This window comes from Hirsutella rhossiliensis (assembly GCF_020360975.1).
Source record: "Hirsutella rhossiliensis strain HR02 chromosome Unknown scaffold00007, whole genome shotgun sequence".
NCBI lineage: Eukaryota > Fungi > Ascomycota > Sordariomycetes > Hypocreales > Ophiocordycipitaceae > Hirsutella > Hirsutella rhossiliensis.
In genome coordinates this window covers 773,089-914,827 of record NW_025408673.1, presented here as the reverse complement: position 1 = coordinate 914,827, position 141,739 = coordinate 773,089, and the positions used below count along the sequence as shown (strand labels likewise).

At 44.2% G+C, this 141,739-nt stretch overlaps 20 protein-coding genes across 20 annotated transcripts; 9 read left to right on the top strand and 11 right to left on the bottom strand.

Annotated features, from left to right (window-relative positions):
* Window positions 1-34,211: 34,211 nt before the first annotated feature.
* HRG_06840 (Peptidase aspartic) lies at window positions 34,212-35,981 on the top strand (the record flags this gene model as incomplete). Its single annotated transcript, XM_044865311.1, has 4 exons — window positions 34,212-34,350; window positions 34,410-34,430; window positions 34,665-35,139; window positions 35,255-35,981. The coding sequence occupies 4 exons, from the start codon at window positions 34,212-34,214 to the stop codon at window positions 35,979-35,981; spliced, it is 1,362 nt and encodes a 453-aa protein (XP_044719273.1).
* A 3,839-nt stretch (window positions 35,982-39,820) lies between these two features.
* Window positions 39,821-41,563, top strand: HRG_06839 (uncharacterized protein; the record flags this gene model as incomplete). Its single annotated transcript, XM_044865310.1, has 1 exon — window positions 39,821-41,563. One exon carries the CDS (start codon window positions 39,821-39,823, stop codon window positions 41,561-41,563), a length of 1,743 nt encoding a protein of 580 aa, XP_044719272.1.
* Window positions 41,564-42,000: 437 nt separating this feature from the next.
* On the top strand, window positions 42,001-43,553 carry HRG_06838 (oligosaccharyltransferase 48 kDa subunit beta domain-containing protein; the record flags this gene model as incomplete). Its single annotated transcript, XM_044865309.1, has 4 exons — window positions 42,001-42,142; window positions 42,215-42,325; window positions 42,380-43,077; window positions 43,137-43,553. The coding sequence occupies 4 exons, from the start codon at window positions 42,001-42,003 to the stop codon at window positions 43,551-43,553; spliced, it is 1,368 nt and encodes a 455-aa protein (XP_044719271.1).
* Window positions 43,554-46,285: 2,732 nt separating this feature from the next.
* On the top strand, window positions 46,286-47,110 carry HRG_06837 (isy1-like splicing family domain-containing protein; the record flags this gene model as incomplete). The annotated part of the gene is made up of 2 exons (XM_044865308.1): window positions 46,286-46,288; window positions 46,370-47,110. The coding sequence occupies 2 exons, from the start codon at window positions 46,286-46,288 to the stop codon at window positions 47,108-47,110; spliced, it is 744 nt and encodes a 247-aa protein (XP_044719270.1).
* Window positions 47,111-49,198: 2,088 nt separating this feature from the next.
* Window positions 49,199-51,323, top strand: HRG_06836 (uncharacterized protein; the record flags this gene model as incomplete). The annotated part of the gene is made up of 2 exons (XM_044865307.1): window positions 49,199-49,248; window positions 49,301-51,323. The coding sequence occupies 2 exons, from the start codon at window positions 49,199-49,201 to the stop codon at window positions 51,321-51,323; spliced, it is 2,073 nt and encodes a 690-aa protein (XP_044719269.1).
* A 1,963-nt stretch (window positions 51,324-53,286) lies between these two features.
* Window positions 53,287-54,717, bottom strand: HRG_06835 (alpha/beta hydrolase fold domain-containing protein; the record flags this gene model as incomplete). The annotated part of the gene is made up of 1 exon (XM_044865306.1): window positions 53,287-54,717. One exon carries the CDS (start codon window positions 54,715-54,717, stop codon window positions 53,287-53,289), a length of 1,431 nt encoding a protein of 476 aa, XP_044719268.1.
* Window positions 54,718-55,602: 885 nt separating this feature from the next.
* Window positions 55,603-58,823, bottom strand: HRG_06834 (e1-E2 ATPase domain-containing protein; the record flags this gene model as incomplete). Its single annotated transcript, XM_044865305.1, has 8 exons — window positions 55,603-55,876; window positions 55,933-56,198; window positions 56,256-56,327; window positions 56,383-57,396; window positions 57,482-57,697; window positions 57,768-57,889; window positions 57,949-58,396; window positions 58,452-58,823. The coding sequence occupies 8 exons, from the start codon at window positions 58,821-58,823 to the stop codon at window positions 55,603-55,605; spliced, it is 2,784 nt and encodes a 927-aa protein (XP_044719267.1).
* Window positions 58,824-61,791: 2,968 nt separating this feature from the next.
* HRG_06833 (Ankyrin repeat protein) lies at window positions 61,792-62,922 on the bottom strand (the record flags this gene model as incomplete). The annotated part of the gene is made up of 3 exons (XM_044865304.1): window positions 61,792-62,207; window positions 62,254-62,554; window positions 62,611-62,922. The coding sequence occupies 3 exons, from the start codon at window positions 62,920-62,922 to the stop codon at window positions 61,792-61,794; spliced, it is 1,029 nt and encodes a 342-aa protein (XP_044719266.1).
* A 4,790-nt stretch (window positions 62,923-67,712) lies between these two features.
* HRG_06832 (uncharacterized protein) lies at window positions 67,713-69,560 on the bottom strand (the record flags this gene model as incomplete). Its single annotated transcript, XM_044865303.1, has 1 exon — window positions 67,713-69,560. One exon carries the CDS (start codon window positions 69,558-69,560, stop codon window positions 67,713-67,715), a length of 1,848 nt encoding a protein of 615 aa, XP_044719265.1.
* Window positions 69,561-71,362: 1,802 nt separating this feature from the next.
* On the bottom strand, window positions 71,363-72,492 carry HRG_06831 (uncharacterized protein; the record flags this gene model as incomplete). The annotated part of the gene is made up of 2 exons (XM_044865302.1): window positions 71,363-72,145; window positions 72,205-72,492. The coding sequence occupies 2 exons, from the start codon at window positions 72,490-72,492 to the stop codon at window positions 71,363-71,365; spliced, it is 1,071 nt and encodes a 356-aa protein (XP_044719264.1).
* A 385-nt stretch (window positions 72,493-72,877) lies between these two features.
* HRG_06830 (uncharacterized protein) lies at window positions 72,878-78,454 on the bottom strand (the record flags this gene model as incomplete). Its single annotated transcript, XM_044865301.1, has 6 exons — window positions 72,878-75,134; window positions 75,364-77,546; window positions 77,622-77,885; window positions 77,974-78,030; window positions 78,095-78,329; window positions 78,384-78,454. The coding sequence occupies 6 exons, from the start codon at window positions 78,452-78,454 to the stop codon at window positions 72,878-72,880; spliced, it is 5,067 nt and encodes a 1,688-aa protein (XP_044719263.1).
* Window positions 78,455-79,006: 552 nt separating this feature from the next.
* Window positions 79,007-80,380, bottom strand: HRG_06829 (alpha/beta hydrolase family domain-containing protein; the record flags this gene model as incomplete). Its single annotated transcript, XM_044865300.1, has 4 exons — window positions 79,007-79,330; window positions 79,404-79,986; window positions 80,146-80,210; window positions 80,315-80,380. The coding sequence occupies 4 exons, from the start codon at window positions 80,378-80,380 to the stop codon at window positions 79,007-79,009; spliced, it is 1,038 nt and encodes a 345-aa protein (XP_044719262.1).
* A 487-nt stretch (window positions 80,381-80,867) lies between these two features.
* Window positions 80,868-82,613, top strand: HRG_06828 (uncharacterized protein; the record flags this gene model as incomplete). The annotated part of the gene is made up of 5 exons (XM_044865299.1): window positions 80,868-81,006; window positions 81,085-81,174; window positions 81,483-81,646; window positions 81,727-82,311; window positions 82,383-82,613. The coding sequence occupies 5 exons, from the start codon at window positions 80,868-80,870 to the stop codon at window positions 82,611-82,613; spliced, it is 1,209 nt and encodes a 402-aa protein (XP_044719261.1).
* A 214-nt stretch (window positions 82,614-82,827) lies between these two features.
* Window positions 82,828-83,907, top strand: HRG_06827 (ATPase family associated with various cellular activities (AAA) domain-containing protein; the record flags this gene model as incomplete). The annotated part of the gene is made up of 5 exons (XM_044865298.1): window positions 82,828-82,897; window positions 82,959-83,001; window positions 83,054-83,514; window positions 83,592-83,755; window positions 83,851-83,907. 5 exons carry the CDS (start codon window positions 82,828-82,830, stop codon window positions 83,905-83,907), a joined length of 795 nt encoding a protein of 264 aa, XP_044719260.1.
* A 919-nt stretch (window positions 83,908-84,826) lies between these two features.
* Window positions 84,827-87,288, bottom strand: HRG_06826 (integrase core domain-containing protein; the record flags this gene model as incomplete). Its single annotated transcript, XM_044865297.1, has 6 exons — window positions 84,827-85,234; window positions 85,669-85,902; window positions 85,998-86,126; window positions 86,471-86,624; window positions 86,858-87,201; window positions 87,280-87,288. 6 exons carry the CDS (start codon window positions 87,286-87,288, stop codon window positions 84,827-84,829), a joined length of 1,278 nt encoding a protein of 425 aa, XP_044719259.1.
* A 2,190-nt stretch (window positions 87,289-89,478) lies between these two features.
* Window positions 89,479-89,961, bottom strand: HRG_06825 (uncharacterized protein; the record flags this gene model as incomplete). The annotated part of the gene is made up of 2 exons (XM_044865296.1): window positions 89,479-89,687; window positions 89,928-89,961. The coding sequence occupies 2 exons, from the start codon at window positions 89,959-89,961 to the stop codon at window positions 89,479-89,481; spliced, it is 243 nt and encodes an 80-aa protein (XP_044719258.1).
* Window positions 89,962-90,085: 124 nt separating this feature from the next.
* Window positions 90,086-90,298, top strand: HRG_06824 (uncharacterized protein; the record flags this gene model as incomplete). Its single annotated transcript, XM_044865295.1, has 1 exon — window positions 90,086-90,298. The coding sequence occupies one exon, from the start codon at window positions 90,086-90,088 to the stop codon at window positions 90,296-90,298; it is 213 nt and encodes a 70-aa protein (XP_044719257.1).
* Window positions 90,299-91,481: 1,183 nt separating this feature from the next.
* HRG_06823 (NUDIX domain-containing protein) lies at window positions 91,482-92,464 on the top strand (the record flags this gene model as incomplete). The annotated part of the gene is made up of 2 exons (XM_044865294.1): window positions 91,482-91,667; window positions 91,739-92,464. The coding sequence occupies 2 exons, from the start codon at window positions 91,482-91,484 to the stop codon at window positions 92,462-92,464; spliced, it is 912 nt and encodes a 303-aa protein (XP_044719256.1).
* A 91-nt stretch (window positions 92,465-92,555) lies between these two features.
* HRG_06822 (NUDIX domain-containing protein) lies at window positions 92,556-93,353 on the bottom strand (the record flags this gene model as incomplete). The annotated part of the gene is made up of 3 exons (XM_044865293.1): window positions 92,556-93,090; window positions 93,212-93,246; window positions 93,312-93,353. 3 exons carry the CDS (start codon window positions 93,351-93,353, stop codon window positions 92,556-92,558), a joined length of 612 nt encoding a protein of 203 aa, XP_044719255.1.
* A 36,402-nt stretch (window positions 93,354-129,755) lies between these two features.
* HRG_06821 (uncharacterized protein) lies at window positions 129,756-130,285 on the bottom strand (the record flags this gene model as incomplete). Its single annotated transcript, XM_044865292.1, has 3 exons — window positions 129,756-129,858; window positions 129,910-129,968; window positions 130,022-130,285. 3 exons carry the CDS (start codon window positions 130,283-130,285, stop codon window positions 129,756-129,758), a joined length of 426 nt encoding a protein of 141 aa, XP_044719254.1.
* Between the last annotated feature and the right edge of the window lie 11,454 nt (window positions 130,286-141,739).

Sequence of the window (141,739 nt, the reverse complement as noted above, 5' to 3'; positions counted from 1 at the left end):
AATATATTTTTAACTTACTAAATTAAATATATATAACCTTAAGAGAAAAACTTTTACTATTAAATATAGCGACTAAATAAGGCTACCTACTCTTAGTAAACTTATTATAGACTATTATAAAGCGAACTTAAAGACTATTTAATTATTATTTAAGAGAGAGCTTATTAAACCTATATAATCTCTTTTTAAGTAAAATAAGTATAAGGTTAATTTCCTCTCTTTCCTCTAAATCCTTAGTAGGACTAAAGGGATTAAGGATATTATAAAGAAGATAAAAGGAAGTCTTATTACTAATATACTTATTATAAAATTTATTAGTCTTAAGGTTAATATAGAAATTATAACTATATATATAGTTAGCGAATCTATTAAGGTTATAAGTAGCCCTATAGTTTCTAAGGAAGTACTATTATTCGTAAATAGGCCCTTAGTTAAATCCTAGATATAGTTAGCGTAAGAGCCGCTAATAGTACTTAAAAGAGAGATATACTTATAAAAAGGAAATATAATATACTTATAAGCGGAAGTTATAGTTATTTTATAAGTTTAAATATATCCTTAATAAAAGCAAGGGTTATAAGTTCTATATAAAATAATTAAGACTACTTAAGAGTATTCTTACTACCTTAAACTAAGCTAAGAAAAGAAGTATCTATATAATTAAGCGATTTCTATAAGGATATAAGTTACTAGCTAACGTTTATAATAAAGAGTATAAAAGACGATTTAATTATACCGACCTAGCGTGCTCTCGAGAAAGTAAGAGAGAGGAGAGCGACCTCGCGCTTTAGTCTTAATAATATTAAGAGCTTTTAACGGAACCTATAACCGAAAAGTAATTTCTATATAAATTAGAAACCCTTAGTAACTAATATTATTTTTACTATAAACCTAGGTCTTAAAGTAATTATAGATCTATAAAAGAAGATAGTTAAAACGAGCTAAGCGAGATTAAATAAGTTAGATAGTTATTACTTAAAAGTACTCTATATAAAAAGGAAAGACCTTAGTATAATAATTTTAAGTAAAAAGAGTAATAGTAATAAGGGAAGGTTATAAAAGAGTAGTTAAAAAGAAGTTAACGATATTTAATAGCTCTTTAGTTTTAAGTTTAGCGGTCTTATAAGATATAATAAGAAAGAAAAGGTAGTTATAAAAGAAGAAGATAAAAGGTAGCGGTCTAGAAAAATAAAAAAGATAGAAAAGAAAAGAGAAAGAAAAGGAATAAAAAGAGTAAAAAGGGAAAGAAAAAGGTAGAGATTAAATAGCTCCTTAAATAATAACTTATAAAAGAAGCTATTTAAGCGTAACCCCTAAATATACCTAAGACCTTACTACTATAAAGGCTAGCTAAAGTAACTAATAACCGCGCGCTTTAATAACTATTTATTTTTCTTACTATACCCTCCTTCTTCCTTCCTTCTTCTTCCTTCTATATATATATATATATATACTTTATACGCTTCCTTACTTATAACGATCCCCTTTACTAATATAACTCTTATATATATATATATAACCCTCTTAGCTTCTTAGCGTTATAACTTAAAACTACTTACCTTAACTATTTAATCTTATTTTCTCCCTTTCTTTCGCTTACTTTACCCTTTCCTAAGATATAGCGGCGAACCTAAATAGTATCCTAGGCCTAGCTATAGACCTCCTTAAAAGTACTACTATCTTTTTTAGCGTATTACTATTTAAGAGTAAGAGCTTTATTTTACTTACTTATTATAGTAAAGTTAAAGTAAAAGGCAGCGAAAAGCGCTTTTACGCTAAAGATAAAGAAAAGTTTATAGACTAAGACTAATAAAACGTTTATAAGTAAAAGTAACCTCAGTATATTTATAGAGATCGTTAGCACTTAATACTAACGGGCCTTATTAGATAGTAAGATATTACCCTTAAAGACGCTTAGATAATATATAAGGGCGTTAAAAAGATAAATAGATTTACTAAGAATAAGGCTTACTAGGAAGAGTATATCGTTAATATATATAACTTTCTCTATAAAGCTATCGATAAATAATAAGCTATAAGCTTTAGCCTTAGCGCGATAATTAAAATCTTAATAAGAGGTATTAAGAACGCGGTATACCTCTTACCTTACCTATTATTAGTTTATACTAACTATTAAGGGGAACCTATTAAAGATATAAAAGATAGATATATAAAGTACTATAAATACCTAAACGATAGGGAGTATTTAATTAAGTTTACCGCTCCTACCTTTAACCTTAGTTACTTTATATATAAATAAAGGTATATAACTAGAGTTATTAACTTTTTAGTAAGATTAAATAAAGAGGGACTTTACTAAGGAGCGTTCCTTTAAGACTATAGGAAAGGTATAAGGGAATATATATTATAGTACGATTAGTTAGGTAGTAAAGATAGCTAGAGGTACTATACTATATATATTATATTCTCTTTATTATAAGACTAAAGCTTATAAGAAGAGGGATTTCTTATCTTTTATTAAAATAATAAGTAGTCTATAATATATAAGTAAGGTAAGTATAATTCCCTACTAATACCCTACTAATATATTAGTATTATATACCTAAGTACTTTATTAGCTTATACCTCTTAGTAGCGCTCTTATAATTATCTCCCCTCTTATATAGACGTTTTAGCTATATCTTTAATATATATTACTTTTACTATACTATATATATTCGGTTAAGAAAAGAGGTAGTTTTAGTTATATATTATATATATACGCTTATATAAGTATATATTAGTCTATACTTTATACTATTAATAGTTATTATATTAGCGGTTACTACTAAGTAACTATTATAGTATTACTTATATATCGGCTATATAACTATAAAATAAAAAGCGTGCGTATATATCTCTTACTTTTTTTATTTTATTTTCTTCTTTAACTCTTCCGCTTATAATTATTATAAAGTTTTATACCTTTTTTTATTAATCTTTTATACTTTTTTATATTACTTTTTATTAACGATTTATTAATAATAATACCTTTTATACTAAAGAAAATAAAGAACTATAACGCTAATTTCCTACGCTATATATAAGAGTAAGTAATAGTAGGTTTACCCTTAAAGTATAAGCGATTAGCCTAGAAGTCTTATAGTAATATTAGTTCCCTTTTAGTAAAGAAAGCTAAGAAAGGTATAGGGGAATCTTAGCCTTAAGAGACTTTTAGTCTAAGACCTAATATTAGTAAAGGTCGTGCCTTTATTACCCCGCTAAATACCCTAACTTTAACTATTAATAAGCTTACTTTTATAAGCTAGGAAACTTATAAGTTTATTACCTTTATTAGCGATATTAATATTAGTAAGGAGGTTATACTTAAGCGCTCTTAAGTAAGTACTAATAACTTAGCTACTTTATCTTAATAAGGCGGCTCTAGTTAATAGGAGATTATTACCTAGGCCGCTCCTTAAAATAAATAGGCTAATATTAATAATAAGGCTTAGCTAAATAAGGGCTAAGACTATCTTAATACCTAGCTAAACGAGGGCTAAGATAATAATAATAGTAATAATAAAAACGGCCGCGATCTAACTCCTCTTACTAATAAACCTAAGAATAGCGGCGCTAGAGATAAAGGTACTTAAGCGGCGGTATAAAGCGGTCGCGCTCTTATAAAAAGTATACCTAATCTAAGGCTAAAGCCCGCTTAGTTAAGGCCTAAGGGGTTATCCCTTATAAGCTTTAGTATATATATTATTTTAGGACGGTTATTAAGGAGTATAGTATAACTAAGCCTAAGCTTATTAAGGTACTCTTAATTAGCTATTTTTTCTTAGCGGTTTTCTTAACGCGCTATAAGTAGTACTATAGATATACCGCGACCTATAACTAAGTAAGTTTCCCTTTAACTTTAAATATTATAATTAATAAGCTAATCCTTTTTAAGGCCGCTACTCTTATATTTAGTAACCGGGCTAATATAGTTATTATCGTTAAGTACCTACGCGAGCTTAATAAGCTAAAGACTAGTAATAAGGATACCAAGGATAATAGCTTAAATATAAGCGTGCTTATTTTTAAGGAGGCTAATCGGCGCTATCTTACTATTACGGTATAGTATTTAACTAAGGCTTTTAACGCTACTAAGATAGCTTATTATAAGTCCTTAAAGACTATAAGTATATAGAAGTCTATTATTATAAGTTTTATCTAACCCTTTTATTAGCGACCGCTTAATAATATATTAGGTTAAGTATACTAACTATTATATACTAATTAATAAGCGCTACGAGCTTATTATTTACCTTAACCCTATGCCCTTATTTAATATCGCTTATATAAGCCTAGAGTACTAGGCCTAGGAATCTTAGTTAAAACTCTACCTTATTAATAGTAATATAAGCTATACTTTATAATAATACGCCTTACTATTTACTAAAGCTAAGGTAAATACTATACTAATAAATATAGGTCTTAATATAAAGGATAAGGAAGGAGCGGAGGATAGGGTAGTTTTAGTATTTCTAGAAGTATATAATATACTAGAGGGGGTGCTTTAGTTAGTTCCTACTACGCTAGTAAAAAAGAGGGGTAGTTAAAAGTAATAAATAAGTCTTATCTTTCTTTTATTTAGTTATAACTATCCTTCTTTCCTTTATCGTTAAGGTCTTAATAGAGTTATAGTTTAGTTTTATTTTCCTTAATAATATTTAATAGGTAGTATAAATAGTTTTCCCTTATTTTCTTATTTTACTATTTTATATATAGTTATAAGATATTTAAGCGTACTAATACGTTAATAAGTTAATAGCGATTTAGTAGGGATTTATTATTAATTTAGTAGCGTCTCTTTATATTAATAGGTTTCCTTACTTTACTTAGTTATATACTTCTTTTTCTTAGTTAAGTAAGTAGTATATTCTTTAATAAGGTCTTAGCTATTTACTATATTTTTAGTATCGACTTATTAGTTATACTTAGCTAGCTATCCTTTCTATTTAATAAGGAAAAAGGTATCGCCCTTATATTTTCTTTAGTTTTTAATCTCTTAGACTTTTTATTTACCTTTATTATTCTCTAAGTCTAGTATTAATAAGGTTTCGCTATCTTTATAAGTACCTTTTTACTCCTTTTATAGCTTTAAAAGACTAATATAGAAAACGTTATAAAAGTATAAGTACTTCTTAAAGAGTATAAAATAATATACTTACTTTCTAATAGCTTATAAGACTTAAAATAGTCTAATATACTTAGGTAAGAGTTTTTTTTTTTATCTTTAAAGCGTAAGTTCTTTATCGATAGTACTATAAGGTCTCTTACTTTGAGTATAAGCGGTTAGTACCTTAAATTATAGTATTTCGCTTACGATTTAATAGCCTTTCCTTAGTATTCTTTAAGCCTCTTTTATAGCTTTTATAGCTTAGTAACTCTTACTCTTACTTTAGGTACCCCCCTTTAAATAATATCGTTCTTAGTATTAATATAGAAGTTTAGTTAATAACCTATTAACGCTTTATTAAGTAATAACTTAGTTATTATATTCTTTATATTATTATATATAAATTAAGTAATATATAAAAGTAACGCTTAGTTAGTTTATTTTAAGTTAGTAAAGTATCTTAAGTAGTACTATATAGCTTAGTTTATTTATTCTATTTACCTATTAGTTTATAGGTAAAATACTATTAATAGCTTACGTTTTACTTATAAGATAAAATAAAGATTTAACTAAAACTTACTTATAAATAAAGACCCTCTATCTAAGATAATACCTTTTAAAGGTTTATATACTAATTTAACTTAGTAATAGAATAATTCTACTAGCTTTAGAGCTATTATTATCTTAAAGATAAGAAAGAAAAGGTAATACTTAGTATATCGGTCTATAATTACTAAGATTATATTAACGTCTTATTTATTATACTATACTTTAAGTAGACCTATAGTAAAGTCTATTAATAATTCTTCCTATAGTCGTATAAGATATAGTAACGATTATATAGTACTATAAGGGCGATGCCTCCTAGATACTATACCTTAATATACTAAGTATAACTAGATATATTTATTTATATCTTTTATTATTCTATCTTAATAAAAGTTCCTTACTAGTAGTTTACTAGTATATTAAGAGCTAAATTATCTTACTAATAAATTATTATAAAAGAGCTATATTAGCTCTTACTATAAAGCTACCTTTAAAGGTACTATAATATAACCCTTCTATAATAATAGTCTATTTAAGCGTACTAACTAAAAACCCTTTTCTTTTAAGAAGTCTTTAGTCTCCTTTAGCTTACTAATCGCTATATTAACTAACTAAGTACGTTTTAGTAACTTTAGTAATAGTTTTAGAACTTTACTATATAAACCTTTATATAGTAGGCCGCTTCTTTAGCGGTCTTCCTTAAAAGTAACTATTTATAACTAGCTTTCTCTTTAGCTTAATCGGCTAATCGTTTAGGTCTCGCGCTTAAATTATTATAGTTTCGCTATAAATAAGCTTATATATTTTCCTTATATAAAGGTACTTTACTATACTTATATTAACTTAAGGTTAAGTATTTCTTTACTTATAAAAACGCCTTATTATTTCTCTATATAAATATAGTATTAATAGTAGCTACCTTTACTTATAGCTTTAGTAATAGTTTTATAAATAAGGGCTTCTCGCCTTTATATTTAAGTATTCTTAATAGCGCGTCCGCTAGATTTAATTTACTTATATAATACTTAATTATAAAGTTAAATAATACTAAATATATATACTATCTTACTTACTTCCTATTTAAGGAGGTCTAGTATATAAACGTCTAAAGGTTATAATAGTCCGATAATACCTTTACTTTATACGCTACCCCTTCGATATAATATCGCTAGTATTTAAATAACTTAACGATAGCGAATAGTTCTTAGTTTAAAATACTATAATTAAGTTTAGCTCTAGTAAACGTCCTTAATTAAAATATAATTAGATAGTAACGCCCTTTATTATTAAGTTAAGAGATAATTCTTACTATCGCGAATTATAATATATCTATTTTAATATAAATACGTCTTTTTAGATTATAATATTAAAGGAGTAAGGCTCCTTAAAAAGTACCTTTAAGAGCTTAAAAAGCTACTTATTTAATAAGGTTTAGCTCTATACTTCCTAGCTTCTTTTTATTCTTACTCCCCTTTAATAATATAGTTAAGGGCGCTATAACTTTAAAATACCTATATATAAATTATTAGTAAAAATAATAGAACCTAAGGAAAACCTAAATATTATAGTAGGTTATAGGTTTAGGCTATTAAGCTATTACTTCTACCTATTAAGGGTTTATTAATACCTTATTAATAGATAAAATAAACCTAAGGAACTTAACTAACTATTAATAAAAGATATACTTTAATAGTTTTATATAGAGCTCTATAGCCCTTAGCCTTTTTATTACTTATCTTAAGTATTTAATATATTCTTCTCTTATCTTAGAGTATATAAGGATATTATTAAGGTAGACTATATAAATTATATTTATAAGCCCTTAAGCGCTTAATAAATATAGCTTTAAAATATAGCTAGTATATTAGTAAGTTTAAAGGGTATTACTAGGTATTCGAAATATTTATAATATATTTAGAAAGCGGTCTTTTATTTATCTCCTTCTTAAATCTAAATATATTAATACGTATTCTATATATTAATCTTAGAAAAATACTTAGCTCTTTAGTAGCGGTTAATAATCTTTAAAATAAAAGGTAAAGGGTACTAATTCTTTTATATAACTTAGTTAAGTCCTTAGTAGTCTATATATAACTATAAGGTACTATCCCCTTTTAAAATAAAAAGGATAGGCGCCCTAGCTAGGCTTTTTAACTCCTAGATTATTTTCCTTTTTATTGCGTCTTAGATTTAATCGCGTAATACTTAAAGTTCCTTTTATAATAAAGGGTAAATTAGTTTATAAGGGGGTTCTATATTAAGGACTAAATTAATTAAGTAATCTATTCCCTTTTTAGCTAGTAGTAAGTCGGATTTATTAGCTAAGAAAGTATCTTTAAACTAGTAAAGAGTTAGTAGGATTTCGGCCTATTCTTCTTATAAAATCCCTTTATCTTTATCTTTATCTAGTAGTAGGATTAGCTTAGGATTAAGCGCTATTATATATACCCTTAATTCGTTCTTATATTCTTAAAGGAATCTATAAGGGTTTTATAAGTTTTCGCTACTTAGTTAATACTTAAACTACTACTATTATTTCTATAGGATAATATAGATATATTTATCCTTTAAGGTAGTAACTAATAAAAGGATTAATACCTAATTATTTAGTATTAACTTATTAGTACTAATATAAAAATAAGTAATTATCTTTTTAATACCTTTTATATTTATTATTTAAAGTAGTACTAACTATACTTTATACTCCCTTACCTTACTATTATTAAGCCTTAATAACTTAAGGTATAATAGCGCTACTTATAATAATCCTTACTATTAGGTAAAGTATATATCTATAAGGTTAATAGTACTATAAGTATTTAAGTATATAGGGACTTTAATAGGGTTTTGCCTTAATATTATTATAGGAGTTTTAAGTAACTATCTTATAAGTATTAAGTTTACTAAGGGAGAGGCGTTTACTTTAATATCTTACTTTTTCCCTATTTTATAGTATTAAGTCTAAGAGTCTTTACTAGGGTTTTTACTTTTAAAGAATTAATATATTCTATAAATAGGTATCTTAGCTTATTATATTAGAAATATATAATTCCTAATTAAGTAAACGATCCTCTTCCTTAATAATATCCCTTAGTTTAGCCCTTAGTAAGTATATTGCTAGCTTACTAGTTATTAGTTAAATCGGTAGTATTTCCTTAATAATTCGGCCTAGCTTATTAGCCTCTTTAATTCCTTCCCTTATATATACTACCTTAGGGTATAATACTATTTCTATTCTTAGTTCCTTTAAAGGTAAAAGTAGTATTAGTACGTTGCTTCTTATTAATAGTAGTATCTTAATATTATTAGGCGACTTATAAAAGCTCTTCCTATTAGTAGGTATAAATAAGTATTAAGTAAAGGTTAATTTAGTCTTAAAGTTATAGCTCTAACTTAGCGAAAAATATAAGAGTATATACCTTTTTTAATAAGCGTTTAAAATACCTCTTTAAGGAGTTAAGGTATAAGCTAAACTTTAAGGGGGACTAGCCTTCTTATTAGTAAGCCTCTTTTAATTATATCGCTAATAGTATCTCCCTATTTATAGTATCCTTAATTAAGATAAGTATCTATTCTTTAAAGTATACTTAATCTATACTATATTTAGTTTAGTCGATCGGCGTTTATTCTTTAAAGTATTATATAAGGGAATATATATTACGGTATAATTAGTTAGGTAGTAAAGATAGCTAGAGGTACTATGCTATATATATTATATTCTTCTTATTATAAGACTAAAGCTTATAAGAAAAGGGACTTTTTCTCTTTAGTTAAAGTAGAAAGAGGTCTATAATATATAAGCGGGGTAGGCACGATTCCCTACTAATACCCTACTAATATATTAGTACTAAGTACTTTATTAGCCTATACCTCTTAGTAGCGCTCTTATAATTATCTCCCTTCTTATATAGACGTCTCGGCTATATCTTTAATATATATTACTTTTACTATACTATATATATTTAGTTAGAAAGAGAGGTAGTTTCGGTTATATATCTTATATATATGCCTATATAAGTATACGTTAGTCTATACTCTATAATATTAATAGTTATTATATTAACGGTTACTACTAAGTAACCGTTATAGTATCGCTTATATATCGGCCGCGTAATTATAATATAAAGAGCGTATATATATATCTCCTACTTCTTTTATTTTCTTTTTTTCTTTAACTCTTCCGCTTACGATTATTATAGAGTTTTATACCTTTTTTTATTAATCCCTTATACCTTTTTATATTACTTTTTATTAACGATTTATTAATAATAATACCTTTTATACTAAAGAAGATAAAGAACTATAACGCCGATTTCTTATACTATATATAGGAGTAGGTAGTAGCGGGTTTACCTTTAAAGCGTAAGCGAATAGCTTAGAAGTCTTATAGTAACGCTAGTTCCCTCTTTATAAAAAAAGCTAAGAAAAGTATAAGGGAATCCTAGTCCTAGGAGACTTTTAGTCTAGGACCTAATATTAGCGAGGGTCGTGCTCCTATTACCCCGCTAAATACCTTAACTCTAGCTATCGATAAGCCTACCTCTATAGGCTAGGAAACTTATAAGTTTATTACCCTTATTAGCGATATTAATACTAGCGAGGAGATCGTGCTTAAGCGCTCTTAAGTAAGTGCCGATAACCTAGCTACTCTATCTTAATAGGGCGGCTCTAGCTAATAGGAGATTATCGCCTAGGCTGCTCCTTAAAATAAGTAGGCTAATATTAACGACGAGGCCTAGCTAAATAAGGGCTAAGACTATCCCGATACTTAGCTAAATAAGGGCTAAGATAACGATAATAGTAATAATAAAAACGGCCGCGATCTAACTCCTCCTATTAATAAACCTAAGAACGGTAGCGCTAAAGATAAGGGTACCTAGGCAGCGGTATAAGGCGGTCGCGCTCTTATAAAAAAGCGTACCCGATCTAAGGCTAAAGCCCGCTTAGTTAGGGCCTATAGGGTTATCCCTCGTAAGCTCTAGTATATATACTATTTTAGGACGGTCGTTAAGGAGTATAATATAACCGAGCCTAAGCTTATTAAGGTACTCTTAATTAGCTATATTTTCTTAGGGGTTTCCTCGACGCGCTATAAGTAATACTATAAACGTACCGCGACTTATAACTAAGTAAGTTTCCCCTTAACTTTAAATATTATAATTAATAAGCTAATCCTTCTTAAGGCCGCTACTCTTATATCTAATAACTAAGCTAATATAGTCGCTATTATTAAGTACTTATATAAGCTTAATAAGCTAAAGACCGGTAATAAGGATACTAAGGACGATAGCTCGGATATAGGCGTACTTATTTTTAAGGAGGCTAATTAGCGCCGTCTTACTATTATAGTATAGTATTTAGCTAAGGCTTTTAACACCGCTAAGATAGCCTATTATAAGTCCTTTAAGACTATAGGTATATAAAAGTCTACTATTATAAGTTTTATCTAACCCTTTTATTAGCGACCGCCTAACGATATATTAAGTTAAGTATACTAACTACTATACGCTAATTAATAAGCGCCGCGAGCTTATTATTTACCTTAACCCTATGCCCTTATTCGATATCGCCTATATAAGCCTAGAGTACTAGGCTTAGGAATCCTAGTTAAAACTCTACTTTATCGATAGCGATATAGGCTATACTTTATAGTAATACGCCTTACTATTTACTAAGGCTAAGGTAAGTACTATACTAATAGAGATAGGTCTTAACGCGGAGGATAAGGAAGGAGTAAAGGATAAGGTAGTTCTAGTATTTCTAGAGGTATTTAGTATAGTAAAATGGGCGCCTCGGTTAGTTCCCGCTACGCTAGTAAAGAAAAGGGGTAGTTAAAAGTAATAAATAGGTCTTATCTTTCTTTTATTTAGCTATAACTATCCTTCTCTTTTTTATTATTAGGGCCTTAATAGAGTTATAGTTTAGTTTTATTTTCCTTAATAATATTTAATAGGTAGTATAGATAGTTTTCCCTTATTCTCTTATTTTACTATTTTATATATAGTTATAAGACGTTTAAGCGTACTAATATATTAATAAGTTAGTAGCGATTTAGTAGGGATTTATTACTAATTTAATAGCGCCTCCCTACGCTAATAGGTTTCCCTACCTTACTTAGTTTTATGCCTCTTTTTCCTAGTTAAGTAAGTAGTATATTCTTTAATAAGGTCTTAGCTATTCGCTATATCTTTAGTATCGACTTATTAGTTATACTTAGCTAGCTATCCTTTTTATTTAATAAGGAAAAAGGTATCGCCCTTAAATCTCTTTTAGTCTTTAATCTCTTAGACTTCCTATTTACTTTTATCGTCCTTTAAGTTTAGTATTAATAGGGTTTCGCTATCTTTATAGGTGCCTTTACGCTCTTTTTATAGCTCTAAGAGATTAATATAGAAAACGTTATAGAGGCGTAAGTACTTCTTAGGGAGTATAATATAATTTACTTACTTTCTAATAGCTTATAGGACCTAAAACGGTCTAATATACTTAGGTAAGAGTTTTCTTTTTTCGTCCTTAAAGCGTAAGTTCTTTATCGATAATACTATAAGGTCTCTTACTTTTAGTATAAGCGGTTAGTGCCTTAAATCGTAGTATTTTACTTATAATTTAATAGCCTTTCCTTAGTATTCCTTAAGCCTCTTTTATAGCTCCTATAGCCTAGTAACTCTTACTTTTACTTTAGGTACCCCCTTTTAAATAATATTATCCTCGGTATTAATATAGAAGTTTAGTTAGTAACCTATTAATACTTCGTTAAGTAATAACCTAGTTATCGCGTTCTTTATATTATTATATATAAATTAAGTAATATATAGGAGTAACGCTTAGTTAGTTTATTCTAAGTTAATAAAGTATCTTAAATAATACTATATAGCTTAGTTTATTTATTTTATTTACCTATTAGTTTATAAGTAAAATACTATCGATAGCCTATATTTTACTTATAAGATAAAATAGAGATCTAACTAAAACTTACTTATAAATAGGGACCCTCTATCTAAGATAATACCTTTTAGAGGTTTATATACTAATTTAACTTAGTAATAGAATAATTCTACTAGCTTTAAGGCTATTATTATCTTAGAAATAGGAAAGAAAAAGCAATACTTAGTATATTAGTTTATAATTACTAAGATTATATTAACGTTTTATTTATTATACTATACTTTAGGTAGACCTATAGTAAAGTCTATTAATAATTCTTCTTATAGTTATATAAGATATAGTAACGATTATATAGTACTATAAGGGCGATGCCTCTTAAATACTATACCTTAATATACTAAGTATAACTAAATATATTTATTTATATCTTTTATTATTCTATCTTAGTAGAAGTTCCTTACTAGTAGTTCGCTAGTATATTAAGAGCTAAAGTATCTTACTAACGGATTATTATAAAAGAGCTATATTAGCTCTTACTATAAGGCTACCTTTAAAGGTACTATAATATAACCCTTTTATAGTAGTAGTTTATCTAAGCGTATTAACTAGAAACCCTTCCTTTTTAAGAAGTCTTTAGTCTCTTTTAGCCTACTAATCGCTACGTTAACCGACTAAGTATATTTTAGTAACTCTAGTAACGGTTCTAGAACTTTTACTATATAAACCTTTATATAGTAGGCCGCTTCTTTAGCGGTTTTCCTTAAGAGTAACTATTTATAACTAGCTCTCTCTTTAGCTTAATCGGCTAATTATTTAGGTCTCGCGCTTAAATTATTATAGTTTCGCTATAAATAAGCTTATATATTTTCTTTATATAAAGGCACTTTACTACGCTTATATTAACTTAAGGTTAAGTATCTCTTTACTTATAAAAATACCTTATTATTTCTTTATATAAATACGGTATTAATAGTAGCTAGTTTTGCTTATAGCTCTAGTAATAGTTCTATAGATAAGGTCTTCTCGCCCTTATATCTAGGTATTCTTAATAGCGCGTCCGCTTAGTTAGATTTACCTATATAATACTTAATTATAAAGTTAAATAGTACTAAATATATATACTATCTTACTTACCTCTTATTTAAGGAGGTCTAGTATATAAACGTCTAAAGGTTATAATAGTCTAATAATACCTTTACTTTATACGCTGCCCCTTTAATATAATATTGCTAGTATTTAAATAACTTAATAATAGTAAAGAGTTCTTAGTCTAAAATACTATAATTAAGTTTAGCTTTAGTAAACTTCCTTAATTAAAATACGATCGGATAGTAACGCCCTTCGTTATTAGGTTAAGAGATAATCCCTACTATCGCGAATTATAATATATTTATTTCGATATAAATACGTCTTTCTAGATTATAATATTAAAGGAGTAGGGCTCCTTAAAAAGTATCTTTAAGAGCCTAAAACGCTACCCTTTTAGTAAGGTTTAGCTTTATACTCCTTAGCTTCTTCTTATTCTTACTCCCCTTTAATAATATAGTTAAGGGCGCTATAACTCTTAAGTACTTATATATAAATCGTTAGTAAAAATTATAGAACCTAAGGAAAACCTAAATATTATAGTAGGTTATAGGTTTAGGCTATTACGCTATTACCTTTACTTATTAATAGTCTATTAATACCCTATTAATAGATAATATAAACCTAAGGAACTTAACTAACTATTAATAAAAGATATACTTCGATAGTTTTATATAGAGCTCTATAGCCCTTAGCCTTTCTATTACTTATCCTAAGTATTTAGTATATTCTTCTCTTATCTTAAAGTATATAAGGATATTATTAAGGTAGACTATATAGATTATATCTATAAGCCCTTTAAGCGCTTAATAGATATAGCTCTAAAATATATCTAGTATATTAGTAAGTCTAAAGGGTATTACTAAGTATTTAAAATATCTATAACGCGTTTAGAAAGTAGTCTTTTATTTATCTCCTTCTTAAATTTAAATACGTTAATATATATTTTATATATTAATCTTAGAAAAATACTTAGCTCCTTAATAGCGGTTAATAATCTCTAAAATAAAGGGTAAAGGGTACCGATTCTTTTATATAACTTAGTTAAGTCCTTAGTAGTCTATATATAGCTATAAGGTACTATCCTTTTTTAAAATAAAAAGGATAAGCGCCCTAGCTAAGCTCTTTAACTCTTAGATTATTTTCCTTTTTATTATATCTTAGATCTAGTCGCGTAATACTTAGAGTTCCCTTTATAATAAAGGGTAAATCGGTTTATAAATAGGTTCTATATTAAAGATTAAATTAATTAAGTAATCCGTTCCCTTTTTAGCTAGTAATAAATTAGATTTATTAGCTAAGAAGGTATCTTTAAACCGGTAAAGAGTTAATAGGATTTCGGCCTATTTTTCCTATAAAATCCCTTTATCCTTATCTTTATTTAGTAGTAGGATTAGCTTAGGGTTAAGCGCTATTATATATACCCTTACCTTATTCCTATATTCTTAAAGGAATCTATAGGGATTTTATAGGGTTTCGCTACTTAATTAATACTTAAACTACTACTATTATTTCTATAGGATAATATAAATACGTTTATCTTTTAAGGTAGTAACTAATAAAAGGATTAGTACTTAATTATTTAGCGTTAACTTATCGGTACTAATATAAAAATAAGTAATTATCTTTTTAGTGCCTCTTATATTTATTATTTAGAGCGGTACTAATTATACTTTATACTCCCTTACCCTACTATTACTAAGCCTTAATAACTTAAGGTATAATAGCGTTACTTATAGTAATCCCTACTATTAGGTAAAGTATATATCTATAAGGTTAATAGTACTATAAGTATCTAGGTATATAGTAACTTTAATAAGGTTTCGCCTTAATATCGTTATAGGAGTTTTAAGTAACTATCTTATAAGTATTAAGTTTATTAAAGAAGAGGCGTTTACCTTAATATCTTACTTTTTCCTTATTTTATAGTATTAAGTCTAAGAGTCTTTACTAGGGTTTCTACCTTTAAAGAATTAGTATATTCTATATATAGGTATCCTAGCTTATTATATTAGAAATATATAATTCCCGATTAAGTAAAAGATCCTCTTCCTTAATAACGTCCCTTAGTTTAGCCCTTAGTAGGTATATCGCTAGCTTACTAGTTATTAGTCGAATCGGTAGTATTTCCTTAACGATTTAGCCTAGCTTATCGGCCTCTCTAATTCCTTCCCTTATATATACCGCCTTAAGGTATAGTATTACTTTTATTCCTAGTTCCTTTAAAGGTAAAAGTAGTATTAGTATATCGCCTCTTATTAGTAATAGTATCTTAATATCGTTAAGCGACTTATATAAGCTCTTCTTATTAGTAGGTATAAATAAGTATCGAATAAAGGTTAATTTAGTCTTAAAGTTATAGCTCTAGCTTAGCGAAAAACGTAAGAGTACGCGCCTTTTCTAATAGGCGTTTAAAATACCTCTCTAAGGAGTTAAGGTATAAGCTAAACTTTAAAGGGGACTAGCCTTTTTATTAGCGAGCCTCCTTTAATTATATCGCTAATAGTATCTCCCTATTTATAGTATCCTTAATTAAGATAAGTATTTATTCCTTAAAGTATACCTAATCTATACTATATTTAGTTCGGTTAATCGGCGTTTATTCTTTAAGGTATTAGCGCTATCTTACTTTATAGTCGCTATATATATAATCTACTATATAAAGGATCTTTATTTTATTACGACGAAAGCGTCTAGGCGCTGCCTTAAAGGCGTCCTCTAAATCGTAAGTCTAGTATAAACGTTTCTATATATTAATAGGTTAAGATAATTAAGCGATATTTTTAATCTTAACCTTACTACCGCGACTACCGTTTAATTTAAGGGAGTAAGACCGTTAATACTTTCTTAAATAGATAGTAATAGCGCTAGCACGTTTAGTAATTTCCTCCTCTAATTATATAACGCGGTCTTATAGGCGTTTTATTTCCTTTAGCTCCTTAATACGCGCTTATAGGGCTATAAGCTTTTCTTTATAAGTTAACGGTCTTACGCTTATAAGTAGCAATATCTTCGATATAGTTAGAATATCGTCTATAATAAGGGTCTATTCTAAGGATATATCTTCCGGTTCTTTATCTCTTAAGTAGATACTTAATATATATAACGAAGAGGCCTTAACTAGTTAACTACTATATTACGCTATAGGAGCGTTATATAGTCTTCTCTAAGTAGCTATCTCTACTAGGTAACTAAATAAAGAAGCTTTAGAAATTATAAGGGAATACGTATTATAGTACGATTAGTTAGGTAGTAGAGATAGCTAGAGGTACTATACTATATATATTATATTTTCCTTATTATAAGACTAAAGCTTATAAAAAGAGGGATTTTTTCTCTTTAGTTAAAGTAGTAAGAGGTTTATAATATATAAGCGGGGTAAGTACGATTCCTTACTAATACCCTACTAATATATTAATACTAAGTACTTTATTAGCCTATACCTCTTAGTAGCGCTCTTATATATTAGCGCTATCTCGCTTTATAGTCGCTTTATATATAATCTACTATATAGAGGATCTTTATTTTATCGCGATAAAAACGTTTAAGCGCTACCCTAAAAGCGTCTTTTAAATCGTAAGTCTAGTTTAAATGTTTCTATATATTAATAGGTTAAGATAATTAAGTAATATTTTTAATCTTAACCTTATCTACGCGACTACTATTTAATTTAAGGGAGTAAGACTATCGACGCTTCCTTAAATAGATAGTAATAGTATTAATACGTTTAGTAATTTCCTCCTTTAATTATATAACGCGATATTATAAGCGTTTTATCTCCTTATTATAAGCTTTTCCTTATAAGATAGTTATCTTATACCTATAAGTAGCGATATCTTTAATATAGTTATAATACTATTTATAGTAAGGGTTTATTCTAAGGATATATCTTCCTATTCTTTATCTTTTAAGTAGATACTTAATATATATAATAAAGAGGCCTTAATTAGTTAACTACTATATCGCGCTATAAGACTATTATATAGTCTTCTTTAAGTAGCTATCTCTACTAGGTAACTAAAAAGGGAAGCTTTAGAAATTATAAGGGAATATATATTATAGTATAATTAGTTAGGTAATAGAGATAGCTAGAGGTACTATGCTATATATATTATATTCTCCTTATTATAAGACTAAAGCTTATAAGAAAAGGGATTTCTCCTTTTTTATTAAAATAGTAAGTAGTCTATAATATATAAGTAGGGTAAGCACGATTCCCTACTAATACCCTATTAATATATTAGTACTATATACCTAAGTACTTTATTAGCCTATACCTCTTAGTAGCTATTATAAGACACCTTATAGTTAATAATCTAGGTACTTATAACGATATCGGCCTACCTTAAGGAAGTTACCCTTAACTCTTTAAGGCTCCTTATAAAAAAAGAAACTTAAAAGCTACTAGGTAAACTCTAGGAAATTACCTAGAAATCCTAGAAATAATAACTAAGCGGATTATATAGATATTTTATAGAGATTTCCCCTAGGGATATATTATATAGGAAATATACTATAATTTCCTAAGTAATAATAGTTCCTTAGGGATTATACTAATATTTCCCTAAGAAGTTACTATAAGGATATAGTAGGGAAATTATAAAGAAATACCTATACCTACCTAGGGAAAATACTAAGAAATACCGCTAATACGCTATACTACTATCGTATAATTATAAGGTTAAGATATTACTTAGTTAAAGCCCTAAGTAAGGTCCTATACTCGCTATAGTATATATAAAAGATAGAGAACCCGCTAAATCTTAGGTAGGTAAAAAAGAATATAGATAGTTATTACTACTTTTACTTTAACTTATAAGACCGGTAGCTAGTTTATATTTAATACGTATAATAATATATAATAGCTAGTTTATATAATATATTTAATTATATATAGTAGCTAGTCTATTTAATTACCTATTAAACCTATACTAGATCTAGGTAGATAGTAAGGTTAACGTACTAGCCTTATATTAAGGGACTAGTATATAATAAATAGTAGTAATTTTAATTCCCTTAACTATCTATTCTCTTAAAGTCTATATTTAATAGAATAAAAGATAAAAAATAAGGGAAAAAACGAGTTAACCTTAACCTATAAACCCCGATATCTTCTTAGGAAGAAAGCTCTTACTCGCGTACTAATAAATACTAGCTTTTTAATCTTTTTTATAAAAGAAATACTTAGGGAACTCTAGATAGAGGTAGAACTTTAACGTATTAAAGCTTAAGTATTATAGAGCTTTTATTAGCGGTTAGAAAGATACTTATTTCTAGGATATTTCCCGTTAAGTGCCTATAGAAATAAAAGATAGCTAGATCGCCTACCTTAGCGGTAGGAATAACGCTTAAAGGAATTAAGACCGGAACTTCTACGATATAACTTACTAGCCTACCTAGCTAATCGTTAAAGCCTATAAGAACGAATTAATAACCTAGAATACGTTTTAGTAATAAGGTAATATTAGCTATAATTAATAGAGCCGTATAAAAATTAGTATAGTATAGCTTCCCTTACCTTACCTTAACTACCTCTATTAAAAGGATAAAGCCTTAGAAGTTCGCTAAGAAGTTCGCTAAACTATAATAAATAAAATAAGGAAGAACCTCTAAATAATACTACCTTTAATAGTATATTCGCGATAATAACCTTAGCGAACTAGCTAGTAAGTCTAATTATAAAAGAAGCTCTTATAAGACTATTAGTAAAAGCTATAATAAGAGAAACTAAGGATAATACTACTATAAACCCTCCTTAAGCACCCTTAGTATATATTAAACTAAAAGATATAAGGAAGTTTAACCTTACTAGCCCTTTTAATATAATGTTTAACGTCCTTAAAGAAACTAAGAAAATAATTATATATAGAAGCGTCGATTGATTTATTGATTCCCTAAAATAGGTAGCTATCTATAGACCGGAATACGCTAATAAACTAGTAATACTTATCCCTAGCTTACTCCGCGGAACCGCTATTAAATAGTATTCTAGCAATCTTAGCGAATCTAACTAAGTAATACTTTATACCCCGGACTAAGGATATACCGCCTAATATACTAAACTATAAAAACGCTTTACTATCTAGCTAAAAGTAGCTTTAAGATTATTATAAATAAAACGATTTACTACCTTAGATATTATAAATAGAGCTAACTTCTATAAATAGATATTAAAGCTCTACTAAAAAGTAAAAGTAGTACTATACTTAAAAGAGTACCTTACTATATTAGTCTATTAATAACTAAACGTATTACTATAAGAATTATTCCGCTAACCTATTAGTTTAGAATTATTTAATACTTAGATTAATAACTATAAGTAACTTATCCTATAGTTAGAAACTAAGCTAATAGTTAGGTTATAAGGGAAGATAAGTAATATAGTAAAAGGACGCGTATAAGGCGGGTTACGTAAAACTAAGAATAAGACTATAGTAAACTCTACCTTATCTATAGCTAAACTAACTAGCTAGAAACCCTAAGAATAAGGATAATTCTAATAAAAAGGAAATATAATAACTATATTAAGATAGAATAATCTACGCTAGGTAGACGTAGGCTTAATACTAAACTAGTTAACTAGTCCTTAAACTAAACTACGGCCTTAGGATTTAAAACTAAAGGAGGGCTCTTAGGAAAACCTAATTATTATTAACCTCGCCTATTAGCTTTAAGTAGCACTAACTAACGACTAAGGCGGGATCTATCTTTCCTAGGAAATATAAAACTAGATCCTATTTACCTAGGATAAAGGGCTAGAAGATAGTAATACTACCGCTAACGTAAGAGAAGAAACTAAAGAAATAGAAGATAAGATCTTATTTATTCCTAATATAATAGAAGTAGAACCTATAGGACCGAGCTATTTACCTAGAATACTAAGGAACTAGCTAACTATAAGAGCGGCGCTATAAACCGAAATATTAAACCTATTAAAGCTATCTTAATTTATATACGCTTAGATATCTATCTTTAAAACTAAAGGCCTAGACTAGCTATTAAATATATATATAGACTTTAGTATAGCCTACTTAGTAATTAAGGAAGACTAGCTTAACTACTTTAATAATATAACCCTCGATATAACCTAGTAGGTCCTACTATCTAGTATAGGGAAAAGCTAAACTAAGGGTTAAGCGACCTTAATAATAAATATCCTAGGGAAATAAGGAATAGGATTTAAGGTTAGATAATTTACTATCGGCGCCTAGGTAGTTTAAACCCTATCTATAAGATTATTACTTAGATAAGATTTCTTAGTACTAAATAAAGTTAATATCTTAAATTCTAAAGGAATAATATCTATTAGCTTATATAGTAACCTAATAGTTATAGCTTACTTAACCTAATAGGGCTATATAATCTATTATTAGGTTATATACTAAGCCGACGTTAACGTCCTTATATATAAGATAAAACGCTTACTAGCGTAGATTAAGGATATACTAAGGGATCGTAACTTAGTATTCTTTCTAAGAGACCTATTATTAGCCTATAACCTAATCTAAGGTATAACTTTAGTTATAGCGGTTAATACTACTACTCGCCGCGTTAAATTTAAGAAAGGATAGTACTTAGGAATACTAGTAAACCTTAGCGACGAAATATAGTTTTTATAAATCGACCTATTTAAGGAAACCCTAGCTAAGGTAACTCTAACTAAAGAGCTAGCTATATAAAAAACTATAGAATATAGCGACCTATACTAAGTTACTAACCTATTAGTAGAAACCTTAAAAGAAGGGAGCCCTAAGTCTATTAAAGGGGAACTCCTTTTATAGACGTATAAATAGACTTTAAACTATAAGATTAGGATTATATAAGACTATAGCCTCCTAGAAATAACTACTTTAAAAGACGTTAAAATCTATAATTAGGACCTTATATTTATAGAAAAGATCTAATATATAGTCGCCTCCTTCCTAACTCTATAAAAGGACTAAGGTATTATTAAGGTTTACTTAGACTACTATATACGTATTCCGTTAATAGAAAATTAGCACCTACGTAAACTAGTATCTAGGGCTTACCCGCTTAGCTAGAAGGATAAGGTATTAATTAACTAGACCTATAAGGACCTATACTAAAAGGGGCGTATAGAATAAGCTATAAAAGTAACCCCGTTTACTTACCTTATATTTATAGTTTAAAGAACTATATATAGTAATAAAAAGGGCTAAATAGTAATAAACCTACGCGCTCTTAATAGTATAGCTATCTTAGACGCCTACCTAATACCGCTTTAGGGAGATATAATTTAAAAGCTATAAGGGAAACGCTTTATTTCCACTATAGACGCTTAGTCTTTCTTTTATTAGTTCCTTATCTATAAAGAGTATTAAGAAAGGTTTATAGTAATTAGCTATAGAAGCTTAGAACGACTAACGGTAGCCTTAATAGGATATAAGAACTTACCTATATACGTTTAAAGATTTATAGACTAAATCCTCTAGGAATATATAGAATATTCTTCTAGGTATATTAATAATATCGTAATATACTTAGATATAAAAGATAACTACGTTCGTTACCTTTAAGCTATCTTTTAACTCTTTATAGACTATAACCTAGCCTTAGCTAGATCGAAATTATTCCTAAGCTACCTATATATAAAACTATTAGGATTTCGAGTTAATAGTATCGGCTTAATAAATACTAAAGAATAAGTATAGGCATTATAAGATATAGAGTTTCTAAATACCCTATAAGTACTAGAAAAGTAGCTTAGCTTAGTTAACTAGCTATAGTACTTAGTAGCTTACTTCTCTTAAAGGGTAGAGGCGCTCTAGGTTTAGAAAACGGTAATACTTAAGGAAGTATAAGATAGTTAAGCGCTACTTAAAGGATCGGTAAAAAATAAATATACCTTTAAGGCAATATACTAACCTTCCTTAGCGGAGGAATAGGCCTTTTAAGATATTATAAATACTTTTATAAAACTAATATAGCTATACTATTTTAACCTACGATAGCTATTATTCTTATAAATCGACGCTAACCGCGAGCTAGGCTTTATAGTAGTAGCTTTCTACCTTATACTAAGGGTAGACTAGAACCTAGGAAGGACCCTGCCTTAAACGAGTATCTAGCTAATCCTTTACCTTAGTAAACGCCTAACTAGTAAAGAACCTAGATATTAGCCTACTAAACTTAAAGTCGCTTATCTTTCCTAGGTATATTAGAAGCTCTAGTTATATATTATCTCTACCTTACTACTAAAGGTTATTATACTAACTAACTACGCTACTACTAGCGTAATCCTAAAGTAAATATCGCTATTTACTACTAGTATAAAAACTAATAATCGGCTTATATTTACTTTATAGTACCTTAGCTAGTTTCCTTTAAAGGTCTATTATATTCCTAGAACCGCTAATATCCTTACCGATATACTATCTTAACTACTATTTATAATACCTAGGAAATATAAACCTAGGAAATTAAACCGCGTTTAGAAAGATAAAGTACTAGTCGAATATATATATATAGTTATAAAATCCTTTATCTAACCTAACCTATGCTAAAAGATCTAAGGAGTATATATAGAAGAACCTAGGTAGGCCGGTATATTAAAGTAGCTTAGAAATAATAAGTCCTAGGTTAGTCTCTTATTTATTTAGTAGAATAGGTTACTTTACTTAGTTAAGTTTAAAGGTTATTATTAGCTTTATATCCCTACTATTTACGCTAAGGAAATTATCGCTAATAACTATATATATAAATTTTACTTTAAACGGTAAAGGATATAAAAAGAGTTATCCTTTACGTTTACTATTACTAGCCTTAAGAAACTTATTAATAGCTTTATCGATAAGTACGACGCTTACTATAGGAACTAAACTAACCGGTTAAAGGCCCTTAGCGAGTTAGTTTTAATTATATCCCTAGCCTTATCTTTCTATATAATTACTATAGATTTCGTTATAAGACTCCTAAACGTTCCTATAGACCGAACTTTATAGATACTACTTATTATAGTCTACTATAATATACTACTAACGGTAACCGATAAGTTCTTAAAAATAAAGCTCCTTATCTTAAGCTATAATTAGTTTACTATAAAAGACTAAGCTAAGGCACTATTTACTAAGTTAATACGCTATAACTAAGGGATTCCTACTTAGATTATCTTTAACTAAGACCTTAAGTTCCTTTCGGCGTTCTAGAAAGGACTATAGATAGTATATAGGTCTAAGTTATTAGTATCTATAGCTTAGTATCCTTAGACCGACGGCTTATTAAAATAACGTAACTAAGTAGTTAAAACCGCGCTTTAGTTCTTTATAACTAACTTCCTATCTTATCGATAGGTCGACGCGTTACTACTACTTTAATTTACCTTTAATAACTCTTACTCCGCGGTAATCGGCACCTCTTTAAGTAAGCTACTAACTAGGATATAGATAGACTATAGTAGGCAATACCTTAAAGAAGGCCCCCTATAAATAGATAAGGAGATACTCTAAGACTAAGCTAGGATCTCGATCGCTCTAGCTTAGGTAAGAATAAAAAAGTAGTATAACGTAAAGCACTAAGTACTAGAGTTTAAACCTAGAGACTAGGTATAGCTCTAGCTAGGGAAAGGATATAATATAGCCGATAGATAGGTAGTAAAGTTAAAGGAACGCTATATAAGACCGTTTAAAGTCCTTAAGCGGATCGGCTATCTAGCCTACCGCCTCGACCTAGCCGGATCCTTAAATATCTATAATATTATTTCCGTTATATAGCTATAGCCGGCCGAATAACTAGACGCCTAACCTAGCCCGGAACCTAATACTAACTACTAGGAAGTCGAAAGAATCCTTAACTCTAGAACTTATAGATATAGCCGAGGGACCGCTTATACGAAATACCTCGTTAGCTAAAAAGGCTAGCTAAGTAGCTATAATTCCTAGGTAGCCGCTAAGGATATTATCGCTAAAGACCTTATTAAAGAATTTACTATATAGTAAGAAGTATTATAAGGTTATATTACCTATACCTAGAAGCTCTACGCGCGCGCCGTATAATAGTATAAGCCGCTATAGCTAAAGGAGAAATAATAGTATATAGTATATACTATTACTATTTATTCTCTTAAAAGTCTAAGGATAGGTTAATTAGCTAATAAGTATTAATAAGCCGCCTATAGCGAACGGTAACTTAATTCTATATTTTAGTACCTATATTTATTTTTATTTTAGGAACCTAATTTCCCTATCCTTTTATATTCCCTTTTCTATATTAAACTACGCCCTTCTTATACTTATATTTAAGGTTCCCGCTATTTAAGGCTATAAGTATTATAGTAAGGACTTAGTATTTCGCTAGTATTTCTCTAACTAAATCTACCGCCGACCGCCGCGCTTAAGCCTTAAGGGATTCTACTAAGTAGTTTAATTATATAGGAATAAAGCTAAGCTCCTTTATAACCTTAAGTCTAATATAGCTATATTTACTAAGTAGAAATAAGATAATTATAGTATATATATTAACTACCGCGACCTCCTTATAAGAGAAGGGTACGATCTTAACGTAGGCTTAGTAGAAAACGGTATATACTATACCCTTTTATTACTTTCCTTAGCTAAAGCCTATAATCTACGTAAATAGGACTAGCTATACTTCTCTACGCTTTATAGTTATCGCGAAGCGTGGCCTGATTTCGTAGTTCTTAGAGATATCTCTTAGTACGAGGGACCTAGGAAGCTAAAAAATAGGTTTTAAAGAAGGAGCTAAAAAGAGGTATAGAGAAGAGGGTAGGGGCATAAGGGGAAGTAGAAGTAGCGATAGCTTCCTATAGAGGTAGCGAGAGATAAGACGGATATGCCGGCAACGGCTAGAAAGGAGGGGAAAAACCAGCAAAAAGCTTAGTAGTTAAAAAGACATTAGTAGCTTCTTTAAGTAGGATCTTCTTTATTAATTAAGATGCTAGATAGATATAAAGAGGGGCGTTAGATAGAGGAAAGATAGAGAATTAAGGTAATATAATAATTACTCCCCTACCGTAATTGCTGCTCCTATATATAAGAATATACCCTTATATTCCTATTTTACTATTATAAAGAAATAATAGGCATAGGGAGGCTTTATAGAATAAGCTAGTAAAAAGAGGCTCTATAATACAGTCTAAGGGAATAACCCTTAAAAGACAAAGACCTCTACTAGATATCTATACCTTCCTCTAGGAAAAGCGGGTTAGGATAAGCCTATCCTTACAAACAAAAATATGCATAAAATGCAGAAGTTAATTACGAGCAGAACGGATACCCTATTGCCTATTTTGGCCTAGCGGTTCCAAAGATATCCGCGATACGAGAATAGGTAGGGCATAGAACATTCTAGTTAAATCCACTACTTATACTAGAACCCATAGTCTTACGTTAACCATCACGCTACAATCAGACCACCTACTAAGTCAGGAAGATATACTATAGATAGAGCTTTTTAAGCACTATAGAATGTGCTAGAAAGCTGACTAATTGGTCTACTAGTAGGCGAGCAATGGTCTATAAAAGACGAAGGATTTCCCTAGGAGTAGTAGATAGAATAAGTAAGTTCGTAAGTATCTTTTGCAACGCTATTCTTTTAATATATTATTCAGCCCCTTATATGCTCGTTATAAATTCCGGACGAAATCCTACCCTATACTCCTTCGACCGATCTTTCCGCTTACGTTATCGATTACCCGATTCTACGCTTATTACTTATACCTTCTTATACTATAAGAATTAAATATCTCTGCCCTACCTATCCGACCCCTTACTTTTACTTTTACCTTCGTGCATTTTATATATACTTTTTATATCTCTCTTTACGAGAGTTATAAGCCTAGGAGGAATAGAATTCCTATACTTTCCGGCTGCTATAAAAGGCACCTTTCTTATATCCCTTGTAGCTTCCTTTTACCCCTCTTACTAGAAAAGCCGATTTTTACCTAACTTTTCTACCCTTCCCCGCAATAATAACGAAAACCGACTCCTCTACCGTCCTTATAGTCTATAGGACGATTCTTATAAAGCCCTAAGATTAGGATAAGTAGGTAAAGGAGCTACGGGCTCGTATAAATAGAACTATTTATAATTTAGTCTTCTTTAATAAGTAGGACCCTCTCGAGCCCCCTCTTTATCTTAGGGTAACGGAATTTATAGAAGGAGCTTCCCTCTTCTCTAAGCTAACCTCTATATAATAGAGAGCTTTTTCTACTACCTTAGGTAACTACGAGAGTTACCGTAAGGAATACCTTTATAAGACGAAGCTACTAACTACTATACGCACGGTAATAACGGAATCCGTTAGTGCCGTAAAGCTAATTACTCTTTAAGAGGAGGAGACTCCTAGGTAGTAGCTTTTAAAGCTCGAGACCTCGATAGCTCCCTCGAGGGGCTATATAACTAACTATATTAAGAAGACCTATACGGTATATCTAGGAGCCTTCTTTACTAGAAACCTACTAGCTTTATCGTAGCTAGCTACGTAGGAAGAAATCCTAGAGAAAGCTAACTAATACTTCCTTATAGAAGCTCTTTCCGGCTAGTAGCTACGGGATATATCTCTACTAATAAAGCCTATTAGTAACGGTTACTTAACTATCTTTCGAGAAGCTAGCTAGGAATTAGATAAAAAGGCTACTAGAGTATAATAGTAAGTAGTCTTATTCCTTTATAGCTAGTACTCGACCTAGACGGTTCGACCTACTGCCCTTATAGCTGCTATAGCCCTTATTGCTACGGCTCCCTCTACTGCTGCGGCTGTTACTCCTTTAGCTCCTCCTCCTTTAAGAGCCTTAACCCTGTCTTTAACGGCTGCCCTGGTCCTAGCTCCGCCTCTTACTCCGGGCCCGGCCCCGGTCCTATTAGTTAGACCGGCCCGACTAGTCCCTTAATAGACCTTTTAGTCCGTTAGTCGAAAAATTAGGGAACTAGTCGAAATCGAACCTCTTCGTTAAAATTAGTAATAAGGGGTAAAAAGGGGGGGTTTTTAAGCAGACCTTCTAGATCGGGATAAGGATTCCTTAAAGAAATAAAAGACTAAGCGAAACGGCTGCCTAGCCTATAAATCCCTAGGCTATCGATTATTATAATACTAGTAGGTCTTCGAGGAAAACCGACCTAAAGGATTTAACCCTTTAAAGAGGCTATAAGAAATAATATAATAGTCTCTTAAAGAGGACCCCTCGTTATAGAAGAAGATAGACGAGATTCGGGTTACTAAGAAATAGTAACTAACGCTACTACCCTTATTCGAGCCGTAAATTCGAGGAAAAATCGTTAGTATAGTAAATCCGGCCTTCGTCTTCCCTATAGATTAATAAGGCTAAGACTAACTATTAGAGCCCTCCGATTATCCCCTACGAAAATTAGCTATCCTTAACTCTAGTGCTTCCCTCGATATCTATAATATACTCTTACGATTCCGGTCCTTTAAGAAGGCATAAAGGGAATATCTTATTGCCGGGGAATTAACCGTATAGATAGAGGGATATAAAAGGGTAAATTTCACGATAAAATTACCTAATAGGTCTATACGAATTCTTTAATAAAAAAGGGTAGCTTTTTGCCCTCGATTTTTAATAAGCCTAATTTCCTTCTACCTTCTTTAAAAGGAAGGGATCTTCTAGGATATAACGTCTAAGCCTATAAGGCTAGTCTAGAAGAATTAGACTATCGGGCTTATCGAGGAAAAATTCGGTTAATTTATTCTCGAATTCCGACCTATCCTTAGGAAGGAATCTCTCGAGAAGTTAGCTTTCCCTACTAGGAGGGTAGGTTTAAAGGACCCTCTTCCGGCAGCCTAAGGAGACGGTCTTCTTTAGCACGCACGTCTTAGTTACCCGGGCCCCCTAGCTTTATATAAGCTAGGCTAATAATAGGGCGTACGAATAAGGGGCCTAAAGACCGTTAAATACGAATACTATGGCTAAGGGAAGACTAGGAGACGAATTTCTAGACGAACGCCTTTACGGCTAGACTAGCTATATAAGGAAATTTAAGTCGACTAGACCGACGTCTCTAGGGACTAGGAAGGTTTCGTTAGGGTAATGTTTTTTATAGACGCTTTTTTAGGGATGGTTTTCCCCTATTTCTTACGGACCTACCTAAGTAAGTATAACTAGTTTGCCTTCTAGGACTTCGTTAACTAGATAAATTCCTACTTTAGCTACGAGGTAAAGAAGATACGGTTTAACGGAGAGCTATTTATAAAGGATATCTTAAATTAGCTTCGAAAAATAGGTATTTTACCCCTCTTATTAGCACTAAATACCTAGGCCTAGAACGGAGGGGCAGAAAGATTAAGGGGTGCTATAATAGAAAGGGCCTATATAATAAGACTTACTATAAAGCTTCTATACGACCTTTAGAGGGAAGTCGTTAAGACCGCCTATTACCTATAGAACCGGACCCCTAGGGACCCTAAGGACCCTAGGGAACTAAACTAAGGAATAGACTAAAAATCCCCCCTCGAGCTCTTTACGAAGAAGAGGGCCTCGCTAGCCTACCTTTATGTCTACGGCTATAAGGCATACGCTATAACTACCGATACGCAGCTAAAAAGGAAGAAGAAAAGAAAGCTTAATCCTAGAGCCTTTATTAGTTACCTTATTAGTTATAATTCTATAAATATCTTCTAGATCTAGATTCCTCTTCTATAGAAGGTTATTTTAACTAGGGATATAATTTTCAACGAATCTAGCTTCTTTAACGGGAAGAGGGATTAATAGCCCCTCTTACTCTCTTAACGTTAGCTAATTTAGAAGATTTAAATCCCCCCTTCCTAATAGTTTTAAGAAGAGGTCCTAGACGAGGAAATAAAAGAAGAAACCGACGTCGAAGTAGTTAAGGATAACGCTAACTTCGAAGAAGAGGAAAAAGAGGAAGCTGCTAGATTAGATAATCTAGATAAAGAAGGAGACTATAGGAAAGTAGTAGAGCTAGAATACGCCTACCTCCCTACGCCTCCTCTTACGGAATAAGAAGAAGATCTAAAAGCAGCTTTTTCGGTTAGTCTTCCTATCTCGACCCTTAAGGGGGTAGGAAAGGCACCTCTCTTAAAGGATTACCCGGCTGCCTTTTTATCCCTACTTCGAGAAGCAAAGGAAGGTATAGGGCCCGATACGAAAGAAGACTAATTACTCCCTTATTTCGATCGTTTTTCCGACTTCTATTTAACGCCTATAGAAGACGGTTCCTACGGAGCATTTATAGTAGGCTGGCTTTTTAAGCCTCTATTAGTAAGGAAGGTATATAAAAGAGACCTCCCGGACCTACTAGTAAACTAGAAGCAGCTAGAAAAACACCCTTTTAGAGACTAGTTTTTCTAGGCTTAGAAAGACTACCTAGCCTTATACGAGGAGATAGGGTCTTTTAAAGAGGTCCTAAAGGAAAAGGTAAGAGGAAAATAGGTCCTTAGCTATAAGTAGGTCTTTATCTATAAGACTAATAAACATAGCTTCCTTTAAAAGTATAAAGCCCGGCTAGTTATCTATAGGAATTAATAGGAAAAGGGGGATCTACCTACTAAGGCAACCACCCTAGCAGGGATATCTTTTCGGACCCTTATAGCTATAGCAGCAGAATTCGACCTCGAGCTCGATTAAATAGATATAGTTAACGCCTTCGTTAACTACCCTCTCGAGGAAGAAGAAGTTATCTATATACGACTTCCTCTTAGTTTCTAATAACTAGGAAAGGTTCTACGGCTTAGGAAAGCTCTATATAGACTATAAAGATTACCCCTTCTTTAGCAATAGCATTTAATAGGTTCCCTTAAAGCCCTAAGCTTTACGAAAGTCCCTTAGGAACTATATATAATATAGAAGGGTAAAATCACGGTCTTCTTCTATATCGACGATATTGTCTAGGCCTACCTAAAAGAGGAAGAAGCTATTACTAGGGAGGCTATACGAGGCCTATAATAAAGGTATAAGATAACTAAGCTATAGGAGCTAAAGTAGTTCTTAGGGATATAAATCCTTTAGAATAGGTCCTAATAGACTATCTAGCTTACCTAAGACGCCTATATCGATAAGGTCGCTTATAAATTCCTCCCTACTTCCCTTAATAAGAAGCTTCCTACTACGCCTATATTAGATAAAGAGCTTTTACTTAATCCGTCCTTTTAAGCTAGGGAGTAAGAGAAACACTAATATTAATAGAAGGTAGGCTCCCTGCTTTTTTTAGCTATTTCTATTAGACCGGATATCTCTTTTACGGTCTCCCGGCTAGCTAGGTATAACTACAATCCTAGCCCTAGGCACTAAGAAGTAGTAGACTAAGCAATCCTTTATCTCTATTTAACGAGGTTATATAGTCTACGCTTAGGAGGGCAGGGAAGGAAATTAGCTGCCGAAATCTTCCTTTATTCGAGCGATTCGTCCTTTACGGATAATTCCTTAGATAGAAAGAGCTTATAAGGGTATATTATATCCCTTTTTAGAGGAACTATTGCTTAGAGAGCTTCGAAGCAAGCTACCGTTACGACTTCTAGTATAGAGGCAGAGCTACTAGCTCTTTTAGAAGCGTTAAAAGAAGCGATTTTCCTTAGCCGGCTACTAATATCGTTCTAACTATAAATTCCGTCCCCGTTAGCTATAGAATACGATAATATATAGACTATATAAATTCTTACGGAGGAAAATAGTAAGCTATTAACCTAGCTACGGTATATCGATATCTACTAGTATTAGTTACGCTAAGAGGTCTAAAGGGGACTAATTTCCGTCCGTTAGGTTCTAATAGTATCGATAAAAGCCGACGGTCTTATAAAGCCCCTACTAAAGTAGAAGCTAGCTATCTTTTTATAGTAAATTAGGCTAAAAGACGTTCGAGAAAAGCTATCCTTAGAAGCCCGCTTTAAGAGTCTATAAGAGGAGCTAATAGTATATAGGAGGAAGGAGACGTCTATAGCTAAAGAGAGGAATTAGGACTTATCCTAAAGGAGGGCCCCTAGCTTAATTAGGACTTATTCTTCTTAAAGGCCCCCTTTTTAGGGACTTATCCTTAGAGAAGCCCCCCTTTCTTATAGGACTTAATATCCTCCTTAAGGCCCTTTTTCCTAAAGTAGGTCTAAAAGAGCCTAGGGCTAAAACCCGGATTTCTCGAGTAAGGGATAAGTATAAACTAAGACCTCCTCTATATACTTACCGGCCTAGGTATTTAGCTTTACCCTTTCTATAAGGGCAGGCTATAGCTAAGGGGGTATATCGCGAAGCGTGGCCTAATTTCGTAGTTCTTAGAGATATCTCTTAGTACGAGGGACCTAGGAAGCTAAAAAACAGGTTTTAAAGAAGGAGCTAAAAAGAGGTATAGAGAAGAGGGTAGGGGTATAAGGGGAAGTAGAAGTAGCGATAGCTTCCTATAAAGGTAGCGAGAGATAAGACGGATATACTAGTAATAGCTAGAATAAAGGGGAAAAACTAATAATAAGCTTAGTAGTTAAAAGGATATTAATAGCTTCTTTAAGTAGGATCTTCTTTATTAATCGAGATACTAGATAAGTATAAAGAGGGGCGTTAGATAGAAGAAAGAAGGAAAATTAAGGTAATCTAATAATTACTCCCCTACTATAATTACTGCCCTTATAAGAATTAAACATCTCTACCTTACCTATCCGACCCCTTACTTTTACTTTTAACTTTATATATTTTATATATACTTCTTATATCTCTCCTTATAAGAATTTTAGTAAAAGGGGTAATTAATACTATATACTTAAAAGGTATATAGCGCTAGTTACTAAACTAGATTATCTTTTACTATATTTACCTTCTTTTTTATAGAATACTATTAAGAGCCTCCCTTATTATAAAATAACCTCCTTAAATAAATAGTAAAGTAGCTAAAATTTAATATCGGAATAGCCTTATATTTATTAAACTAAACGCCCCTCTTTCTATTACCCTACTATCTAGAAAGCTAGGATAGTAAGGGGGTATATTAAGGAAAGGGGGTATAATAGGCTATAGTTATACCTAGTAGACCTTGCCTAACTAATATAACTCCCTTAGCCTAAGGATATTATATAGGCCTAACTTAGGTATAGGAATATCTTAATACCCTCTTTTAGCTAGCTATATATAGTTACTATACCTATATAAGCCCGTCTCTTATCCTAATAGATAGACCAAGATATATATCACTAAATTCACCTTTCTATGCCCCTATTTCTTCCACTGTGCTCTCAAGCCACTGCTTAAGAGGTACCCTATAATATACCCACCGGAGAGCCTTTGCTATTAGTGGTGCAGGCATCCTCACTCTTTTGCCCGGATCAAGCCCCCCAAAGCCTCCAAGCTGTCCCAGAACCTGAATATATGGACCAAGCCAAAGGAAGTCCCCCTGGCCATTTTGCCCTTGGATATTTCGGAGCAAGCAAATAACATTGCTGTCGGATCTAGCTCGTGGCCTTGCCGATGCCAAGTTGGCAAAGACCGAGGAGCTCCAGCGGAGCCTGTATATATGTGCGTGGGGCCATAACTTGGGACAAAAATCAACGGATGTGCATGTTTTGTGGTGTATGTAGGTGTGTAAACCAAGTCTCCTACCCCCGTTTGGCCTGCCCATGCTTCTGGCATCAACAAGACGATACAGTACTGTAGGCACCGTGTGCCCGCCTTGATGTGCATATGCAAGACAGCGAGTGAAGGCACGGAAAACTGGCCCAGCCTCAAAGTAAGCGCCCGCGAGGGCGGTTGTGCTCGAGATCTGATTGGCCCACGGTTTGCCCTGCAACGGGCTTTTGTCGTCCGGTCGGCTTGTTGGTTGGTGATGGAATCAAGGCGAGGCTCTGCATGGCAGCTGGGGCCTTGCCCGAAACCGTTCTGGGGCCCGAGCCGTTCTGCTTGATTTCAATATCGTTTTTTAATGAAGAGCCATGTAGAGTTCCTACGGCCTCAATCGCGACAAATAATGATGGCTAGGATTGGACATGAACCTCAATACGGCTCGGGTAACATTGCCGAATTATAACGGTATAACAATAATGAAGCCAAGCGCCGAGTACACATGCAGTTTCCGTATGTTGCCGTATCTTGGCTGTGTCTGTCTTGCCGCCCACGATATACTCCGCATAGACACACGATATATATATTTACCTACATACAGGTTTGTTAGTTAGGTGTGCATTTTGCACGGACATATCTTCACATGCGTCTCCCATTGGCTCGAGTCCAAGATGGGCGCTGCGATGCTACTCTCATGGCCGGATAAACCAACACAATCCCACTTCCTCTTGGCCTCAGCCCGGCGTGAGCCAGTACGCCTTGCCGGCGCTCTGTCTGCAAGCCGCTTCTTTCAGCTTAAATCCGAGTCGGCCGTGCAGGCAGGCGCAGGAAACCACGCAGGGGGTAACCAACATAAAGTGCGAATACTACTCACGTTTACACGTTCCCTCGGCTCGCCGTCATTTGATGCCTTCTGGCCCAAGATGATGGATAAAGATTGACGCCGGGGACCACATACGTGGCGAGAAAAAGAGCCTCCAGCAGTAGCACTCTCTGTTCTGGATGAACCGCATCACGGCTGGCAGGGCTGGCATGTCAACCGCCAGCCCGCCGCCCCTTGTTGCACCTATCGTTTTCCTCTTGCTCCATCTTGTCACCATGATCATGGCACAAGACTGCGTGCCCGGCCCAGTGTCACTGCCCATTGTCAACGTCACTTTGGCTACTGGCAAGACGCGACGTGGCATCGCCGTCAATGTTGGCCAACCGAGCAGCAATTTGCCTTCTTACCCAAATGGTGAGTGTCATCGCTGATCATTCCACGTTTTCACTGCTTCTTTGGCTGACAGTCGGCAGGGACAATAACAACGCTTTCTTGTATGGTCCCAAATGCGACTCACTGGGCCTTGTCGACACCAACGACGCGTGTATCACGTTTCGAGGAGGAATCTATGATCCGGCCAAAGGCGGCCCTGCCCCTTCTGGCAAGCCTCTCGCCGAGCTATGGGACTCCAAGACGTACTCCATGTTTACAGACACCTTGAACCTTGGCAACAACGTCAGCCTGCCCAATTTCTCCATAGCAAGCCCCCACCGACTGGAACCTCCAAGGCTACGATCCACAGAACATCATCGGCCTGGGTTCTGCTTCCTCGCTCATCAACGCTCTACGCAAGGCAGGTCACATTATGTCGAGCGCCGTTGGGTTCTACTGGGGTCTGGACGGTGTCAATGACCGGGACCAAAGACCGGGGGCCCTCGTCTTAGGCGGATATGACAAGGCAAAGACGTACGGCGATGGCTATACGGCCTTCTTAACTGACACAAGGGATTGCGAGAGTGGCATGACGGTGCCTCTCCGCGACATTGTGCTCAACTTTGCCAATGGCACCAATGCTTCCATCTTCCCGCGAGAAAACGGTGGCACCGTACTACGAGCCTGTCTCCTGCCCGAACGCCCCGTAATTATGGACATGCCTCGAACTCCTTACTTCAAGAACCTACTAGCCGGGATAGGAAATTTGGAGTACAGTCGCTCCGCGAGCATAGATTGGTGGAGCGTGATTCTCGATCCTAGATTGCCAATGTGGGTATCGCCAGGGGGGCACGGCTTTCATGTTTATGTTACCGATACGTATGTTGCTTTGGCTAACAATATGACTATATAACTTCACCGGCGACTTGTCCTTTGTACTTGACAGCGGCCTGCAGATTAAGATACTCAATCATCAGCTTATCGTGCCTGAACGCTGCATCGAGGCCGGAGGGGAGATCTCCGTCAACGACTCGCGGCCTGCTATACGCATCAACTCGCTGCAAGTCACAACAGCTAACTACATACCGGTTCTGGGCCGATACTTCCTCACCAGCGCCTACCTCATGGCCAACCGCGGCGCTAATCAGTTCACACTCTGGGAGGCCAACCCAACGTCCGAAGAGAACCTGGTCGCCGTCAATGACAAGAACGAGGTGTTTCCAGCCACAGCCAAAGAGGTTTGTGCCAGGCAGCCAACTGCGTCGCTCCAGCCGGAGCGAGGCTCCAGTTCCAATGGTGGCGGTTCAGGGGCCTCCATAACTCCTGGAGCCGTCGCTGGAATTGCTGTTGGTGCAGCAGCTGCCCTTCTGGCTGCCGCCGCTCTCATCTGGTGGCTCTTGGGGCGGAAGCGCAAGGGCAAGACGACGCAATCAGAGCCCAACTTTCAGAATGGGCGAGACCTATCGCAGTCCCCCAAGCAAAATCTTGGTTATCCCAGCCAGGGCTTCCCACATTTTATTCCGCAGGAGATTTCGTCGGAGCCCATGAAACACCAACCGACAGAGATGCCGGCTTTAATTGAGGACGACTTGGGCTACACTGTATACTACATGTACGTGCTCTTTTTGCATAGATCTCTTGGGCAGGTCAGTTTCTACAGCGAGGCTACGTGAACACATGAACAAGCGATTGGGTGGCGAATAAGCCAAAGACTCTTTTCCATTATTAGACTTTGTCGGCATCGAGAACGAGCTCGACGTTATCCAGCCCGAGCATGGCTACGATATTCGATGACCTGTTGGCAGCATTCAACGCAGTGATCTTTTGATCGAACTCTTGTTGCCAGGGATGAGCAGTTCTCAGCTACAATAACAACGAGATGATCAGGCATTGCAAGAGAGAACATTTAGGCAGCAATTATCAGGGCCATCATGTGAGGAATGAGCGCGCGGCTAATCTGCAAATCGAGGCACAATATGACTGCCAGAATAAGAGTCGCCTGCAGGAGCTTTTTGTCGCCGGCGGTAGATGCCGCGTGCTGACTGGCCACCACGGTATAACGAATTTGGGTGTCAAAAGAGAGGAACAGTACACACACGCACACGGTCACACGCACACGGTCAAACACACGCTCAAGTTGAAGACGCCTGGTAGCCATCTGGCCAGTATGGCCACTATCTGCGATTTTACATTGGGAATAATACTCTTACCCGGCCTGTAGCTACCGTCTCCGTCTTCTTCTGATACGAGTTGGGAAGCCTTCCTTGAGGAGCTCCGGCCCGATATATCCCTCTACGATCTTCTCGAGATAGATTTACTGACTTTTCTTGCCATTGGTATTGCCCGGAGCTTCACACAAATTTAACGAGCTCTTGTGGAGCCTCTTAATGTCTTTCTCTTCCGGCGTCTTCTGCTCTCAGAGATGATCCGAGCAGCTACACGTGCTCGGCTTCTTAGTACCCGAGCCTTGACCTCGTCACCGTAGCTAAAATGTGCCTTATCCGAGGAGACAGCCTTATGCTAATCCTTTTTTAGGCCGTTACCTGAGCACCTCTTCTGCCTAAGCAAGCTGCCGGTAAAATTGAAGCCAGGGGAAATAGTGGAAGGACACCGCCTTGCAATGCAAGACATAGAGTACATTCTAAACCAGTTGGCCTGTTACTGACGCAAGAATCCCGATAACATCAGGTTATCAACCGAGTTGATGTCAGCCAATTCAATTCAACTCAATGTAGCTTAATCCAGACTGTGGAGGCTTTGGAACGTGTAAAGGACTTGAATGATTCCTGCCAGTCTCCGAAGTTAGCGGTGGGAGTAACATTGTCTAGCCCGAGGTCATTCACGAACGTACATGGAAGCGCTGACTCCGCAAGGTGCGCCAGGTCGGGTGCTTCTCTACCTGAAGCAGACATCGTCCTCATCAGTTAGGCGCACCAAGAGAGTTAGGTCCGTCGTCAGTGAGTTACAAGTATCATAATCGGAAGTTCACTATTTTTACCAAGAGACTGAAGCCTTCGGACCCGCTCCACCTTTTGTACATGAACGCCGTGCCCGGCAAGGATGGACCGGAATACTGTGCTTTTCGCTCCGGGCCCGTGGTTTATGAAGAGGCGTGCGGCATTCAGTTCCACGCCTAAGTCTTCTTTCTAGGGTGAGACCCAAAATCGCCAAGACCCATCGGTACGCCGCTTCCTTGGTCAACTCTTCAATAAGTCATCCCAGTGTGCCGCTTACTTATGACGAGACTCTATGTGGAGCTCTTATGATCCATGATGGAGATCACAAAACGCTTTCGCGCAGAGCCATTCGCCCGCACCGGACGCAGCAGCTAGCCGCCCACGGTCTCTTGCTCGTGAGCATTGCCTACATGCTCTGCCTCAAAATCAACCTGACGGAAGGGGCCCGCACCGTCCTTCCGCTCTGTAGGGGTTTTCATTAGACTCTGGCAAGGTGGTGGCCACTGGATGGTCGAGTGGTGGCTAGTTGGCTATGTCGTTGTGCTGGACAGCTGAGATGGCCGGTGTCACGGCATCGCCAGAACGCATCGTATCCACCTCCAGCGGGCAGGCCAATACGACGTCCTTAAGTTTGTAATCTGTGGCACGGCCTGTGAATTTGCTCCGTCTAGGGAGGCGAAGAGGTTTTGTTTCGGAACTAGCAGCAACTAGCCACAAGGGGCATTAAACACGGATTCTTGCCCTTGGGGATGTGGGTCATATCCAGGGACATAAGATAACGCCGGGAAGTAGAGAATGGGACTACTGAGATCTCGCTTTACCTTGGAAATAATAAGTGAACATAAGATAGGACATTTTTAAGATATACATAACAGGTCGGGTTTAAAACTCTATTTCTCGTCTTATGTCGAGGCAACTGCTCCTACCGCTGCCCCTCATTGTAGAAAGCTGCAGCACCTTCTACCCGATCCGGTTACTAAACGGCACGTTTCGGACTTAAGCTACATAGTGAATGGGGAACTCCCGTGATTTGAATCATTGCAGTGGCTCAATGGGCTGACCTTGCGAGGCACCGAGTCACCAATGTTGAGGGTGAAGATGGTCAATGTTCTTGACATGGGGAGTTAATGTTCTTGACCTGGGGATACTTGGAACCCGCTTCGTGCATTCGAATAGTCGCCCATACACTCTCATCAGCTACCCATAATGCCCGATATTAGAAGGCTGTTGCACGGCCCAGGCTCCACGGACTCTTTCTCAAAGAGCGAAAAGCCTTCGGGCGGCGACGCTCGCTCTGTCGACGGCGTACAGCGCCACTTCCATGGCCCGTGACTTCTCAAACACACTCTATCCACGTCCAAGGCCGTTTCCCCAAGTTGCGACTCGATAATCAGGACCTCTCAGGCCATTACGTGATTTTATGTGGCCCCGACATCCGGTGATGTGCTCAGCCCCAGGGTCTAGGGCCGCCCGTCGTCAACGACGACCCCCGCCCATGTCCTAGAGGAAACGGATCGGTATCCCAAATTATGCGAGAAGAAATGGGCCGTCATATAGAGTATCAAGGTTCTGTTATCGGCAAATGGAAACTCTCAAATAGAGGCTTGAGAGCACAGTGGAAGAAATAGGGGCATAGAAAGGTGAATTTAGTAATGCATCTCTTGGTCTATCTATTGGGACAAGAGAGGGGCTTATATAGGTACAGTGACCACACAGAAACCTATGCCAGTTGCCGCTTGAAACGCAGGTGATGATGATGGAATGCATGACCTTCTATCAGAACCTCTGCCGCTCTTGTGGCAAATGAACCCTTGTGCTGTTTGATTGAAATAGGAAGATGGGTCTTGCAAGAGCGTGTGATATCTTACAGCACATTCATTACGAACGGAACAAATCATAATATAAGAATCAATGCCCCCGAGTAGAGCAGCAACCGCGCGCAGAGACGGGATGTTTCGGAGGGGCCGACCATTGGCGGCTTGATTCTGCCTCCTGGCCTTGGCCAGAACCTGGGGCCTCGTTTCGCCATACTAAACGCTTTACACTAGAGAAAAATCTTAGCAACACAATCATGCACCGCCCAGCTGAAAAATTGATAGCTATTACAGGGCTGTCTGAGACAGAATGGTGGAGCTCGCCGGGATCTAGTCCAACTTGTGTCGAAGGCCTCCATTCCCTTTCTGGTATTAGACAAGCACGTCTTGTGCAGCCCGGCAGAAGCCAGTCTTCTCGCATGAATGATGTGGTCATCAGTGTGCCTTCTTTGGGAAGCAGAGAAGGAACAGTCTCGACGATATGAGTCGTTTGAAGCTTGCTCGATTACGCGGCCACGATGTAACCTGGTATTAAATGATGCAATTGCCGCCATGAGGTCGAGTCAAGGGCTTTGTTGCGAGGCCGGGTACAATTCTATCATGTACATGTGATATAATATGCCATCTGGTCTCCCTTAGTTGTCGTGATATCTTCGGCACGTCCTTGGCTGCACGCTCGTTTTGAACCTGCTACGACCAAAAGGTCTTTTACAACTCTCTTTTATCACAAAGCCCGGCCCCATGAAGCTTCCCAAGGTATTAGCCTTATTCACGGGCTTTTCCTTTGCGGCAACTCTGAATATTCAACAAGACATTCAAAGCGCAACCGTCGAGCAACCACCTGCTCCGTCTGAGCAGCCCCCTATCGCGCAGAATGAAGCTTCTGTACCACCAGGCGCTGGAAAAGAAACATCCGGTGCACCCATCGAAAAAACTGCAACCGAAGTCCCAGAAGAAAAATCGGTGGTACCCATTGAACTGCCTCCCATTCCGGACAACAAGACAGCTGTGCCACCTCTGGTCTTGAGGGCGAGCGGGGAAATTGCCCTTGAGAGAGACAGGGACGGCACTCTTGATATAGTCCCAGATACCATTGGCCTGAACGTTCTTGAGCTCGTTGGCGACCCGGATGCACCCAACTCATCGGCCCTGGAGACTCCAACTGCCGTCAGCTCATCCGCTCCTGAGACCTCAAGTGTCATCAACTCACCCGCTCTCGAGGCACGGGGCGCCGTTGGCTCTTCTGCGCCTGAGAACCGTCTCCGACGTCGTGGCAAACCAGATGGTCAGCGCGAAGATATACCCGCCTCAAAGGCCGCCACCAAGAAAGACAAGGGCACTACCGAGTCTGGAGTCTTCTTCCGCGGCGACTCCCGGGCCCCTGACGAGGTATTCAAGTCGGGCTTCCAGCCACAGGGCAGAGACATGGACCTGCAGCGCCATCTGAGCTTGAGCGGGGGCTCGGGCTACGTCTCACTGTCGCGATCCAGCGCCTCGGCCAGGCCCTATGCATTTGGTCGAACCGGGGAAAAGAAGGAAAAGGGCTATCTCTACCTCGTTGCCCCGAATAACGTGCCGAACGGGTACTATCTCCCGGAAGTTTTCTCCAAAGACGGGGCGGTTCGGGGGAACCGGGAGTTTGCAGTGGCTGGTGCCATCCCTCCCTCGGCCATCTCCGGGGCCTACGAGCTCGACAGCAAGGACCCCAAAGCAAAGCCCCAATGGAAGGCGAACGGAAGCTATGGGTTTAAGAAGCTTCCGTGCTCGGGTAAGAAGAGGGAACTATGCGAACTGACTCGGAATCCCGATGCCGGGGCCGATGCCGGAGTCGAGGACGAGGAACGGGGGAAGAAGAAAGAAGGCGAGCCAGGCGCAAAGGAAGACGAGCACGGCGGGAAGAAAAAGACGGGCAAGGGCAAGACGATTAGCAACAAAATCAGCCAGAACCGGTTCTTGCTATGGATCTCGGAGAGCAGCCCTGAGGCGTTCAAGCCGCTCATCGAGGCCATCAAGGAGGGCGGCATCTCGGTGCAAGACTACGAGCTGGCCTTTAAGCGCGCCCTCTCGCAGGCGGTGGAGACGCGGTACACAGACTTCAGCTCATGGGGATCGGCGGCCGAGACGCTCTTGAACATTGTCACGGACGTTTTCCAGTCGGCGCGGCTGGCGACGCCGCCCGGGTTCTGGGAAGAGGCCATCAAGAACCTGCCGGCGGTGGCTCGAGAGATCAGCAAGGCCCAGACGGCCGAGGAGAAGATGGAGATTGCCAACCGGGACATTCACCCGGTGGTCAAGGCCTGGTCTTTTACGCCAATGGGGCTGATCAACGAGAGCCTGATGAAGGAGGCGGCCAACCAGGCGCCCGTGGTGCAGGGCGTTGCGGCGACGGCGAATAGCTTCTGGTCTTATACGCCGTTTGGGTGGATTGTCAACCAGATTTTCCCGATTGAGACGTTGATCAGGCAGAATATCGATTTTCGATGAGCTTGAAAGGGCTTTTCAGGAGCCTACAAGAGGGGATGAAGTTGGGGTGGCGGGCGAAGATATGGAGTTTAGATTTTCGTCAATACTCACAAAGTAGACGAAACACTAAACTACCTAGTTATAGCTAGCGTCATTGACAGCTCTATGGGTGCTCAATCGAGCTGCCCAGTTGCAGCCAACTTACCCTATGCCCAATACCCGTACACCCGGCTCTCCGCTCTTGCTGACTCAGCTTCAGCGGCGTACCTGCCTACAGTACGGATACAGTACGAGTACGTGCCCACCACCTCGCGCGAGGCTACGTAGCCCGAATCGGTGACCTCAAGCTCTCCCACTCTCTCCCTCCCTCTCTCTGCTGAAGCTGGCGTCAACGTCCCACGCCATCTCCCATCGACAACCGCGCCTCTCTCCGAGATAACCGCGTACGGAGCTCCACGATGCGGTCGTTCATCAGCCTGGTTGTACTGCTCTTTGCGGCAGCGGCGGCGGCGCTGAGCACCGCGGGCAATCGCTTGCTGGCTGTGCTGGACAACGTCGCCGACCGGGATGCCTACTCGCAGTTCCTCGGCGACCTCAAGAGTGAGCGCTTGGCCTGCTTGATGGCCTTGGCATGATGATCTGGATTGTCGCTAATTGGCATCCCATCCGCAGCGCGAGGCTTCGCCCTCTCATATGAGACGCCTCGCAGCGAGGGGCTGCAGCTGTTCCATGTGGGAGAACGCAACTACGACCACCTCATCTTCTTTCCCACAAAGGTCAAGGGTAAGAAGCCCTCTCTCCCCCTTGAACGAGGCCCCAGCGCTGACTTCCTCCTAGGTCTCGGACCCAACCTGACGCCCGGCCATCTCCTCAACTTTGTCAAGGCCGGCGGCAACATCCTCGTGGCCATGTCGTCGACGACGCCCGCCTCCACCTCCATCACTCAGCTGCTCTCCGAGCTCGACGTGTTCCTGCCCGCCGAGCGCACCGGTACCGTCGTTGACCACTTCAACTACGACACCGAGTCCGCTGCCGAGGCCCATGACGTGCTCGTCCTCGACGCCCCGACCACCCTGCGCCCGGCTGTCAAAGGCTTCTTCGCCATGCCCGGCGCTGTCTTGGCCCTGCCCCGCGCATCCGGCCACATCCTGGGCCAGAGCAAACTGCTGACGCCCCTGCTGCGCGCCCCCTCGACCGCCTACTCCTACAACCCCAAGGAGCACTTTGCGGCCGTCGACCCGGACGAGCTCTTCGCCGCCGGCCAGCAGCTCCATCTCGCCTCGGCCGTGCAGTCGCAAAACTCGGCCCGCGTTGCCATCCTGGGCTCGGCCGAGATGCTGCAGGACGCGTGGATGGATGCCAAGGTTGCGCGCGTCGGCGCCACAAAGAGCAAGGCCGCGAACCGCGAGTTTGCCAAGCGCCTGACAGGCTGGGCCTTTCAAGAGACGGGCGTCTTGCGCGTCAACTCGATTGAGCACCGCCTGCGGGGGCACAACGAGACCAACCCCACCATCTACCGCGTCAAGAATGATGTGGTGAGTTGGCACTTTAGATTTCCCCTTTTCACCCTCACTGCCGCTGACCCTGCCCGCAGTCCTACAGCATCTCCATCTCTGAGTACTCGTGGGACAAGTGGATCCCCTTCGCCCTGCCTGGGGGCGACAGGATCCAGCTCGAGTTCTCCATGCTGTCCCCCTTCCACCGACTCGACCTGGTGCCGACGCTGGTGACGGAGACGGCGACCGTCTTTGGCCAGGACTTTACGCTGCCCGACCAGCACGGCATCTTCAACTTCATGGTCGACTACAAGAGGCCCCTGGTCACGCACGTCGAGGAGAAGCGCACTGTGAGCGTGCGGCACATGGCGCACGACGAGTGGCCGCGCAGCTTCGTCATCTCGGGCGCCTGGCCCTGGCTTTCGGGCATTGCGGCCACGGTGTCGGGGTTTGTGGGATTTTGCGCCATCTGGATGTACAGCAAGCCGGCCGCCAAGGGAGGCAAGAAGGCCTGAGGACGTGTGCGTTTTTTTGTGCGTGCTTGTGTGTATGATGGCTGGCGGTAGCACGGGCAAGGCATGGGAATCCGTTGCTACGTGTAAAAAAAGACTAGAGGCAGCAGGAACATGGCGATGAACGGATGAAATAGAGACGCTTTCGCAACGACATCTTTTCTATTTCTCTTTCCTCGCCCTTCCCTGGCCCTTCCTCTCTCTCTTCGCAATGTCTCCCTCCCCCTCGTAGTGGCTTGAATGGGTTTTTTTCTTGACCTTGGGTTACAGAATCGGGGTGCTTGCTTGAAAACACCAACACCAAACACAGAAAAGAGCGTTGCGTGGGACACGCGGGAAGCCAAGGGCACAACGCTGCTCTCTGGCCGGCAGCTCTCTTTATCTACCTCTCGCCGTTGATATTGGCTTCCCGTACATGTTTCTGGAGAGCTTAAGTGCTTGTTTGAAAACACCGACCCCACGATCAGAGAAGGGCATGGCGCCAGAAACATGGGAATGGAGGGCACGATGCCGTTGCTTGCGCTGGTGATTCTTCTCTCCCCCTCTCCCCTTGTCTCTCTCTCGTCTTCCATATAGATTACTAGCCGTTGCAGCTTGAGAGCTGGTGGCGCGTATCTTTGAAAACACCGAGACACCGCGGCCAGAAATGGGTGTTGCGTGGAGCACTCGAGATGCAGGAGGGCATGATGCTGCTGCTGGATCAGAGGGATCCCTTTTCGCTTCTCTTTCTCCCTCTCCCCTTCCGGTACAGCAAGGGGGCCACTACAGACCTTGCGCCGAAGCGTTGGGGGTGCGTTGGAAACTAGAGCAACAGTACCGAAGAAGCACCCGTGCGCGGAGCATGAGAAACACAAAGCACAGGATTCTACGCCCGGTCGTGACTGTCTCCGTCCCGCTTCCTCTCGCCATGGGACTGCAGAAACAGTTTTCTTGTAGACAGCAGAATGAAGAGACTATAGACGAGACAGGCCAGACAGGAAAAGACAGGCACAAGCACAGGCACAAGAATGAATTGAGAAAGAATGATGGACCCTCAGATTAGCTCTCTTGTGTTCTCACTGACAACTCGCGGACGACAAAGGTCTGCTGCTGCCTGCAAATTTGGCTTTTTGGACCTTGGTCATCACCGGGTCCATCAGCTGTATCCCCCGTCCCAATTCTCTCTTCCCCCCTCACACTCCACCTCCCCCCAAGTTATCCTCCCCGTGTCATCGGCTTCCACTTCTCCAAATCAGACGAGTCTCCCCGCCACAGCCGCTGCCCCCCAACCGCCAAGCTCAGCCTGCTCAGATTGAAAACTACATGGAGTTCCGTCATGCAAAGGCCATAGTCACCCTCATCAGGCATGTGTACAAAATTTTGTCATTCATTGCGGCTGCGTGAGCATGGAGAAAGGAAAGCGGCAGAGATGCAAAGACACTGAAAAGCAAAACCAGGACTGAAGGAAATCAGGACTTGGGGTGGTGGAGGAAGGGGTGGGAGAGACAAAAGGAAAGGGGGAAAATTGTCCGATCAGATATCTGTTCTCTTGGTCATGGCCGAAGCCTGACAGAGCAGGCCCCCGGGTGAACCTGGGATCTGTCTCCCTCTTTCAGAGTTTTATCATCACTTCGGGTTAATGGTAGTGGGCATGTGAGGACATCCGGTCGTCACCCCTTAGGTCCCGGTCCGAATTGTCGATGGTCGTCGAGAGGGATCGGTGGAGGAGGGTGGTCGTCGAGCGGCGTCGGTGGAGGGAAGTGGTCGTCGAGCGGCGTCGGTGGAGGGGAGTGGTCGTCGAGCGGCGTCGGTGGAGGAGGGTCGTCGAGGTTGTCGGACCAAAAGGTGGCGGTGACCTGCAAGTGTCAGCTGTGTAAACAAGTGAAGAGAGAAGAGTGGGGCAGGGCAGGAAGGGAAGGATGAAAGGTTGTTGTGACTGTTACCTTTGGATGTTGGTGATGATGTCGATGAAGAAGAGAAGAAAGGAAGAAGTTGGGGGCCAGAAGTGGTATTTATAGGCGTGAACCAGAGCTCGCAATGCCTCAGGCAGCCTCGCAATCACCCGCATCGCCTCAGGCATCGAGGCTTCAATTGCGTCACTCACTCGAGCGAGGTGAGCGCAGAGCAATTCGGCCGCCGGCTGCCGCCAATCATGTGCGGGCGCAGGCGTGATTGACAGAGGCAATGGACCGTGATTGGGTCGCCTGGGCGGGCAGCGGCGGCAGAATTGAGATGAAGCGCGTCACCGGGTGGGGGGCTGAATAGCTATTGAGGTGCGAACGGCCGTGGTGTTGAGGAGAGGTTGACTGAATCACGAAGCCAAGTCTGCAGCTGTACAGATCAGATCAGTAAAGTGGGGCACATGTAAGGCTGACGGCTGCCAAGTTTTGCGGGAGATGGGCGGCCCAGTTATTTCTCGGTGCCTGGCTAGGTAGGTACCTACGTACCTAGCTACAGTACGGTACCTAGGTACGTAGGTAGCGAAGCTTTATTCAGCCGCCTGTCACGAGGCTGGCTGGCTGGCTGGCTGGCAGACTTCATCGACTGCAACAGCGGGCACGAGGCCGTCTCGACACACGCTGCACCAACCCCCCACGCCCGCCAATCTGCTTGCCGGCTGGCTGGCCGAGCAGCTGTTCAGCGGCACGCGACTTTACACACCAGCAGCCACCAGGGAAAGACTCTACGCACCTGCAGCGCCAGGACACAGACTCTGTGCAGTGCCCAAGGCAACCTGTCCCGCCGCGGCCTCCAAGATGGTGCGTACTCTCCCCGCCCTGCACATGCCTCTACATCCCCGTAGACCCTTCCCATGCTCACCCTGGTCCGCATGTAAATAGGCTCGTAACTCGGAGAAGGCCCAGTCGATGCTGTTTCGCTTCCGCGAGGCACAGGCTGCAGACTTGGGCATCATCGACGCCGGCCGCACGCGCCGCCCCAAGCTTATCACCGAGGTGGACTCGATCCCCGCGTGCGAGAAATGGCGCGGCCAGGTGCTGCGGGAAATCTCGCGCAAGGTGTCGCGCATCCAGGAGCCCATCCTGAGCGACTACCAGATCCGCGACCTCAACGACGAGATCAACAAGCTCATGCGCGAGAAGCACATGTGGGAGGTGCAGGTGCGCAACCTCGGCGGGCCAAACTACATGCGCGGCGGCGCCAGGGTCTACGATGAGCAGGGCAGGGAGGTGCCCGGCGGCGGCAAGGGCTACCGCTACTTTGGCCGGGCCAAGGAGCTGCCGGGCGTCAAGGAGCTGTTTGAGGCGGCGTCCAAGGGCCCGGGCAAGGACGACAAGGCGTCGGCGGCGGGCGAGGACAGGGCGCTGCGGAGGGCCGTGGACGCGGCCTACTACGGCTGGGGGCCCGACGAGGAGACGGAGGAGCTGCTGCGGTACGAGGCGGAAAAGGAGCGGCAGGCGGCTGAGAACTTGCTCAAGACGGGCGACCAGGCGCCGCCCGAGGGCTGGGAGGCACTGCCGGGCGAGGGTGGGGATGGCGAGGTGTGGGTGCTGCCCACGATGGAGGAGGTGCAGGAGGAGTTGCTGGAGAGGCGGAGGCAGAAGCTGCTCCAGCAGCTGTAGGGTATTACCTGCGAGAGGCTGTCTCGTCACAGGCTAGGCTGCAACGGGCGCACTGGATACGAGGGGCAGCAGAGCCGAGGCATGCGTCTACAGGAGCTGGGCAGTTGGCACTGGAAGGCTGGGTGTTTTGGGGTCATCTCTTGGCTTGTACGATTTCTATATACCCCCAATGCCGAGAGGCTACGTCGGTGCGGGCCAGCTGGACAGTGAAGCTGGACAAACAAGTGCGTGGGTGGCCAACTGGCTGCGCCGCGTGAAAAGTGGCAGCGACAAGAACGTGCCGAGGGCAGCGCCGGCAGCATGGCGAGAGCTTCGGCTAGAGTCGGACTGGCAGCTGATGGAGGGGAGGGGCTTGACGGGAAATAGTGCCCAGTGCCACGTATTCGATGGAGTCGAAATGGATTCTGGGTCGCCTGGGGCGCTGCTCGAGGGAGGCCCTCTTTGCCGCTCGGCAGGGCGTGGTCTGGGGCTGCTTTCTTGGGTTGCTTTCTTGGGTGTGGCGTTGAGCGGGAGCCTGCGCTTCATGGAGTCGCTGGGAGCAGTTTGCTGCTTCTCGGCTTCAACGTGCGTCTTGTATGCGCCTTGCCGTGTTGCGCAGAATGACGGCTGGCGAAGCACAGGGGGCGGGATGGCGATGCATGCAGGGACGTTTGTTGCTCTCGGCGGCATTCCAGCAGGGGCCAGGTGCTGTAGGAAGCATTGACTGAGCGGCGTCTAGGGGGGGTATTACAGAGGGCGCAAGTGCCGGAATGCATGGCCAGCGCCGTTTGCTCGTCCTCGGCCGCCAAGAAAAAAAAGGCACATGCAGGGGCAAACACGAGCCGGCGGCCGAGAGAAAAAGGAGCGTCTTTCTTTGGGAATGGACGGGGTGCAGCGAGACCCTTGTTTGATTGCCCTTCTGTCTCTGCCCTTTCTTGGCCATGTGTGTGTGTGTGTGTGTGTGTGTGTGTGGGTTTTTCTTTTCTTCTTTCTTCGTCTCCTCTACTCTCGCCGCCTTGCTCTGGGAAACGCCGGTGGCAGAAGCAAGGCCTCTTTTCGACGACAAGACGCACAAGCTACTGCATGTCTGCTGCAGCCAGTGCTTTTCTGGTCATCTCCTTTCTCCATTAGTGCATTGGGGAGATTAATCTGGGGAAAGGAAGATGATCCGCATCGGCCAACCAACTGCACCGCCGGTACACCCCCTTTTCTATTTCCATTTTATTATTCCAAAGCCGCTGCCTCCCTCTCGGTGCTTGTCCTCCCTTTGCACCGGGTACAGGCTTGGAGCACCGTGTCGGTAGGCAGCAAGTGGACGATGGGGTGCGAGGATGCGAGAGAGCGAAATGAGACCTCCAGCAAGACACACGTGCTGCTGCCGCCCTCCAACTCCTCCCTCCAACCCCAAGCTACCATCCGTACTCCGTACCGCGGCGCCTGTCAGTGTGTTATATCTGCCAGGGCCGCCTGGTCCGTCCACGACGATCCCTGTTGCTTGCTGCTCCAAATCGCCTCACCAAACAATCTCCCAAACAACCTCAGCCCTCCGTCCTCGATCCTCTCTTGCCCGGGGCCCAACGAGCCACACGACGCTCCTTTTTTCCCGCTCCTGATCTCGCCGACCGTGACGTAGCGCCGGGCACAAATCCCCATTCCTCTCGACGTCTCACCGTCGCACGCCCGTTTCCTCGACGACCGACGACTGACGAACAGCGCCATCGTGGCCATCAACCGATAAAGGAACTGTCTCGCCTTGCCCCCAATCCTATCCGCCAAAGCTTCTGCTGTGGCAACCGCACCAGCTGCTGCTCCGTCGACGCCTGGAATGGTCACCCTCGGCTGGCTGGGTCGCTTCGACGGCGTATGGCGATAATACGCTCTCCTTCTCTCGCAAACACTTTCTTTCGCTATCCATCTCCTCGTCGTTCGCTTTCGACGCTCGCTCTCGGCGTCATCCATCCTCACACTCGCTGCCGGCTGTTCAACCACTCCTCCCGACGCCTCTGTATCACATCGAGGCTCGCCGTTGCCTCTTCGGCCGGCATTGTTATCTTGGGCTCGCCTAATCGGCAATCGTAATATCTAATCCTCTTCCCTCTGTTGCCCGCCATGGTCTCCTTCTTTGGCCTCAAATTTCGTGGCGATAGGAAAAAGTCTCAGTACGGCGCCCCTCGACTCCCACCCACTGAACTCGACTGACGTGTACGACAGAAAGGCTCAGGACAAGCAGCAGCAGCAGCAGCAGCAGCAGAAAAAATGGGATCGCATCGACCAGAACACACTCGGCAAAGACCAGTACTTTGGCCACAACTTCTCCCGCCCCTCGCTCGCCGTCCCCGCTTCTCTCCGACCCGGCACCGCTTGCGCTGGCACCACGGCCCCGGCAGCTCGCACCTGGCGTGCCGTCTTCGGCAACCCTGGGGCCGCCACGTCCATGACGGATCTGAAGCCCCCCGTCATGAGCAACCTGCGCCACAACGCTTCCGAGGTGAGCCTGCGCTCCCACCGCGCCGCCCAAGACTGCACCGCCGGCCTGACCACCCCGGGGGGGAGCGGCGTGCGCCCCGGATCTTCGACGGCACCCGACGCGTCAAAGTCGGACTGGGTGAATCCTGTTGATGCCAATCTCTGCCGAGACGCCTCCAGCGTTCGTCCTGGCGCCGCACCGGCGACCAAGGCTGCTCTCCCTTGCCGACTCCCGCCCTTTGGCAAGCTTGACTTGAACATGGAGGCGCTCATGGACGAGCCCCTTGGCGCCTCCAAGTCAAAGGCAGACGACGGCGTCGGCGCGAGTGGATACCCGTCGCCTCCACAGTCGGACGGCGTCTCGGAGAGATCCTACTTTCCATATCACCCGTCGATTGGCCGCGTCAGCCCCGACAGCCGCCCCAGCAGCCGATGCAACGCGCCGAGCGCCCTCCGCAACGTCGACACGGCCGCCATCGGTGCCTGTCCCCCGAGCCCGGCCCCGTCCCCTCCCTGCACCAGGGACGGCCCCGACCCGCTCGCCCTGGGCCTGCAGCGCCGGCGGACCTTTAAGCTTGACTATGACGACCAGCCGACGATCAAGAAGAAGCAGCACGTCGAGGGCTTCAGCGGCAACTTTGCCGACTTTGACTTTGGCGCTACCGTGTCGAGGCCCGGCGAGTCGCCCGACAGCGCCCGATGCGAGACTCACAACGGCGCCCAGTCCAAGGTGGACCAGTGGCTTCGGCAGCCCGAAAATCCCAAGGCACGGCTGCCATGCCACGCCTCGGCGCCGTCTCTGTCGGGGATGCGGCCGACGACGGCGACGGCTCCCTTTCCTCAGCCGCCGAGCACCATATGCGAAGAATCCGAGTTTGGCGGCGCTTCTCTGGCGTCGTCGGTAGAGAGCGATCCCAAACTTGGGTCTGGCGGTGCAGCCGTCCCGGGCCAGAGTTTCCCGGCACGGATCGACTCCAAGCACCGCTTGCCGAGAGCGCCTCCCCCGCAAGCACTCGGTCCCATGCCGCCACTGCTGTCGATGGACCAGGTCAAGCCGAGTCTGCCGAGTCCCTATGGACCCTCTGCCGAAGGAGAGGGCAACTACGTCCGGAACGCGGACCTGGAGCTCCCGCGTCGGCCTTCAGACCTCCCGCCTGTGAGCCCTCTTGGACGACGGCCAATGGCGGGCGACTTTCCCAAGTCCAAAGGCGGCCTTCCCCGCGGTCGTCTGCTCGAACCGCCCGTGATGCCGCTCTCTGGCTCTAGCGACGGCGAGGAGGAAAGTGACAACGAAGAGGGCCACGAGACCGACGACGAAGACACTGGCCCCATTCTTCCTGCATGGCCATCTTTCGATAACGCCTCTCACCGCCACTCGGCTGTGCCGCCTCCCCTGTCCACCCTGACGCGGTCCCCGGCCCGGTCGACTGCCTCGTCGACTCCTTCGACTGCCGCGCCACGCCTCCCCAGCCCGACGTTCCCGTCGCTGACCACGTCCATCTCAGGCTCGAGCCTGGACCTGGCCAGGTCGTTTGAGCTGGCCCTGGCGGAGTCGCTGGGCAGCGGCTTAGGGTCGCCGCTGGATCGCATCCCGAGCGCCAGCTCCGGCCTCGGCTCTTGCGGCGGCAGTCCCACGCGCGTCGAGGCCAAGAAGGCGCCTCCGCGGCCGGAGGTGCCCGTCACGCTGCCGCCATCGTTGTCGGACCGCGTGGGGGCGCTTCCCCTGCGGTCGCGGACTGAGGGGGCGGCTGCGGCGGGCTTTATCTGAGGCATCGAATGGCGAGGCCATGTGTTTGCTCCCTGTCCCTGTCCTGTTATGCCCTGTTTCTCTTACGATACCTGAGAAGACGGCGCCGGCCCTCATATGTCCCGCCGATGCGCGTTGATGCCTCTGTTTGTCTTTTTCTTTGGTCTTACAGTTTGTGCAGCTACGTCTGCTGCACGCACGTTGGAAAAGGTGACCTGGGCTGCCCCGGGGGCGGCCTTGATGGGACTTTGGAATCTTATACCCTCTTGTTTTTGGACAGTTTGGGTGAGTAGGCGGTCGAGAACCCTCGGAGGACTTTGCACGCGCGCCATCTTGAACTGGACGAGAGATGGGGGATGAGCGGATGCGAGCCGAGCTGGCGATGTGAGTTGAAGGGCAAATAATGATGATGTCGACTTGCAAGGTTTATGCCTGATGAATGATGTGACTGCTATTGCTGACTGGCGACCGGGCACGAAGGTGGAGCAGCGTGGCTGGCCGAGGCACTCGTGGCGCCAGCAGAATCCTCCGCCGTCAACGACTCTGCCCACTCCGAAGCCATTCACGCCGCTGTTTCCGCCGCGCGCGCTCCCGGCCATGGAGTCTCTTTTCGACCGCACGTTCCCCTCGCTGGAAGCGGCGCAACCGCGCGGACGCAGGGCTTTACCCTCGTGGTGCGATGACCTGCGATGGCATGGACAAGAGCCGCATGCTTGGCAAAGTTGTGGCCAGTGCCTGGACAGGAAACATAGACCCTGCAATGAGCAATGATGCCCTACCCCGAGTCGAGCCGCCTCGACTGCGGTGCACAGCGGCGAGGCGCCCGGCATCCCATCAGTAGTACCATAACATGCGGGCCATACTGAGCCAGAAAATTCAGTCACGTAGCTGCTTCTCCCCTCGAGGGTAAGCAGGCAGCCCAGGTACCAGAGGGACAGGACGACACAGCACATGCGGAGCAAGACGATGCAAGATCGGGCACGGCCATCTGCCTCGAGGAACCGGCTCGTCGACCATCCCGGTTGAGAGGAAGCTTAGAATGCAAGCCTGCTTCTTCATACATGTAAATGAGCGGGATAACGCGTGTACAAACCAAGTGGCTTTAATTCCCTATGCGCTCGAGGAAGAGCAGCTGCGTAGCTTTGCAGGTCAGCCAGCAATGGCCAAGAACAGAGTCAAGACTTCAGGCGCCCCGCAAGGAAAGAGAGTTGCCCGGTGTATGATTGTTCGATACACGCAGACCACTCAGTAGACGACTGACACGAAATAAGCCGAGGCTTATCATGGGAATTGTCCATTGCTTTCGTCCCCCCCTCAGCGGCCGTTGCTAAGCCGTTTCGATTCCCCCTCAGCCGACGTTTGTAGGCGTGATGAACCGTATCATGTGGACACCATGGTGGCATATTATGCATGGTTCCCTCCACGGCAAGTCGTCCGGCAATTTCAACTCGAACATTCAAGCATTTGCACGCTCAACTGGTACATCTTCTCCTCGCAAATCTATTCGCCAGTGCAACCATCGCAACTTGCTGCACGACTCCTTGCGTGCACCTATGGTCCTCGACCCGTGACAAGACCTGCTCGCTCGTTGCCTTTGGCCCTGGCGATAGTGGGCATCTCCGCGCGAAGACATGCACGAATCCCCTCCTTTCTCCGTGCCCATTCATCCTCCTTGGCCTCCAGTCTCCATCAACAGCCTCAGCGCGCCTCCAGGCTTGGCCCAGGCGTGGACTTGCTAGAGACGCTTCGAACGTCATCTGCATTGTCGACGCCAGTGTACCACGCACCCGAGACTCACCATGCTGTCTGTGCATTTTGGGCCGGTCAAGCGCTCTCAGTCCCCGAGTCTGCATAGTCACTGGGCGGCTGAAGCAGACCTACCGAGCCCGCACTTTAAACAGCGTCTCTGCATCAAAAGACAACTCGGCTTCCTCTTCCATCGTCGAATGATTCGTCGAGTGTGTTCAGGCTCTGCACACCTCATTCAGCCCAGGAACTTGCGCAGGTTCCCCCCCACATTCTCCAGGTCGAGCAGAAAGGTGTCGTGGCCAAAGAGACTCTGCTCCTCGCTCAGCTCCGTGTAGGTGACACTGCTGCTGCCGGCAAGACGCAGCGACTCCGCAACTTCGCGCTGCTGCCACGCGGGGAAGAGAATGTCGCTGGCGACGCCCATGACGAGCGTCGGTGTGTCGCGCAGGGGCGCGAGGCCGAGGACCAGGTCAGTGGGCGGGCGGGAGGCGCCGTTGTCGAGGGATTGTTCCTGCTGCGGCTGCTGCCCTCCCAAGGCGGCAGAGGCGTCGGGCTGGGTCTCGGGTTGCTCCTCGTAGGGAAAGTCGGGCAGGGTGAGGCCGCACCGGGCGTCGCCGGGGAGGCATGCGCCGGAACGCAGGTCCGTGTCGCGGTGGGCGCGGCGGTGTGCGGCGGCGAGCTGGTTCTCGCGGCCGAGGTCAAAGAGGTCCATGGCCTTGCTGACGTAGAGCAGGCTGTTGGGGTCGTACTCGAGACACCACTTCTCGCCGGCGTGATCGAGGTACGTCTCGACGAGAAAGTCCGGGCACAGGGCCGGGGGTTGGCGGGGGTCCGCGCGGCGGCGGGCGAAGCGCTGCTCCCATTCCGGGCCGGAGCGGTAGGTGACGGTTGCAATCTCGCGGGCGAGCTTCATGCCGGCGTGGGGAGGGACGTCGTCGTAGTAGAAGCCGCGGTTCCAGTTGGGGTCCATCATGAGCACCTGGCGCTGGGTGTGGCGCATGGCGATGCTGTAGGGGTGGCTCCGGGCGCAGCCGCTGATGGAGGCGACGCGAGCAACGCGGTCGGGGAAGAGGACGCCGGCGGCGAGGGACTGCATGCCGCCCATGGAGGCGCCGACGCTGGCGTACAGGCGACGGATGCCGAGGCCGTCAAGCAGGCGGAACTGGGCGCGGACCATGTCCTCGACAGTGAGGATGGGGAAGCGGGTGGCATAGCGCTCGCCGTTTGCCGGGTCGATGCTGCCGGGCCCGGTGGAGCCGTAGCAGCCGCCGACGACGTTTGTGCAGATGATGTGGAAGCGGTCCGTGTCGAGGGGCCGGCCGGGCCCGATGAAGCGCTCCCACCAGCCGGGCTGCGGGTTTGCGTCGGTGGAGCGGGCGTGGGAGGAAGCAGACAGGCCCGTGTGCAGCAGGATGGCGTTGGAGCGGTCGGCGTTGAGGCGGCCCCAGGTCTCGTAGGCGATGGTGAAGTCGGGCAGCACGCCGCCCCAGTCGAGGGCGAGGGGCTCGCGGCAGTGGTGGACGAGGGTAGCGCCCGACGTGTACGACGGCTCCTCGGGGTGGCTGCTGTTCCTTAACCTCGACCTCGGCGACGACAGGGCGGCGGCGGCGGCTTCTTTGAGCGTCTCGGAGCGAGTCTCGAGCTTGTCGAGGCAGGGAAAGGCCATGGCCGGGTTCGACGACGGAGCGGCGGCCGTGGCCCCGGAGCGGCGGGCGGCGGGTGAGTGAAGCAGGGCCCGGGATCCAGGCCCGTGCCGCAGGGCGACGCCGATCTCATGGTTCCTGCGAGGCGCTACTGCTGCTGCTGCTGCTGCTGCTGCTGCGGTCCGTCCAAGTGAAGTCGGCGGTCTCGGCGATGACGTAATGGGTCTCAGCGCAGCCCTCAGGACTGTTGAAGATGGCGACGACGCCATGGCAAAAGAATGCGCTGATTGGACTCATTCGATGAAGGAAAGGGACTCCTGGCCCTGTCGGATCTTTTTATCCATCCAAAGCCCCATGCATGGTGCGCCAACAATCGATGCGACGGGCGGACTGGCTTTTACAGCACCGCAAATGGATTACTCATCCACGCACACCATTTCACGTGCTTATGAGATCATTTCCCTTCCCCACTTACCCCCACCCCCGCTTTTCCAACCTCCCGCCTCACAAGTGGCCGAACTTTCCGCATCACAACTCCGTCCTCTTTTCCATGCACAACCGGCAGGATTACCGAGCATGTCCTGATTTGGCAGCAGGATACATTTCTACAAGCCACCCGAACATACCCGTCCATCGCATTCTCTCGCCCTTCCGCGACATGACGACTCTACATCATGGACAGACGGCATCAACGTTGCACGCTTATAACTTTTCTAACCGCTGTTGAAGTAGCTAGCGTTGACCAATGGCAGCTGTTGAATCCTCATCTCCTCTTAAACCCACTAAATGGCCCGGGGTCAGCGATACACAAGACAAGTGACCCCCCCGAATCTACGGCCACCACCACTTCACCCCCCATCTATTAGCCTCGCGCACGCAGCGCGCACCTTGGAATCGCCAGCGGGCCTCTACAGCCACGTCTTGAAGACGCGTATGTAAACCATCTTGACAAGCTGCACCTCGAGGCAGTACAGCATCAGCTCCGCTGCCAGCAGGCCCACGTACGACGGCGCAGGCTGCGCGAACCCAAGTGCCGCCCGGAACGGCGGGATCCACGGGATGGAGAAGCCGACCAGCATAATCGTCGCCGTCGATAGCGCCAGCGGCACCGTGCACCGGCTCTGGATGAAGGGTATCTTGGCCGTCCGCAGCAAATGGACAATGAGCGTCTGCGTGAGGAGCCTACAGCATCACCGTCAGCCGACGATATATCACCCACCGACGAGAACCAAACTCACCCCTGCAGGAACCAGTGCGCCCGGAACATCTCGACGCCCTCGGTGTTGGCCTCCGACTGCACGCCGTAGTAGAACCAGCCCAGCGCAAACGTCAGGATGTCGATGACAGAGCTCGTCGGGCCCAGGACAATGACGAAGCGCAGCAGGTCCAGCGTGTTCCACGACTTGGGTGTCTGCATGTACTCGGGGTCGACGCGATCCCACGGAATGGCAATCTGGCTAATGTCGTAGAGCAGGTTCTGCGCGAGCAGTTGCAGGCCCAGCATCTGTGAACCTGTTAGCTGGCCCATCCTTTCATGCCTCGCCCAACAAGCTCGACCTACCGGTTGAAAGGGCACCCAGGCACTTGCGGCCAAGACGCTGAATACGTTACCAAAGTTGGACGACGCCACCATCTGCCACGCACGTCAGTCAACAGCTCGCGCTGCTCGTCTATGGCACCAGGCCTACCTTGATGTACTTGATCGTGTTGCCGTGCGTGATGCGCCCCGTCTTGACGCTGGCCACGATGATGCCGAGCCCCTTTTCCGTCAGAATGAGGTCCGCGCAGTCCTTGGCGACGCTGGCGCCCGAGTCCACCGAGATGCCCACGTCGGCCTTTCTCAGGGCCATGCAGTCGTTGATGCCGTCGCCCAGCATGCCCACGCAGTGCCCGGCGCTGCGCAGGCTGCCGACGACGAGGGCCTTTTGCTGCGGCGTCAGCTTGGCAAACACGGTGCACGCCTTGACCGTAGCGTCAAACTCGGGCGTGTCCTCGACCTGCGCCAGCTGTGGGCCCGTCACGGCCTGCACGTCATCGTCGGTCTCGTCGTCGGCGCCCACCAGCCCCAGCGACTGACACACGTTGAGCGCCACCGGCAGGCTGTCGCCCGTCAGCACCTTGACCTGCACGCCCAGCGCCTTGAGCTGCACAATCGACACGGCCGCGTCCTCCTTGGGCGGGTCGATGAAGCTGAGCACGCCCTCGAGCGTCATGCGTGTCTCGAGCGCGCCCAGGCCATCCTCGTCGTCCAGGTTCACATTGGACAGCTTCTTCTCGGCAATCAGCAGCACACGGTACCCGTCCTTGTTGAGCGCGCCCGACAGCTCCATCAGCACTCTCTTCTTTTCCGCGTCCAGCGGCACCGCGACGCCTCCCTGGCGGACCGACGTGCACAGCTCGAGCACCTCGTCAAAGGCGCCCTTGCAAATGAGCAGGTTCTGACCGGTCGCGCCGCGGACGATGCACGAGGAGCGGCGCCGCTCAAAAGTAAAGGGGATGGCGGCGACCTTTTCGTATTGCGCGACGCTCACAGTCTTGCCCTCCGCGAGACGGTGGTTGAGAATGGCCAGGTCGATGTTGTTGCCATTGGCGCCCTGGACGTGGGCGTCGACGGTCGCCAGCTTGAGCACGGCCATGTTTTCGACGCCGGCATAGTCGAGGTACTGGCTAAGGGTAATCTCATCCTTGGTGAGGGTGCCCGTCTGCGAGGAGACAGGTCAGTACGAACTCTCTTTCGGGCCTGACGTATTAAACGGGGTTGGGGTCGTGGTCGAGGATCACGCTGACCTTGTCGCTGCAGAGAAAGGACATGGCGCCAAGATTTTGCACCGAGTCGAGGCGTTTGACAATGGCCTTCTTCTTGGAGAGGGTGTAGGCGCCGCGGGCGAGGTTGGCGTTGACTATTGCGGGGAGCATTTCGGGGACAAGACCGACAGCAACGCTGATGCTGAAGAGGGCGGCCGCGTTCCAGTCACCGGTCTTCTTGCCGGAGATGACGAGGACCTAGCAGACGAACGAGTCAGCAGTCTTGGTTATGGACGAGGTAAAGGGGAGGGTCTCGGGGTCAACTCACGATGGGAACCATGAAACACATGAAGCCGATGAGCATCCAACTGACGTTGCGGATGCCCTTTTCAAAGGCATTCCGCTCGCGCCTCTTCCTGAGCTCATTGGCCATGCTCGCGATGAGGACATCTAAAAAGGGTTAACCAAGGTACAGCCGGTGACATGTGGTCTTGGCGCCGGCCACTCACCTCCTCCCGTTCGAAGCACGAGGGCGAGCCCGTTGCCGGAGATGACGCTGGTGCCCATAAAGGCAAGATTGGGCAAGTCGAACAGGGTGGCCTCCTTGTCTGCAAGGGGGTTTGCCATCTTGGCCGCGGGCTCGTTCTCGCCGGTCCAGGTCGACTGGCTGATGCGCAAAAAGGAGGCGTCGAGGATGAGACAGTCGGCGGGAACGATGCAGCCCGGAGAGAGCACGACGACGTCGCCGGGAACGAGGTCCTTTTCCATGACGGACACCGGGGTCGGCCCGAGGGCGCCTTCGAGGCCCGCGGCTTTTGGCGGGGATTGGCGACGGACCATGAGGGTGTTTGTGATGGACGACTGGAGGCGGAAGACGGCGACGCTGCTGCGGTACTCTTGCCAGAAGCGCACAAGGACGGAGACGCAGACCATGATGAGGAGGACCGTTATCCCCGCCTTTTCAGCAGTCAGTGTCGAGATCCGACTTGGGCATGGTGGAGTCATGACTTACCCAGTTGCGATCAGGAACAGAGGCATTGATGATGGCCAGGAAGATGAGCAGGACGTTGAACGGGTTCGGGATGGCACCGAGCAGCGTCAGGATCCACGACGGCGGCCGCTGGGTGGGCAGTATGTTGGCGCCCTTGACGACGCGGCGGACGTCGGCCTCGGAGTCGGACAGGCCATGGACGTGCGACTGCAGGAATTGCAGCGCCTGCTCGCCGTGAAACGAGGCAAAGGCGGCGAGGACGGCCTCGGGGGAGGCGTCGCGGGCCGAGGGAGGCAGGGAAATCCACGACATGCTCGGCGGCCAGGCGGCGGAGCGGGCGGGTCGGAGGCGGGCGGGCAGACGGGCCATTACGGAGTTGGCGAGCGAGGACATGGTGCCGACGACGGAGATGGGGTCTTGGAGCTCATGCCAGTATAGGCACGCTGGTGTTGGTGCTGCGGCGGCTGGCTGGTATTATGGGCTGCTGCGGACCTATGCTGGGAGCGATGAGGCTGATGCAGAAAGACGGACGCTATGGCGGCTTGAGACGAATTGGCTGCAGGGTCGATGCCGCCGCCACGGCTGCGAAGGCGTCGAGGGCGAGATCCTCCAGATTTGCGGGATGCAGCTCACGAGTGCGTGAGCCGGGGGGGTAGGCGGGGGAGCGAGAAACAAGAAGGAGGACGTGTATGTTGTGCGAGCGAGGCGTTCCAGAGGTGCAGCCAGCGGACGGACTTTGCTGCGTCTCGAGAGTGCGGCGGGTGAGGACGGGAAAAGGAATATAAAAGGAGGGTTGATGTCGGCGGGTGGGAGGTTATATGCAGGCAGGTACGTACGTATTGATTACCTGGTGTTGCTGATTAGTCGACTGGCGGTGGTGACTCAAGGCGAGGGGAGAAGAAAAAAAGTTATTTTGTCGTCTATTTGCCCGCCTCGCTGCCTCGCAACCTTGCTGCTGGGAAATGCGGAGACCTCGTCCATGGGAATAGTTACGAGGCATTTAATTCAAGGCTGCCTGCTTAATAAACGACTGCTTAACCGATTGCTTGGCTGGCTGCTTGGCTGGTTGCTCGGCCGGCTGCTCGGCCGGCTGCTCGGCTGGGAACCGCCTCTGCCCACGTGGGTCATATCATAACCACCTTCTTTACTCGGTAGGCCGAAGGGCAACTACGAGGCGAGGCGCTACGAAAAGCCAAGCGATGCACGCGGCGTTGGCCAAACAGGGACGAAGAGAGATTTGCTCGCGTCGACACAGCCTCGTTGATAGATTAATGACTGCAACAAAGCGCAAGTGGTGGAGGAGGGGAGTGTGGGGAGCGAGGTTGTCGACACTACCTAATCGGTGGTGGTGCGGCTGAGAAATGGGGAAAATGGGGGTAATAAGCTCAGGGTCCACGCGTGTTTGTTGCTGCCGGGACATGATGCAAGGCTAAAAAAAAATGAGGATATGCTTCTACGCGGACGCTGGAGGCTTGGCCTGGAGTGCGCCTCTTGGGCATCCCGGTTGGTCTCAGCGCTGCTTTTCTGCCGCCTCGGCTTCCCCTGAGCGGAGGGGGCAGTTCCTGCGCCGAAGGAGCCGTCGCGTCTTTTGCAACCGTCTCATCTCTCCCCGTCTCTTTCTCTCCCCGATGAGACTCCCTGATGAGATATTCCACTTTCTTATCTTGTAGGGGCCCGGGGCAGTGCTCGGTGGCTTGGCCCGGGCCGGAGATCCGCCCTCGACCTCGCCGTTGGCAGAGAGCTGCGCCCCAACTCGAGATAAAGGGCCCAACAGCAGGGCCTTCTGGTGCCGAGGCCGGATCGGCGCTGGGCGTGGGAGGGGCCGCAGAGAAAATTTTCCAGCTTTTTATCCGTAGCTGGCGGGTTTTGATTGCACGCAAGAAGAGAGTTGAGGCGTTTTGCCGTCTTCACAGATTGGTGCGATGACATGGGTGGGTAAAAACATGGTTATTGACTTATTGCTTCATGTGTTAGATTCTCGGGCTTGCCAGCCATCGATGCCACTCGCAGCGCCTCGCGTAAATACCGTGCACGTGCTGCATCCGGCACAGGGAGTAAGCCGCCCTTCTCCCACTCTTGTCTACCTACCCCATCCTCGCTTTCCTGAGCAAAGCTTCTCTTTTATCGCATCGCGAGTAGGTAGCCCCGGAGCCCGTACAGCTCCGGAGTCAAGGCCCCCCACAATGGCGGCCCAAAGCGGCATGTATCCGGCCGGGGTGGAGCAATGAGGGCCGCGAGGTGTTGCTTGGAAGAAACAAGAGAAGAAGATCCTCGCCTTCGGCACTAGCCAGCCGGACACCCGGCCATGAGGCTGATTGCGCAAAAGCAACCCACTCTGCAGGAACGGGAGCGGGAGCGGGGAGAAGGGGGGGCCGGGAACTCGATTTACAGTTGCTGCTGTGCGCACAGACTCTGACTCAACTCGCCTTGGCCTAACCCCATCTTGGCCTCACTCTCTCACCCACTCACGCACACACACTTGCACGCAGGTACAGTTCTGTGCTGTAGCAACACGAATAGCAGCAGCTGGTTCGGAGAAATGCGGCGGAATACTAAATGGCGCATGCAAGCATTCCCTCTGCCCCCCCTCTCGCTCCTCCGTCTCAGCATCCAATGCTACCCGGGCGTGGTGACGGCGTCTGCGGAAACGCGCCCAGACCTGCGCCGAAGCATCTCCTCTTTCTTTCTCACCTCCTCCCTCTCCCTTTCTTCCCTTTTACAACTCCGCCATAATCAACAAGGAGTGCTGCAGCACATCACCATCATTTCCACACCAACTCCTCCCCCCCACCCAACACGCCACGCGGCCCTACCGTGGCCCCTCGACGCTGCCGCCGCCTCTCAGCGCGCCACTCATCCGCCGCCACTGGGCCATGAGACCACGTCGCGATAGAGACATTGGACGACAGTGCATTCATCCTCTGCCGTGCCGCCTCACGTGGATGCACACACGTCCACTGGGCGGCCTGTGCGGTTTGACATGACAGCAGCGACTGTTGCCTGTCCATTCACCCGCTCCCTCTCCCATTTACCCGCGTGGCCACTGCTCAATGTTCTCGACCGCGAGCGCCATCGCCCGCCTCGTCCTTGCTCATGGCTCCCGGACGCCCATCTGCCGGCGTCCCCATCGCGCATCCGGCCACACGTGTCGCCACAAGCAGTCAGACCTCAGCCAACCACCGCCCACGCAGCACGAAATGTGTATTTTCGTGCCAAGTCTAGTCCGCCAGGGTGGAAACCGCCTGCAGTCATCATGGTCTTCAAGCCCGATGCCAGTCGTCCTCTTGGCTCCTCGCCATCGCCATTGTGACTCTGCACATGGATGCCACGACGTCTTTGTTTCTTCTCCCGCCTCTTGAGTCTAGACGGCCCAGTACACCTCAATCTTGACAGACTCGATATTGTTCACCCACGCCGGAAACCTCGCCTTGCCCCACACAGTCACCACGTCCCCCATTCTCAAGCTCCTCACAAACGTCCCGTCTCCCGTCCCCCGTCCCCGGCCTTGCTCGTCCAGCTCCATGCCCGCGTCCGACTCGGCCTTGATGTCGTCGCCGTACGACCACGTGACGACGTGATCTTGCCATACCCTCGACGCCGTCTTGTTTCGTCGGATCACCCATTGGTCTTGGTGCAGCGTCGGGTGCACGTATCGGTAGTCTTCCGACTCGCCCTGCTCGATCGAGGGATGGACCGGTCGCAGGCCGCATACGGGCAGGTCGGGCGGCGTCGAGCTCGGCGAATCGCCACGGACGTCGTATGTGCACTTGTCGTCGCCTGCCAGAGTCAGCGCCATCCGGCCAACGCGACAAAGCCAGCTCACAGTTTTGCGTGGCATCAAACCGCTCCAGCCCAGCCTCGAACCAGGTCCACGACGACTTGTACGTGTCCCTGTTCTCGGGCTGGCCGCCCCATCCCTGGTCGTGGCTCCTGATGGAAAAGACAATCTTGCGGCAGGGGTTAACCAGCCGTGGGGTCGGGTAGTTGGCCAGCCGCGCAAAGAAGACGCCATCGTGTTCTGTTTCCAGGGGCAGCGGCTTCGCCTCGTTGCTGTCGTAGGTCAGCTCCTCGGCCAGGTTCTGGTCTCCGTGGATGGTCGTCAGGCCCAGAGGCAATGAGCGAAGCTGGGCAAGGCGGGTCAGTCAGGGCGGCACCGACAGCGCGGCCCAAGGCAGCTCACCAGAAATTTGTTTTCATCGGCGCCGGTCCCCCTGATGCGCAGGTGATCCTGATGTTCCGACGGGTAGTTGACGACACTGGTAGAGTGCGCCCAGTACTCGGCAAAGTCAAAGATGGAGTCGACCAGGTCCGGCGGCAGCCGCTTGCTACGCGTGAGCATGATGCGCGTAACGACAATGTCAATGGGCGTCGGCCTGTATCCGCCTTGGCTGTTGTCGTCGCCCGCGGCTGGCGACGGGTCGCGCTTCTCGGGCTGCTGCAGTTCCATGTCGCGCAAACGGCGGATGAGCATGGCGGGGATGACGTGGGCCATGACGACGCTGAGCAAGAGCAGCGAGACGAACGAGGAGCATGCGATGATGATGAAGAGGTTGCGGCAGGAGAACGGATCAGGAAAATGGATGTTCAAGTATCGATGCAAGGAGATGGAGGATAAAGCCAAGTTCACGACATGGATTGGGAGATGTTGGAAGTTGTTTCCCCCGTTCTCAAGGGGAGATGCGTGCCGGTGGGGTTGTAGGCCACTGTTTCACCGAGTTCGTCACGTGTAACAGCAGTCAATTCTGCATCTGCTGGAGTGTCCACTGTACTTCTGCCTGGCAAAATGGCGTGACAAAAGAACCTCTTTGCTGGGGCTTTTGCTCTTCCCTAAAAGGACTGCGCAGGAGGCCGCTGCTGCAGATGTTGATGGCTGGATGGGCCCAGGCAAGTGCCATCCCTGTCGTCCCGGCGGCACCGCGTGCACTCCCCTCGTGTTATAAAGGAGCTCCGGGTTCGGCTTCTCTGCCAGGTTGGGGAGGGCGCCAGCCCCTGGGGAGGTCCCATCAAAGGCATCCTATACGTAGCAGATACTGATACTAGCAGTAGGGGGCCGACGCCTAGTAGGGACCGACGCCTGGTAGGGGCCGACGCCTAGTCGACGCCTAGGCAGAGGGCCGTTCGTGGATGCCCGGCGACTCGGTGACGAGCCGCAGTAAGCCGGACTACCGTAACCCCGTTGGCTGCTTCCATCCATCTCCTTGATTAGGGTGTCTCTATTCCCACGGGCGAGGGGCAGGCTGAACCCGGCCCGCACAGCCCCCACCTCGGCCACGGATGCCCAGGTAGTCGCCGCTGATCCGGCTTACTTTCGGCCCTCGCGTGCGAGCTTGCGAGCTTGGAGCCTCTTCGCTGATAGCCTCGCCGACTGCTGCGCGGACCTCGAGGCGGACAGGCGCGTCGTCTATGGCGTTGACGGCCCTCAAGACGAACCTCCAGACGACCCTCATCATCGCGCTCCATGCCTCCTTGCCCACGATATCCTTTGTCTCTGCGCGCAGCTCGTTCAGTATGGAATCGGCAGTGGCACATCCCTTGCGAGCCCGCCTCTTGGCTCCCCTCCGGCATAATGCCTAGGGGGAGTCACTGTCGTAGAATTCGGATCTACAGGCATTGGAGATAGGGGCACCACCCAGACGGGCGTCGAGTGGGTGTCATACTCCCTACTCGTCCCAAACTATCGGCTCTGAATGATAATGTCCTGTTAGCAACCTCAGTAAATCGATGAGTAATATCGCACCTTTTTTTTGGCCGAACAGCATTAACCTTCATCTTCAGTCGCCAGAGCACGCGAGTTGGCAATGCCAACGCAGCACCCGCAGCACCCGCAGCACCAGTTGGCGAGGGAAATGCATAAATGCACGCATCGGGGCTCGGCAAAAGGTCGGTGCAGGCTGCCAGCTTCATGTTTTCAGCAATCGTTGGGTTCGGCAAGTAGACAGGCCGCACCGTGGCCTTCTCGCGTGAGCCGCACCGCACCCATGAAACTCGTCATGCACAGCCCAGTCCTGCGACCGATAACTGCTACAATGGCCACTCAGGCTGACCATGGTGCGACGTGTAAATGCTCTGAATGGCTCGCCCGGCGGCTAATTGTTGGCTCACAGCAGCCAACGGTCGGCGCCAGCGGCTCCAAGGCACAGCAAGCGGTTATCACTGTGCATTTCTGTCCAATCATCCTGCACGCGGCGCATCACAGTCGGGTCGCATGATAAAGAGCCGGCCACTGGTCATGACCTGGGAGCCTTGCGGCTTTCTTCTTTGATGGAGCATACGGTAACTCATGGCGAGTTTGCACTGTCGAAAGAGGCGAGAACGACACAACCTTCTGGACGACAATCTTCCGACGAAGAGACGCAAGCTGTCAACGAGAGCTTGTCACGTCTCCAACTTCTCACCGTCTTTTTGGGACGACCTGTCCAAGGTTTGGCTCTCGCCTCGTGCCCTACGAGAACTCGACCGCCGAAACGACGCACAACATCCCCCCAGTTGCGCGACTTCTGCTGGGGTTGTAACGGCACATCTCCGTCGATTTTCGATGGGCAGAGGGCCCGATCTTTGTCATCTTCGAGGGGTACGGTTGTATCTATTCGTTTTGTAAGTCACATGTCAGCTAATCATGGCCAGTATCCCGAACCGAAAGTAGCTTCAACAACGGCTTCCGACTCTGTCTCTGCTTCTTCTCAAAGCCGGCGTACACAATCCACGAGGGCCACTACCGTGTCATCCAGAGCCAGAAGGTCCTCGGCATACGATGACGACTTTGAGCAGCATTTGCTTGGCAACGGCGTATTCCCTGAAGGATATGCACACCCAGACGGTCGAGCAACACCAGAACCCGCCAACTTGGACTCCGTCCATCAGGCCCTGCTACTTGCCAGGGCTTCACTTTCGCCATCCCGCTTCTCCGAGTCGGCATATCGGGACTTCAAACGTAAGAACAAAACGAACTCAGAGGGCACTGTCATGCGTAGCTTAGTCCCTATCATTGCAGGCACCGCCGATATTCCGAACGAAGGACACCTTCCATTTACCAATCTCGAATCTTTGACGAAAGAAGCAACAGTTAAGGCTGTGCCAGACTTCTTCGATGGAGCTCACCCAGAGACCGTCAATAGAGAAGTTAGCAGAGCCCTAAGCCAGATGATCATACCCACAAAGCTATCAGGTGTTCCGGCAGCGCCGAACTTTTTCCTAGAAGCGAAGGCATCCAAAGGGGATGCTGACGTGGCACTGAGGCAGGCATGCCTTGACGGAGCATATGGAGCCCGCGCTGTGGACGCTCGAAGCTATGGAAAGTCAGAGCCAGCATGCTACGGGCTTGCATATACTTACAGCTCGACCTACCACGACGGCACGCTCAAATTGTACGCTCACCAAGCCCAGGCTCCGGCCAGCTCCGGAGGACGGCCAGAGTATCACATGACCAAGATACGTGGATTTGACATGACGGACAATCGTAACACATTCGTTGCGGGAGAAACTGCATTCAGGAATACGAGGGACTTGGCGAAGCGGCACCGAGACAATTTGATTCGGGCTGCGAATGCTAAAATTGCGTTGGAGGGCGCAGTTGCTGCTGAGGGGGGCTGTTCTAGAGTCCCACGGTGAGCAATCGGAACACGTCGACTGCATTCAAAGCGCACGGTCAACAGAATGGAAAGACGCCCACGATGCACTTTGGAAACAAATAGCTGGTGACGACTGACAGCGCCATTCTGAGGACGACGCAGCGCAATGCGTGTCTGGGGATGTCGGTTCGGAGCACGATTCATAGATCCCGAGCCAACCAGTGCTAGACCTTGATGGCCCGTAATGGGTTTTGTGTCGAGTTTTACGTCGACCTGCAGCGAGGGCACGGTTCGTACGAGGCGTCATAGGCTAACAACCCTCAGCGTCGACTCCTCGCCTCAAGAACATCGCCCGTCAAAGGGTCGTTCGCGACTTTATGCAGATCGATAGTTGTAGATAGATATTGCTGCTGACACACCGGGGAGTAGTGATTCAAGCTTCCATCCTTAAACTGGGACAGGGCATCGCAGGGTTAAGCGCTCTCCGAGGCAAGCGAGTTCCATGTGCAGAACAATGAGACGGCCCTGGGGACCGAGCAAGGGACCAGCAAAGTGTTGTTTGAGCATGGTGAGGTTGGGGGGACACTTTGTCTGCGCAATCTGTTCAGCGTCGTCGTACGAAGGAAGTATGGCTGTTTTCTTACTGTGCCACCAAGCATCGCAAGAGCATCCTCGTAACAGGCGCTCCTCCAGGTCCCTGCAAACAAGCAAGTGACTGCTGTTGCAATTCATTATTTGTCAGTTCGCCATAACGTAGCAATTGTCAGCACTGCTCCTGTAGGATGACCCAAACTTGTCCACCCCATAGATTTCCCCCCTGGCTGCATGAATGCCTGTCACAAGCCCGGTGGACTAATGGTTACTGTCAGGTTCGCCCCCTGCTTCCTGGGGGCACCAATCTTGAATGAGCCGGTGGCATATGTCGACAATGCCCCCGGGCGACGGCGCCAGAGTGTTTTCTTCCGTCTGTCCACAGCAATGGAACAGAGGACGGCTTACGCCACGGTAGCAAGACGGCGAGGCCGCTTTCCGTATACATCGTGCGATGACAACGGACGAATTGATTTACTATATGGTCTTCGATTGCAAGTTCGAGTCCTTAATACGTAGGCCCGGGCCAGTTTCGCAGAAGCCGGAATGTGACAGCTCGCTGCCTGACTCCCCGAGACATCGAGTGCTCCTGCAGCCGAGCCCGGCAGATGTCTGGTTCATACTGTACTCGGCATATCCTTTCAGTTTGAGCACCCGCTGCTGCAACTCGTTGCACTCCCCCCTTAATCCTCGAACAACAGTCGTTTTCTTGTCGAGAGAGGCTTTACAGACTCTTTCCAGCCTTCCAAGTTTGTCTCGCTGCGCCAGCTCCGGGACTGCTACCCTGTATCTGAGGTTGTGAAAGGTGGTCAAGTCTTCAGATAAACGTGTCACTTCTTGCCCTACCCGCCCAAGTTCTGCCCTGATGAGCTTTGTTTCGTGTCTAGCGGCACGCAGCCGCTGGTGTTCGGGCTGGCAACCCTGTCAGTGGCCAAAGTCCCTAAATGTTAGACTATATACAGCAGTGCGGTGCATCAGTCTCTACAGCGCAATGATTACTTTGGGAATGTAAAAGCCTTTGACGTATCCTAGCTTCCAGCTGTGCGTTCTTCAAAATATAAACTGACGGCCGTGTATGCCATGATTTGACCAACATCCCCACCCGCACCCTACACAACTTTGCTCACAACGAGCATGCGAATTTGGCCGCCATGTCAAAAGCCTCGATCATCCCGTCGTATAGGGCTGCCGTGCCTTGGGTCGTATGATCGGTCCCTGTCCACAACTTCCCGTCTCTCATGGGGAACAATGGACACCTGAGTTTCTCCGCCAATTCAAAGAGTCCCTTGAAATCGGGTGTAAACTCAGCCATTATGACGCGGAAGTTTTCGGCATGCATGTCCTTTGTCTTGCGGTTTGCCTTGTCCACGGGCCGACCTTGAATCCACATCTGTAGTGCGCTTGTTGCTGGCAGCTGCAGTTGGTTCTCACCCGCAGGAACTGGTCGTTTGCATATCGCAAGGAAGAGGAATGTGTAAAAGAAAGCCTCTAGGTCATGCCAATAGGTATGAGGGTTGTCGGGTAGGTAGGCCTGCAGGACACCGATCGCCTGGAAATGTGGTGTCCCGACGCTTTCGAATTGTCTCGATGGCGCCGTTACCAGCTTTGCAACATCCAAGTCAATTAACACACCTTTGGCTTCATGGCTGTCACGAGAGCCCGCGCCACGCGATGGAATGATAATATTCCCGGGGCATATGTCCCGGTGAAGAATCCCCCCGTCTTGATACAGCGAACGATGGCCCTTTATTGCATCTCGTAACGCATAAAGAAGCCCGGGAACTGACTTGCAGTGATGGAGCGACTCGCCAAGCGGCGTTATGACGACACAGTTAAGGATCCTGTCATCGATAGTTGCGTGTGGCGCATCGCCGGCGTGGGCCTCCTCGTTCCTCGAAAGTTCAACCGTATGGTCAATGGCCGATCCAGGACTGTCCTGTCTGGCCGCGCCTGCCCAGGATGAGAATTTCCGAGGCTCACCAAGGATCAAACCACAACGCCAGTCGCTCGTACCGCATACAATCCGGTGTTGAATAAGTCGGATAACCCCCCAGACACGCTTCTCCATGGCCAGCTTAAGCAATCCAGCCTCAGACTTGTCGTCAGACTCAGACCATTTGACCTTGACTGCGTACTTCCAGTAATCAGAACCTTGTGCCTTGGCGCGATAGCAAGTAAGCCCGTCGCCGACAATGGTCTTGCTGATTCGTTCGAAAATCGTCGGCTCGCCAAGATACAGCCGGCTCGCCCCAGTCGGACCGTCAAGCTCGCACTCAATATAGTTCCCCACATGGTCATGTTTTATCAAATCGCCCACACCAAGCGAGGCGCTGTCCATGAGTAGATAGCTGGCAAGAGTTTGAGTCAGTAGGCCAGGTGTCTTTCTGACGTCCACGGCCTTACTTCCGTATATCCCCGCCCGGTCGAACACCCATATTTCCAACACGCCTCCACAAAGATAGAAACCATGAAGGAGCTCGCGGGCAGTTTGATGGGTGAACACTTCGTTGGCGTGAATACACAGATTGTGAAACCTCGTCCTATAGGGCCCGTCGATGCTCATCTCGCCAAGTGCAAGGACATTCGACCATCTGGAGCCATCCTTCCCATGAACACAATTTGAGAGGATGAGGGATGAGTTCGGTGACGTCGTTTCGAGCCACGTGAAGTGAGTGGCTGTTTCTTCTGGCACATTGTAAGGTCGAGTGACAGTCTGTAAATGCTCGAGCCAGGCAGCAAAAGCCTCGCATGATCCGATTGCCGGTCCGTGTGGCCCGGTAATTTCCCTAGCTACTGCAATTGCAGGGCCTGACCAAGGCCGAGCCTCGAGGAAAGTCGCAGCGAGTCCTTCAATATCAACGTAGATGTGCCCGTCGAAATCACTGAGCAGATCCTTGACCGTGCTCTGAATCGTGTGGGAATCCCTGGCGGCATTCGTGTCTTCGATTCGAAACTGTTCTTGGAAGGACATATCAACTGTCGTGCCAGCACCGGTTGTACTCGCTAGTTCGAAGATCTCCGGCAACACAGGGTCAGGGAGGGTGAAGTTAGGTTCGAAAGGCAACAAGCCAGAATTATGGGCAAAATTCAGATAGGTGGCGTTCACTTTTACCAACGCTGGGAACGGCCCGATCTATTGCCCGAATAGCAATAGGCAGCAGCCTTGTTATATATCAAAGCACTGCCGAGGACTTTGGGAAACCGCTACAGACATCCATCAGGTCCCGCATTGAGAATTGGTGGCGCTTGGCTCCCTCTGGCATGTGATCACATTCAAGACTATGAAACTCCGCCGCGTTAACCTTGATCGTTTCTTTGTATCACTAAAAAAAACAGAGCCGAAGCTGCAAACAAAGCTCTGCTACATAGGCCAGATCTGATGCGTCGTGATTTTTAAGCTGCCACACTGACAAGCTCTCGTCCTAGCGCCCCTAGTCCCCGTCGTATTGCCGATTTTAAGCCTATAAAACGCCGCCATATTATCATCTTTATTTCTTGGTCTGACTAATAGAGTTAAAGCTATATTAAATAAGGCTCTACTAATAGGCCAGATCCGATGCATCGTGATTTTTCCTAGCGCCCCTGGTCCCCGTCTTATTGCCAGATTTAGGCCCGTAAAACGCCGCTATTTCATCTTTATTATTTCTTCGTTGCCGAAGGTCCGGGATCACACGCAGTCATGCCATGCAACACAACGTGCCGATAAAAAGCATTGGGAAGGTGAGAAGGGGCGAGAGGAAGAGCAGATAAAGTCAGACGCGTGAAATTCGGTCTTGAACCATGGTCTCTTGCCCCTTCTTCTCATTCAGCCTACGCATTATTTCACACATACAGCCCGGAAACTGAACTACGGAAACCTCAACAGTCCGCGTCGAGATTATATGCCACTTCGGCGCCACGCGATTTGTACACAACCACATCATTTCCCGCGGCCTCGTCACAGAGGCCCATTGTGCCGGGCGGGATGGTGAATACGATGAACGATTTGTTCAGTCCATGATAGTTCTCATGAGGGAGCATGCGTCATCTTGTCGGAGCGCGTCGAGGGCTTTCAGTGAATGCTGCAGCCGGTTCGCTACGGACATCCTACAGAGCCCAATATCCAAGTTGTATGGAGGGCAACCACGCATCGTCGTCTGGGTGACCCCTTGACGTGGAAAGAGGGAGTGCGAGATCAAGATTAGGCTGTGAATGCGGCTGGTGATGCAAGAAATGAGGCAGGAGGACGAGATGGTTGCCGAGGTTTAAGGATGAAGCAGTAGCTGCATGGAGGTCTAGCTATGCAAAATATGCCTGAAGACGGTGGGGGTGAAGAGTTGCAGCAGATGCCATGCAGTGGCATACTGTGGCAAAGCACACCAAAAGGCGAACTGGAAAGCTCACAAGAAGGGATGCGTAAGGGGTATCCCTGAGTAGCAATACGCCTGCCCATTCAGACAGACCGGCGACATGGCGGGATATTGGCTCCTGGGAAATGCCGAAGAGGTTATTCCGTATTCTTTACTCTCGCAGTTCGCCAAGCCAGTGGCCGTCTCGAGCTTAGAGGTCGTCACGCTTTAGTTCAGAGAGCGGCGGGAGTGGCTGCTGGTAGAGATGATATTTTGAGAAACTTACCTGTGGCGGAGATGGCAGAAAGTTGAAACATGGGCAAAGTCGAGCAGCTTGATATCGAGAAGTCTACACGACATGCCAAACACGAGCAACCATGGCTGATGCGTCACTCAACTCTGGCAAGGAATTTCCAGCGTCGCAGCATACACGAGCTGGTAATGACTACCAAATCATTCCATAGCTCTTTTCTCCGGCTCCCTGGTCGCCATCATTCTTCTGTCGCCTGACCCTGTTTGCCCAAACCAAGTCCTTGACACACATGATGAGGATTCCTATGAAGCCAGCGGCGACAACAACGACAACCAGGCACATGATGCCAATGGGAAAGAACAGAGTGACGCTGATAAAAGCCTTCCAGTCAGATGAAGTGCTACCGCTGGTGATCTGTTGCGCGGCCAGAGCGACCTGCACGACGGAAACAACGGCGAAGATGGTGAAAAGAGGCGCAAATATATGCTTCAGGAATGAGCCCCACTGAGGATAGATGTGAAAATAGGCTAGGTGGCCGCTGAAGAGCATGACGGCTTTGTCGATGCGCGTTAAGCGGAGTTCGCCAAAGTGATAACGTCTGCATGTGTGGACGTCATCGACATCCTTGAACTGGGCTATGAAGGCGTAGAATTCTTCATATGTGGGGTGATTGCCTTGGCGGGGCTTTTTGGGAACGAGACTCATTTCGCAGGCTTGGTTGAAATCGATCTGATACTGGATGAGAAAGTAGTAACTTCGCATGAAGCCTAGAGCAGCTTTGTGGACTTGTGGATCGGCAGTCTCGAGGTAGTCCCAGAAGACCTTTGAGTAGAAGTAGGCCGGGATGGGTTTGATGAAGATCCTATCATAGTACCACAGCAGATGCAGGCCAGGATGCTCATCGACGACAACCTTTCGATCATGGGCTTTATTGTGATGCAGCGGCATAATGTGCCTGTACGAAGGCGTTTGGACCTGAGGGAGGTTAGCTGCTGCTGCTGCAGACCAGAACAGTGTAGACAACATGAACTCACGAAGATGTACTTGGTAAAGGGCAGCAGTCCATCAAGCTCGTCGGTGAGGTGACAGTTCCGCAAGTATTGGAGCAATTCGTCCGGGTCGGCGTCGACGGCTGGATTCAGACGGATACGAGGCTGGCCGGGCAGATGGGGGCTTTCCAGGGTTGCCTTGAGGAATTTTCTCATGGGCAACGAGGGAGTCTCGACCTCGTCAATCTGAAGCAACTGGTCTAGGTCCTTATTCAAGCGCAGGCCGGGTCTAGCGCCAGGGTGGTTGACGGCTGCGGGTGAAGGGGTCGCCATGATAACGATGTGACTACAGCACATACATGTAGGTAGGAATCAGTTGAAGGACGACGAAGTTGGAGCAGCGTTGGACAAGTCTAGATTGGCTGTCATGTGATGCATTTACATGCTTCGGATACAACGATATGCCACGATTGGGTGGCCAGGAAAGACGTATAAGACGAATCTGTCAAAGCATCAAGATCAAAATACACTCCACCACACATGCATTGACGACAGGAGTACCGCGAAGATGGGTGTCAAATGGGTTTTACACTCTATGCTCGTCCCGCTAGAATCAAATCAATTTGGATTGATAATCACTACACGATAAAAGGCGGAGACGACACGGAGTCTGCCCGGTCACCGGCTCACCAGACGGGCTGATGCCCTCCGTACGGGATTATCTTTGAAAGTCGTGCAACGACAGGATCAGCTCGCAATCGTCCTCGGCGTCAAATTCCTCGAGCTGGTCCCACTTCCGCAGCGGCGCGTCTTCGAAGGACACGACGGCGTCGGCGGCCGCCACCCACGCTCTGGCGTCGTCGGCCCGCAGGTATATCACGGCCGGCGGCTCGGCCTGCTGCTCGGTGCGCCGCGCGCCCAAGACGATCTTGGCCGCGGCCGCTCCCGTCTCGGGGAAGAAGTAGACGGGCCGCCGCCGTGCCGAGCAGGGAAGAAAGACGCGGCTGGCGAGCGCCTGGATGCCGTCGTCGTCGGGAACGGAAGCTCGGCAGTCTGCCGTCTCGCCCCCCCCGGCAGCTTCACCATCGTCGGGAACAGCAGCCAGGCAGTCTGCCGTCTCGTTCCTTTTGCCGGCTTCACCACCTTCAGAAACAGCAGCTCGGCAGTCTACCGTCTCGCCACCCCCGGCAGCTTCGCCGTCGCCGGCTCCCTTCTTACCGTCGCCGCCGCCGCTGCTCGACCGCTCCTCGCCCCTATCCAGAGGAATCTTGAAAACGCGCAGCTCATCCATGCTCAGGGACACGTACACATCGCCGTCGATCCACGTCATGGCAAAGGGGAGACAGGTGATGGCGGCCACCGACGCCCACCTGCCCAGCGCGACGCCGCGGCGACGAGCCAGGGTGCGCGGGAGTCGCGAGCACGGCCTCTTGGCGGCGAGTTGCACCGTCAAGACCTGGACGAAGAGGTTGACGGCGGTGCGTGAGCCTGGCTCCCGGCGGGCCGTCACCCTCGCGACGTGCAGAAAGCCGCCGCAGCGCGAGAAGGCCATCTGAGCCGCCACGGGGATACACGCGTCGACGCCTCCGTCACCCGTCTCAGCCGAGCCCAGCGGTACACGGTGTTCAAAGTACGAGTTGTCGTCGAGGCTGGCAAAGAGGAAGCGCACGCCGTCGATGGCGTAGACGAGCAGCGGCGAGGTGGCATGGACCACGGGCGGCGAGCCGTACAGCATCGCCCGTGTCCTACTCGTGAAGCGAAAGACGGCCTGCTCATGGCCATTGCCGCTGCGCTGCCGGACCACGACGTCAAGCCCGGGCCTCGAGTCGTGGCGGGACACGAGCTCCCGGCGGCGCACACGGCCGTGGAGGACCGTCATCTTGCGTAACTGGTGCTTCTCGTCCCGGCACCAGGCGCCGAGGGCGAAGCAGGCCAGGCAGACATCAGAGGATGCCATCTTGTAGCATTCTTGTCGGCGGCATTGGTAAAAAACCTCGAGCTTTGGATTGTTGTCGGAGGAACCGCCGGATTTCCCGCAGTGACCACAGCTCCATCTTTGCGGCCTCGACGGCGAATAAATGCGAGGCTGGAAGCGCCTGAGGCGCTCCTTGTCGACCTCACTATCTGATGTTCCGGACGCTGTTTCGTCCCCGCCGCCCTCGTCGTCTGCGTCGGCGTCGTCATGTCGAGAATCGCCAACCGACAAGACTGCCGAGCTCGATGACAAGTCACCGTCTTGCACGTCGAAATCGACATTGTCGGGCATCAATCTGGCTTTCCAGCTCGAGAAGGCCATGTAGCCTTCAGCTTCAGAATCCACCATTTCGTCAGTGTCTTCCTGCTCTGATGAAGCCGACAAACCATCACTTTCCTTGTCGCCATCGTCCGATTCAGCACCGTCCGAGGATTCGGAATCACATTGTTCGTCTGCCGAAGAAACGGCGCCCCAACCCAGTCTCTCGAGCTCATCGTCGTCCAGTTCTGAGGCTTCATGCTCCAGCTCGTCATCGTGGGTCGAGTCCATCTGCTTCGCACTTGTACGCCGGCCCTCATGGGACAATCTCCCTCGTTGCGCCAGCCGCCCTGCCGCCCCCCCTTCCTTCTCCTTCCCTCGTGTCTTGACGAGCTTACGACGTGAATGGACCGTGTACTCGCGCTCGACCACGATGTCCTCCCAGTATGAAGTCGGCCCGTCGCTTTTCCATACGCGACCGGGCTGGCGACGAAACCTGACCGACCCGACGCGAACTGCAGTGCCGTACTTGCTGTCGGCAACGGGGGTCACACGCATCGGACAATTTGCCGAAGGAACAAGGGGGAAGGCCTGCGAGTCGTAGAGTGGCCACTTGACGGCATTTATGTCAAGCCGGAGGGTTTCCGGGGCACCGTAGCGGAAGGGAGGGTTGATGCCGTCGACAAACCAGTGTTGGTGTACCAGGGTCGCCGTAGCTTCGCCCTGGGCTTCATCTGTTGTGCTGGAGGACAAGTTCAGTTGGTTGCAGGGTTGTGCGGATCAAATGTGAATATACGTGTGTGTATGGAATCAGGATGTCAATATGTATACGTGCGTGTATATATGGGATCAAGATATTGTGTGTGTATGAGATCAAGACAGGAACAAGGTATATGTGTTTATATAAGGGATCAAGATATCGACATATGTGTGTGTGCATGTATGTCTGCATATGATCTTCGTCCACGTACCTGCAAAAAGGGACTTTCCAGACGGATAGTCGCTTGCCGTCGTCACTGAGCATCTCGTAATAAGAGCAGTCGGCGTCTTGGCTCTGCTCGCCGTCGTCGTCAGTGAGCAGGAAGCTGCGGTGGCTTTCAATACCGACGCCGTGCTTTTGGAGAAAGTTTCCGGGCCCCAAGGCACCCCAGAAGCACCGTCTAATCTCGGCTTGCTTATAGGTCGTGATGCCCAACTGAAGGAACCGACTCCACTCGGCGGAGAAAGTCTCGTAGCTTCGCGCCATGGAACGCCCGTCGTCGCATGTGCGGAACCACTCGGGCAAGTTCTGCTTCATAACCTGCTGCCCCAAGTAGTTGATGCGGTTGATGAAATGGCCAACAATGAAGAGACTCTGCACCTGGATCGTCGTGAGAAACTGGGGCGAGGCGAGGAACTTCATGACGTCGTCGCACTTCCGCTCGCCCGCTTGGTCGGCGTGACGATACCAGTTCTTGGCGGCATATCGCAGGAAATGGTGGTCCTCGATGTCGGAGATCAGACTCGGCATGAACTCGTCATTAGACCGTCTATGCAGCATCCGGGCGTAGCGCTTCTGGAAGAGATACTTGAGACAAGCGTCGGCCATAACGGCAGCGTCTACGAGGGCCTTTGTCGACGCCGGTAAGGATGCTAGGCTCTGTCCATCGTCATCCGCTCCATCCGAGCTCGCCACCAATAACTTTCGTAGGAACTCGACGACGGAGCCGTGTGATGGCAGGAGGTGGCCGCCCCTGGCGTCGGGCACGAAATCGACCAGAGGCACGCATCGGTGCACGATATCCTCCCTGAGCTTGCGGTTCCTGTCACTTAGATCGTCGCAACCTGCGTGGCTCACGGAGCTGTCAATAATGGAGACAGCTTCCTCGACTTCGGCTACTCGTAGTGGCCGTTTCGCAAACGTCATGAGAGATAGGATATGCCTGCGGTCAAGTCTCAGCGATCTTCTAGAAGTGAAGCAAATGAGGACCAACATGGACAAGGGAGACCCCTCGTTGGCCTGATCCTCGATGTCCATTGCCTTTAGCTCCTTTAGTCGCTCCGAGTACATATCGGTTAGCGACTTTGGCAGGCCTTTCTCGAGGATCTTCTCCCGCTGCTTTGGCGTGTGGGCGCCCTGGAGGCTGTTCTTCATCAGAGCCGCCCAACGAAAGTTGGATCCGGCTTTACCATTCAACTCGGCGAATCGCATCTCTCCGGGGTCGTCCGAGACAGATTTCACAAGTTCCTCGGCGCCGCGGAGGAACCGCTGGACATCCTTGGATACCAAGCGTTTGTCCATGGCCAGTTCTCTGGGGGCCAGTGCTTCCATCCCCCGAACGACGACTTTAGATCGTTGGCTGCTGCACCAGAGCCGGACGCGGGTTGTCTCACTCTTTTTGGCCAGGTCGGCGAGGAAACCAATCGTGGAAAAGAGATCTTTACAAATGTACTCGTGCTCCCGGTCAAACGGTAGCTCATTGAGCCCATCAACGAAGAAATAGACGGCCGTGCACTGTGAGACGAGCAGCCGGATGAGATCGTGCATGTTTTCAACATTCTTGGAATCCAGGCAGACAAGGGTAAGAGCCTCGGCGTTGACGCCACCTGGGAAGCCCTGGCCGACCGAGGATTTCACAATATGCTCGAGGAGCTGCGAGGCAAGACTTGAGGCCATCTGGTGGCGTGTGCGTTGCGTATTATAGCTGATCATCAGGTAAGGTGTTGCAGGTCTTTGCGCCATCTTGGATAGCCAATCATTGGCAAAGCAGCTGAGAACCGACTTGCCTCGTCCCACGGGTGCCGTCACCCACAGAATGGGGTTGGAGGCGTCATTGCTTGCCCAGTTAGCGAAGGGTGATGGGTCGCTGATCAGCCACTTGCATGTCCCCTTGAGATGTTTGGTCCTGCAGTCTTCGAAATCCCAACTGTTCCAGTCCATTGACCCGGACCGGGCCTCCGACTGGGAGCCAACGTCGGCTCCGATCCACGCCCGGATTTTCTGAATATCGTCCGGGTCTGTGGTTAGATTCGAAAAACCGTGGCGAATGCGCTCCAGCAGTCGGCGGTAGTTATGGTCGTCTTCCCCTGCGAATTTGCAGATGGTCTGATGCGTTTTGCCATGGAGCATTAGGGGCTGCTCGTTCGCAAGGTAAAGCCGGCCGGATTCTCCAGGCTGCCAGCAGCTAGTTAGCCAATGATCCATCTCGTCTTCTCTCTTCTCTGTTTGTAGTCTTTTGCGGACACATACAGGGTTATCGCCGTCTCTGATATACGCCTGTGCCGTCGTTATGTTGAAACGGGCGGCCATATCGGAAAATGGTATTTGGAGATCGTTGAGCACCGTCGACCAGAGTCTCAGCTGCCCGATGCCCAACCCGCTCACGCTTTCTGTCGGGCCGTGTTTACTGGTGTCTTCAAGGCCCATATGCGGCGTGTCTAGGAAAACCACATGCACCGTCTTGCGCAGGATGGATCCGTACAGGTACTTTCTGGCCTGGGAGTAGCGAAGCGCCTAGGGATGGGGAAATAAGGGTCAGAATTCAAAGGCATCATGTCCCCCGGCTTCTACCTGGGCGCGGGTCAGCAGGCAGGCGACTTACGCTCTTGATTATGATGCCCCCTGTACCGTGTCCGATGAAGGTGATGGGCGGTTGTGCCTGGTCCTGGTTAGATGAGAGCGTCTAACCGCTAGGGCCCGAGAGCAGAGCGAGGGATATTGACCTTGTTTGACGTCCTCTTGTCCTTCAAATCACTGCAGAGGGTCTCCCCAAAGTTGAAGACGGTGCCACCGCTTCCATATTCCTGCGGCCGGATACGCGCTTCCTCGTGGTTGTAGCCAAACGAAAAGACGCGAGCATTGCCCAAGTCTTTGCCCAGAAGAAGCGGCCAGAGCGTCCCGTTTTCGTGTCGCCAGTCGCAAACAGGGCCGCTGCCGAGGTCGTGGACGAGCACAATGCTGTGAAAATGCGGGTCAGCAGAGTAGAAGCAGATGGGACTTGGGCTGACATACTCGTGCCTGTGCTCGTCCATTGGCTCTGGGCCTGCTGGCCAGAGAATCTGAAGTCCAAGTTGGCCTTCCATGACTATGGCAATGCGTATCGTGGTCTCGCGAGCGAAGAAGCGCCATGGCTTCTCGAGTGAGAGTCCACCCACCTCGGGACGAGAAACATAAGGCAGCCGCTTTCAGCCTCAAGGCAGCAGGCTCGCATGGCATCCCTTTAGGTGCCGTAAGGCAGCCCTCTAGTCACATGCGGTACGTTGGTTTACTTGCAAATCTCGCCATGATAGAGGTCCCGTCAGGCCACCCGCCCCCTCCCCCTATGCAAACCGTTACATTGAACTGAGAAACCCCACGGGCCACTGCATTTCCCTGTAAACACATACATACGTAGTGTGGGCCTCACGGCCTGGGGACTGTACGCCTTACAGCCTGGGGGCTGTACGCCTTACGGCGGCCAAAGTAACACGACATTGTGAAACCTCCAATGAGTAACCAACGATCCAAGACACGAATCAGCTGGAGAGGCCCTCGATAGCCCGCGGTCTGGTTTTACTAGCGCCCGGGCCCATGTAGGACTCCACCGCCTCGAGTCTCGAGCCACGAGTCTTGAGTTCTGGCGATAGTCGAGTTGGTCAGCCGCTCCTACCGTTGCCTGATTGGCTGCCTCGCGACTCATTCGTCTGCTTGAGCTTCGTCACCCGCGCCTCCCACTCGTCGGCCTCGCTGCCGCGGAGCTGGGCACGGGCCGGCTCCTGGAGAGGGGCGTCAGGTAGGACAACATGCATTTGTATCGCCTCCGCCTCCATGATCCCCTCGACAATGGCGTCAAGCCGGCCACGCACCGTCGTCCAGTTGGCGTCGTTCTCAGAAAACTTGCAAACCTGGATGTGGTCCGCCACAAGTCTGCGAGCCTGCTCGTTCCGTTGCCCGACCCTAGCCGCGCCATCCGGGACGATCTGGGCGAAGGGTCAAGTTAGCCCCTGTTTCTTTTTCCAACTCAGCCGGTCCCCACTGGTGGATATGTCCTACCATGACGCCGTTGGTCTTCATGGTCTCGTAAAAGGTCGTGATGTCGAACCGTTCCCAGAGGTCGGCGAAGAGCGTAGTCTGCTCCACGAGCGTGTGGGACCAACGCTTCAGCTCGCCAACGACCTCAGTCGAACGCAGCCCTACGGCCTGGCCTAGACCACCGAGGAATGACGCCCACTCGGCCGTGCCCGCGCCTTGATGGGGCGTGCCGAAGAACACAATGGCCTTGGTGGCCCGGAGGAGGTCTCCGTACAATGCCTCGCGCGCAGACGCCTGCAAAAGAGCCGACTTGATGACGATGCCCCCAAGCGAGTGACCCATGAGGATCAGGGGACGGGCACGCGCCGCTGCCGTCACGCGCTTGTCCCGGAGGTCGCCTAGCAGGGCCTCGGCGAAGGTGAAGACGCGGCCATTGACCGAGTGAGCAAAGGGTCGGACGAAGGCGCGGGCGTCGTAGCCGTAGCTCAGAATGCGGGCATTCTGGTACAGGGGTGACTTGGGGAGCAGCGCGCGGATCCAGAGCGACTTGTCCTTGGTCCAAGTCGAGATGGAGTCGCCGCCTAACCCGTGCACAAAGACAACACTGCGGGCGCTCGCGTCACTATCGTAGCGCTGTAGAGAACTAGAGATGTATGGATGAGGCGGGCTGGAAGGGTCCAGGCGCGACATTCTAGTGCTGTACATGTAGGGGGAAGGGTGATGGCCGGGGGTTGGACATAATTAGAAACGCAGAACGCCTTACTCAATGTCTGGGTTGCTTCGTGTGTTTGGATTGGGGTAAACCTGATGTAGCCCCAGCGAACTGGCCTTTATTCCCAAAGTCAACGGAACCCTTTCCAATCGGCCGAGTGCTACAGCCAGACAAGGCTGCAACAGAGTAGCACAGTATAACACACGGGTAAGGCACCTACCGGCGGCTTCAGCCACTCCTCTTCCTCGTGCCTGATGTCGTCGCCCTGGTTGCGGGTCGTAGTCATCGTCAACGTCTGTCAGTATAAGTCTGGATCTGAGGTGGCCGGAAAAGATTGCCTGTCAATCATGGTGATCGGCACAAGGAAACAACCCGTCTTAAGTACGTACAGGGCGACCAATCACTGCATGGTTGAGACGTAGCGGACATGCAGTCATCATTTTGCTGCAGAATCTGACGGGCGCGCAAAGCATGGTCAAGAGGGTTTCATCAACGAGCATGCACACACAGTCCGTCTCTGATGGTCCAGAAGGTGCCCGGAGTGGCTTCAGCCGCACGCAGTCATCAATTCTGCCGCAGAAGCTGAATATGCCGGGCGAGTTGCCTCACGCCGACAGTGTGGCTGTTGGTCGCTGCAATGTTGCCTGGGCTTTGCCGGGCTATCTAGATCATCAACTAATTTGAGCGAGGGAATGCCCCATCGTCGACAAATGAAACCAGCGCCGCGTCACTTTTCGTTCGTCAAATAGCATAACTCCCATTCCACGGTAGCAATGCCTCGACCACAAGCGGAGGTGGCCAAGAGACGCGACGTGTTCGACGCCGCTCAGTTCCGACGGTTGGCCCAGACATCCGTGTCCGATCGCGAGATCAAGAAGCTACAAGACGTCTACAAAGATGATATCGCTCTCGGTAGGTCACCTCCATATGCTCTTTCTTGTGAGTCTAGGTATGGATTGATCTGACAAACCTCGCGTCAAAAACGTACAGCACTTGATAAGTATCTCGAGCGCGACAAGGAGGCGTCAGAGCCCCAGGATGTAAAGACTGGCTCTGAGTTGGATGTTCAGACCAACACCGGTTTGGCAGACTCGGCTCAACTTCACCTCGAGCCAGGATCGGCTGGCCGGGAGTACTTCTGTCAAAGAGACCAATTGTTGTTGCCCCCTTTTCTTTGCCCGCACGTCAACCTTGCAATCTCTAGCTAACCCTTCACGCTTTAGTTGGGATAAGTGAGTATCAAGCCCGCTGACGTGTCGGCTCCGACTCGTGCCTACAGGACCCGACAATGAAATAAAGACTGACCAGTGCCGTTGCGCGGCGTGGCATCGACAGAAAAAAACTGCGATGGAGACTCAAGATGCCGTCAAAATCCCAGAGCTCTTCAGAATCTTTCGACCGCTTCGTACTTTTTGTGCGAAGAGTGTACAACGAGAAGATGCTATACAGTCATACTATCGTCGTCGTCAAGGGTGAAGTGATCCGAAGAGCATTGCGCGTCATCTTTCGCAGTGCCGAGGGCTTCTCCCCGCCCTACAACGCGGACGCTGAGGTGAGGGAGAACTTGACCGGTCTTCCGTGGCCCAACCTTTTGTTTCCGGTTGGACTGACCGAATTCTTGCACGCAATAAGGTGAAAGATATTCACTTCTTCTACTGGGCTCGTCCGGAGCTGTGTCTCCTGGAACGTCACTATAAGAGCATCGGGGACAGCAACTCGCTCTTCGAGATCAATGCAGCCCTAAGCTTCATCCGTCAGGAATGGGGGCACACGCACACCAAACTGGAATACTTGCTCCCCGCATCCATTGAGTTCGGCCTGCTCTGGACCATCTTCCCGCCGGACTGCCTTGTCGTCAGCAGAGACAAGCTGGGCGCCGACAATATCTGGCGGGCGCGCAGCCACGACACTCTGAGACGGAAGGTTGATGATTCCATCTACTTTAATATTGTTGCTGAGTGCGTGGACTGGGATGGCAAGAGCTTGGGCGTCGTGGAGACGAATTTGATCATCGAAGAATTTGATGGCGCTATGGCGATCGAGGACCTCACTGCCTTCCCGCTCAAGTATCACTCCAGACGGGACACCCTGCTGGAGCGGACTATGAAACGCAGTGAAAAGAAGCTCGGGTTCTGCAGGAAAGGCTTTCGGTTCCAAGAGTGTGAAGGCCTAGGCTTATGCACATCGGGCGACGACTTGGAGCAAGCGTCTTTTGGTGTGAGAAATCCAAGTTACAGAAGACAAGCAACCTATGGACTGCGAAGCTGACGAGCAACACAACAAAACAGCTCTACGGTCGTGCCATGGTCGACCCTGCAATGATGGTCCAGGTCAACGGTCGAAAGCCGACCAGAAACTTTTTGAAACAGTACCACCCGGCATGGGGGATCAAATTCGACGGTCGAAACAAAATGGTCCCCGACCCTAAAAGAGCCCGGAACTCGTCGCGTGTGTGGGTGTCTGACCTAGCCAACGGCGAAGGAAACTACAAGGCAAGACCTCATTTTCTCGAACTATAAAGAGTACCTCCGGCTCGGTTTGCTCATCAGAAGAATCCAAGGTTAGAGCGCATACGACGCAATCCTCGAAGACATGGAATCAGAAAAGTATGTACCTCGGGCGGTCGAATCGAGAAATTCCACTCCCGATGAAGATGGTATTGATGATGAGTTGAGCAGAACCAAACTGGAAGACGGCCCGCGCCCGACGCATCGACTTCTCTCCCCCGAAACCATGACGCAAGAGGAAAAGCTGATTTTGTCGCCACTCGTGTACGGATACTCGTTTGGCACTTCTAAATGGGGTTCGTCTGTGTCTAGGCTCTACATCTTGTCTTGGTTGCACTCTGACAATTCTTGGTCTAGGCGCTTTCCCTGTGGATAATCTATCAAACGTCGAATGGAATGGGTATGCTTGATAGGAACAGCCCCATCGGATCATGATTTGCTAAAGCGAAAAGGAATTTGTTGAATTCGCTCGTCATGGAGCAATCGCTTCGAAGCATCATGTACGGACTCATCAAGACCCATAGCGCTGGCACCTCCAACTTTGACGATTTCGTCAAAGGAAAGGGCAAGGGTATCATCGGCTTGCTCCATGGCCCCCCCGGCTCAGGCAAGACTTTGACGGCCGAGGCCATTGCCGAAACGGGCCACATGCCACTCTACGCTGTATCTACCGGTGCCCTCGGCCACGAACCCGACAATATTCACTCGGAGCTCATGCAAATCCTGCGGCTAGCGACGCACTGGGGGGCCGTTCTCCTACTGGACGAGGCCGACGTCTTCTTGGCCAAGCGAACCATGACGAATCTGAAGCAGAATGCCATCGTCTCCGTCTTTTTGCGGGAGCTCGAGTACTACGAAGGCATCCTGCTGTTGACGACGAACCAGATCGATAGGATTGACGAAGCCTTTCTGAGTGAGCTTTTGCCCCGGTGCCCGTTTTGTTCCCTTTACCGAGTTATCCGTGGCGCTGATATTCTTCTGTCTCTGCAGGCCGAACCCACTTCTGCCACAAATATCTAAACCTCGATGCCGAAGCTCGTAGGGCCATCTGGCTAAATTTCATACAAGACGCCCGAGAAAGAAAAAACATGACGGTCAAGATCGATTCCGAAAGCATCGAGCGGCTTGCAAATATGCCGCTAAATGGACGCCAGGTCAGCTTCAATCTTGATTCCTGTCTGGGGGCTGTAGCCTACCACGGTCCCTCTCCCCCAGAACGGTACAGAGTTACTTTTTGCTGACCTAGCAGATCAAAAATGCTATGAGCATCGCCATCAAGCTCACCGCTGTGACGGTCACGGACTGAGCCAGAAGGCTGTGGACTCTATTACGAAGATTCTGCTCTGAAGAAGAGAAAGGAGAACAGAACAATACAACTGGGTGTCCTCTCCCTAAATATGCCTTCCGTACGTGTGGGCCGTTGGCTCAGCAACATGTGGGTCATGTATGCAAAGGGGTGTGACGGTGCTAGGCCGTCACACTACCCCTAAAGCCGTCGAACACCAACGGTGGAGATGGCCTCACGAGTGTCGTCGCAGTCGCCGTCGCTCATGCCCACGGCCGACAGCCTTGTTGTCATCGTTGTGACTCTCTGCCCACCTGTCTTCCGCAGCGGCTAGCAGCCATTCTGCCAATCGTACAGGCGGTCCAGGTGCCTCGGGATATTCGTCGTGGAACCGCCTGAGAGCTGCGGCACCATTCTTGAACCCTTCAGCGTCGTAGTATAGCTCGTCAGGGTCCTGTCCTGCCCACTCGGCTCGGTACTGTAATTTTTGAGATCCTTGACGACAATATTTTCGCCACCTCGTACTCTGGCTCGCCGTTAATCATCTCGGCCGGCGGAGCTTCCACCTGCTGTCCCGGCAGCGGGTCTCGCGCAGCCCTTCTCAACCGGTCGGCATGCAGCACCTTTGCCACCCTCATGCCTTTGGGTAGGTCCAGCTCGAATGAGTGACCCCTTTTTGCCACGATTCTGAACGGACCCGCGTTCTTAGAATCTAGCCGCGTTGTTGGCCTGTCAGTTGACCAGCCCCTTTTCGAAACAAACACCCAGTCACCGACATCAAAATCGGGCACTCTTCTCTTCAAATTGGCTGATCGTTCCTGGCGCCTTTGAGCCGCTTCCACGTTCCTTTTTGCCAGCGAACAAACTTTCTTGGCTCGATTCACAAAGTCCTTGGCTGCCTTTTGGGCGTCGGTCCAATCCCCGACCTGCTTGTCGGTCGCTATATGAACGAAAGCCGCGTGGGGTGCTCGCCCTTGGGAGGCCTCGATCGAGTCATGCCTGTTGAGTCGTGCGGCGTGGAGTTATGCGCGAAGTCTAACGCCGCCAGATGCTCACTCCAATCGTCTTGAAAATACGACACGTAAAACGTCAAGCGTTGGTCAAGATACTGGTTGGTAATCTCCACGCCTCCTTGAGTCTGCGCATGGTAGGCACTGCCGAATTTGTGCTCTGTTCCCGTCATCTCGTTGACCTTGGCCATGAATTTCGAAATGAACTGTGGTCCGTTGTCCGAGAGCCAAATCTTCGGTAGACCGAGGTGACCAAACACGCGGCGGTAATATCGCTTGGCCAGTCTTTCGGCGGTGTCTGTCTTTTTCCCCGGAATCGTGAGAATCAGCTTGCTCAGCTTGCAGATGAACGTCCAAACGTAGTCGAATCCATTTCGATCATTCGGCATGTCCTTTCCGTCCACCAGCACGGTATGCCAAGGTTCCTCTGGGACGGGCAACGAATGGAGCAATCCAGGTGACTTATCTTTCCACACCTTGTTCCTACGGCATGCCTGGCAATTGCGTGCGTAGCGCGCGAGATCCTCATCCATACGTGGCCAGTAATAGAACGGCCGCAGCATCGCCTTCATCTTGTTCTTCCCGGATGACCCCTTGATTTGGGTTCGTGGACTTCCCGGATTAAGGCAGTTCGCAGTGCGAGCCCTTCTGACGAGTACTCCGGCACCCAGATACGATCTCCCTTCCGCCGGTCCTCCTTGGGAATCTGTTTCTCATTTTCCCGGACAATCAGCTCCACAAGGAACACTCCGGCTGGTGCCTCCCCAGGTACTGCTGGGCCGCGGTCCTCAGAATTTGCCGCGATGTCTAGGGGAGCAGCTTCGACATGTGTCTCCTCGAGAACTTCTGCGGGTACCCGATCGTTCGGGACCAGTTCCATGGTGCGGGAATCCAGGTCTCTGGCTCTGACGGTCTCGAAGTTCTCGCTTTTCCGGGACAGGGCATCTGCAATTATGTTCTCCTTCCCGGGTCGGTATGTCATCTTGTAGTCAAATTCCGACAGAATCTGTGCCCAACGGGCTTGTCGAGATGATAAAACCCGCTTTGTCGCAAAGTACTTGAGAGCTTCATGGTCCGTTACTACTTCAAAAGGGCCCCAACCAGCTCTGGCCTCCACTCTTCTAGGGCGCGGATGATGGCGAGGAATTCTCGGTCTTGGATAGGCCATACCGTCTCTGTTGACGACAAGGTCTTGGAGAAGTAGGCCACCGGCTTCCATGAGTTGTCGTTCTGTTGTTGTAAAGCGGTGGCGCCTACCGAATGCTTTGACGCATCAGTCTCTATCCGAGTCAGGGCGCCTATCTTCCAGAAGCCCATTCCGGGAGCTCGGACCAGGGCTTCCTTGAGTGCTTCAAAGCCGCTTCCTCTTGCTTGCCGATCTTGAAGATTGCCCTTTTTAGGAGCTCGTTGAGCGGGTGCGCCAGCTCGCTTACTTCTTTCGAGAAGCGTCGGACAAAGTTAACCAATCCGAGGAAAGATCGGATGGCTTTCGTAGATTTTAGGTCCGACAGCCTCCACTCAAGGATGGCCTGTTTCTTCTTAGGTCAAGGGCGATACCTTCCCGCCTTAATCACCAGCCCGAGGTAATCCACCTCGGTGACGCAAAAGGAGCTCTTCTTGATGTCGCCCTGTAGGCCTGCCGCTGCCAGTCGTCGAATGACTTCCTCGGTCTGGCGCACGTTTTCCTCGGCCGACTCTGAATAGATCAGGATGTCGTCGGCGTACGAACTGCAGTAGATGTCCAGGATATCCTCAGGCAGTCGTTGATAAAGCATTGAAAGATTGCTGGGCCGTTCGTCAGCCCAAAGGGCATCACCTTCCAACGGAAAGTTCCCAGCCGGCACCGAAATGCCGTCAGATCCATACTTTCGAGGGCCATTCGCAACCTATGGAAGGCTTGACGGATGTCGATTTTTGTAAAAAACTTGGCGCTTGCTAGTTTTACCAGGGTATCTTCTAACAGAGGCATGGGGTACTTCATCTTTGCACTGGCGTCGTTGAGGTCCCGGTAGTCGATCACGAATCTCCAATCCATGCCCATGTCACCCTTGGGCACAAAGAAGGCTGGTGAGGCAAATCCAGGCCAGCAGCTCTCGATGAAACCCTTGTCCAGGTAATCTTGAATCGTCTTTCGGAGTAGTTCGTCTAGATGATGTGGGTTGCGGTAGACACCTCTCGAACGCTCTGGCAATGGCTTGGTCAGGTAGATCTTCATGTCCCTCCCTGGGCCGCGGAGAGGAGGCAACTGGTTAGACTCCTTCTTCGAGAAAAATCCAGCCAGATGGCCCAGCGGGGTCGGGAGTTTCTCTTTGATCAGGCGGACCGTCTCGTCATCCTCACCCCGTGGAAGTGGGATAACTGGGCGGGTGTCCTTCGGTGGTACCTTAGGCATCTCTGGCGTTTGCGGGTTCACGTGAGCCACCGTAACACTTCTTCGAGCCAATTCTCCGAGGCGCGATGCACTCTGAATTTCTTAAGGCGGGCTGTCAGCAGCCCTGAAGTTCCCGGTCCTGTTGCGGGTTTAGAAAGCTGGCAACCACCCCGTCGGCCTGCAGAGTCGTGGTCGTGGGGTGGTCCATCCTGTGGCAATTGACTCTGGTCGACTTGGGTCCCCTTTGCTCCCGGAGACGCTAGTTCATGAATTCTTGGGGCTTGCGCTTGTGCCGAACACGTTGGCGGCCCGCCGGCATTGCTCTCTGGCCGGCCAGACGCTGGTCGGTAGCAAGGCGACCACAGTCACGGATGACGTCCTCTTGGTCGTCCGTTTTCCCCTTCCTTGGATAGGCTCCGTACCGGAAACAGCGCGGATTTGCTGCGGATTATCGGCGTCGACTCGCGTGGTTGGAATCGTCGGGTTTCGCCAGGACGGCTTCCCCAGACTGTCTCGTCTTCGGCCCGATAATCTCGTCGCGCCTTCCCGTCCTGATGACCAGAGAAGTTTCCTGAGTCCAGGCGCAACGGCGACCCTGTGTTGTTCAAACCATTTCCTGCCAATGATGATGTCGTAGTCCATCCGGACGACCAAGAATGGTAAGTTCTTTAGAGTCGTCCATCAATCTCGAAGTCCATAAAAACCTCCTTGATCGGGTGTTTGTGCTTGACTCCCGCGTAATCCTTTAGGTGAATTGGCTGATCAAGCCTCTTCCTCTGGGCCCCAAGTTGTGAGGCCGCTCTTCTCGCTAACCTATGGTTAATGGCGAGATACATACTCGCTCCGGTGTCTGCAAGGGCACGAATGAGAATAGACATGTTGTTCAATTTAAGGCGAGATGAGATTGTCAGCTGTTTGCCCCCTATGAGTCTGTCCAAATCCGCCGCTCCAATCACAGACACCAAGTCGGCCAGGAACGAGACTTTGTCCTGGCCTACTCGTTTCCGACTCCGAACTGCTCGAGTCTGGGTCGCAAACCTTGCCCTTGCCCGTGGCGGTGTTGGTTGTCGCTGCGCTGACTGGGGCCGCCTGCTCTCCACGGTCTTCGTGGTTGCCTTTCCGGGTGTTGTTGTTGCGGGTGCGACAGAATGGGGCGATATGCCCAGATTCTCCGCACCGGTAGCACAGGTTATTGATGCGGCGACGTTCCTCTCTTCCTCGGAGATACGGTTCCTCCAGCTTCCCGGCTAGCCCCTTCGTTGCCAGTTTGTTCCCGGTGGCGACCACGGGCATTGTTACGGTTGCCGCCATTGTTCCGAACCCCTCGGGCACCACTACTACTAGAGTGGTTGCGCTTCTTTTGCGCTTCGGAAAAGTTGTGGCGGGCCACGAACACCTGGTGCTGTGCTGACTCACAGAAGTCCTCGTAGCGCACTTTCGTATCGTAGACCCTCTCGACCACCGCTTGGTTGACCGGAGCAGGAAGAGAGTCCCACAGGGTCTGTTTCTGCATTGAAGGTTGGTACCCCGCCGCCTCGTACATGGAGTTGAATTCCCAAGAAAATATTGAAGTCCTTCTTCCAATCGTATTTGCAGACACGCAGCTGGGCGCGGGCGTCGGCGCCTTTGTTTGGGTTTGTGTGCGCTGTCTGGAGGACCTGGATTAGTTCGGCCAATGTTGTGAAAGGCCGAGTCAGCGAGTGGTGGCGTCCTTCTACGGTCTTATACGCGGTGCCCTCGAGACGCGTAATCACGAAGTTGATCCGCGTCTTCTCAGAGGCGAAAGTATCGTTGTCCTCCTCGAACTTGCCCTCTACTTGCTTAATCCAGCTTTCAAACGAGGAGTCCTTCGCCGGAGAACATGGTGGGTTTCTCTCCCGACGTTTCCGTCCTCTCTATAGTTTGGGTTGGTGCCATCCATCGACTCATATCTCCGGAAGGCTAAAAGGGCCGCATATCCTGACGGCCGGAATTCTTCGCGGTCGTCAAAGGCTGTTCCTTCCCGTTGGCCTGGTGTGCTGACTTCATCTTCACCATATTGGCTGTCTCTTGGCTCGGTCACTCGTACTTGGGCGACCAAACGGGCCACTTCTCGGCTGATGTGGTCGGTTAATTGCTGTCTCTGCTCGGGAGACAATTCGGTGAACAAGCCGCTGCTGCCCTCCTGATTGGTTCTGTCAGCCATTTTAGGTCCCTGTCCTTCCTGGATGGTTATGTGCGATTCGATGGTCCCTGAACTGTTTCTTTGGTCTTGATCTCGGTCTTGATCTTGGTCTTGGTCTTGGTCTTGGTCTTGGTCTTGGTATTGATCTTGATCTTGGTCTTGGTCTTGGTCTTGGTCTTGGTCTTGGTCTTGGTCTTGGTCTTGGTCTTGGTCTTGATCTTCGATGCTTGGTAAGACGGGTCGTGGGAGCTGCGATCTATGGAGGGCCGTGTCCTGTTCAAGTGGGCCGGCCGAGCGCAGTCTTGGCATGGGGTAAAGTCGTGGCGTTCTTATGAATCGCTCGGCAGCGATGGCGTGGTAGAGAGCAGAATAGTGTGACGGTCACGGACTGAGCCAGAAGGCTGTGGACTCTATTACGAAGATTCTGCTCTGAAGAAGAGAAAGGAGAACAGAACAATACAACTGGGTGTCCTCTCCCTAAATATGCCTTCCGTACGTGTGGGCCGTTGGCTCAGCAACATGTGGGTCATGTATGCAAAGGGGGTGTGACGGTGCTAGGCCGTCACAACCGCAGTCGAGGTCGAAGAAGTCACCAATGGCAGCCCAGCCGAGCCCATCTCTCCAACCACAAAAACGCTCACGGCCGGCGTCATAATGCGCACCGTCGAGTCCCTGCAGACGTTCCAGGTGACCGAGGGAAAGGCCGCGGGCGGGAAGACGGAGCCCAACCCGGCGCCAGCCAACAGTCCGAATCCTGCCATGAGCCCCGCGCAAAGGGGTCGCTATCCGAGACGTCCGCCGCCCGCCGTTCCCGCCACACCCATGACCAAGGCGCCGAAGCTGGCCAGGGTGAGCCACCGGCCATGAAGACGAATGCGATCTCCAGGGTGAGCTTTATTGGCGTCAGACTATACGTCTGTACCTCTAGCCTAAGGAGGAACGGTATATCTACAGAGTAGGTGTGGGTTAAAACAGCGGCTCTGGTTTGTCATTAGTAACTAGAATGGGGGTGCCTATGATTAGCAGCGCTGCCCAATCTATGCAGGGTATCACCAGTAACTATGACACGGCGCCTGCAGGAATACAATCCACAGAAGGGGATCGTATGAGCTCGAGACGGGCTGCTGGTTCTGGCGACTAGACCGGTTTGCGACGGGCTGTCCCTATTGCCCTTGGACAGATTGACAGGCTGTTTCCTTGTGAATCTGCAGAAAGAAACCACGTGCGTTCTGGACAGGCTGTCGGCTTCTGCGATCAGACTGGTTTGCGACTGGTTGTCCCTATTGCTAATGGGAGAGTTAAACTTGACGATATCAGACGTGAACTTGCTTGAGTCTTGACGACGTCGAGGACGACGTCTCAGGAGGAGCACACTACCATAATAGCATTAGTATTATAAGAGTCGCTATAATAAGAGGCGTTACTGGCAGTATCGCAAGGGCACGCCTTTGTTGCCTAGTAGATACAGCTTGTAAGTGTCCCTAATATTGCTACTGCTGGGAAGCACCTGCTAGAAAATACTAATAACGAGGAGCTTCTATAATATTACTATGAGAGGATCTTTATGCCTGTAAGCCCGAAAATATCTTGAAGCTGTTTTACAACAAGGTCTGGACTCTGCTGGCTACTGAGGCAGGACCAAGACTTGCAAGTAGATCTAGGCTTAGTACTACTAGCCTAGATTGTACGAAGATGTATATCAATACGTTTCTACCTGTTATAAATACTAACTTGTAAAGCTAAAGCATTATAAGTTCTCTATATTGTTACCACTACTGCCAGTATCAAAATGCTTATAGTAAGAGATTTTGGTAGACTTTATTGTATATTTTCTATCTTTGGAGCTGCGCAGAAACGTGGTGGCTTACGTTAGTGGCATAGATTCTGTCGAGAGTTTATTATTTCCGTATTCAGAGTCGCCATGAAAGCGCATGACGTCATGCAGCAGTAAACCATGCATTTGCCAACGTTGACTTGTTACTGGCTTGCCTTTGCCCCCTCTCTGGCTGGACCACCGGCTGCAGCTCTGAAAACACCACCGCTCCATGTCATGAGCAGTCTCCCGCATCGCCTGCTCGTCACCCTCCGCCATAGCCGTCCTCCCGTGTCCCTCGCGCAGTCATCGCAGCGCAGCGTCATGGCAGCCACCAGCAAGGCCGCGTGGCTGGACCAGATCCCCATCAGCCTGCCCGATGGAATGTCCCGGGACCAGCTACAGTCGTTTAGGCCGTTTAATGTGCGTGGATACCATGTTCCCCTCTGCCAGCATTCTTAGGAGACGAGACACAGCTAAGATGCCTTTGGCAGGACTGGTCTTCGACCCTGCATAAATCCCTCGGCCTCCAGGCCAACGCCTCGCACCCCTTCCACGCCGACCCCTACGCCTTACGCTCCATCGACATCCAGTCCTACGACCGCTTCGGCGGCGGCCGCATCGGCTTCGTCAAGCTGACCGCCTCCGTGTCCAACGCTGCCGGCGAGAGCCTGCCCGCCGCGGCCCTCCTGCGCGGTCCGACGGTGGCCATGCTCGTCATGCTCATCCCCGACGACGCGCCACCCGGCTCCGACGAGCGCTACGCCGTCCTGACGGTCCAGCCGCGCATACCCGCCGCCAGCCTGAGCTTCGCCGAGCTGCCGGCCGGCATGGTGGACGACGCGGGCAGCTTCAAGGGCGCCGCCGCCAAGGAGATGGAGGAGGAGCTGGGCATCACCATCCACGAGGACGACTTGACGTGTCTGAGCGACATGGCCGGCCCCGCCCCTCAAGACGTCGACGAGGGCCTTGCTGCGGCCATGTTTCCCAGCGCGGGCGGCTGCGACGAGCACGTCACCCTCTACAGCCACGAGCGGCGCATCCCCAGGGACCAGCTGCGCGAGTGGAGCGGGCGGCTGACGGGGCTGCGGTCCGAGGGCGAGAAGATTACCCTCAAGGTCGTGCCCATGAGGCATCTCTGGAGAGAGGGTGCGCGGGACGCCAAGGCGCTGGGTGCACTCGCGCTCTGGGAGGGACTGAGGAGAGAGAAGAAGCTGTAGTGTCGCGATTGATGTCTATGGTCTATGTGCGGGCCTTGCTGCCCTCGACGTTTCGCCGCCTTGTACCCTCCGCCGTCTGAGCTGCTGCCCCTCAGCTGAGCTGACTGGCTATGAGGATGCCCTCGGCCAGGGTGCCGATCCTCGCGTCGATGGCGTAGCCCTGTGCCTCAAAGTTCTTGCACTCGTCCCACAGGTCGGCCAGGGGCACGGTAAAGACGTCGATGAACTCGCCGTCCTCGAGTTGGGGCTTGAGCTCCTGGTTCTCAGGCAGGGACATGTCGATGGTGACGTGGACCATGCGCAGGTTTGTGTTGCAGAAGCCCGGGTCGTTGAACATGACGGGCGACGTCTGGCTGGGGACGCCGACGTAGCCCGTCTCCTCGCGCAGCTCGCGGACGGCGGCCTGCTCGGGGGACTCGCCGGGGTCCATGAGGCCGGCGGGCACCTCGATGGTGACCATGTCGATGGGCGGGCGGTACTGCTTCTGCAGGACAATCTCCTTGCCCGAGGGCTTGTCGAGGATGGCAACGATGCCGACGCCGTCAATGTCGGTGGTGGCGGGCCGGGTCCGGCGCTCGGCAGACTCCCAGGTCCGCGTCGTGCCGGCGGGGTCTCGATACGTGATTCTTGGCCGTGTATCAGCAGACGTCGGCCATGCGTGGTGTCGCGTCGGTGTGGCCGCGCCCGGGCTCCATGACGCGGAGACATGGCAAGGCGGCTTTGGAAAGAGAGCAAGGCGATGCTCACTTGGTCAGTTTGATCCATCGGGCCTCGTCGTCGGACTGCGCGTTGGACAACCGGTGAGCGGAGGGGAAAGGCAAAGGTGGGCGGGGGGGCGCGGGCGTACCAGCGGGCCGTGGGAGAGGACTTTTGCGTCCGAGGAGGTCATGGCCGGAGATGGACGAGCTGTCGCGAGGGCGGACAGGCGGTTGTGGAGGGAGAGGTGGAGGGAGCTTCGTCAATCCGTCAAGGCACTCTCCGATGCAACTTTGGAGGGTGGTGGGCGCCAGAGGGTGACAGGCGGGGTTGACGATGTGCCGGAACGGGGGGGGGGGTCCACCCCTACAGACTACTGTAATTAATAATTACGGCAGCGGCTTAATAGGGCATGGCGGGGTTGGGTGCAAGCAACCGTGCAACGGGTTTTAGGCGTCACCGCTCTCCGATACAGGAGCCTAGCCTAGCCTAATACCCGCCAATCGAAGCTAGCTGTGCATGGTAGAAGACTCAGTACCACCAATAGGGCAGTCAAGAAGGTATACTCGGTGCTCGTCAACGTCTATGAAACTCCACACCCGCCCCAGCGCTAATTGCATCCATCTCCTTTGGCCAAACACAGCGCTTGCTCGGGCGCTGCCAAGGCGCCAAAGCCTTTCGAGCCAATACACGGCTCGCTCAGGAGACTGCACTTTGATTCCCGAACCATGCCATTCCGGACTGGCAGGAGGACAAGCAAGAGAAAAGCCTGTACGCCACAAACCCACCTAGGATCATAAGCAGGTGCGGCTTTGCTTAGCACTATACTTCTTTCCTGTGCTTTGTTGAGTTGTTCTAGCAGAAGGATGGCTTGCCGGCAATACACTTGCATTCTTCTCTACTAACATATCCAGACTCAACAGCACTATAGGGCGTTTCTCCAGTAAATGTCTACTAGCACGCATTAGTAAGGGTCGTTGGACCCCTATTGCTGGAGAACCAGTCGTTGCTATATTTTGCAACCGGTGGTCAGGTCAAGCACGCCCGGGCGTCGATGTGGACTCTGCTTCGGGGCTTCGACTGTCCCAGCAGCGACTCTAGGCAGCGTAATAATAAAAACTCCGGGAGTAACAGAGGTAGAAAATGATGTCATGTAACTACCTGTATATTTACTTCGTATGTAGCTCCGAAAGAGCTTTCCTAAGGTCTCTCTTTAACACCTTACACAGCTGTTGCTACTAAATCCCAAGGACCATGCTTACATGTAGATCTAATAAGACAACGCCTTCATCAGCTGGTGCGATGAATCTTGGCATGTCCTACCGCTCTCAAAGCAACCCAAGCAAACCCGAAAGCCACCCCCGTCGCATACTGCGCACTCGTAGCACAGCGCCCTGGGTTCCGGCATGTCCATCGTGCAGATCCTGCACCAGTCCATGATGCCAACATTCGGGCTTTGGTTTCCACCCAGTGCGGGATCATCGTGGTCGTCCAATGCCTCCTGATTGACGAGCCGAACTATGCGCTCGTTGCCGCTTCTGGACGCCCACCAGGCCAGGGAGTAGCCAAAGCCGTCCAAGAGGTGCGTGTCAAGCTTCCACGAAACGAGCAAGAGCCTCACGACTTCGACCCGTCCGTTCCTCGCTGCAGCAGAAAGCGGGGTCGTCCCGTGCTGGTCCGCAATGTTCAGCCCTGTGGCATCTCTTTCAGCCAACAATCGCACCATTCCAACCCATCCTGATCGAGCGGCATGGAACAGAGCTGTACGGCCGTGGTTGTCGCGGCCGTTGATCTGGGCTTGCGGGCTCTCCAGGAGCCACTCGACGAGCTTTGTTCGCCCGTGTCTGGATGCTTCATGTAGTGGCGTGGATCCAGAACGGTCGCCGGCTGCGATGCTCGCTCCCTTTTCAACAAGCATCTGGGCAAGATCCAGGTTTCCAGAAGAAGAGGCGAAATGAAGCGGCGTCACTCCGCGTTTGCTCCGTGCCATCAGGTCCGCCCCAAGTTGAACCAACGTGTTAGCGGATCCTAAGTTGCCATGGTAAGACGCGTAGTGTAGTGGTGTCCATCCATTGTCGTCACTGGCCACAACATCCGCCCCGTTGTTGAGCAGCATCTCGGTAACTTCCATGGCGCCCAGGCACGAAACAAGATGTAACGGCGTGCGTCCCGCGCTGTCCCTGGCCATAACATCCCCCCCTCTTTCGACAAGTAATCCAGCAAGCTCACTGTTCCCCCATACCGAGGGCATGAAGAGAGGCGTTGACACCCCGAGCTCCACGCTCCTCAAGTCAGCCCCTCGATCAAGCATCATTTTAACAACTTCAGCGTTTCCTCTTTGTAAGGCGAATGACAATGGCGTCCAGCCGTCATCACCTGCCGCTGTCACATCGACTCCCTGATCTAAGATCATCTCGACAATATGAATGTCGACTTTTTGCTTCTCAAGGGCAATCGTGATTGGCGTGCACCCGCAATCATCGGTGGCCGATGCGTCGGCTCCCTTCTCGAGGAGCATCTCGACCAGGTTGGCCTTTCCATGATTACAAGCAGTCATGAGCGGCGACCACCCGTCATTGGCTGCCACCGTCACATCTGCCCCCCTTTCCAGGAGCAGTCTCAAGATCTGCGCGCTTCCGCCTCGACAGGCCGCAAACAGGGCTGACCTGCCTTGTGCGTCCAGGGCGTTAATTTCGGCACCATTGTCGAGAAGGAATCGAACCACCCCGAGATGCCTGTTATACGCAGCCGCCGCCAGCGCCGTCTGTCCTGAGGGACACTGTCCGTCTGGACTGCGGTTTTGGTTTCGTACTAGCAACTCGACTATTCCTTCCAAGCCCAGGTGCGAGGCATAATACACAGGGCTGAAATCGACAGCAGCGTCTTCGTCGCTTTCTTCGTTCTCCTGGCTCTCCCCGTGATAGAAGTCGTACCATCTCCGCCATGAATCCCACACCGTGCTATTTGCATCAAACAGTCTGATGATAGCCTCTGTCAGCTCGGAGTCTCCTGTTCCGCATGCTAAGGCATGCTGGTACCAGGAGCCGGCCGCGTAGCTGCGGAACGCTCCAATGCTTGGGCTTCCTTCTCGCTCGGCGTCGTCTTCCCCCCACACCGCTGGGTTCTGGAGATAGTAGAGGCACATTTTGGCGAGCTCTGCCACTTGCTTCGCCTCAAAGGTCGAATTCAAGCGCTGGTTTCCTTCCAGGGCGATTCCGCGCGCCTGCATGCGATTGACGAGGTATTCCTTGACCGAGAAATGGGTCAGATGCACAGTTCGTCGCCCGATGTGATCTGTCCGAAAAGGCGTGTCTCGAATCTCGAGCAGCGACGCGCAGAGTTCGACAATCTCAGTCCGTATGTACTCCTCATCAATACTGTCCGGCAGGTTATCTATCCATGGATCTTGCCGGTCAAGTCGGATGAGCACGGCTTCGGTAATTTCGCACACTGTCAGAGGGCGTAGAGCAAATGCGGCCCAACGTAACAGAGAAATGACTCTGTCGCGGTCCTCGGCCTGGTATGCTTCCACCTTGCTCCATTGTTTATCGTATAGTCGCTCAAGTCCCGTTGGGGCTTGGTCAATAGCTTCGATGAGCTTGCGCTTACTCTTGCCCCCTCGCAAGTCTTTTCCCTGTAGCTTGAGCCAGAGGAATTGCCCTTCGCAGCGTTTAGACATCCTATCCGAAATTGCTCTCCTGAGCTCTGGCTCTTTGTTGGGCAGCCTCTCGTCGACGAGGCTCCGAGCGTAGGCCGCGGTATCTGAGCGAACGTCGTCGGGCGTTAGTCTGTACTCGGAGGCGTTTAAGCCGGCCAAACATCGTCGAAGCTCCGGCACGTCCCGACTGCACACTATAACGCGAGTTTCTGTTCCCCTTAATGCTTCATCAATGGCAGTGAGCAAGTCTGCTGCAGAGTTCCTAGGTAAAAGACCTTGATCACGGCTCCAAAAAGTGCACTCATCCAACCCGTCCAACACGAATGTGTAGTGCGGAATGGCCTGGACGATCTGTCTCAGAAGTTCGACAATCGCCCTTTGGGTTGCCACGGGCTGGTGAAACTGGGAAGCCTGGCTGCGTTGAGCCAGCGCCGCCGCGGCTGGGTGGAAAATGGCCTGGGATATCCATGATCGTATCGCGACGAAGGGGTCCTCGCAGCTCTCAAAGTCGGACGAAAAGAAGAAGTGGGCGACAGGCGTGTCGAGGCGAGACGAGAGATGCTCTGTTACCCTGCTGCAAAGAATAGTCTTCCCAAATCCCGGAGGCCCGTTGATCCACAGCCACTTGCAGGCAGCCCATTGGAAATGGGGAGAAGTCCAATTAACAAACGCAGGTTGCTCCAGTATCCAATCGCATGTGCCGTTCAGCCTCACTCTGCTACAGCTCTCGTAGAGTTCATTGGGAATGTATTTTCCCAGCAACCACTTGTTGGCCTCTCTCGCATTCTCAACTTCGTACGCACAGCTGTTAGCATGTTCCAGCATACACCCCTATGCTTTTCTAGGCAGCCCTTTATAGCGTGACTGTACATGCCTTTCAAGTCTGCTTCGATCTTGATAATATTCTCTCGCACTTGGGCAAGGGAAATCGCCCTGCTAGTAGTGTTGTCTGGATGTGTGAATCTCGTCAAAGGGAGCACAGACTTTCGAGCGTGATGCTCACCTTGATCACACTGCTCGACACGCGAGCGCGCAGGGCTCGAATGTTCGGGGGGTATCAAATCGTACAAGTTCTGCACAAGGGACCTGACGCGCTGAATCTGGCCAGTTCGCTTCTCCTTGCGCCGGAGTGACCAGCCCAGTTTTCGCCTAAATGATGGATTATGGGCTTGACGGTATCGGCCTTTATAGTCATCCTCGTGCTTGCAAAATTTCAAATCATGATCTTTACCTTGGGGTTCCTCAGTCTCGAAGCACTCTTGCTCAATGATGATCAGAGTTTCCTGGATCAGTGCAAATGTTTCCGAGTCGTCAAGAAGGTCATGGTGACATTTGGACAATTTTCCTCGTTCCAACCCAACTGCGTCACCCCATTGACGCAAGCGAAGCCTCGCGCTGTCAAGTTGATTCTGGAGGTATTGTGTCTCCCTTCCGAACTCCCGGAAAGAGTCGATTCTATCGAGGGCATCGAGACATGAGTTGAAGAGGCTTATAAGGCCTACGGCGCCGATAGCAAGTCCTGCCGCCTCCATCTGGGGCCGAAGTATTCGAAGTTGTACCGACCGTGATTTGTGTATCGAATTTTGGGAGTATTGAGGAATCAGCTTGATTTACGGGATAATTGTCAGTCAGCATCGAATTTTTCATTGTCGTTTTCACGCCGTCAGCCGTCACCAGCGTCAGGGCCCAATCAGACATTGCTGCAGCCTTGGTTTGTGTCAGATGCAAGGGATGCAGGATGACGTGAGTGGAATCCAGCTGGCCTCAGCCGGCGCCGCCCAAACGAGGGGCGCCGCATGGGGCTACAGACATATTATGAACAGCCTCCTCAGCTGCATCTGCCTTGATCCCGCTGCTTTCCTCTGTAACATTCCAACTTGGAAACCAATAAGAACCCCTGGCCCTCGTAAGATCACGGGGAAACCCCCCCGCGTTCCAGCATATAGCTTTATTCTAGGAGCTTAGACGGCTAGTTATCACAGCTTTAGGAACTTTATGCTGGATCACTTCCACTGCTGCTGCTCGGCTTCGCCGCAATGATTAGGGTATATATTGCACGAATGCAAACATCCAATCCTTTTCTTTTCTTATGCTCTTTAGATAACTCTCATCAATCAATTGGCCACTTACGGGTAAACGCTCCTTGATTGCTGTCAAAGCCTGCCTCGATTAAAGTATTGCTATGGAGCATAAGGAGCCAGTCAACCATCAACGCAACGCCGACCAGTTCAACATAGGGCCGCGTGTAAGAAACACAAGCACGACTAAACAGAGAGTAAAGAACAGGGGGGGCAATTGATTTAATTGTTGATCTCTAAAGGACCCCTCTAGTAAGCTGGGGTTAGAAATCCCCTCACTTTTATACCTAACAACTATGGAGACGGCTCCTGCCAACGCATTGCAATCCTACTTTGGTATAGGATGTCGCGATTTAGATCCTTAGGCGCGTAACACCGGTTGATTAACTCAACGGAGGAAAGGCTTATTAAGGAGCCAACTCACTCAATCATGAGCTAAGATTAAGTTGGTTGCGTTAATCGCTACCCTGAATAGTACCAAGCTCCTTTAACCAAGAGGGACCTTAGCCGCATTCAACTGGCCGAGAAAACTAGACGACTACGGGGGTCCATAAAAATACACTACTACAATCGGTGGGAGTGCTTACTATAGCCTAGGGCAATCAAATGGAAGGCGGAGGTAGGGTTATAGAAGGCCTAATGCAAAGTCAATGCCACCCGGACTTGATATGATAACGCACGCAAAAGATAGTGTTTAGAGGCCGCAAAAAAGGCCATATATATGCAAATGACTGGTTAACTAGGCCAAATGCTTCTATATAGCGGAACTAGTGGCTATAGGGCCATAAGAAGGACTGGAAAGTAGAGGTGTAAAGAAGTGGCTGGGTAGCCAGTCCGGCTAAATGGCCCGTCAGCGCCAGCTTGGCTGGTAAAGGCGAACCGGAAATCGGAAAGGTAGGGCGTAGCACGAGTATGAGTCCTCTCTGCTCCGACATGTACACTGCCAGTATATTGGGCTTTCGGCAATATAATGAAATATCAACCGAGGGCACATTTAGTACCTAATATAATGCAAACCACTTAGCGATATAGGATTATTGCGAAGAGCTAATATTGCTAATATACGTATCGCTTAGGCATATTATTGGCAACGCTGCGGCCGATATTCTGTAAGTTCCTGTCCTAATTAAGAAACGGAGTAGTTAGCTAAATTAATAGTAAAGTCGGTCGTTGTAAATTCCCCGCCGCCCCCCACCGCCTTCCGCTTTAGGCAAGCCCCTTCCCCTTTGAGCCCGTCGCTGTATACGGGATTTCTTAAGTAGAGGCTTAAGAGCATAGTAGAAGAAATAGGGGCTTAGAAAGGTAAACTAAGTAATATATATCTTAGTCTATCTATTAAGATAAGAGAGGGGCTTATATAGGTAAAGTAACTATATATAGCTAGCTAAAAGAGGGCATTAAGATATTCCTATACCTAAGTTAGGCCTATATAATATCCTTAGGCTAGGGGAGTTATATTAATTAAGTAGGCTTCCTTATATATAACTATTAGGTCTACTAGGTATAACTATAGCCTCTTATACCTACTCTCCTTAATATACCCCCTTACTACCCTAGCTTTTTAAATAGTAAGGTAATAGGTAAAAGGGCGTTCGGTCTAATAACTATAAGGCTATTTTAATATTAAATTCGGCTACCTTACTATTTATCTAAGGAGGTTATCCTAAAATAAAGGAGGCTCTAAATAGTATCTTATAAAAATAAGGTAAATAAAGTAAAGGGTAATATAGTTTAGTAACTAGTACTATATATCCTTTAAGTATATAGTACTAGTTACTCCTCTTATTAAAGAAGGGTTTAAATATTAGTTAATTAAGGTTATATAACTTACTTTTACTACTTAACTAATAGTTAAAGGCTATTACTATTAACCCCTCTTATAAGGGATATAGCTATTATAGGGCTAGGTAAAAGGAATAGTATATAAAAGATAAAAACTAGGACCTAAGAAGATAGGATATAAAGAGAACCCCCCTCTTTATATCCTATCTCCTTAAGTCCTTAAGTTCGTTAACCGCGCCCCTCTAAGGTATAGTTATATAACCTACTCTTTTACCTTAAGGGGAGTTAAACTTACGATTAAAAGGGTTATATAACTTACTCTTACTATTTAACTAATAGTTATAAGTTATATTTATAACTATTTTCTTAAGTAGTAGCTTAAGAGTATAGTAGAAGAAATAAGGGCTTAGAAAGGTAAATTAAGTAATATATTTCTTAGTCTATCTATTAAGATAAGAAAGGGGCTTATATAGGTATAGTAACTATATATAGCTAGCTAAAGAGGGTATTAAGATATTCCTATACCTAAGTTAACCCTATATAATATCCTTAGGCTAAGGGAGTTATATTAGCTAGGCAAGCTTCCTTATATATAACTATTAGGTCTATTAAGTATAACTATAGACTCTTATACTTACTCTCCTTAATATACCCCCTTACTACCTTAGCTTTTAGTTAGTAGGGTAAAAGGTAGAGAAGCGTTCGGTCTAATAAATTTAAGGCTATTTTAATATTAAATTCAGCTATTTTATTATTTATTTAAGGAGGTTATCTTAAAATAAAGGAGGCTCTTAATTATATCCTATAGAAAAGGAAGGTAAATATAGTAAAAGGGAAGATTATTCGGCGGCTAGTACTTTATACTATATAAGTACGTCGCACTAGCTACCCCCTCTTACTTAAGGAGGGTTCGAATATTAGTTAATTAGGGTTATATAACTTAATCTTACCTCTTAACTTAGTAGTTAAAGGCTATTATTATTAACCCCTCTTATAAGGGATATAGCTACTATAAGGCTAGGTAAAAAGGATAGTATATAAAAGATAAAAGCTAGGACCTAAGAAGATAGGATATAAGGAGAACCCCCCTCTTTATATCTTATCTCCTTAGGCCCTTAAGTTTATTAACCGCGCCCCCCTTAAGGTATAGTTATATAACCTACTCTTCCATTTTAAGGGGAGTTAAACTTACGATTAATAAGGTTATATAACCTACTCTTATAGTAAAAACATTATTATATCTTCTCGGCTAACTTTTCGAAACTAAGCTTAAAATATAAAAAAAGCATACGCTTAGAGCCGCCGCGAATAGCGTATTACGCCCCCCTAAGTATAGCCTTATATAGCTACTAGCGGGTATATAATATACTAATAAAGATTACGAATTATATAAGGTTCTCCCTTATATAGGTAGAAAACTCTTCCCCGCCCTTACTAACTAAGGGTATATACCCCCTACTAATAGGACCTAGCCTAGACCTAACTTAGGACCCCGGCTTAGACCTAAGGAGGGCCCTTTTAACTTTAACCCCCTCTTAACCTAAGGGTCGAAATAAGTACCCTAAAGGCTAGGGCCCGCTTAAAAGAAGCTTTAAAAGGCTAGCGCCTTTTAAGGACCTTAGAAGAAAGGCCTAGGACCTAAGACTAAGACCTAAAGGATATTAAGATAGAAGATAATACCTAGCCTATATTAAAGACTAGCCTTTTTAGGCCTAGCCTAGCCCTACCTTAGGCTAGCTACTTTTAGCCTAACTAGCCCTTAAAGTAAGTAAAGGGGTAAAAGAGAGCTACCCTTAATATAAGAGTCTTTAACTATTATAAGTTATAAGCTTAGGCTATAGCCTAAGCTATATAGTTATATATAAAGGGCTAGATCCTATATATATATATAGGCTAGCTATATATAAAAAAGCTTAGTATAGCTTATTAATATTATCTTATAAATAGTACTTATATATATACCTTTACTTACTTTATAATAGTATAAGCTATTAACTAATAGATTTAATAGATATCTCTTTAAAAAGGGTACTACTTTCTTAAGGGAGCACCCTACTACCCCTTAGGTAGATAGGAAGTATCGTAGCTATCCTAGAAGCGATTAAAAGCGCGACGGCTAGTAAGAAGAACGAGGTTCTCGCTATACTAAGGGAGCTATCTATAAGACTAGCGTTAACCCCTACGACCTCTATAACGCCGGTTATAGCGGTAGTACTACTAACGCGGAAGCCGCTTTCTTAGCTAACTTAGGATAGTAAGCCTAAGTCCTTTTACTTCTTCCTTAGCTAGCTATAAATAAAGTTTATAATAACTAAGAAATAAGGCCTAAATAGCTATTATAATATAGCGTGGTATTTACTTCTTTATATACTACTAGAGCCCTAAATAAAGCGGATTATTAGATTTTAAGATAAGAGCGGCCTTAAGGGTAAACGCGACCTATAGGACTTCTTCTAATGCCTTATATATACGTTTAGCAACGTATAAGAGCGGGAGAAAGTATAGGATAGGCTATAGACCCTTAAGTAAAGGGATAGGTAAACCTTTAATAAATTTCTCCTTAACTATAAGGAGACGCTCTTATAGGCAGCGGGAACTATAGTATAAGAAGATAGCATAAAGCTTATATAGTTATAGAATTTAATTACGCTAGCCCTATAAGAGCTACTTATCCTTATAATTATACCTACTAACTATAGTAAGTATATAAGCTAGTTAATAAAGGTAGTATAAGGCTATAAGTAAACGCCGCGTTTCTAAAAGCTATATAAGCGTACGCTATATAGTAGTAATAGGATTACTGCTCCTTTATAAAAGGAATAGCTAACTATCGATATTAATAAGGATACCTTAATATCGGCTACCTATATAGACCGAACTAAATATAGTAGGAAGCTATTTTTAAATATCCCTTATACTATCTTATACTCTAAGTAGTAGGCGAAGTAAGTAATAAGCGAGGAAATTAAGAAAAGGAAGGCTAACGGCCGCTACCTATATTATACCGCGTTTATATACTTTATATTAAAGTGCCCCTTCCTTTTAGCTAAGCGGCCTATAGCTATTTAAGTAGTAAAATAGAACCGCTCCTTACCTTAAACGATAAAGAGGACTCCGCGCCCTTAGGCCTAGAAGAAAAAAGGTAGCTCTAGAGTAAAGATAGGCTCTAAAGCCTTAATTACTAGTACTAGTAAAAGAGAAAGAGGAATTATCTACTTATATAAAAGAAGAGCTTACTTTAATATAAGTTATAATTAATAACTCCTTACCTATTACCGCTTTTATAGATAAGGGCTACTAGTACTACGCTATAGTTAACGAGGCGCTTATATAAGATATATAAGTACTAGTAAAAAAGATCGCCTTAAGGTAAGTAAAGGGCGCCTTAAGCGCGATAGAAGGTTATAAGGAACGGTGTTCCTACTATAAATAAAGCAGCTATAATATACTCTCCTAATTATATAAGCTAATAAGTAGTATATTAATTATAGACAAAATCTTATCCTATAGAGTAAGAATCGCTTATTATTTTGCATGTTATTATGCATTAAACGGGTTGCCGGTTATCGTATAATCGGGAATCGAAGGAACAAAGCTAGCTTAGAATACTAGCTAAGACCTCTTAAGAACACTAGCACGACCAACCTCCTTTAAACACGAATATTAGTAGAACCAAGACACTTCTAGATTTACTTAAGGTATCACGGAATTCCCTAGTCTTAGGGCTATACAGCAGCCTAAATCTAGTCCCGAAAGGTTCTTTCGTTTAGCTATAATTATCTATATAAGACAGCATGTCCGCTAGTAGATAGATAGAGTATTATTAACTTTAACACCTCTTCTATATACTAATATACTACTAATAAATTCTATTAAAATTCCTACCTTATACTCCTTCTTCCACTCTATTACGTAGTCTTATGTAATTCCTTAATTTCCTAAAATTCCGCTTTTACTTATATACCTTAAGAGGTTATAAGCCTAGCTTACTCCTTTTAAGCTAGGAAATTAACTTATACCTTTGAAATTCCTTATCGAAATACCCGATTAAAATTCCTTTCGAAAATCCCCCTAACGACTTTTTCTACCTTCCTACGCTCTTAAACTCCCGCCTAGACTTCTCGATCCCTATAAACGAAATAATACCGAATTTATATAAAATAGGTAGATAAAAAGAATATAAATTCTCTAGACTTAAGGGAAATTTAAATTATACTCTTTAGACTACGAGGATAAGAGCTATCCTTACTAAGGAAAAGCTTATCGCTACCTTAGAGTAAGAAAATTATATAAAGACTATAGAAGCTTTATCCTAGATTTTTCTTCGAGTCGAAGATAGCCCTTTAATATAAATTAAGCATTTAATAAATACTAAAGCTACTTAAGATAAGCTGATAAAGCTATATAATCCGTCGAGTTTCTCGTTAAATTATTTACTTATAAAGTAGCTCTTTAATCTTAGTCCCTTAGGCTTTAATTTAGAGAAATACCTTTATAAGGTAAAAGAAATCTACGAGGATTTAAAATCCTATAATATAGAAATTCTAGAAGTTATCCTTATAGTATAGATTCTTAATTGCCTTAATAAGGAATTTAGAAGCTATATTATAAATATTACGCAGAGCCTTAGGTATAATTCTACGGCGTTTACCCTCGAATCCCTAATAGCTAGTCTTTTAGACGAAGCTAGAAAAATAGAGGATATAGATAAATCTTTAGAGAAAGCCTTCTTAATATAAAGGAAGCCTTAGAAATCCTATAGAAATTCTATAGATACTCCTTATTATAAGGAATGCAAAAAACCAGGGCATTTTATAGTAAATTGCTATAAATTATACCTAAATAAGGCTCCTACTTATTAGGTTTTAAATAAAGGAAAGAAGGATAATAGGACTCGAATTTCTAAGAAGAGAAAATATTCTTCTTTATCTTCTTCTTCTAGGAAGAAATCCCTTTTTAGTAGTGTTTCTACTACTAATAAAAGAAGGAAGGCTCGAATTATAGAGCTAGAGTCCGATTCGGACGATAGTAATAAGGTCTTAAATATAGCTTTGTAAGAAAATATAGACCTAAATATCGACCTTATAGACCTTTTTAGGGCTCCGACCCCTATATAAACGTCTAAGGATTTAGAGGTAATTTTAACCTTTATAAATACCCCTATAGTAAAAGCTAATAAAGACTTTCTTTTAGGACCTTTAGAAGCCTTAATTCCTAAAATAAAGGAATTAGTTTTAAAGGTAAGAGAAGGAGGATTTCCTAGTTATAAGAATAAAAGGATCTTTAATTTTATCTATAATACTAGAGCTACTAGGTATATAGTATCTAATAAGAATTTCCTTATTAACTATAAAGAAATTAAGTCTAAAGTTTGCTAGGGAAAAGCTTCCTTTATATTAGTAAAAGGAAAGGGGGACTTAGTATTTAAGTTCCCGTATAGTAGAAAAAGGTATATCCTTCGAGACTGCTTTTATATACCCGAATCAAGGGTAAATATACTATCCTAATCTTATTTTAATAATACCTATGCCTTAATAGGAGGAAATAAAGTCCTTTTATTAGATAATAAGGCTAAGGTCCTTACTAAAGGATTTCTTAGAAATAAATTATATTATATTCTTATAGAACCTTTATTAGAAAGCTAATCGATCCTTATTATATCTTTAAAAGTAAAGGATATAGATTTTTATACTTAGCACTTACGCTTAGGGTATATAAATAGTAGGGCTATTTTAGAAATATTAAAAAGATATAATAAGGATATAAAAATGCCTCTAAAAGAGGAAAATAAAATAAGGTAATACGAAATATATATTAAAGCTAAAGCAACGAATAAGGTTAATAAATAACCTTTATATAAGTCTTATTCTTATTTAGAAAAAATAGTATTAGATATTTAGGGGCTAATTAAAGTGCCTACTTATAATAAATATTACTATTATATTTCTTTCCTAGACGTAGGAACCTAATATCTAGAAATATACCTTTTTTAAAAAAAGGGAGAAGCTTTAGATAGGTTCCTATAACTTAAAATAGGGTAGAAAATAACCCTAAAAATACTAGGATTAGAGAAGCATTTTCTAATAATACTAAAGAATTTATATATAAAATAAAGCTCTATTGCAAAAAAGAAGGAATTACCTTTAATTATAGTCCTCCTAGGACGCCGGAATCTAACGGTAGAATAGAAAGAATAAATCGTACTATATTAAAAAAAGTATAAGCTCTTTTATTTACTACTAGGCTTCTTAAATATCTATAGGGAGAAGCTGTTTTAATAGCTACCTATTTATATAATAGATTACCGTATTCTACGATAGGATTTAAAAGTCCTATAGAAAAGAGGGATAATATAATACTACCCTTCGAGACCTTAAATAAAATTAAGACCTTTAGAAGCCTTATATATTATAAGAATAAAGACCCTAAAGATAAGCTAGATAATAGAGCTTTTAAGGGAATAATAGTAGGCTATTTAGAAAATATATATAAAATCTAGGATTTTTCTAAGAGAAAGATTACTATCTTTAGAAATATTACTATACTAGAAAATAAATTTATAAAAAATCTAGAAATTTCTAGTAGTAATAATACCTTTAATTTTAATTCTATTCCGAATAAAGATAAGCTAGAAAGCTATATCCCTATAGAGGAAGCTACTAGAGAACCTAGAGATAAAAGTCCCTTACCTTCTATAGAAGAAGAGTCTTTAAATAAAGATCCTATTCCTACTACTAGTAAAATAGTAGTAGAATTACCTAAGAAGCTAGAAGGGTTCGATTCTAACTATATCGAATACCCTAACGTTAATTTATTTTTAAACTACGATTTTATAGAGTTAATTCTAGCTAGTATAGAAAATTAGGATCTAAAAATTCTAAAGACCTATAAATAGGCAATAAATAGCCCTAAAGTAGTATTTTAGAAAGAAGCTATAATTAAGGAAATTAGCTAGCTAATTAAATATAAAACTTAGAATTTTCCTAACTCCTTAAGATAGGAGGCTATAGGAGGCCGCTAGGTCTATACTATTAAGAAGGATAGTTAAAATAATATAATAAAATATAAAGCCCGTTTCGTAATATAGGGATTTAAGCAGATCTATAGCTTAGATTTCCTAGATACCTTCTCGACTACGGCTAGACCTAAATCTATTAGAATTCTACTTATTTTAGCTATTATTAACGAATTCGAAGCTTTATAGATAGATATAATAAATGCCTTTATATATACCGATATAGATAGCGAAGTATATATCGATCTTCCTATAGGCTACGAAGAATACGCTCTTAAAGAATATTATTTAAAATATAGATTAGCTTATAGAGCTAAAGGAATTAAATTAACTAAATTCCTAGACCTATATAAAACCGGCTAAATTAAAGCAAAGCTAAAGAAAGCATTATATAGCCTAAAACAAAGTCCTAAGCTCTAGTATAATTATTTAAAAATTATACTAAATAACCTCAGATTTCTTCCTCTTTAATAGATAAAGGAGTATTTATAAATAAGGACTATAGTATAGCCTTAGTAATTTATATCGACGACTTTCTTATAGTAGGCCCTCTAAATCTATAATAAAAGAAAGATTATTTAAAGAATTATCTAAATTCCTAGATTTTACTATCTTAGGAGATATAAAAGACTTCTTAGGTCTAAATATTATAATAAACCGAGAGAATAAAGAGCTATATATATCCTAAGAAAATTATACCTTAAATAAATTAAAGGAATTTAATAAAGAAGGTTTGGAAACTTTAAACTTACCCGCTATAGTAGGCTTTAAGCTTATAAAAGCAAAGGAATTACTTTCTAAGAAAGATATATTATAATTTTAGAAAGAAATAGGATCTCTATTATACTTAGCCTTATTTACTAAGCTAGATATCTTATATTCTATAATTTCCTATGCTAGATTCGCGGCTAAGCTCGACTAGATATATTTTAAGGCTTTAAATATAATTTAGAAATATTTAAATAAATTCCCTAGCCTAAAGATTAAATATATTTATAATATCCCTTTTACCTATCTATATATAAAGGGTTTTACCGACTCTAGCTAGGCGTCGGATTTAATAGACGGAAAATCCTTTTCCGGTTACTATTTTTATATATATGATAATATAATAAGCTAGGCTTACTCTAAGTAGAAAGCCGTTGCCCTTTCTACCTATAAAGTAAAGTATATTAGCCTTAGGGAGGTAAATAAAGAAGCTATTTATTTAAATATACTTTTTAAAAATATTACTAAGGATCTATCTATTAAGATTCTTAATAATATACCTCTTATTTTAACGGATAATACTGCTGCTATTAAATTAGTAGAAAATCCGGAATTTTATAAAAGGTCTAAGTATATAAGATTAGCCTATTACTATACTAGAACTAGTATAAGAGAAGGGGAAATTAGAGTTTTTTATATTTAATTAAAAGATAATATAGCTAATATTTTTATAAAGGAATTAAGACCTAGATTACTCTATAAATTTAAAGACGGTCTATCCTTAATATAAGTTCCTAAGCAATTAAAAGGGGGTTTTAGATATTTCTTATACTTTCTATATCTTTCCTTACTAGGTTTTTCCTTTTAGGTTTCCTAAAGAAATATTTACTAGGTTTTTATCTATTAAGATTTTCCTAGTAATAATAGGTTTTACCTTATATAAGGTTATCCTATAAATAATTATTATAACTATAGATTTTTCCTACTATAGGTTTTTCTATTAGTATATACCAAGGATTTCTTTCCTAAGAAAGAATAGGTTTTTATATATCCTATTAAGGTATAAGAATAGTTTTCCTAAATTAGTTTTTACCCTATATATATACTACTATAATAAATTAGTAAAGAGTATATAAATCTACTTTAAGGAGGCTATAAGGAACGGTGTTCCTACTATAAATAAAGTAGCTATAATATACTCTCCCGATTATATAAGCTAATAAGTAGTATATTAATTATAGACAAAATCTTATCCTATAGAGTAAGAATCGCTCGTTATTTTGCATATTATTATGCATTAAACGGGTTGCCGGTCATCGTATAATCGGGAATCGAAGGAATAGAGCTAGCTTAGAATACTAGCTAAGACCTCTTAAGAACACCGGCACGACTAACCTCCTTTAAACACGAATATTAGTAGAACTAAGATACTTCTAGATTTACTCGAGGTATCACGGAATTCCTTAGTCTTAGGGCTATACGGCAGCCTAAATCTAGTCCTAAAAGGTTCTTCCGCTTAGCTATAATTGTCTATATAAGACAGCATGTCCGCTAGTAGATAGATAGAGAATTATTAACTTTAACACCTCTTCTATATACTAATATACTACTAATAAATTCCGTTGAAAATCCTACCTTATACTCCTTCTTCCCCTCTATTATATAGTTCTACGTAACTCCTTAATTTCCTAAAATTCCGCTTTTACTTATATACCTTAAGAAAGGTATAGTAATTAAAGGTATTATATAGCTAGCTATAAAGGTTAATAGTTATTATAAGCTTATTATAGCCTATATAATCCCTTAACTAAAGTTCCCTTAATCCTTAAGAAACCTTAGTTATTATATATAGAAGTTTAGGCCTATATAATACTAGGTCTACTATAATAATAGTTTTATAAGCGTAGGACTAAGTATATAAGCTTTATACTTAGCTTAAGAAGTCCTTACCTCTATCTTTATAAGAACTATATAATAAGTAAAGTAGGAGGAAGGCCGAGTAGCGGCTAATATAGCGGTCTATATAGTTAGCTTAGCGGATATTAATAAAGCCTTTTAGATAAAGAAGCTAAAGTCGGCCGCTAAGCTATAATAGTAGATACTAAAGCGCTTTTATAACCTTCTACTACTATTTAAGTCCTAGGAAGTAAATAAGCTTAACTTATATAAGCTAGGGGTAGACTATAGGATTATACTTTATATTAATAAGAAAGGGTAAGAACTACTTATACTATTTAGACCGCTATATAGTATATTATATATAGAGCTACTAGTACTAAAGAAGATACTAAGGGACCTCTTAATAAGGGTTTTATTTAAGTAAGTAGCTTTAAAGTAAGAGCGCTAGTCTTATTTATATATAAACTAAGGGGCGGGATATAGTTCTATTATAACTATAACGCCTAAAACGTAATTATAAGGCTAGACCGCTACCCCTTACCCTTAATCTTAGATATACTTTATAACCTCTTAAAGGTAAAGTAGTTTATAAAGCTAGATATAAATTAAGCGTTTTATAAAGTATAGATCTTAAAGAGTAATAAGTAAAAGATAGCGTTTTATATATACTATAGCTTATTTAAGTAGCTAGTAATACTTTTTAGCCTCTTAAGAGCGCCCGCTACCTTTTAGCGTTATATTAATAATATACTTTAAGACTTCCTTAATAGGTTCGCTTTTATATATATAGATAATATACTTATTTATATAAGCGGCTCTTATAAGGACTATATATAGAAAGTATAAAAGGTCTTAAAACGCCTCTAACTTTATAGGCTCTACCTTAACCTAAATAAGTATAAATTTAAGGTTAAAAAAGTTAAGTGCCTAAGCTTTATTATTTATATAAGTATAGGTATATAAGTAGATCTTATAAAGATCTAAGCGATCTAAGGCTAAGTAGCCCTAACTATATAAATAAGTATATAAAGCTTCCTTAGGTTTATAAACTATTATAGGATATTTATTAAAGGCTTCTCTTATATTATAATACCCTTAAATAAGATTACTAGGAAATAGACTGCCTTTTATTAAGGGCCTATATAGGAAGGAGCGTTCTATACGCTTAAGGACCTATTCTTATAAGCCTTAGTACTACTTTAGTAAGACTTCGATTAGTTTATATTAGTTAAAGTAGACTATAGTAGCTAGGCACTTAAAGGGACGCTCTCTTAAGAGGTAAATAAGCGGAAGTAACTAATAGCGTTCTACTCCTATAAGCTAACCTTAGTAAAGTAGAATTATACTATTTATAATAAGGAGATACTAGCGATTATTAGCTACCTTAAGTAGTAGTAAGCGGAGCTCTAAAGCTATAAGAGCTTTAAAGTTCTTATAGATTATAAGAACCTTAAGTACTTTATAACTTACTAATACCTTTTAAAGTAATAGGCCCGCTAAGTAAAGTACCTCTTATACTTTAACTTTATAATTAAGTACTAGCTAAGGTAAGACTTTATAGTACTAAACGCGCTTTCTTAATAAGATTAAGACCGGCTAATAAGAGTAGATATCGAAGCGTAAGACTTATAGCTTATCCTATAAGAAGCGCTATAAACCTATATAAGAGCTTCCTTAATAAAGGAAGGTATAAGGCTAATAAATAAGCGCCTCCTTATACCCCTACCTTAGTCTAGGAAGGAGGGATAGACTAGCCTTAGGGCGCGTATAGTAAGGGTATTTTAAGATAAAGCCTTTTAACGCTTATAAGATAGGATATTATCTTTTAACTATACTTATAAGAGTATACGCCGCGCTATTAAGTTTAGCGTATAATACTTAAATCTAAAGCTAAAGCTAAAAGTATAGGTAGCTAACTATTATATTAACTTATAAAGGCACTTATATTAATAGGGGAGACTATAAGTACCGGGTATACTATATATTATAGAAGCTAAGGAGAAGGATAAACTACTAAAGCTAAATAAGTAAAATAAGCTTTAAGGGAAGCTAGTTTAGCTTATATATAACTTTAGTATTATAGGTTACCTAGGCTAGTAAGGTATAATAGTAGGCCTTATAAGGGACTTTTACTAGCCCCTCTTATAGTACTATATTCGCTGTTTTTTTATAACTATAATATCTATAGCTATACTAAGATCTAAAGAGCATAGCTTAAAAGGCTACTTAAGTAGCTTTTAGTACTTAACTAGTTTTATATATATATATAGATAGACTTTATAATAGACCTCTTATTTATAAAAGGCGGTAACCGCTATATATAGGTAATTAAAGACCGACTTAGTAAGTTTATAATATTAAAGCTAATACTATTTATAAGAATAAAGTCTTATATAAAGCGCTTCCTATAATACTAAGCCCGCTTATATAGCTAGCTAGCCTCTATTATAAGTAATAAGAGATTAAATTAAACTAGCTACTTTTAATAGTACCTATACTAGCTACTTTAGATTATATAGCTACTTAGTATAGTATATTACTTATAAACTAATAAAGGGCTTAAGAGGGTTAACTAAGAGGTATAAGCTTACTTATAGGCTATTATAGCCTAAAACTAAGTAAACTAAGACTAGTAGCTCCCTATAGCCTAACTTACGTTAAATAGTAAACTATATACCTTTATTAAGATAGCCCTTTTCTATATAATATATAGCTTTAAACTACCTTTATTAGTTCCCTTTACTATAAATATAATAGTAAAGTAATATAGTAATTTATTATTAAAGGGCTATACCTCTATATTTATATAAAAGCTATAAGAGACTATAGATTATTACTAATCTATAATAGCCGCTATAGTATAAGATTAAGAGTAGTATATTAATAAGACTAGGGCTCTAGTAGATAGGTTTATAGTAAGAGATAAAGTATAGCTAGACCTTTATAACTATAAGTTAGTATAGCTAAAAAGGAAGCTTAACTAGCTATATATAAAGTTTATAATATAGAAAGTTATTAGCCTATAGGTTATAAAGATTAATAGTCTTTTAATAAGGGTCTATAATAAAATTAATATAGACTTCTTTTATAGAGCCTCCTTTAACTTATTACTTAAATAAGAAGTAGTAAATACTTAACTGCTTATAATTAAGGTAAAAGGAAAGGATAAGTTTAAGGTTAAAGAGATATAAGCCGCGTACTAGAAAAAGGTTAGTAAAGGGAAACGCTAAGAGGTCCTTATTAAGTAGTATAGGTATCTTAACCCTATATAAGAACCTATATATAAGTTTATAGGAGCTATAGCCCTTAATAAGTTTAAGGCTTTATTTAGGCTAATAAATAAGAATAATAGATTAATAAACTACTAATAGTAGCTTAAGCTAAAACTATAAAGTAGGTAAAGTAAAGTAAATAATTATAATAATATAAGTATAATAATATAAGTAGAGATAAAAATAGCGTTTATTTTAAGGTAAAGCCCTTAAACTAATTAAACTTACTCCTTATCTTTACCTTTATTATTATTATTATTATTATTATCCTTATTATCTTCCTCTACCTTATTAATAGCGGTAGCGCTCTTTAAATTACTTAAGTAGCCTTCTAGGCCCGCGAGCTAGTCGGTAGTAGTAGTAGCTTTAAGGGTAGAAAGGGTAGGGGGGAGGCGGCTAATAATAGCTATAAGGGTAGTAGTAAGTATAGCTAAGGGGACTACTAATAAGGTAATAGAGGTAGTATCCCTAGTATTAAGGGAGTTAATAGTAAAAGTAAAAGAGCTAAAAGAGAGGAACTTACTTAAGGATAAGGCCTTAGCGCTTAAGAGCGCGGAGATTATAATAAGCGGCAGCGGCGGTAGTAAGGCGCTTCTTAATAGCTCCTTATACCTACTTATACGCGCTAACCTTTTAAGCTAACGCTATAGCGAGTAAGATAAGAGGCGCTACTTTATAAGCGCGGCTAATATATATATACTAATAATAATTACTACTATAGTAGCGCCTAACTTAGTTAGCGTAAGGGAGCTCTTATAACGTATACTATATATAGGGGGCCGCGTAAGTAGCTCTAGCTTATACTTAGCGCTTATACTTTAAGAAGTTAGTAGAAAATAGCTATTATACTTACTAGGTAGCGGACTTATAAGGGTAGTAAAGGTAAAGGTAAGGGTAAAGGGGCTAGGCGTTATAAGCGTTAGCGGGGATAGCGTTATTACTTAAAAGGGCGATATAAAGGTAGCTAGTATAGTAGAAGTAGAAGTAGCGGCGGTAAGCGTAGTCGTAAGGGTATAAGTAAGAGCGGCGGTAGTAATAGAGTTATCGTTAGCCGCGCTTAGTATAGTATTAATAAATAACTTTATATACTTTAAGAAAAATAAAGAAAGAGAGAGAGAAGTAGATATATTTACTATAAAAGTTAGTATAGTAAACTATAGCCTTTTACTTTATAAGATAAGGGACTTATTAGTTAAAGTTATTATTATTACTATTACTATTATTATTACTATAGCTATTCTTATAAGTACTTATTAATAAGGTAGCTTATATAGCTAGGAATAAACTAATACCTTAAGTAAAGTAGAACTTACTTATTATTACTATTACTATAGTTAAAGAAGGAAGAGAAGAAAGGGAAGGAAGAAAAAAAGATACCTTTTTATATACCCTTTAATAAAGAAAGGCTACCTAAAGCTAAGGGGATAGGTAAACTAAGGCTTATATAGGTCTAGGCTAGCCGCTAGCCGCTTAAGGGCGTATATAATAAGCCGCGCCCTTATTTATATAGCCGGCCGGCTAATAAGTATAAAGCTAGCTACTAGCTACTTAAGTTAATAAGTATAAGGATAATAGGGCTAGTAGGGCTAGTATAATTAACGAAAAAAGGTAAGGTAGAGCTAGCGGTATAAGGAGCTTAAGGCTTAATTATATAAAAGCTATTAATAGGGTAGCGCCGCGCCGCGCTAAAAGAAAAGTATTATATAAAAGTCTTTAACTATTATAAGTTATAAGCTTAAGCTATAGCCTAAGCTATATAGTTATATATAAAAGGCTAGATCTTATATATATATATATAAGCTAGCTATATATAAAAAAGCTTAGTATAGCTTATTAATATTATCTTATAAATAGTACTTATATATATACCTTTACTTACTTTATAATACTTAGTAGCCCTATTAGCCTTATACTTATCCGACCTATATTTTAATACTTATAGTAGACCTAGCCCTAGCCTTAGTACTTTTTTCTTAAGGACTAGGCCTAAGGCTTTCTTTAGTAGGCCTTCTGGGCCCTTAAGGAAGCTTAAAAAGTTAAACCCTTTTATAAGACCCTTATAAAAGGGCTTAAAAAGGTAGCTATAAGGACCTTAGTATTATAAAGTAAGTAAAAGTATATATATAGGTACTATCTATAGGATAATATTAATAAGCTATATAGAGCTCTCTTATACGCGGCTAGCCTATATATATATATATAGGATCTAGCCCTTTATATATAACTATATAGCTTAGGCTATAGCTTAAGCTTATAACTTATAATAATTAAAGACTCTTATATAATACCCTCCCTTAAGCGTAGCGCGGCGTTACTTAATTAATAGCTTTTATACTATTAAGCCTATACCGCTAGCTCTACCTTACCTTTTTCTATTAATCGTGCTAGCCCTACTAGCCCTATTATCCCTATACTTATTAGCCTAGGTAGCTAGAACTAGGCTTTATACTTATTAGCTAGCTAGCTATTTAAATAAAAGCGTAACCTATTATATACGCCCCTAGGTAGCTAGTAGCTAGCCTAGACCTACGTAAGCCTTAGGTTACCTATCCCTTTAGCCTTAGGTAGCCTCTTTTACCTAGGGGTATATAAAGCGGTATCCCTTCTTTCTTCCTTTCTTTCCCTTTCCTTTTTCTTTAACTATAATAGTAATAATAATAAGTAAGTTCCGCTTTACTTAAGGTATTAGTTTATTCCTAGCTATATAGGCTACTTTATTAATATATACTTATAATAATAGCTATAATAGTAATAATAGCCTTAATAATAATAACTTTAACTAGTAAGTTCTCTACCTTATAAAGTAAGAGGCTATAATCTATAATACTATCTTCTATAATAAATATATTTACCTCCCCTTCCCTTACTTCCTCCTTCTTAGAGCGTATAAAGTTATTCGTCGACGCTATACTAAGTACGGCCGACGACGGCTCTACCGCTACCGCTACTCCTACCCGCGCCCCCGCGACCGCGCTTACCGCCGCCGCCTCTACCTTTACTACGCTAGCCGCCTTTATATCGCCCTTCTAAGTAATAACGCCGTCCCTACCGCCGGCTATAACGCCCGGCCCCTTTACCCCTACCTCTACCTCTACTACCTTTATAAGTCCGCTACCTAGCGAGTATAATAGCTATTTTCCGCTAACTTCTTAAAGTATAAACGCTAAGTATAGGCCGGAGCCGCCCGCGCGGCCCCTTATATATAGTACGCGTTATAGGAGCTCCCTTACGCTAACTAAGTCGGGCGCCGCTATAGCGGTAGTTATTATTAATATACGTATACCGGCCGCGCTTATAAGGCAGCGCCTCTTATCTTACTTACTATAGCGTTAGCTTAAAAGGCTAGCGCGTATAAGTAGGTATAGGGGGCTACTAAGAAGCGCCTTACCGCCGCCGCCGCCGCCTATTATAATCTCCGCGCCCTTAAGCGCTAGGGCCTTATCCCTAAGTAAGTTCCTCTTCTTTAGCTCTTTTACTTCCGCTATTAACTCTCTTAGTACTAAGGATACTACCTTTATTACTTTATCGGCGGTCTCCTTAGCCGTGCCCGCTACCGCCCCCGCCGCTATTACTAGCTGGCCCCCCCCCGCTCCTAGAGCCCTTAGAGCCGCCGCTACCGCTAACTAGCTCGCGGGCTTAAAGGGCCGCTTAAGCGCCTTAAAGAGCGCCGCCGCCGCTAATAAAGTAAAGGATAATAATAAGGATAAGGATAAAGATAATAATAAGAATAAGAAGTAGGTCTAGGTAGTCTAAGGGCTCTACCTTAAAATAAACGCTATTTTTATCTCTACTTATATTATTATACTCGCGTTATTATAACTACCTACTCTACTTTACCTACTTTATAGTCTTAGCCTAGGCTATTATTAGTAGTCTATTAGTTTATTATTCTCGTTTATTATTTTAAATAAAGCTTTAAACTTATTAAGGGCTATAGTTCCTATAAACTCATATATAAGTTCTTATATAAGGTTAAGATACCTATACTACTTAACGAGGACCTTCTAGCGTTTTCCCTTACTAACCCTTTTTTAGCGCATAGCTTATATCTCTTTAACCTTAAACTTATCCTCTTCTTTTACTTTAATTATAAGCGGCTAAGTATCTACTACTTCTTATTTAAGTAGTAAGTTAAAGGAAGCTCTATAAAGGAGGTCTATATTAATCTTATTATAAACCCCTATTAAAAGACTATTAAGCTCTATAACCTATAGGCTAATAACCCTTTATACTATAAACTTTATATATAGCTAGTTAAGCTTCTTTTTTTTTAGCTATACTAACTTATAGTTATAGAGGTCTAGCTATACCTTATCCTTTACTATAAACCTATTTACTAGGGCCCTAGTCTTATTAGTATACTACTCTTAATCTTATACCGCGGCGGCTATTATAGATTAGTAATAATCTACAGTCTTTTATAGTATTTATATAAATATAAAGGCGCGGCCCTTTAATAATAAATTACTATACTACTTTACTACTATATCTATAGTAAAGGGAACTAGTAAGGGTAGTTTAAAGCTATATATTATAAAGAAAGGGGCTATCTTAATAAAGGTATATAGTTTACTATTTAATATAAGTTAGGCTATAAGGAGCTACTAGTCTTAGTCTACTTAGTTATAGGCTATAATAGCTTATAAGTAAGCTTATACCTTTTAGTTAACCCTTTTAGGCCTTTTATTAGTCTATAAGTAATATACTATACTAAGTAGCTATATAATCTAAAGTAGCTAGTATAAGTAATACTAAAAGTAGCTAGTTTAATTTAATCCCTTATCGCTTATAATAAAGGCTAGTTAGCTATATAAGCGGGCTTAGTATTATAAGAAGCGCTCTATATAAGACTCTATATCTATAAACGGTATTAGCTTTAATACTATAGACTTATTAAGTCGGTCCTTAATTACTTATATATAGCGGTTACTACTTTCTATAAGTAGGAGGTCTGTTATAAAGTCTATATATATATATATATAGAACCGGTTAGGTACTAAATGCTACTTAAGTAGCCCTTTAAGCTATGCCCTTTAAATCTTAGTATAGCTATAAATATCGTAGTTATAAAGGAAGCGGCGAATATAGTACTATAGGAGGGGCTAGTAGAAATCCCTTATAAGGCCTACTACTATACCTTACTAACCTAGGTAGCTTATAATACTAGAGTTATACTATAATACTAAAGTTATAGACTAGCTAAACTAGCTTCCTTTAAAGCTTATTCTATTTATCTAGCTCTAGCGGTCTATCCTTCTCCCTAGCTTCTATAGTATATAGCGCGCCTAGCACCTATAGTCTCCCCTATTAATATAGATGCCCTTATAGGTTAATATAATAGTCGGCTACTTATACCTTTAGCTTTAGCTTTAAATTAAAGCGTTAAGCGCCGGACTTAATAGCGCGGCGTACGCTCTTATAGGTACGGTCTAAAGATAATATCCTATCCTATAAGTATTAAAGAACCTTATCTTAGAATACCTACGCTATACGCGCCCTTAGGCCGGTCTATCCCTCCTTACTAAGCTAAGGTAAAGGTATAAGGAAAGGCTTATCTATTAGCGCCGCGCCTTCCTTTACTAAGGAAGCTCTTATATAAGTCTATAGCGCTTCTTATAAGATAAGCTATAGATCCTAGGCCTTAATATCCGCTCCTATTAGCTGGTCTAAATCCCTTTAAGAAAGCGTATCTAAGACTATAGAGTCCTACCTTAGCTAGTACTTAATCGAGAAGTTAAAGTATAAGAGATACTCCGCTTAGCGGGCTTACCGCTTTAAGAGGTACTAGTAGGTTATAGAGTACTTAAGGTTAATATAGTCTATAAGAACCTTAAAGCTCTTATAGCTCTAAAGCTCTACTTACTATTACTTAAGGTAGCTAATAATCGCTAGTATCTCTTTATTATAAATAGCGTAATTCCGCTCTACTAAGGTTAGCTTATAAGAGTAGAACGCTACTAGTTACGTTTACCTATCTACCTCCTAAGAGAGCGTTCCTTTAAGTGCCTAGCCGCTATAGTCCGCTTCGACTAACGTAGACCGGTTAAAGTCCTACTAAAGTAATACTAGGGCTTATAAGAATAGGTCCTTAAGCGTATAGAACGCTCCTTCCTATATAGGCCCTTAATAAAAGGCAGTCTATTTCCTAGTAATCTTATTTAAGGGTATTATAATATAAGAGAAGCCCTTAATAAATATCCTATAATAGTTTATAAACCTAAGGAAGCTTTATACGCTTATTTATATAGTTAGGGCCGCTTAGTCTTAGATCGCTTAGATCTTTATAAGATCCGCTTATATACCTACGCCTATATAAATAATAAAGCCTAGGTACTTAACCCTCTTAACTTTAAATTTATACTTATCTAGGTTAAGGTAGAGCCTATAAAGTTAAAGGCGCTCTAGGACCCTCTATACTTTCTATATATAGTCCTTATAAGAGCCGCTTATATAGATAAGGATATTATCTATATATATAAAGGCGAACTTATTAAAGAAGTCCTGAAGTATATTATTAATATAATACTAGAAGAAAGCGGGCGCTCTTAAGAGGCTAAAGGGTATTATAAGCTACTTAAATAAGCTATAGCGTATATAGAATACTATCTTTTACTTATTACCCTTTAAGATCTATACTTTATAAAACGCTTATTTTATATCTAGCTTCGTAAACTACTTTACCTTTAAAAGGTTATAGAGTATATCTAAGATTAAGGGTAAGGGGTAGCGGTCTAGCTTTATAATTACGTTTAAAGCCCTATAGTTATAATAGAACTATATCCCGCCCTTTAGTTTATATACGAATAAGACTAGCGCTCTTACTTTAAAGCTACTTACTTAAATAAACCCCTTATTTAAGAGGTCTTTTAGCGTTTTCTTTAGTACTAATAGCTCTACGTATAATATACTATATAGCGGTTTAAACGGTATAGGTAGTTCCTACCCCTTCTTATTAGTATAGAGTACGATCCTATAGTTTACCTTTAGCTTATATAGGTTAAGCTTATCCGCTTCCTAGGACTTAAATAGTAGTAGGAGGTTATAAAAGCGCTTTAATATTTACTACTATAGCTTAGAAGGCGACTTTAGCTTCTTTATCTAAAGGGCCTTATTAATATCCGCTAAGCTAAATATATAGACCGCTATATTAGCCGCTACCTAGCCTTACTCCCGCTTTACTTATTATATAGTTCTTATAAAAATAGAGGTAAGGACTTCTTATACTAAGTATAAAGCTTATACGCTTAGTCCTACGCCTATAGAACTATCGTTATAGCGGACCTACTATTATATAGGCCTAAACTATAGCTTCTTTTAATATAAAACTAAGTATAACTCTATATATAATAACTAAGATTTCCTAAGGATTAAGGGAAACTCTAGTTAAAGGATTATATAGGCTACGATAAGCTTATAATAACCGTCGACCTCTATAGCTAGCTATATAATACCCTTAATTACTATACTTTCTATCGCGCTTAAGGCGCTCTTTACTTACCTTAAGGTAATCTTTTCTACTAATACTTATATCTCTTATATAAGCGCCTCGTTAACTATAGTATAGTACTAGTAGCCCTTATTTATAAGGGTAGTAATAAGTAAGGAGTTATTAATTATAACCTATATTAAAGTAGGCTCCTTTTTTATATAAGCGGATAATTCCTCTTTCTCTTTTACTAGTACTAGTAATTAAGGCTTTAGAGCCTATCTTTACTTTAGAGCTACTCTTTTCCCTTTAGGCCTAGGGGGGCGGAGTCCTTATTATCGTTTAAGGTAAGGAGCGGTTCTATCTTTACTACTTAAACCGCTATAGGCCGCTTAGCTAAAAAGAAGGGGCATTTTAATATAAAGTATATAGATACTCTATAATATAGGTAGCGGCCGTTAGCCTTCCTCTTTTTAATTTCCTCGCTTATTACTTACTTCGCCCGCTACTTAAAGTATAAGGCGGTATAAAGGGTAGTTAACGGCGTCTTTTTACCGCGTTTAGCCTAGTCTATATAAGTAGCTAATATTAAGGTATCCCTATCTATATTAATAGCTAGTTATTCGTCTTATAAAGGGGCGGTAATCTTATCGCTACTATATAGCGTATACTTATAGAGCTTTTAGAAATATAGCGTTTACTTATAGCCCTAAGCTACTTTTATTAACCGGCTTATATACTTACTATAGTTAGTAGGTATAATTATAGGGATAAGTAGCTCTTATAAGGCTAGTATAATCGAATTCTATAGCTATATAAGCTTCGCGCTATCTTCCTATACTATAGTCCCTACTACTTATAAGAGCGTCTCTTTAAAATTAAGAAGGAATTTACTAAAGGTTTATCTATCTCTTTACTTAAGGGTCTATAGCTTATCTTACGCCTTCTCTTACTCTTATACGTTGCCGAATATATATATAAGGTATTAAAAGAAGTCTTATAGGTCGCGTCTACCTTTAAGGCCGCCCTTATCTTAGAATCTAGAGATCCGCTATATCTAGGGCTCTAGTAGCGTATAAAGGAGTAAATACTACGCTATATCTCGATAGCTATTTAGGCCCTATTTCTTATTAGTTATAAACTTCGTCTATAGCTAGCTAAGGAAGAAGTAAAAGGACTCTAGCTTACCGTCCTAAGTTAGCTAAGGGAGCGGCTTCCGCGTCGGTAGTATTACCGCTATAACTAGCGTTATAGAGGTCGTAGGGGTTAAAGCTAGTCTCGTAGACGGCTCCCTTAGTATAGCGAGAACCTCGTCCTTCTCGCTAGCTATCGCGCTTTTAATCGCTTCTAGGATAGCTATAATACTTCCTATCTATCTAAGGAGGGGCGGAGTACTTCTTTAAGGGGAAGGCGCTTTCTTTAAAGAGATATCTATTAAATCTATTAGTTAATTACTTATAATATTATAGAGTAAGTAGAGGCGTATATATAGGTACCGTCTATAAGATAATATTAATAAGCTATATAAAGCTCTCTTATACGCGGCTAGCCTATATATATACGTATAGGATCTAGCCCTCTATATATAACTATATAGCTTAGGCTATAGCTTAAGCTTATAACTTATAATAGTTAAAGACTCTTATACTTAGACCGCTAATAGCCCTTATAATAGCTCCTATACTAGCTTAAGGCTACTTAGTAGCTTAAAGCTATTTAAGGTAACTTTAAAGTAAGCTTATAAGCTAAGGTTACTATAAAAAAAGCGCTTAAGGCCCTAGCTAAGGCCCTAGTAAAAGCCTTAGCTAAAACCTATTAAAAGGTATAAGTAATAAGTATAGGATTAGGTAATTAATAACCTAAGTAAAAAGAGCGGTCGAAGGAGTATAAAGTAGGTCTTTATTAAGAATTTATAATAAGTATATAAGGGGCTAAATAATATATTAAAAGAATAACCCTTATAGTATAGTAGTTATATACCTAAGAAGCTTACTAGCTATAATACTAAAGTCGGTTTAAATCTAGCTAAAGGCACGATTAATTTTTAGTTAGACTAATAAACTATACTAACCTACTTATTAATTAGCTAATTAGCGCTTTTAGAAGCGCTTATAAATATACTAGTAGTTTAGCCCCGCTATAAGTAAGCTAGCCTAGACCTTACTTATTTAGACCTAGAGACGAATTTATTAAGACCTCCCTTTAACCCTAGTCTAGGCCCCTTAACTAGGAAAATAAAAACCTAGGGCTAATACTAGTAACTTAATAAGTATAACGTAAGGCTAGTACGATAACCTAACTACTAGCTTAGCTAAAGGCCGGTATTAATAAAAATAGCCTACTAAGCCTTATAGCGGAAAGGTAAGGTAGAGCTTAGGAAGATATTATTATAGGATAAGGTTAAAGATAATTATATAATTAACTATTAACTATTAACTAAAAACGCCTATACTATTAATTAATACTATATACCCTACGTATATAAAAAAGTTACTTTCTAAGGTAACTTTATAGTAAGGCTAATATAATTCTAACTAACTATAATAATACCTAAGATAGCTAGTATAAGTCTTAAGGTATATAAGTAAAAGCGGAATTTTAGGAGATTAAGGAATTACGTAAGCCTACGTAATAGAAGGGAAGAAGGAGTATAAGGTAGGATTTTTAATAGAATTTATTAGTAGTATATTAGTGTATAGAAGAGGTGTTAAAGTTAATAATACTCTATCTATCTACTAGCGGACATACTGTCTTATATAGACAATTATAGCTAAACGGAAGAACCTTTCGGGACTAGATTTAGGCTGCCGTATAGCCCTAAGACTAGGGAATTCCGTGATACCTCGAGTAAGTCTAGAAGGGTCTTAGTTCCACTAATATTCGTGTTTAAAGGAGGTTTATCGTGCCGGTGTTCTTAAGAGGTCTTAGCTAGTATTCTAAGCTAGCTCTGTTCCTTCGATTCCCGATTATACGATAACCGGCACCCCGTTTAATGCATAATAATATGCAAAATAACGAGCGATTCTTGCTCTATAGGATAAGATTTTGTCTATAATTAATATACTACTTATTAGCTTATATAATCGGGAGAGTATATTATAGCTGCTTTATTTATAGTAGGAACACCGTTCCTTATAGCCTCCCTTAAAGAGTAGATTTATATACTCTTTACTAATTTATTTATAGTAGTATATATATAGGGTAAAAACCTAATTTAGGAAAACTATTCTTATACCTTAATAGGATATATAAAACCCTATTCTTTCTTAGGGAAAGAAAATCCTTAGGTATATACTAATAGAAAAACCTATAGTAGGAAAAATCTATAGTTATAATAATTATTTATAGGATAACCTTATATAAGGTAAAACCTATTATTACTAGGAAAATCTTAATAGATAAAAACCTAGTAAATATTTCTCTAAGAAACCTAAAAAGGAAAAACCTAGTAGGGGAAAGATATAGAAAGTATAAGAAATATCTAAAACCCCCTTTTAATTACTTAGGAACTTATATTAAGGATAGACCGTCTCTAAATTTATAGAGTAATCTAGGTCTTAATTCCTTTATAAAAATATTAGCTATATTATCTTTTAATTTAATATAAAAAACTTTAATTTCCCCTTCTCTTATAGTTCTAGTATAGTAGTAGGCTAATCTTATATACTTAGACCTTTTATAAAATTCCGGATTTTCTACTAATTTAATAGCAGTAGTATTATCCGTTAAAATAGGAGGTATAGTATTAAGAATCTTAATAGATATATCCTTAGTAATATTTTTAAAAAGTATATTTAAATAAATAGCTTCTTTATTTGCCTCCCTAAGGCTAATATACTCTACTTCGTAGGTAGAAAGGGCAACGGCTTTCTACTTATTGTAAGCCTAGCTTATTATATTATTATATATATAAAAATAGTAACCGGAAAAGGATTTTCCGTCCGTTAAATCCGACGCCTAGCTAGAGTCGGTAAAACCCTTTATATATAGATAGGTAAAAGGGATATTGCAATTATATTTAATCTTTAAGCTAGGGAATTTATTTAAATATTTCTAAATTATATTTAAAGCCTTAAATACGTTTAGTCGGGCTTAGCATGAATCTAGCATAGGAAACTATAGAATATAAGATATCTAGCCTAGTAAATAAGGCTAAGTATAATAGAGATCCTATTTCTTTCTAAAATTATAATATATCTTCCTTAGAAGGTAATTCCTTTGCTTTTATAAGCTTAAAGCCTACTATAGTAGGTAAATTCGAAGTTCTAAACCTTCTTTATTAAATTCCTTTAATTTATTTAGGTATAATTTTCTTAGGATATATATAGCTCTTTATTCTCTCGGTTTATTATAATATTTAGACCTAAGAAGTCTTTTATATCTCCTAAGATAGTAAAATCTAGGAATTTAAATAATTCTTTAAATAATCTTTCTTTTATTATAGATTTAGAGGGCCCTACTATAAGAAAGTCGTCGACGTAAATTAATAAGGCTATACTATAGTCCTTATTTATAAATACTCCTTTATTTATTAAAAGAGGAAGAAATCCGAGATTATTTAGTATAATTTTTAAATGATTATACTAGAGCTTAGGACTTTATTTTAGGCTATATAATGCTTTCTTTAGCTTTGCTTTAATTTAGCCGGTTTAATATAGGTCTAGGAATTTAGTTAATTTAATTCCTTTAGCTCTATAAGCTAATCTATATTTTAAATAATATTCTTTAAGAGCGTATTCTTCGCCTATAGGAAGATCGATATATACTTCGCTATCTATATCGGTATATATAAAGGCATTTATTATATCTATCTATAAAGCTTCGAATTCGTTAATAATAGCTAAAATAAGTAGAATTCTAATAGATTTAGGTCTAGCCGTAGTCGAGAAGGTATCTAGGAAATCTAAGCTATAGATCTACTTAAATCCCTATATTACGAAACGGGCTTTATATTTTATTATATTATTTTAAATATCCTTCTTAATAGTATAGACCTAGCGGCCTCCTATAGCCTCCCTATCTTTAAGGAGGTAGGAAAATTCCTAAGTTTTATATTTAATTAGCTAGCTAATTTCCTTAATTATAGCTTCTTTCTAAAATACTACTTTAGGGCTATTTATTGCCTGTTTATAAGTCTTTAGAATTTTTAGATCCTGATTTTCTATACTAGCTAGAATTAACTCTATAAAATCGCAGTTTAGAAATAAATTAATATTAGGGTATTTAATATAGTGTGACGACCGGTGATATTCCCAAGGGATAAACCTGTCGTGGGGTTTATGTTGGCAGATACAACAGGGCGTGGTCTGAGCAATGATAAGTATGTCACGTTGGTGATGAGTCGGAGGTCGTAGACCGTAGACTGTAACCAGGTAATCAAGTGATCGGAATCAGAGATGAGATCGTGATAGGGATCGTAATGATTGTGTTGAAAGCTAAAGAGCTATCTAGTCTAAAGGAGTGGAATTGGGTGTCCTTATATACCCAGTGGTCCTTCGTGGATCATTCAGCGAACGTGATGATCCTGTTCACGGATCGTTGGATCATTGAGACGATCCAATGATCCTGTACATCGTCGTTGGATCATCGAGATGATCCAATGAGCCGGATCGTTGGGATCACCAAGTGATCAAATGATCCATCACGTGACTTCGCGGGATCCTGTACCTCCGTCACGTGTCGGCCTTGTTGAGGGCTGCTTGTGACCAACCGTTGGTCGGGTCGTAACATCAGGTCTCCCCCTCTTTTGGTCTTGCCCTCAAGACCTGCTTTAGCCGCCGTGTCGCGTATCCTGGCTGTCTTTCTGCGTGAGTGTGTGTGTTTTTTCTTTCCTTCCTTCATCATCATGGCCCGTCATGCCGTCTGACCGTGTTCTTAAGAATCGCTTCAAACCTCGTTCTTCCAAGACAGAGCAGCGCAACGCCCTTCTCGGCGTTATACTGGGAAGTTCCGCCATCATGCCTGAAGCATGCTCGTCTTGCCGTTCTCGTGGTTTCACGGATTGCCAAATATCGGTGTCCGACTCGTCACGTTGTTATGACTGCGTTCGCCTGAACCTATCCTACTGCGATGCCAAGGGCTTTCGGTCCAGCAGCTCCGCAAGATTGGCGCACAGCACCAAAAATAGAGTCTGAGCTCGAGGCTGCGGAGGAGGAGCGTCGCAAGTTGGATGCCAAAGTGGAGCGGTTGCGGAAGCAAAAGAAGATGTGGTTCGAGAGAATGATGCAGGCGGTTTCTCGTGGTCTTGATAGTGTCGAGGAGTTGGAGCGCGTCGAGCGCGAGGAAGCGGAGAGGGAGCAGCGTCGAGTTAGTGAGGTGCAGCCGTGTTCCCCTCATTCTGATCGGTTGCCTTCGGAGTTTGTCGGAGACTGGGACGCTGTCCACCCCGAGGTAGCGCTCTCTCCGTCTTTTCTGGCTGACCTTGGGTTCGTTGGTGGAACTGCCGAAGTAGGGAGCCGCAGTGCGTCAGGTGCTTGAGTGGTTCCCAGGTATTTTCCTCTGGTCCGTATTCTTTCCATTTAACAAGGTATTCTTGTTGCTGACCTTGTCTTCTTGTATCCAGTATTTGTTCGGCTTCGTATTCTTGATCATCGTCGACTTCGATTTTGTCCTGTAGTTTGGCGTCTCGTGGTGCTGGTTCCAATAATGAGATATGAAATATCGGGTGTATCCGCATTGTTGTTGGTAGCGAAAGTTCGTAGTTGACTTTTGAAATGGTTTTCTTGACCTTGAACGGTCCAAGTTTCTTGAAATCCAATTTGTTGCTTGGTCGTTTTGTTTTGATGTTTCGTCGTACGAGGTAGACCATGTCTCCCTCTCGAAAGATTGGTCCCTGCAATCTTTTCCGATTGTAGTGAGTGGACATTCGTTCTCTGACGAATTGAAGTTCTTGTTGCATTTCTTCATGCAATTTTCGTAGCTGATCTGCTTGCAGTATCGCTCGTTCCGCTTGTGGTCCTTGTCGAGTGACCTTGAATGCTTCTGGGTTGTATCCGTAATTGGCGTATGCTGGTGAGAGCTTGGTTGTCTCTGTGACTGAGCTGTTGTAAGCTAGTTGTGCCGTCGGTAGCCATTTAACCCAATCGTTTTGTTCGTAGCTGATGTAGCATCGTAAATATTGTTCAAGCGTTTGGTTGAGTCGTTCTGTTTGTCCATCTGTTTGTGGGTGATAAGCTGTGCTGAGCTTATGTTTCGTCCCCAATTGTGCCATGAGAGCTTGCAAAACTTGGCCACAAATGTGCTTCCTCTGTCAGAGACAATCTCGTTCGGTAGTCCGTGATTGCTGACAATAGTTCGTAGGAACACATATGCTAGCTCTTCTGCATTGCTTGCTTCTTTGTACGGCAAGAAGTATCCGTACTTCGTCAATCTGTCGGTAATGACGAATATGCTGTCGTACTTGACGTTGGTCATGGGTTCTTTTGACAGTGGTAGCTTCGTGACATGGTCGAAAGCTATTGAATCCCATGGTTTTTCTGGTACTGGTAGTGGTTGTAATTCTCCGTATGGCTTGTGTCGTTCAGCTTTGCTTCGTGCGCAAAGTTCGCATTTTCTGATAGTTTCGCTGATTCGTTTCTTCATCCGTGGAAAGTCGTAGATTCGTCGAATTCTTTCCATCGTCCTCCGGATTCCTTGGTGTCCGTGTGTCGGGTGTTCGTGAATTTCGCGTATAACTTCGTCCTGAAGTTCTTCTGGTACAAAGATCTTTCCTTGATGCTTTGCCAGGCCATCTTCCCAAACAACTGGAAGTGGTTCCCAATCAACCTTATCGTAGGCTTGTTGGATCTTCTTCGTAAGGCCTTCGTCTGGATTGACCTTGAAGATTGCGTTAAGCTGTCGTTGTTGCATATTCCTTCATTGTTGAGCTCAAGGAGTTGTCCTTTCACAATAGGTGCTCCTGTGTCGTAGTCGGATCGTCGGCTGAGGGCATCAGCTCGACCGTTTTCTGTTCCTTTTCTGTGGATTATTTCGTAGTCGAATTCTGATAGACATTCGGCCCATCGGATCTGTCGTCCGTTCAATTGTTGCGTCGTCGCGAAATGTGAGATGTTTTGTGATCTGTGTAGACCTTGATTTTGTGTTTGCTTCCGAGAAGGTAGTGTCGAAATTCCTTAAAAGCTTGAATGATTGCGAGGAATTCTTTGTCGTAGATGGGGTAATTGAGTTCTGCGCCATGTAGCTTTTTCGAGTAGAATGCAATTGGTCGTAGTCTTCCTTCATCGTCCTTCTGTCCGATTTGTGCTCCTAGAGCAAAGTCTGATGCATCGGTTTCGAGTTCGATTTGTCGTTCTGGATCGAAGGTGGTTAAGACCGGTTCTTGCGTAATCGTCGTTTTGATGCATTCGAAAGCTTCGTTGGCTTTGTCGTCCCATGTAAACTCTTTTTCCTTCTTCGTTAAGTCGTGTAGTGGTGTTGCAATCTTTCCGAAATCTTTGATGAATCGTCGGTAGTAATTCGCAAATCCTAGGAAACTTTGTACGTCCTTGACGTTCTTTGGCGTTGGCCATTCTTTGACTGAGTTGATCTTGTCTTGTTGCATTCGTATCTCTCCTGGTGAGATCGTGTGTCCGAGGAAATCTACTTCCTGTGTGTGGAACTTGCTTTTTTCTGGTTCAACCAGTAACTTCGCATTCTGAAGTGCGCGGAGTACCTTGTGGACGTGTTCCTTGTGTTCTTCTAGGGTGTCCGAGAAGATTAGGATATCATCCAGGTATACTACCACAAAGATGTCCAAGTGTTCGCGTAGGACATTGTTGATCATCCGTTGAAGGTAGCTGGTGCATTTGTGAGTCCAAATGGCATTACCAGATATTCGAATAGTCCGAATTTCGTTCTGAAAGCTGTCATCCATTCGTGTCCCCTTTTCATGCGTATTAAGTTGTAGGCGCCTTTGAGATCGAGGGCCGTAAACCATTTTTTGCCGTGCAGTCGATCTCGTAGTTCCGATATAAGCGGTAATGGTGTTCGGTCCTTCATTGTAATATCGTTTAGGCGTCTGTAGTCGACAACTAGTCGTAGCTTGCCGTTTTCTTTGGAACAAACATGACTGGGTAGCCTGCTTCGGATGTTGATGTTCGTATGTATCCCTTTCGTAGATTCTCGTCGAGGTAGTCGCGTAGCGTTTGCAGTTGCTTTTCGTTTAGGTTGTAAATCTTATGGAACGTCGGCGTTCTTCCATCTTTGAGACAAATTTCGTGGTCCCATTGACTGTGTTCGGGTAACCCTGTCTCGAGTTCTTCCTTGAAGAGTTTGTCGTATTTCCGGTATTCCTGTGGGATGTTCTTCATTCTGTCTTGTGGGCTTTGTTCTTTCTTTTGAGAGCTGGTTTCCCTGACTCGAGCTCTTTGTTGATTTGTTCGAGGTCTTTCCTTAGAGTGGCAATAACTCTTCGGATCTTCTTGTTGTGTCCTTTGTTCTGTTTATGTCGGATGCCAGGTTGTACAGCCGTGTTGGTCAGTACGTGGGTCTTGTCAGTCGATTTTGTTGTGTCCGCCGGTTCGGTTGCTGTTTTCGTTTGTATCGCTGAAGCCCGTAATGATTTGCTTGAACGGTCATCCCTTTCGTCCTGTTCAGTGGCTAAATCATCGCAAAATTTTGCTTTCTCCCAAATCTGCTGGTCTTGGAAACTTGCGTCTTCGTTCCAACGCAGCTGGCCAGTTTTCCAGTTGATCAGTGGGTTGCTCTCCTGTAACCATGGAAGCCCTAACACAAGGTCGTGTTCTCCAATGTCCATGATGTCGAAGTCGACTCGTTCGTCGTGGCCCTGGATATTGATGTCGAGGTGATCAATCTCCATATCAATGATTCCGTTGTTATAGTTGAAGGCCTCTCCTTCGATATTCGTGAGTTCATATGGATCTTTCTTGTGTCTCCATGGGAGTCGGTAACGATTGATGACTCTAGGTGAAACGTAATTGCCCATCGCGCCGCAATCCAATAGTGCGTGTACGTGATGTCCCGCGATTTGGATGTCCAATACCATTTGGTTGCCATGGCTTGCCGTTGCCATGCATAGGGTCCTTGGATCTTGTCGTGTCGTGCCAGTCTGTAGCCCTTTACAGATGGCGTACCTCGTTTTTGCCTGGTCCTTATTCGTTTCATTTGGGTATTCTTCTTCGATTTGTTGTTGATATCGTTTCTTTATGTTTTCGTCGCGTGGTGTCGTGTCGGGGCTCAAGAGACTGATTTCTTGTAGCCAATCGAAGATTTCTTGTTTCTCAACGCTGTGTTGTTTGCATTGTGCTGCTTCGCAGTTGATTGCGTACCGTGCTTCGCAATTCTGTTCGTTTTCGTACCAGGAATCGAGTTTTCGTTCTGCGTCTTTCTGTTTTGCGCGTAGTTCTTCTGCGTTAATTTTTCCTTGGTCGAATGTAGCTTGTAGCCTTCGTAGGTGTCGCCAGTAGTCCTTTGGTGCACCGTTGTGTCGTTTGTGCCATGCTCGTGCCTTTTCGTGTTCGTGAACTTTGCAGTTCGGGTGTGCACATTCGTTGTAATCTTCTTCGTCGCATCTGATTCGTTGCGCGAGTCTTGTGAAGATAGATGGTTCGGATGCCTTAGAGCGAGTGGCGTTGTGCCATTCCCCAATTTTGGCGTGTTTGTGGATTTTGCATGTTTCCGAAAGACATCTCGTTAAAGAACCGTAATCATCGCGGCATTCAAGTGGCGTGCCGTAATCGGGTTCCAATAACATGACTTGGTCGTTCGGGTAACGTTGATCGATTTTCCAGTAGTCCAGTTCCGTGCTTAGGTAGGGTTTCGAAAGTATTTGTCCGTCGAATCTGACTGGGAAGGCGTCGTGTCGTGCCTTCATCTGAAGTGTATCATGCAGTCCAAATAGACGCATGAGATCCATGAAATATGTTTGTGCTCTTCGTGACTGAGCACTGTTCTTGGGTCATCTGAAAATTCTCCTCGTGGTTGCCATTCTCGTTGTAGGGCTGTAAAGGTGTCGACTGCGGCGATAGCCACAGCGTAGTCTCCTCCGCGTGGTGCCGGTTGGTATCGAATCAATGCAGCTTGTTGGTTTTCCGTGAGAATTTGAGGTATTTGTTGAGTTCCAATTTTGAGCATTTCTTCGAATTCTTCGAAGTATGGAGCGTGTTCTCCAATCGTGGCGTTTTCCTTAGTAGTGAGGGTGGTGGTGCGAGTTCATCCTCGTCTTCTGTTTCTTGTAGCGTGTCTTGTTCTTCAGAGCTTGTGTCGTCGAAACTTCGTTGTTCCTCTTCGGGTTGTTGTCCGAGTTTCGTGAGCATAAGGGCTGCGTCCGTATCTTCTTTGTTATGTTGTTTATAGACTGCCCGTCGTTGTTGTCGATTTTTGTTTCGCATGTCTTCCTGGAATCGTTTGCCGTTCTTCCTGATCCAGTCTTGGGAGACTCCTTCAGGATAGGGGTGTTCCGGTTCTGCGAATTTGACTTGTTTCTGTGTTTTGGGATCCCTTCGTTGCATCATTGCAAGGGTTTTCTTTGGTGGCTTTGGGAACCATCCGGTACCGTTTTTGTCGCTTAGGTGTACCGTGCATTCGTCGTCGTAGCATGCAGTCCAACTAAGGAGTTCATGCTTTGGTTCCTGTCTGTTAGTAGCGTTTAGGTGTTTCTTACCTTCTGGGGCTGGTGCCCAGTGGGTTTTCTTCTCCTTGCGAGGTTGTCTGCATTCTTTGGAGTAATGTCCAGGTTTCCCGCAGTTGAAACACTTTCCTTTGCTTTTCTGTGTTGCATCCAGATCCATCCTGCCTGGGTTAGTTGTGTGGGCGTAGGCAATGGGAGTTTCGCGCTTCTTTTTGTAGTTGGCGCGTCGGTTAAAGTTGTTCCCATAGGAAGGGTTCCAGTTTCCTCTTCCTTGTTTCTTTTCTTGGCGTCGCGCATACTGTCTGTCGTCGATTCGTACTGCCATAGCAATGTAGTCCGAGAGGTTGTCAGGTCGATTTTCCTTGTAGAGCTCGTCCTTGACTTCTTCTTTCAGCCCGTCGTAGAATCGTGACATAAGAGGTTCGTCGTCCCAATCAAGCTTTGAGGTGACTTGACGGAACTTCGCAGCATAATCCGATGCTGAGATCCTTTGTCGGAGTTCTCGAAGTTTCTGTTCGGCCTCTCGTTCCTCGTCGGTTGTTCCGAATACCTTCGTAATGGCTTCTTCGAATCCTTGGAAACTGGCAAAGACTTCGTCTGTCTCGTTGTCTCGTCGCGCTGGTTGGTTGTCGAGAAAGTCCTCATGATGGGTCCAAACCAGGCGAGTGCCGTTCCAGATAAACAATTTCCTGCGTGGAGTACCTTTTCGACTGGGTCCGAGAGCTTGGTCGGATAGAATCGGTGGTAGGCTTTGAGTTGGGTGAGAAAGTCTCGAAGCGTGCCATGAGTACCGTCGAATGGTCCTGGCTGTTTTGGTTTGACTGCTTCTCCGATGTCCCTGACTTGTCCGTTGCCTCCTCCGTTCCTGAGCACTTGGACCTCCTGTCGAAGGCTGATGATTTCGCGCATCATGTCCTGCGGCGACACGGTGTGTCCCGAGTTGGTTGATCCAGTTTGCTGTGCAGGCATGTTGACAGTTATGCGATATTGCTCAGAGAGACGCGGTATCGTTCTGAACAAGAGCTTTCAACGTGTGACGACCGGTGATATTCCCAAGGATAAACCTGTCGTGGGGTTTATGTTGGCAGATACAACAGGGCGTGGTCTGAGCAATGATAAGTATGTCACGTTGGTGATGAGTCGGAGGTCGTAGACCGTAGACTGTAACCAGGTAATCAAGTGATCGGAATCAGAGATGAGATCGTGATAGGGATCGTAATGATTGTGTTGAAAGCTAAAGAGCTATCTAGTCTAAAGGAGTGGAATTGGGTGTCCTTATATACCCAGTGGTCCTTCGTGGATCATTCAGCGAACGTGATGATCCTGTTCACGGATCGTTGGATCATTGAGACGATCCAATGATCCTGTACATCGTCGTTGGATCATCGAGATGATCCAATGAGCCGGATCGTTGGGATCACCAAGTGATCCAAATGATCCATCACGTGACTTCGCGGGATCCTGTACCCCTCCGTCACGTGTCGGCCTTGTTGAGGGCTGCTTGTGACCAACCGTTGGTCGGGTCGTAACATATAGTTAGAATCGAACCCTTCAAGCTTCTTAGGAAATTCTACTACTATTTTACTAGTAGTAGGAATAGGATCGTTATTTAGAGACTCTTCTTTTATAGAGGGCGAGGGACTTTTATCTCTAGGTTCTCTAGTAGCTTCCTCTATAGGGATATTGCTTTCTAGCTTATCTTTATTCGGAATAGAATTAAAATCAAAGGTATTATTACTACTAGAGATTTCTAGATTTTTTATAAATTTATTTTCTAGTATAGTAATATCTCTAGAGATAGTAATCTTTCTCTTAGAAAATTCCTAGATTTTATATGCATTTTCTAAATAGCCTACTATTATTCCCTTAAAGGCTCTATTATCTAGCTTATATTTAGGGTCTTTATTCTTATAATATATAAGGCTTCTAAAGGTCTTAATTTTATTTAAGGTCTTAAAGGGTAGTATTATATTATCCCTCTTTTTTATAGGACTTTTAAATCCTATCGTAGAATACGGTAATCTATTATATAAATAGGTAGCTATTAAAACAGCTTCTCCTTATAGATATTTAAGAAGCCTAGTAGTAAATAAAAGAGCTCGTACTTTTTCTAATATAGTACGATTTATTCTTTCTATTCTACCGTTAGATTCCGGCGTCCTAGGAGGACTAGAATTAAAGGTAATTCCTTCTTTTTCGTAATAGAGCTTTATTTTATATATAAATTCTTTAGCATTATTAGAAAATGCTTCTCTAATCCTAGTATTTTTAGGGTTATTTTCTACCTATTTTTAAATTCTAGGAACCTATCTAGAGCTTCTCCTTTTTCAAGAAGGTATATTTCTAGATATCGGGTTCCTACATGCTAGGAAAGAAATATAATAGTAATATTTATTATAAGTAGGCACTTTAATTAGCCCCTAAATATCTAATACTATTTTTTCTAAATAAGAATAAGACTTATACGAAGATTGTTTATTAACCTTATTCGTTGCTTTAGCTCTAATATATATTTCGCATTGCCTTATTTTATTTTCCTCTTCTAGAGGTATTTTTATATCCTTATTATATCTTTTTAATCTTTCTAAAATAGCCCTACTATTTATATGCCCTAAGCGTAAGTGCTAAGTATAAAAATATATATCCTTTCCTTTTAAAGACATAATAAGGATTAATTAGCTTTCTAATAAAGGTTCTATAGGAATATAATATAATTTATTTCTAAGAAATCCTTTAGTAAGGACCTTAGCCTTATTATCTAATAAAAGGACTTTATTTCCTCCTATTAAAGCATAGGTATTATTAAAATAAGATTAGATAGTATATTTACCCTAATTCGGTATATAAAAGCAGTCTCAAGGATATACCTTTTCTACTATACGGGAACTTAAATACTAAGTCCCCCTTTCCTTTTACTAATATAAAGGAAGCTTTTCCCTAGTAAACTTTAGACTTAATTTCTTTATAGTTAATAAGGAAATTCTTATTAGATACTATATACTTAGTAGCTCCGGTATTATAGATAAAATTAAAGATCCTTTTATTCTTATAACTAGGAAATCCTCCTTCTCTTACCTTTAAGACTAATTCCTTTATTCTAGGAATCGAGGCTTCTAAAGGTCCTAAAAGAGAGTCTTTATTAGCTTCTACTATAGGGGTATTTATAGAGGTTAAAATTACCTCTAAATCCTTAGACGTTTATATAGGGGTCGGAGCCCTAGAAAGGTCTATAAGGTTAATATCTAGGTCTATATTTTCTTATAAAGCTATATTTAAGACCTTATTACTATCGTCCGAATCGGGCTCTAGCTCTATAATTCGAGCCTTCCTTCTTTTATTAGTAGTAGAAATACTACTAGAAGGGGATTTCTTCCTAGAAGAAGAAGATAAAGAAGAAGATTTTCTCTTCTTAGAAATTCGAGTCTTATTATCCTTCTTTCCTTTATTTAAAACCTAATAAGCAGGAGCCTTATTTAGGTATAATTTATAGCAATTTGCTATAAAATGCCCTGGTTTTTTACATTCCTTATAATAAGGAGTATCCGTAGAATTTCTATGGGATTTCTAAGGCTTCCTTTGTATTAGGAAGGCTTTCTCCGAAGATTTATCTATATCCTCTATTCTTCTAGCTTCGTCTAAAAGACTAGCTATTAGGGATTCGAGGGTAAACGCTATAGAATTATACCTAAGGCTCTACGTAATATTTATAATATAGCTTCTAAATTCCTTATTAAGGCAATTAAGAATCTATACTATAAGGATAACTTCTAGAATTTCTATATTATAGGATTTTAAATCCTCGTAGATTTCTTTTACCTTATAAAGGTATTTCTCTAAATTAAAGCCTAAGGGACTAAGATTAAAGAGCTACTTTATAAGCAAATAATTCGACGAGAAATTCGACGGATTATATAGCTTTATAAGCTTATCCTAAGTAGCTTTAGCATTTATTAAATGCTTAATTTACATTAAAGGGCTATCTTCGACTTAAAGAAAAATCTAGGATAAAGCTTCTATAGTCTTTATATAATTTTCTTGCTCTAAGGTAGCAATAAGCTTTTCCTTAGTAAGGATAGCTCTTATCCTCGTAGTCTAAAGAGTATAATTTAAATTTCCCTTAAGTCTAGAGAATTTATATTCTTTCTATCTACCTATTTTATATAAATTCGGTATTATTTCGTTCGTAGGGATCGAGAAGTCTAGACGGGAGTTTAAGAGCGTAGGAAGGTAAAGGAAGTTAGGGGGAATTTCGAAAGGAATTTTAATTGAATATTTCGACGAGGAATTTCAAAGGTATAAGTAGTTAATTTCCCGGCTTAAAAGGAGCAAGCCGGGCTTATAACCTCTTAAGGTATATAAGTAAAAGCGGAATTTTAGGAAATTAAGGAATTACGTAAGACTACGTAATAGAGGGGAAGAAGGAGTATAAGGTAGGAATTTCAATAGAATTTATTAGTAGTATATTAGTGTATAGAAGAGGTGTTAAAGTTAATAATACTCTATCTATCTACTAGCGGACATGCTGTCTTATATAGATAATTGTAGCTAAACGGAAGAACCTTTCGGGACTAGATTTAGGCTGCCGTATAGCCCTAAGACTAGGGAATTCCGTGATACCTCGAGTAAGTCTAGAAGTGTCTTGGTTCCACTAATATTCGTGTTTAAAGGAGGTTGGTCGTGCCGGTATTCTTAAGAGGTCTTAGCTAGCATTCTAAGCTAGCTCTATTCCTTCGATTCCCGATTATACGATAACCGGCAACCCGTTTAATGTATAATAACATGCAAAATAACGAGCGATTCTTGCTCTATAGGATAAGATTTTATCTATAATTAATATACTACTTATTAGATTATATAATCGGGAGAGTATATTATAGCTGCTTTATTTATAGTAGGAACACCGTTCCTTATAATAAGATTCCTATATATTATAACCGCGACCTAGTATAAAGGCAGACTAGCTATAAAAGAGGGGAGGGTTTTCCTTTAAGTACTTTAGTTTTTCCCTCTTATTTAACGCTAAAGTTCTAGATACCTTTAAATAGGTTACTAGTATAATCTTAATAATAATAATATTAAAAGAATAGCGTTATAAAAGATACTTATAAACTTACTTATTTTATCTATAACTCCTAGGGAAATCCTTTGTTTTTTATTAACTATTACTTACCTATTAGTAGACTAAATAGTTAGCTTTCTAGTATATTCTATAATGCTTAAAAAGCTCTATCTATAGTATATCTTTAGGACTTAGTAGGTAGTTTAATTATAGCGTAATAGTTAACGTAAGACTATAGGTTCTAATATAAGTAGTAGATTTAACTAGAATACTCTATGCCCTACCTATTCTTATATCGCGGATATCTTTAAAACTACTAGGCCGAAATAGGCAATAAGGTATCCGTTCTACTTATAATTAACTTATATATAAAATATATATTTTTATTTATTAAGATAAGCTTATCTTAACTTATATTTCTTAAAGGAAGGTATAGATATTTAGTAAAGGTCGTTTATCTTTAAGGGTTATTCCCTTAGACTATACTATAAAGCTTCTTTTTACTACCTTATTTTATAGAGCCTCCTTATACTTATTATTTCTTTATAATAGTAAAATAAGGATATAAGGGTATATTTTTATAGCTTCCTTTAAAGAGTACTAAGTAAATAATACTCTTTACTAGTTATTTCTTTTATAATAGTATTATCCTAATTAAGAATAAGGTATATAATAGGAATATAAGGGAAAATTTTAAAACCCTTTCTAGGAAAAACCTTAGTAGGAAAAATCCTAGTTATAGTTATAATATTTCTCTTCTTTTTAGGTAAACCTTTATAAGGAAAAAGCCTTATAAAGTTATTATAAGAAACCTTTAATAAGGGAAAAAAACCTTATTTTTATAAGTTATTTTTTACTAATAAGAAACCTTTTTAAAGGAAAAACCTATTAGTTATATATAGAGGAAAAGCTAAGAAAGTAGAAGATAGCTAAAAAACCTCTATTAAAGGGATATATACTTTTCCTTTAAGGCACTTTTAAATTCTTAAGGGAAAGAAGTATTATAACTATAGCTACTAGGCCGCTAATAGTTAACTACGTTAAGTATATAATATAGTCTAAACGGATAAATAGTTAGTATAACTATTTAATAGATATAGGATTAAAGGGATTATAAAGATCTAAGTAATTTAAGATTAACGAGATTACTATAATTTATACGATTTAATATTAGGGATTATAGCTAGGCCTATAATCTAAGGATAGTCTCTATAAGTATATATAGCTACTTACTTTTACTCTTTTAAATAAATAGCTCTCTAGCTTTTAATATAATTATTACGATCTTTATTACGATCTTATTTTTAATTCTAATTACTTAATTACCTAGTTATAATCTATAGTCTATAACCTTTAACCTATTACTACCGTAATATACTTATTATTACTTAGACTATACCCTATTATATCTATTAATATAAACCCCTTAATAGGTTTATCCCTTAGGAATAATACTAGTTATTATATATTAAAAGCTCTTATTTAGTATAATACCGTATTACTCTGAGTAATATTATAACTATTAATATAGATATATAGTAAGCTAGATTAACTAACTCTAAAGCTACTATATCGCCTTAAGATATAATACGCGAGATTATTACCCTTTAATATAAGGTATAGTTACTTAAGAATATAGGAAGCAATAAATAAGTTAGGGACCTTAGAAAGGTAATTAAACTAAAATAGCTAGGACTATTTAACGGTACTTATAGTACGCTTTAAGACTTTCTTACTTAACTTAAGGCCTATTATTAGTTTTACCTTACTAAACTCTTAGACCTAGTCGAAAAGGTACTTTATATAGGAAATTATTTATTTAAAACGGTACTTACTTAGTTTAGACCTATTATAAAAGGCTTTCTTAATAACTAGCTAGCGCGATAAGATAATAAGATAAATAAAGTTTTTATTAATTTCTAAGGATTTAAAGAAGCTATTATAAAGGTATTTAAAATAACTAATTCTCGTAAAGAGAGATATAAGAAGTATATAAAAATACATAAAGGTAAAGTTAGAAGTAAGGGGTTAGATAGGTAGGGCAGAGAGATTTAATTCTTATAGGAGCAGTAATTACGGTAGGGGAGTAATTATTATATTACCTTAATTATCCTTCTTTCCCCTATCTAACGCCCCTCTTTATATCTATTTAGTATCTTAATTAATAAAGAAGATCCTACTTAAAGAAGCTACTAATATCCTTTTAACTACCGAGCTTTTTACTAGTTTTTCCCCTCCTTTCTAGCCGTTACCGGGATATCTATCTTATCTCTCGCTACCTCTATAAGAAGCTATCGCTACTTCTACTTCCCCTCTTACCCCTACCCTTATCTCTATACCTCCTTTTAGCTCCTTCCTTAAAACCTATTTTTTAGCTTCCTAGGTCCCTCGTACTAAGGGATATCTCCGAGAACTATAAAATTAAGCTACGCTTTGCGATATACCCCCTTAGCTATAGCCTGCCCTTATAGAAAGGGTAAAGCTAAATACCTAGGCCGGTAAGCGTATAGAGGAGGTCTTATTTTATACTTATCCCTTACTCGAGAAATCCGGGTTTTAGCCCCGGGCTCTTTTAGTCCTACTTTATAAAAAGGGGCCTTAAGGAGGAAATTAAGTCTTATAAGAAAGGGGGGCTTCTTTAAGGATAAGTCCCTAAAAAGGGGGCCTTTAAGAAGAATAAGTCCTAATTAAGCTAGGGGCCCTCCTTTAAGATAAGTCTTAATTCCTCTCTTTAGCTATAAACGTCTCCTTCCTCTAACGTACTATTAGCTCCTCTCGTAGACTCTTAAGGTAGGCTTCTAAGGATAGCTTCTCTTAAACGTCTTCTAGCCTAATTTACTATAAAAAGATAGCTAGCTTCTACTTCGGTAAGGGCTTTATAAGACCGTTAGCTTTTATTAATACCGTTAGTACCTAACGGACGTAAATAAGTCCCCTTTAAACCTCTTAGCGTAACTAATACTAGTAGATATCGATATACCGTAGCTAGGTTAATAGCGTACTATTTTCCTCTATAAGAATTCGTATAGTCTACGTATTATCGTATTTTATAGCTAACGGGGACGGAATTTATAGTCGTAAAGATATTAGTAGCCGGCTAAGGAAAATCGCTTCTTTTAACGCTTCTAAAAGAGCTAGTAGCTCTGCCTCCGTACTTAAAGTCGTAACGGTAGCTTACTTCGAAGCTATCTAAGTAATAGTTCCTTTAAAAAGGGATATAATATACCCCTATAAGCTCTTTCTATCTAATAAATTATTTATAAAGGACGAATCGCTTAAATAGAGGAAGATTTCGGTAGCTAATTTCTTTCTTTTCTACCTTCCTAAGCATAGACTATATAATCTCGTTAAATAAAGATAAAGGATAGCTCTATCTACTACTTTTTAATGCCTAGGGCTAGGATTTTAGTTATACTTAGCTAGCTAGGAGACCGTAAAAGAGATATCCGGTCTAGTAGAAATAGCTAAAAAAAGCAAGGAGCCTACCTTCTATTAATAATAGTGTTTCTCTTGCTCCCTAGCTTAAAAGGATAGATTAGGTAAAAACTCTTCGTCTAATATAGGCGTAGAGGGAAGCTTCTTATTAAGGGAATTAGGGAGGAATTTATAAGCGACCTTATCGATATAGGCGTCCTAGGTAAGCTAGATAGTCCGTTAGGACCTATTTTAAAGGATTTATATCCCTAGGAACTACTTTAGCTCCCCTAGCTTAGTTATCTTATACCTTTATTATAGGCCTTATATATACTCCCTAGTAATAGCTTCTTCCTCTTTTAAGTAGGCCTAGATAATATCGTCGACGTAAAAGAAGACCGTGATTTTACCCTTCTATATTATATACGGTTCCTAAGGGACTTTCTTAAAGCCTAGGGCTTCGAGGGAACCTATTAAATGCTATTACTAAAGAAGGGGTAATCTTTATAGTCTATATAGAGCTTTCCTAAGCTATAGAACCTTTCCTAGTTTTTAGAAACTAGGAGGAAGTTATATATAGATAACTTCTTCTTCTTTAAGTAGGCAGTTAATAAAGGCGTTAACTATATCTATCTATTCGAGCTTAAGGTCGAATTCTACTACTATAGCTATAAGGGTCCGAAAAGATATCCCTATTAGGGT